Source organism: Perissodus microlepis, chromosome 7 (genome assembly GCF_051167445.1).
Source record: "Perissodus microlepis isolate ML-2025 ecotype Zambia chromosome 7, ASM5116744v1, whole genome shotgun sequence".
NCBI classification, from domain to species: domain Eukaryota; kingdom Metazoa; phylum Chordata; class Actinopteri; order Cichliformes; family Cichlidae; genus Perissodus; species Perissodus microlepis.
In genome coordinates this window covers 35438318-35582496 of record NC_140467.1, presented here as the reverse complement: position 1 = coordinate 35582496, position 144179 = coordinate 35438318, and the positions used below count along the sequence as shown (strand labels likewise).

At 38.3% G+C, this 144179-nt stretch overlaps 1 protein-coding gene across 2 annotated transcripts; it reads right to left on the bottom strand.

Annotated features, from left to right (window-relative positions):
- Positions 1-29156: 29156 nt before the first annotated feature.
- On the bottom strand, positions 29157-131344 carry LOC146383516 (leucine-rich repeat transmembrane neuronal protein 4). Of its 2 annotated transcripts, none has more exons than XM_084934805.1 (3): positions 130551-131344; positions 121920-123481; positions 29157-34754 (listed from the first exon to the last, which is right to left on the bottom strand). In XM_084934805.1, the coding sequence occupies exons 1-3, from the start codon at positions 130552-130554 to the stop codon at positions 34431-34433; spliced, it is 1890 nt and encodes a 629-aa protein (XP_084790931.1). In that variant the 5' UTR covers positions 130555-131344; the 3' UTR covers positions 29157-34430. The 2 variants fall into 2 exon arrangements, 1 of the variants encoding a protein (XP_084790931.1); XR_014800766.1 differs by having other exon boundaries at positions 34670-34754; positions 121856-123481.
- Positions 131345-144179: the final 12835 nt, after the last annotated feature.

Below are 144179 nucleotides of genomic sequence, written 5' to 3'. Positions count from 1 at the left end.
AGTTGTGGATCCTGTGAAAGGGCTCTGAAGTGAGGGTGCCACTGACCACTGAGGCCTCATGGCCGTCTAGTGGCCTTATGCAGGAGGAATACTGTGGTTACTAGTCAATTTGGCTCTGGTCAGACTAATCTTCCTAATCATGGAGCTGTGACTCCAAACAATATACAGCCTACCTGGCCCAGATATGTAAATGGAGGAACCCTCAGGTAAGTTCAGATCCTACTGCAACTGGTCAGTGCACTGTACTGATTATCTGATTTATCTGTTTAGCTACATATTTTTATAGCCAGTATAATAAAATTCTAAATTTACTTTAAGGGGCTTTACAGGCTTTAAACTCTAAAACCCCAGCTTAGCCCTAACAGTAAATTTGTCTCAATTTGTCTGGGTTTTCTCTGCCAGACTGGATAAATGGGCAACAGGTGCACGTTGCATGTATGGATGTATAGATGTATAGATAGATAGATAGATAGATAGATAGATAGATAGATAGATAGATAGATAGATAGATAGATAGATAGATAGATAGATAGATGACACAAATGCCATTTATTTCTGTGTGAATAACACTTGAAATGAGATATGTGCTGTGATAAACAGCATAATGCACGGTGGCCTAGACAATGAAAATGAAATACAAAAACAAATGACCCAAAAAAAAGAAAAACGAGAAAAAAAAAACATGTCACCGGAGTGAGATGGGATTTCCAAGCCAATACTGCACCTGCATCCACCGCCAGGTACAAAGATTGCATTGGACAGGCATCTGAGAATGTGGAAAGGCAAATACTCAGTCAGACAGTCATGTCGACCCTCACATAGCGGTGCATACTCATACAAAAATGACACACACTGTAAGTGTGCACAGAATTTAAAAAGGAGAAAAAATGGAAACAGAAGCTTTTCAGTGGTTTCAAACTACTGGATATCTCACTTTTTTTCATTTTTGCTTTTTGTTTTTTCTGTACTCCATTGTAACCACACTAATTCTACATATTTGGGGAATAAAGCCTATTTCATCATTCATTTTGGCCCCCTCCCGTTTTTTTTCTCTCTCTGAATGTGGTCATGTGGGCGTTGGGGCTTTCGATGTGCTCTGCTGATTTCTCAGATTATTGCTATCCATCATTTGTTTATACTCTCATTTAGAAAATGAGGTCACTTCCATTATTGCGATATAATTTCCTGCAAGGGCTACTAAGGCCATAGCCAACTTTAGTTTCGTTTTTGCCTCTCTCTCTCACACCCTGCTTTGCAATTTCTTAGCTTACATGGCTTCAGCTAAAAAAAAAAAGTCCTACAAACAACAACACACTGCTCAATGTTAGCATTGGCATTAATGGCGTCTTCAGCAAATTGCTTGATATGCAGCTCATGTACAATAAAATCTAAGTTAAACACCTGAGATGTACCTTGCAGTAATTCAAAGCATTTAGCGCAGATTAGCTGCTGGTCTTTAAGACAGGGAAGTATTTTTCCAGCTCATGACCCTGAGGAGCACTGTTGCAGAATTACAATGCTCTGTGTAGTCCTGATACTGAGCAATAATATCATACACCTGTCATGGTGTATTCCAGAGGTGGCTGCGTATGTCTTGTCATGTTAACAACACAATAAATGTGACGCTAAGAGGCCAGTATCCTCTTAGATAAACATATCCTCAGGAATGCTGCCTTTACTGCAGTCATCTTGTGTTAAGTCACCATCACCAGCTCCAGGGGTTAACATTTTGGATAAACGACAACGTTGGCTGGCTGGAGGCAGTCCAGGGTCATGACATTGTCTGGAGGGGTCCCATGACCATGTCAGCACAGCCACTGCAGGCATTTCTCTTGTAGTCTGAATACAGTTGGCTTTCAGGTGCTTCCCTTTTCACTGTCCTCTCATTAAGCAGCCTCTGGGGACAAGCTTATGGGCAGCTCTTCTCTGGCCTGCAATAATAATGTTGATCCTCTAGGCTGTCAGCCAAAATCAGAGAACTTTCTATACTTAGAAAGACCATCATAAGCATATTTGTAATAACATTATCAGTGCAGCAGTGAAAAATAAGGCTGGGCAAAGAATTTAGGGGTTATTCAAGCTTAGTGAAGTAGTTAGCATCTGCTGTCTTATCAGTCTTAGGGCAATATCATATCAGAATAATGAGGACAGATATGCTCCAGCTTTGGAGAATACGCAATGCGATCTCGGATATATTTGCCTTACCATATAACCATTCAGTGGTTAGCTGATGACAGTTCCATATCTCTATATCAGAGAATGTCAGAGTACTCGTGTAAAGTGGGGACTGTTATATAATAGCCAACTACTTGAAGTAAATCTATGCAAATAATTTGTGAGTATGGAGATCTTTTTCAAAGCCTGCCATTTGCTAAAAAGTGACAGAATTGTATAGTGAGAAGATAGAGCTAGAAATAAAGGGCAAAATGTAGGAAAGTGTGCAAAGAATGAGAACAAAATTCAGCCTTTGTATTAAGATATCAATCAAAAATCAGAGTGATACAAAATACTAGGATAAATTACTTTCTTCCTTTTCTAACAAATCAGCCAAAAATATTTTATTATAACTTAATGTAATTAAAGAGTTGAAACTAGAAATGTTGAAAAGCTATCTCACTTGTTATTAATTCCTTATTAGACAACTTTGCTGAAATTGAGCTGGATACAACACAAGGTGCTCACAAGGTAACCCCAAGGTTCAGTCACACTAGAGTCAAAATGGAATGACAACCTCTTTGTGACTAGGAAAAATTGGTGGTCATCCAGTCATGGCAGTGAATTTTCTTTTGAAATCTGGTGACCAATTGCAAGTAGTGGTGGCAACCTGCTAGTCTCACAGAGGTTAAACATGAAACCTTTACATGCCCACTTTTAATCACCTGGCAACTGCACAGGCTGCCTGGTGGGAGGCAGCCTGTCTCTAAACAACTGCGGTCATTCTCACTCATTGTCAGACAGAATGGCAAAGATTTGCAAATAATTGCCCTGTAATTTATAAACAGAAAGCTTGCAGCCAGCCCCTTAGATTGTTTATCTGAGCCAGTCTACATCAGTAAGCATACCTCATCTGCAACAAGAGACTCAACACCATTGCCCCACCATTTAAATGATGTACTCCCTTAATGCCACCTATTAAAAAAAAAAAAAAAAAAAAAAAAATATATATATATATATATATATATATATGGAGAGAGAGAGAGAGAGATAGATATATAGATATATATAGATATAAATGTGTGTGTGTGTGTGTGTGTGTGTGTGTATACTGAAATTACATCTGTGTTTTAGTTTAGAGCAACTCAATTCAGTTTGATTTACTATTAAATCAATCATCGCTAAAAATCATTGATTTATTATCAGACTGAAGGTCTTCTGGGTGCAGTTTTACAGACCCCCTAAGAAAGATTCAATGAATAAATAATAAAACAGAACAACAGAACATGTGATTTTGCACTTAATGATTGTAGAAAACAGAAACAGACTGCAGATTGCTGCAGACTGTAGAGATGTCAAGTTATCATAGCAAATTCAGCCTATGTAAGATAAAGGCAGAGGCATGGTGGCTTAGTGGTTGCACTGTTCCCTTATAGCAAGGGTATCTTGTTAGGATTAGGATCCTCTTGCTTGAGAGGGTTTTCAGGTGTTTATGTTGGTTTTCTCCATGCGCTCCCGGTTCTACTGCCATCGAAAAACAAGCTTTATTAACGAGTTTTTTTAAAAAAAGGTGTGATGGGTTATGCAAAGACAAAGCTGGGTATAAACATATTGGAAAAGAAACTGATTTCAATGTGATACCAGCTTATATGTTAGAATTATTCTACTGAGTAACTGCCGTGACAGATGCCTTTACACAACACAAAGCACTGGTGAGACTGTGTGAAACAAGTAACAACACAGCAGGAAACAACTCAAGCTTCACAGGGATCAGTAAAGTCTGCATCTATTATTGTTTGTTATCAATCAGAGCACAAATGGCATGAAATACTAATAACTAAGAATGTGACAACAGATTTCTCTAAACAACAATTAACAGAGAAGTTGTGTCACTCTAAAGGATAGAACGATCAAGTGAGATGCACAAACAGCAGTTAAGCTTCTCACATAATTTAACAGGTACCTAAGGTCCAGATTAGGCAGGGATAATTAGCATGATACCACATTTGCAAAAATGTGCAAATTGTAACATTTTGGGGCGACCTACTAACAATACCTTAATTTATAAGCACAAACATAACCAGTTAGTTTCAATAATGACCAGCATTCTACCAAGACCTGCTCAAATTAGTGGGTCAAAAACAAACTATGCAATTTTTATGCATGTTTTTCTTTCTGGAAAACGGCATGCAGTGTCACATAATGCAAGACAGACATGTCACTAACAAGCTAAAGTAATCCATCTTTCATTGTGAATAACTTGGATGCCTGTAAAGATCCCAGTAAAATGCACTTTTTCCCTCCTCCCTCCAACACCACATGCTAAGTTCAGTTAGGTTCTGCTCTGTTTGATCAAAAATAACAGTACTGTTAGTGAAAACTACGTGGGGCTCAGTTCTAAATAATGTGGATAAAGACTAAGTTAAAAGCTACAGGAGAGAGCCAAAGACTGGCACTGCATTCACAGCTTTCAACCATCCACTCGTAACATTGCACACTTGTTCTGATAACATCTTCTCCTTGCAATCAATAAAGTAACACTCCCAGAGGTAACTATCACTGCCTCATCAGCCTCAAAATAAGTCATGTTGTTTTTTGGATATAGCATCATATGCAGTAAATTGCCTGCTGCAAACCTTAGTAAATCATGTGAGTATCATTCATTTTAACACTTTTCCCATTTTTTTCTCTGAAAGGACTGAAAGAAAAACTCCTCAATACATGATGCAACAATAACTTCTTCCATACCTGTCAGTCAGAAAACTGACACTACACCTCTTTAGTAAATACCAAGAAAATGTTTTTAATATCGCAACAGGGTTTTGCACTGTTGCAAAAAATCTCATGCTGAAAGAACTGCCACCCCATGACTGGACTGGATGTTCTGATCAGACAACTGGTTGCATTCTATTACATGTCTATATAACTATACAGTCTTTTAAGTCATTAGTTTGGCAGACATAAAATTGAATTTTTGCACCAACAAGGCCATTTTCAAAGAGCTATGAGCCAAAATTATCATATTTTGCCATGATGTGGAGTATCTTTAAAATTGAGGAAGTGAGTGATGATTGAAGGACAAAAGAAGTGGCAGGCCTGAAAAACTAACTGTATCTAACAATCATGTTTTTAAGAAATAGGAAAAAAAAATCCATACTATAAACGTATAAACTTAGAATCATACCACTAATATTATCGGACTTGAGTTGTCAAGAGTAAGATTTGTTTTGTGTTATAGTCATTACTTAGTTGTATACTATGTTCTTTTATCCACAAAAACCCCTTCAGATGTAACTGGTCAGTGCTACTACTATTCTCATGTAGATATCAATTTATTGAGATTCCATTGTTCCCAAAAGTAGAGCATTTATTAGGGGAGGACAGCTATAAGTGAAGGTGTATAACTGTAAATGTTAAGCAAGACATTGTTGAAAGCAAGCCTGCCTGCTCAGCAAACCTTCCCTGAATAAATAAAGCTTAAAATAGAGAGTGGAATACATGTGATGAAGGTCATGAGATATATTCCATGATCTTGCAAGTTCACATTACACTCCTGTGCCTGCTGGGACACTAAGGCAGCCCATTAAATAGAATTTAATATAAAGAAAGAAACAGTATTTCAGGGGCATAAGCCAAGGATTTGGCAGCAAGGGGCTGCATTTTACAGAGTGCTGTGCAACTTTGTCAGGTAAACGTGACTGTTAGGGACAAGCGAAGATTGATGGAATCTTTTTTCCCCTTGGCTCAGCAGTCTTTGATTTTCACAGCACAAGGGAGGAAGAAGGGGTGAAGGAATGGAGGAGGAATGATAGATAGGAATTCATGTCATTTATATCCTTAGGTCAGTCTATCACACAACTGACTGTGAGAGAAAGCGAGCAGGAGCTAAAGAAAGATGGTAAGATACAGTTACCATTTAAAAATATATAAATCTATGTTCATAGCAGCTTCCCATGAGAAATTTGCAGTAACTAGGGGTTCAAATGTTTTCATGAGCATGAGTGCAGTGATTCATGTTGGCTCAATTAGCATCTGTGTACTTTTGTCTGATTGAATGAAATAACTCTGTTCCAGTCCTTGAAGCATAACTGTGTAGTGATTTTCAGTTTCCACCTATTGGTGCCTCCATCTAACATTTACTGGGAGGCAATGTATGAAGATGATTTGGGTTTACAACAGAAGTGCTTTCCTTATAATTGCTTCTGCAGAGACATTGATTGATAAAAGCCTTCAGGGTCTCCAGGCCAGATTAAATGATAGGCCTTCCAAAAAAACAAGGAGACAGTAGCCATGGGAAAATGTCAGTTCCTGTTACATTATATGATATCTTGTTGCTGCTTTTCACAAATAACCTGGTGGTAGTTTAACTTCTCTTTAATGTATTCATTTTTTTTTTGATTGTTTGCACTTACCTGAAAATTAGGACTAACTTGCTTATACGAGATCTAAAAGCATGTTATATTCTCACATTATGGATAAAAGATACTGATCATACAATGAACATTTAAAAATTTAATTTTTCCAATATATGGACAATGTAAAAAAAAAAAAACATTCTTAAAATTGTGCTTGGATTTCATTAATATTATACATGCTGTTTTGGGAATATTTTTGTACTGCTTTGTCATTTATTGTAATATGTCTGTATTTCAAAATCTATTTTATTTTTAAAAATGACATAATTTTTTCATGCTTGCTAGTTTCTTTAAATTGGTATGTAAAACCAACTAGTAACATTATTTGAATGGTTGATGTAAAAATGTTTAAATTGTTTGTAAATTCATTACACTCCATCTGTGTAAACAACTTTTAAAGCTTAAATCTATATTATGCTGATAATAATTTTCAAGCCGACAGTAGGCCACAGTTCTTTGTGTGTTTTGTTGTTAATTTTCAACTATAGAGAGAGAGAGAGAGAGAGACAGAGAGAGAGAGAGGGAGATAGATGTGTGTGTGTGTGTGTGTGTGTGTGTGTGTGTGTGTGTGTGTGTGTGTGTGTGTGTGTGTGTGTGTGTGTATTGTAATGCTAATCACATTTTCTCCAACAAATACCCTGTTCAAGCAGACATGTCTCCCAGTGGGATATCTCCAGGAAAAACTGGGAAGATTATGTCTCTGGGCTGGCTTGGGAACCAAACCAGTGTATCTAGTTTTCCCTCAAACAATCATTTTTTAAACACTAAATTTGTCTTCTTTTTTTTTTTTTAATTTTTTATTATTCTATCTCCAGAAGTGTCCTTACTTCAAAGTTACTCCCCCCTAACCTCTGTATTTATAAACCTGGCTGACTTTTTCAGTTGGGTTACATGGCTTTCAATTGCTGATGGATTTTCTTTTTCTGTTTTTTTTTTTTTCTTCTCTCCTCCCACACAAGCAAATTTTGTGTCATAAAAGCTGCAATTGCACAGCTTACCACAGCCAGAAATCCCTTCCACACTGTTACCCATCCATCCCCTCCACAGTGAAAACACAAGATGTGTGTGTCACCCATGCAATTAATTGTCCATTTCCCATTTCCTCTCTGGGTTGTTCACACAGATCTACATTCAACAAAATGGGGACACTCGGGTTTCTATTTACAAAGGCAAACAATTATGACATTGCTCCATAACATTCTAGCAGCATGTTAAATGACCTGTAATTTGAATCTGTACATCCAAATCCTATAGTTCCAAACCAAGGCTAATTCTGTGTAAGCCTGTCAATTGGACACTACTGAGAAGAAAAATCCATGAACAATTTCTGCACATGCTCATCTGCAAGACACATTACTCATCTGAGTGTTCATCCATAAATTGCAGACATCAAGCAGTCCCCATAAGTGAAGAGTTTGTTCATATGCAAATGTGCTTCTCCTAATCCTCTATTATTCTGTATTTGCATGCTGTTCTGAAAAATGCCTCAACCCCCCCACCTGGCTTTCATCATACAAAACAAAGGTGTTTACACGACTCAGTGCAGCAACTGCTGCAAGATATTCGAGGCACTGCAGAGATGCAAATTAGACACCAGTAGAATTCTGTAGTTGCTAATCCATTTTCTATGCATATTCACACTGTGCCATCACTTTTATATATCAGAATAAAATGTCAACTCTTGATAAAGCCTTAGCATGCTCGTAGGATTGCCTTAAGTAGGACAAATGTCCATGAAAAAAACATCAAGCCGTTACATTAGCAAGGATGATAATTACATTTAAGATGTGACATGACAATATAAAGTCATATTACTTTATACATGCATGTTTTTCATGAATCATACAGCAACGGGAATGGTTTTCATTTCAGTTTGCATAAATTAAGTACATACATTTTATTGTTCTTCCACAGAACACATAACCTTTAAGGTTCCACAATGTCAACTGCATTTTAATTTTTCTTCACCATCTCTAAAGATTTTTGCCTGGAAAGGTAACCTTGCATATTTTATATTGGATAAAACAAGATTCCGAATTGAAATATGCAAAGTAAGTAGTGTGAACAACACTGCCAGCAGCTGTAAACATAAATATCAATTTGCATAACTGTTGACTATACAAAGTCCTACTAAATAAATATCTTAGTACAGTTTGGTCTGTTAGTATTTGAACAATTCCCTTTTTTGCGTTCTACAGCACAGTTTAATCCAAGCAGTAAAAGTTTTTACCTTTAATTAAAAAGTTTAAAAAAAATGCTTAAGAATTGCAATCATTATTATAAAGCTAAGAATAACTGGACAAACTAACATAATTTTAAATATAAGGACTGAAGAACTTCCAGTTGTGGCTTGTTTGTAGCCCTCAGTATTATCTTGAGTAACTGAAAAACTGCTTTATTTGGTTAAGATCAGCTGACTAATGTGGCCATTGAAGAATTCAAACTTTGTTGTTGTTTCAATCATTTTCCCAGCATTTGGCTGAATCTGATCAGAGATTTTAACCCTGTACAGTTCAGAATTCATACTTCCATCGGCAGTCACATCATCAATAAACACTAGTGATCTTGTTCCACTGGCAGCCACACATAACCATAACATTGCGCTCAGTGGTAATACAATTAGTTATGTCAAGATCCAAACAAACAGTAATAAAGAAAATTCATAGCTGTCTCTTGGCAAGGGGACCTCTTGCTGTGAGGCAACAGTGCTAACCATTGAGCCACTGTAATATTGTGGGGGCTGATTAGCCGAAATCACCTCTTATTTCTATATACCGGTGAAATATTCGCTTATGTTTGAAATAATAACTGATTATAAGAAGTAAGTTCATTTTATTTTGACTGTTGCTATGTTTATATTTTATCAGTGTCCTCAGCAGCAGGTGTTTGGAGCTACAGCTTCCTGTCAGAGAGCTGAAAGGAGAGCATTTGACAGAAAGAATATATTCACTCTGCTGATTTGTCATCCTTCTTGTTCCACACATCTGACTGGGAAGGAGAAAGGAAGGCGTAACAAGGGGGATATCTTTGGAATATCTGTTTAACACCCTAATTGGAAATGACAAGCACAGTGGCGCGTTCAGCCCTGCAGGGGAGATCAAATAGTTGGAGCTCCGTGAGCAGTATGGATCGGACCCAAACAGATTCCCTCTTGCGTCGACTAATTAACACCTGGCTCCCACTAATTAGCTAAATCCACTGCATTCCAGAAACAGATACCCTTAAAAATAAAATGTAATAAAACAATAGTAAAACAATAAAAATAGAGGGAAAAATAGCTCTGTATAAAGTTTATCACCTGTTGTTTGACCTCTGTTACATTTGCTACTTCCTGTCTGTGGGTGAAAATATAACAACAGGTGTTCTCCTACTGCTCTGCTGCACAGAGTGGTAAATTAAATTGAAGTCGAGTGTTTAGTATTCTCAGTCAAGTGTTTTGTATTGCTAATCCTGTTTCTAAAGTGGTTGCTCAGTACATAATATCTATGGCAACTCTAATCTTTGATAATTGCTCAAGTCTTAGCATCTTGTCACACAAATGATAACATTTTTAAAATTTACTGATGAATTTAATAATCATGAAATGTAAGGTTTACATTTTAACAAAAAACGATTAAGCCTCCAAAACAGACCTGTATTCATTGTACCTTTAATTAAAAGCTCGGTAATAAAGGGGTAATAGTAGGGTAACAAGGCAGAAACAAGAATATCATAATGTAATAATTTTGTAAGTTATTACCACTCAATTACCTGTGGTAGTTTTTGCATAATAAGCATGAAATAGAGCTGAAAAATGCAAAACTGCCTGTTTCTATTTAATAAAGCATTAATAACCTATTAAAGCAAGTGTCACTATTGCCTTGAAATATCTCTGCTAGTTTCTATGTAATAAGCAGGAATTTAATAACGTGGTCATGATAACTTATGCACTGGGAATTCAGGGTTGTGGGAGGTGCAACACCACCATCCTGCACCAACTTCATCGATAGTTGACCCATAACCATCCGAAGATCCAGCCTCTCCTGCAAAAGGAAGCACCAAGCTACCCACTTGCATACTGAAAAATTTGAAGTTTTGAAAGAAAAACAATGGTAAAGCAATTGTGATGTAATTATCATTTCTTTGAGTAAGAATTTCACCAAAATTGTCTTATTGAAAAAATGCACCATTTTAATTTGTGTATGAAGTAAAATAATGAATTATTAATTTTCCTTTTCTGCCCAAAATAACATATTGGTATATTTAATGTCTATCATTAGAAATAAACCACTACAAAATTTACTCGGGGTCGATATTTTGAGTATACCACACCTCCAATGCCCTCACCTGAACTGTTGAAAACTGGAGTGCTTAATTTTTGGGTGAATATGTCATATTTGAAAGTATAACTAACCCCTCTATCCATATTTACAATAATAATGGTAAGCTTATTTCACAACAACCTTACTTTAAATTTTTTAACCTAGTGTTAGCTACACTTTTAGCAAGTTGATAGTATGTGGTATACGTTAATAACTACAAGAGACATGGACATAAATATAACTTAAGGAATTAAAAAAAAGGTTTTACTTATCTTGCAGTCCTACAGCAGTAGCTAGAATATGGGTTTGATTCCAAATGTATTGTTACAATCCTTTGGTTTATTCAAGCATGGATCTACGAATCAAGTCAAAAAAGAGGCGGTGGCTAAAGTTAGTAGTTGGTGTCCCACTTCTTCTTTGTCTTTATCCAAAATATAAAATACAGACTCCCAGCAGGCAGCAGTCTGCCACCTACCTGCAGCAAGCTCTTTGCAGGCTGTTTCCATTTATGCTTATAACACAGAAACTACGACAGGTGTTTCCAGGTAATAGTCACACACTTTTTAAGTTTTGCTTTAACAGGTAATGTTATGTTAGTAAAATAGAAACAGGCAGTTTTGCATTTTTCAGCGCTGCGTCCTGCTTATTACACAGAAACTACCACAGTTAATAGAATGATAATAACTTAGAAATGATCACATTATTACACTCTTGTGTCTGCCTTGTTACCCTACCTTTTTTGTTATCGAGCTGTAATAGAAAGTGCTACCAAAATTGCTTTTAACAGGCTGCATTAACCCTTTAAAGCCGGTTGGAGTGGGCACGCTCTGTTTTGCTTAACTATTTTTAAATCTGGTAGAACTGGAACCACGTAAGCTAGCGCAATAATTTTTTTTGCATATGAAACCTGAGGAGTTGTACTTACATCTTATGCCATCAGCTTGTACTAGGTCACAGTTTCCTTCCATATATAGCTTTGCAAAAATTGCATAAAAAGCGCGTGCAGCAACAAAAACATAATATACCAGAAACATGCTTTGCCGATCCAATCAGCTGTTCGTAACACTTCCTAAGTTGGAATAGACATCAGCACGAACTATCGCATGTCCGCCATTACCTGCCCGAAACCGGAAGTGACGTCATTTTCATGGAATTGTAGTTTTTTTCAACTTCAGGGCCTCATAAGCCTATACTGGTGTTTTTAAAAGTTATCTTTGACTTTATGACTTTCTGTATCATTTCTGGGATGCTTAGAACTCAAATTGCACTGCTGGAAATAGTTTATTTTGATGCATATGCTGTTTTTTGCAAATTTGCATTATAATATTTATTTTCGTTTTTCCTGCAGTATATAAAAATTGGTGTATTTCAAAAATAAAACTATGAAGACACTCAAAATAAAGATCCTGTGGTGGGAAACTATTTTGTGCAACTTTTTTGTATTTACAGTTTTGAGGGATAAGCCTCTTAAATTTCTCTAACTAGAAATATATGTTAAAAAAACAAAAACGATTTTCAATTTTTTTGTAGTTTATTGCACTTTTTTGCAATTTATGTAGTTACTATGCACTTAATGCATACATATTATTAAAATTTGGGTTATGATGGTTGTATTGATGTATAGCAACTTGAAATGCCCCCAAAAATGGCACTACAGCATGTAAAAATATAATATATGGTCTGGCGGACTTGGTTCTATGGTAGGTCTTAAAGGGTTAAAAAGCTATTGAGTTTGCAATCATGATCCAGTACAGCCTAATAGACTTTACAGGGATGGGATACAAAAATAAAAAAGGATCACTGCAATGTAAATGCATGTAAATGCAGCAACAACACTAAACCCCTTTTACCCAACTGGAACTCAGACACAAAAAAAAAGAAAAAAAAAAAATCAACAATAGCTTATTAAATCCAGTAACAATAAATTCATTTTGTCAGTTTCAACTCTGCCAGCCACGTTCCTTTACTATTTTTCTTGTTTAATGTTTGAGCCAATGTAACGGAAACTGACTTGGCTTTCTTTTGGCACATTAATAAAGGAAGATGCTTTGAAAAGTCTATTGTAAAACTGACATTTCAGGTAATGAACGAAAGGACAGTCATTCTGTTGTCTGATTACATACTGTAATTAAGACACTGATTGTGTAATTAGGCAGCAGCAGGTATCCTATGCTCAGAATACGTCATTATTATTTTATTTTTTTAGCCTCGATTACTCATTGTTCATCATACCTATATTGCAATTTAGCTTTTACCACAGGTTAACAGGCTAAACAACAAACAAACAAACAAACAACAACAAAAAACCCCAACTCACTTTCTTGTCATGACAAGATTATGCATTTTGGCTGAGTCACTCTTTCAGTCTGTAGCTTTCATCTGTCTCTCTATCCCTGGCCAATCTGTTGAGCTGTTTGTTTGTCTGTCTCTGTCTTGTCAGCCTCATCCTCCCACTAATCCTACTTTTTCTTCCTTCATCTTTTCTTCCTCCTAACTTTCTCTTTTCTCTGCAGTGTCCAAGACAACCAGGCCTGGCTTCATGTGCTACTTTCAGAGGCTCTACTTAAACTGCAGCTCTGTTTAACCATCAGCTAATTATTCTAAGACAGAATAATTTCCCTGACCCCTACTGCAGAGACAAAATCCCATCTCTAGGCTTAGATATAACATATATAATGATGGTGACACACAACATATCACTCACAATCATAGTTTAAATAATTGTAATGGTCAAACCAGCATGCCTTTGCATATGTATTATTATTAAAGTGCATAGCTTTATTATTATATTAATATTATTATATTTTATACCTGCACAGTTGATGTGGAGCACCCACAATTTCGTTGTACATGTGCAATGACAATAAAGGCTATTCTATTCTATCCTATTTAACTTTTATTTATTCTTTTATATTGCAATGGTACTCATCAAATGCAATTTCAGAAATCTACATATTTACAAAAAACTCTACAGAGTGTCTCAAATTTTCATGAGTTCACACCTTGCAGGTAAAGTAATTTCTAAATGTAATTCACAACCCCAACACAGACTCATTAATCAAGTGAGTCTCTTGATGAAATGTGTTATATTAAGATATTATTTTCCTTGACTTCTGAAAATGTGCGTATTAAACCTGCATGTATTTAAAATACATCACAGATCCAGAACTCTTTGTAAGTCAGGCTGTCCAAAAAAAAAATTTCTGTTTGATAATGGTGTTCAGTTTGAGCTTTGCAACTGCTTAAATGGTGAAGTGATGAATTCTACTTGTTACTCTCCAGAGGCAAGATTCAGTTCTTTAGAAGTTAGCAGCCTTGATGCAAACAAGAGCTTTACCAAAAATAACATACGGCAAACTTTCAAAGGCAAAGTTTTTCTGTATGTTTTCTCAATTGAAGTTAAGGTCTATTTCCTGCACCAAGCTCAAATATTTTTAGAGAACTGAGTTTTGATGGCTAGAAAGAAGAGAAAGAGCACTCTGGAGCTTTGTTGGCATAGACAGATTTGGGACGATAGGGGATTTGAATTCTTTTGTGCCCTTAAAGATGACCACAAATGAGTAAGAGACTGCTGACTGGAGCCTGAAAGAAGAGATGAGACGCAGTGTATTGCTTTAGCTTTGACATTTTTTTTAAATTAAATTTGTAACTACATGTCCATGAAAACGGATGCTGAGTATGACAGCCTTAATTGCAGATGGGAAAACTGGGTCCAACTATTTCAAAAGGCCCTGTGACATACTTTAGATCATCTATCAGCAGGAATGATGCAACACGTAAGGGCACATCCATCACTTTTGTCTCATCCTCGTACATGTATATATAGAGCACAGATTGCAGGAAACGGAGGGGCCGCATTCCATGCAAGTGTATGACGACCCTGTCCAAGTTCAGACTCAGGGACTATGCAGCTTCCTTATGGTCTTCAACATCTTTTTTTTCCTATCTGGCCATTAGAACCATGGCAGCGCAGTCCCTGCCCTGCAAAGACCAGTGTGCCTTGATACATTTTGTCCATTATGCAGATAAATTACTGGTCTGTTACCACTTTGCACTCTGCCATTTGGCCCGTGACTGTCTGTCAGTACCCTTCCCAAATGCCACTTTTTAAGCCTATCTTCTCTTAACAGAGAGGAGAAACTGGAAGAGCAAAAAACATCAAGTAGATTAGTCTGACTCCAAGCAGCAGTTCAAGACTTAAGAGTTGACTACATATGAAAAGGAAAATCTGACAAAAAAAGACTCATATATAAACTACATAGTTATATTCAGGCTCACTTACAGTGCCGGAGCCCAGAGTTTCAACTTGATTAATATTCAACCAGTGCTGTTTGTGCAGTTCATTCATTCGTTCTTATACTTGGCTTTTACCCAATACATCTATCTTTATGACACCTTTGAGAAAGCTATGATTGTTTGATAGGGTCTTCAAAGTCTGCCAGAAATAAGACATAAAGTAAACAGAATAAATACAGACTTCCCGATTTTAGTAGCATGTTTTGGTAGATGTCAGTATTAAGTATTTATCATATTACGCTTCTGAATTGATCACAAGGGACAACCCACATTACACATTATTCCAGTAAGTGCCTATCAACAAATACACATGCTATGCTTCTGTAGAAGCAAAACTGCATCCACGTTGCCACTTTCTGTCAGTCACTTTATTACAGTTTTGCACTTTGCAAATTAATCTGCTTATATGTGTGTGTGGGGGCGAAGAATGGCATAGAGCACATTGTACAGATCACTGAATGGTTTATACACATTCTGGTATAGAACCACAAATATATAAAAGTAAAGCAAATTTTGTGGCTATCTCTAACCCTTGGCCAAAGTCATGTTTCATTCTAATGGCAGTAAAATTACAAGCACTACACATACATTTTAGCAGTGGAGTGCAGTGACTTTCACAGAAAAGCAGAGGCTTTCCCCACCCCCACATCACCACCACCGCACACACACACACACACACACACACACACACACACACACACACACACACACACACACACAAATATAAAAATGCATTTTTTTCACTGTTTAATAAGAGAAGTTGGATAAGATTAAAACATAGTGTTTGGATCAGATTAAAGCGTGTGTTTTATTATCTTTTAAATATGTTGACAGCGACCTACACCTTGCTGCACTTTATATGGACGTCTTCACCTTTCTGCATTACACAATTTTAAAATACTATTACTTGTATAGTTAAATAAATATTACCAAAAGAGACTTACTTTTAACTGAGAAATGAGAGTGGCAGAGGAATTAAGAGAGCAATTCAAATCTAAGCACTTCACCACACTGATGTTTTAAGTTATAAGTATTTCATACTTTGTTTATTCTATGGTGATGCATCGTATTATATTAAATCATATTTGTAGTGGCTGTACTGTGACGAACACTTATCTTTAGAAAAAAAAATAAAAACCAAGCTGTTAATTCACCTGTGATTTTTTTTTCAAGTATTATAAAACGTATCTATAAAAAAAATCACAGGTGAATTAAAAGGTTTGAGAGCTATGTGAAATGATAAACTATCAATATGTACAGGGGGATCCAAAATATTAATGAAAGATTAAGGTGGTGTGGCACCTGGCAGAACCGCTGGATGAACTTCTCGCATTTGGGCACCTGAGGGATTTCTGAGAAATGCAAGTGTGAAAGTTTTGGCCAAGCTTTTGATGTTCCACTTACCTGTTATATTGAATTGATGTCTCTTCTCTATTATAAATGCTTTTCTTGTTAACATGCTAAAACATGTTAAATATATTAAAATAACATAAAAATATTTTAAACACATTAAAAAGTTTTCACTCTGCACTCCATCTTCTCTGCATTGTACATATTGGCCACGGTGATCAGTCAAAGAAAACTTATCTCTTGCTATGTTTAAAAACCTTGAGTTGTCCTCGGGATTCCCATATACTTGTTTGCCATTCATCTAGGGACCATTTTTGACCCGAGGACAACACAATCGTAACTCTATTTCCACACACTTTTTACAATCAACGAAATCAACAAAATCAGAAAAAGCTGCTGGCATCACAGCTTAACAAGTTAAAGCTTTTGATAGCTGGAGATGGGCAAACCCATGAAAATAAGATGGACTGCAGTTTCCAATAGAATCCAAGCCAAGCGTGCTTCCAGAAACAATAGCTAATTGCAGATGCACTTTGTCTACTGATCAGAAGGTCAGTGGATTGGTCCCTGAGTCACCCAGTCTCCATGGGCAAGATACTGTACCCCATGTTGCTCTGAGTTCTATTAAGAACACTCCAAAAGGGTCCAACAGGACACAGACAATAAAGAGGTCCAGTTTAATGACTCGAAGAAACTAAGTAGACTCCAATTGGTTATGAGGGGGAAAAACTATTTGCAGAGATCAAAACTAATTTCTGTACCATGCTGTAAACAATCCAGTACTCAGCAAAACATGTAATTACGTCATTACGCTTTTCCTCTCCAAAATTTGAAATGGGCAGGCATGCAGAAGTTATATTACCAGCAAGCGGAGAGAATTTATTTAGAGGCACAAAGTCGCTAGTGAGCAAAAAAACATATGAAGTACATTTAATCTAAGCACTTTAATCACCGGAAACAATTAAGCTAGGTGTCTAATATGTATATACATGTATAAGTGTTAATAATGTATGTTTGAACGCTTTCCCTTGATTATTTTCATGTTGACTTGAAAGTTGCAGTAAGCTGTTACTGCAGCTTACTGCAACTTCTGCATGTGTGTACATTTCACGTCTTGGAGAGGCAAAGCATGAAATGGACACGGTGGACCATTTCACGCTTTGCTGGGATATTCGGTTGCTGTAAATGGGCTTTTTAATCCTTTCAATGGACTATGTTAGTTTTTGGAGACTGACTCGCTTTCATCCCGTCTGTAAGTGGCAACTTCCACATGAGCTTCATTTTTGAGCTTTGGAGTGTCTCTTGGTTTACTAATAAAATACAGTGTTGGGGAGTAACGGAATACATGTATTTACGTTGTAGTTACGTATTTAAAATACAAAACATGAGTAACTTTTTACAGCTACCGTTTAAATAGGTGGTAATCGGAATCCAGTTACTTTGTTGAAAGAATAGAATGCACGGCGGTCATTTCCTGTTTCATATGTTAGGCTATCCCCTCTCTATGCCTTCTCCAATTCTGGTGATTAAACACAGTCGGGCGCAGGTTTACCTTGTATGGATGAACATGCAGTCATATATCGCATGGGTGAGAGCGGTGTGACCGACTGCGCTTCTTTAATTTTTTTTTTTACTCAGTTTCCATCTGGGATTAATAAGGTTTCTCTGATTCTGATTGCTGGAAACCCAAACAAAACACGTAATAAGAGGCTCTAATGTAAGCGTCCTGTTCATGTTGGTGGCGTCAGTTATACAATGGAGCCAGAGGCAGTACAACAGAGCCAGCATTGCATGGGCAGGAATGCATTTCCGATACCACTTCATGAGAAGAATGGGATGGGCGAAACTTCAATATGTTCGATGTACTATTGCTGTGTGATTTTTATTACTATTAATGAAGGCCACTCGCCGACGAGTTAACTGTCACGGGTTGCACTGAGGATCCACTCGCAGGACTCCGGAGTTGTGTTTTAAGAGAGACGGTTTATTTACAAGATCTTCACCAAGTGTATTTACAGACAGTGCGAGGATAGTGCTATATACAAGATGTGAGAGGCAGGGTTCCAGGGCTCCAGGGAAAACAGGGGAATCACACACGCGCTCACTCCAACCTCTCTCTCTCTCCGCTAGTCACCAGTCACTCCTTCCACACTCCACACGGGAAAACACGGGGACGGCCCCGGGGAATCTAGAACACAGAGACACACGTTAACTTTCTGAGACGGAGGCACGGGAAACTTGGGCTCGACGTGTACTGACTAGAGTCTTCACAACAATCCAGCGTTGAACAGCTGACCTCCTCCCTCTAAAATACCAGCTGGTCTGATGAGGCCCAGGTGTTCCCAATCCAGGAAGGCGTGGGCCGAGGGCGTGAACCCACCATGAGTTCCGCCCCAGCAAAACAGGAGAGAGGGAGAGAGGGGGAGAGATAGATAGAAAAGGAGAGCCAGGAATGGAGAGATTATGATCAGCGCCTTGCCGATCCCACAGGTCGTGACAGTAACATTGTTAGCTGGCATTAGTTTAGGTTAGTTCATAGACTACAGACTGTTTGGCCATTTCTCAGTACGCGAGTCCATACTCACATTTTCGCTAGTCCGGACTTCGTAAGTTCACACGGGAGTCCAGACTTCCCGACAAAGCAACACGATCATTCTACAATTGGAATGGCAGTGTACTTGATGACATCACAGCTCTGGAGTTTTTACTGACATCCTCTTTTAATTTAAATTTGATTAATATTTGCAATGGAAATAACACATGACATAAAAAATTGCACATGATGTAGTAGGTTTTTTTAAGAAAAAAAAATATAATTTAAAAAAGTATCTTAAGCACTTTGGCAAAATTCAATTTTAGTATAATCTATTTCATAATGTCTAATAAGTTTCATACAGTTAACCACAATCACTACATGACAGAAACACAAGCTTAATCTCTCTTAATAAACGTAGCACACATGTATACCTGAATAAAAACAAACAAGTGAGATGTTAGAACACTCTTATTTATTTCAGTAAATGTCATGGTCCCTGTGCCTCCCCGGCCAGCCCAGTGTGGCCACAAGTGTTTGTTGTTTCTCTCTCTCTCTCTCTCTCTCTCCTACTTGTCTGCCTGGGCGGAGCTCTGATTGGGCTCCCGCCCTTGGCCCACGCACCTGCAGCTGATCTCGAGTGATTTGCAGTTGATCTCTGGCTCTTCATAAGGCTGGGGCTCTGAGCTATTCGTCGCTGGAATATTGAGTAACCCTCGTCAGTATTGCCTGGCTTCATTGTGAATCAGTTGTTCCCGTGCTTGCCGCCGACTTACCCTCGTCTATGTTTATAGGTTTATCTGTACGCGCCCGTTTTGACTCCTGGACCCCGTGAGTGTGAGTGGGTTGCTCGTGTGAGGAGTGTTTGGACAAGGAGCGGAGCAAGTGTGAAGAAGTGTGTTTCCCCGGCCTATTGATCCCCGGGACCCTGGTGTCCCCCCCCCCCTCACGTGTACATAGCGCACCGGAGTGATTAATAAAGTATTGTTAAACCGTGCTACCTCAGTCTGCGCTTGAGTCCGTCCACCACCGTGACAGTAAATACTCAAAACTTAAAATAGACAGCTGGGGTTTGGAAGAGAATTGAACAAATATTTAAAATATAATTTGATCATTTTTTTCAGGATCTCCACGTGTTAACATGTTGTTTTTAGACTTGATGGATAGCATTAACAACCTGCTAGCTACAAATAATAATGTGCAGTTCCACATGATTATTAACAGACAAAAAGAAAAAATATTAATGATACAGAAATCGTTTTCTATATGAGATCACTACAAAAAGTGCAGCCATACCTAAAATCCACCCTACTGTTACTCATTTAAAATTAAGATTTAAAAATCTAGTTGATATTGGTATGGCGAGGAGCCTTCAGTAATAGTAATAAATCACACAGCAATAGTACATTCATAGTTGTAAAAGGCACGACAATATATTAAGTATTCCAAAGTATTCAGAATACTCTCATTCAGTAACTTAACGGAATATGTTACAAAACACATTTTGGACCATGTATTCTGTAATCTGTAGTGGAATACATTTCAAAAGTAACCTTCCTAACACTGATAATATATAACAACACATAAAATTACTTGCACACCGAACCTGTATGCCTTTAAAAGACTGATTCAGATACAGAATATTAATAGAGAAGTCCCAAGTGAAGGCACATTGTGTTGCACATGAGGGAAGTAATGGATAAAAGAGACATTTAACTCCAAGATCAACATGTGTCACTCATTAGTTTCTCCTGATGATGACCCACAAAAACTCTAAAGTCTAGTTTTAAATATGCATTCCTTATTCCTCTTGGAGCTTAAGAGAATTTCATCTTACACCAAGGTCATACATTTATCAAAAACCCACATCTATCAAGTTGGGATTATGTCTGCTCCTTCCCTCTCCTCTTATATCCCGAAACTGTTATCATTTTATTATCAGTAATGCAAGTCAAGTACCCCAAAGATAGTGTGTTAGTTCTTTATAAAACCATGAGATAAACAGAAACAACACACTCAATGCCAATAGATTCACACACTGGGCACTCAACCAATTCAAATGATTCAGAACATTCTTGCTATTAGTTTCCCCAGGTCTTTCTGCTGTTTCTTCTTTCTTCTTTTTTTTAATATTGACTCTGCTCTCACTTTGACCTCTGAGAGCAAAGTCTATCTAAACACAATGCAGTCTTTAAGACTTGACATAGCTTATGTGACGCTGACAATGTGAGAAATCGAACCTTATTTCACCAAGAATTCAGTTATATGCTAGTACTTTTATGCTCCTCAGTTGGATAGGTCTAAATCTTGAAAACTGATATTTGAAATGTGCTTAACAGTATGGCTCAAAATGAGACAAAGATATAATTTGTCCTCACACTTGTGTGTTTAAGCACGAGTTGGACTCAAACACCAGATTCAGAAAATCAACAGAAGTTTTACAGAGTACTACTACTGGAACAGGTATGAAGATTCTGCTAAAGAGTACATAAAATGTCAGAAACAGCCAAGTTGAGTTTGATAAGACTGCATAATATTTGCAATCAGACTCTGAGACTTTACTTTTTCAGTATCTTTAGAAGGAGAAACAGAGGGGTTACTGGAAGATGATCCCAGGGAGTGGAGAGAGATTTGGCAGAGAGTGGGCAGCTGTGTTTCAGGTAAGTTATTTTCTTTGTTGGTGCAACAACCAGCTAGAGGGCTCAGGCAAGAAAACTGGGAAGTCTCTGTTAAACTCCTCAAGATAACGGAAATCTGGGAACACAGAGGAATCACAAGGATTTCAGGTATCCACCTGGAATTCAAATGGGAAAGGAGCATTATAGGATGAAAAACAGAAAAACAGGTAGAAGATATGGACCTAATTATCATCAGAAATATCGCCATCATCTGGTGGAGAGTAGCTGGTCCTTAAAGACCATAAGCTGATCAGACAGTGTAGAACAGATGCGGAGGAGAAAACCTGGACAAGAGAGCCTCTGTCCACAGTTTGACCAGCAAAGAAATGCCAGTCTACAACTCTACCTGAGAGTGAGAGAGGGAAAAAAAACAGAGACTTTCTTTATATTCATATTATAAAAAAAAGCATATTGGCGGTTATCCACGTTTTATTTTGAGGAAGCATCTAACTCATCTAACTAAGGAAGGCATGTTCATTTTATTCTGCACACTCGTCTTTTTTTTAAATCTCTTACCTGCAGTAGCACTCACCCCACAACACTTGGTCAGAGGCTAGCAGGTAAACGTGCCAATCACATAGTTTATAAATAAAGTATCTTTGTTATCATATTACATTTGTATACTTGTGACTCAAGGTCACCAAAAAACAATGTTTCCGAAGTTGTCTTTTTTTATTATGCTAGGACAGTGGCGAGGAAATAGGGAAACTGGAAAGAGAGAAGAAAGGAAGACATGCAGAATGACCTCAGGGTTGATTTGAAATGGAACTTCTGCATTAGCCTTATGGCATACCTGTTCAACATAGTGAACGAAAATGTTGTCTTAGGGTTGTTCTTAATATGTTTTGGTTTTGTTTTGCTCAGATTCAGAGAGAATCTCTGAATCAAAAATAATCAAGAAGTAGTAATAATAATTATTAGATCAAGTTACAGAGGGTTCATAGATAACCATGAACGAATCATAACACAACCACGAGCTGGCTTCCACGTGGGAGTGGAAGTTGTCCTGATTTGGAATCATTGTATGACCTTTAACATCAGCTCATGACATTTGTTTCTCACTCATATTTTTAATTAAACAAATATTTGTGTGTAGAGATTTTACTACTGAGCGACTACGCAATTGAGTTTAGTATAATACTGTACAGAAATTAAACAGGTCTATTGAGGATAGCAATTAAAAAAAAATACGAGTAACATATATTTAGTTAAAATGTGGGTTATAAGAAATATCCCTAGATTATAGCAGTTAAAACCAAATAAAGTTATTGTCATCTGTCTGTCTAGCATATTTACCCCATGTCACAATACTAACTATTGGGTTTTTGGTTGGAAGGCATGCTGTATGTGAAGTTTGTGTTTTCAATAAATACTCGAAATCCATGCTGCTTTATGGGTTCAGTGGAATCATTCATCACAGTGCTCTTGATCTAAATATTCATCTAGCATATGAGCCTCCATGTTCTTTGATCTTCTTCACTTTGCTTTGTGATGCTGTAATGAAGTCATAGTAATGAAGTCATCCCTTTCAAGACTAAATGTCCTACTCTGTGTTGTATTTTAGAATAGATCTGCCTAATGTGTTGTGTGTGTGTGTGTTCTGTGCTGAGAAGCTGATAAAAGAAGCCCAGTTCTGTAGAACTACAGAACAATTAAAGTCCACAAGAGAGGCTGAAATTAGAAGTTAAGAACAGTATAAGGTAAAAACAGCAACGCAGATTAAAAACAGACCTACTATGATTGTGCTTTTTTTTTCTTTTACAGAAAAGTTGGCAGTTAAATGTAATACCACATTTACCAGTATGAAGATGGTTAAAAAAAAAGTATGTGTGAATTACCAAAGCTTTCCTCTAACACTGAGTCAACACCCCAACTGTTTAGAGCCATGCCCCAGATATTTCTGTGTGCTTAGTGATACTGATAGTTTGATGAAACAGAGCATTACTCAATCAAATTAAACCTAATTCATGGATTGATAATATCATCACAAATCAATTGTCATAATTTTTTAACTCCTCTCTAGTAAGAAGTCTGTTAAATAACATAATGAGTGTGTCAAAATACCAAATACAGCTATTAATTGCGCTCTGACAGATCTGAAGTGTGTTAGATGAATACTTGAATCTTACAATATATAAACATGATGTCAGGGGCTTTGTGTGTGGATGAGAGGAAAAGAGGATCAAACGCAGGACTCGTGGCTTGATTGAAGATGAGAATGGCGTTTATTATACAGAATGGATGAACAGAACGTGAACAAACGCTGACTGGCTGAACTGAAAGCACACACGGGAAAGACAACATTAACGACAAGACACTGAACTGATGAAACTGAGGAACTTAAATACGCAGGCTGAATGATGATGACGATTGGAAACAGGTGAGAGCACGGCTGAACATAATCCGACTAATGACGCAGAAAGTAGAGCTAGAACATAATGAAACCAGAAAAGGGAACATGTGGAAAATAAACAGTGAACATGAACTGAAAACACTGGGTCAAAGACCCAGGAACCCTGACACATGACTTCAATGAATACCTGGAGACTGTAGAAAACAATGATATACACATGTATGCATGTGGCATAGTAAAAGTAATTCCATTACCCTGCAGAAGAATCCCAATCTGATGGAAAATAAAGTACACATATCCAACTGGGCAGCTGTTACACATGGATTTCAGGTTTATATGATGAAATTGTTTGAAAAAGGCATTGCTCAGGTGTCTCAACCAACAAAACCACATAGTCCAAAGCAATTTCTAACAGAGGTGTTCACCCTTATAGAATAACATATTGATTCTCTTTCAGCTGCCTCCCATAGATCTTGGTTACAATTGTGAAGTCAAAATAGTACACTGGAAAAACAGTTATATTTTGGTTATATTACGTACTGTCATCACATCTAGTACTTTTTAACTTTTTACCTTCTGAGTAGTGCTGATGGTCATTATTGAAATGAAGAATGTGTCTTTCTTTATAAATTAGATTAGTACATCACCCTTAAAATCTTCCATTCCCTGCAGCACATTTCTCTGATTGCGGCCTCATGCTTATTTGTACTGCTTAGCAAATCTGCCCTTTAGAGCCAGAATAGCCACATTAATGGAAGGAATTCAACTTTTGGGTTTTAAAGGCATTCACAAATTATTAATATTCATTCTGTTGTAAATAATATAGGTAAGAAACAAACTAAACTATGTGTTTGATTACATGTATTCCTGTGGTAGTATGCCTAATGGGCTTTCCCTCACAAAGTACTGCACACCAGTAAATCATGCCTGCTTGACAGTATCTTGAAGGCAAGCTTTTAAGTTCACTGTTGGCCTTGAGAGCATGAATTCTAGCTTGCACACATTTATTCATGTGCTAACTGTGTATATAACCAACAAAATTTCTTTCTGCAGTTTCTGCATCCTCAAGTGATTTACTCTTAATATGTGCTACTGGAGCGGAGGGAGAAAGCTGGTGAATAAGCTCATCACTCTGCCTTTAAGTGGCTGCCAGGCATCCTGGCTTTACCTCTATTACACTCTCTGTCCAGGTTTCTGGTAGAATTAAACATTTATTTGGTTAAAGCTTCACAATTTTGTTCAGGTAACCTTGATGACCTTGAATGTGCATCTTCAAATCTGTCGGTGTCTGAGGCTCAGAAGCAAGGCTTTGCTCTGTCACAGGGGGATGAACTTTGCCTCAACTGAATCCTTTAACCGTAGGTTGTTGTGGGAAAAAAAAGAACTCTTGAAGTCTCCCTGCTGGTATCTTACGGCAAGCTGTTGCCCTCTTCTTGGTGTTTTGCTGAAAGGGAAATCTTTATAGTATAACAAAGTGTACACAACATGGAAATACAGTGAAATCTGGATGATTTGTTATCTGAACAGTAACTTTATTAACATATTCTGTTCAATTCAAATGCAGCTTAGAATTAAATAAGATTGACATTTTAAAAAGAAAAAAAAAGAATTTTTGCGTGTTTAAAGTATTTGAGAATTTTACTGAGAACTAGTCTAGCTCATAAAATCTAGTATTCTTTTTGTTTTACTCATTGTTTTTCAGATTTTCTTTTTAACCTGTTATGTATTCTACATAAGATTATGTTATGTTGTTTTCAAAATACCAGATTTCTTACAGCATTTAAAATAAAGTGCAGTAATATTGGGCTCATTTGATGGCAGACTGAATAAAAGAACAAATCAAGACTGAGAAAGGAGAGCACAATCATTAAATGTTGATTGCTCATTTCAGGTCAAGGGGAAGGCACGGTAGAGTGTTTAAAAAGAAAAATGCCAAAGGGGAAGAGGAGAAGGGCTCTATTTACCCATCCACAGAGGGGAACAATTGTGACTGAATTTTGCTCAAGCTAAATCCAGACTGTGGCAGGACATAGAAAAGCCTCTGTAGGTTGTATGAGGACAAGACCTTTTACATCCCCGGGGAGCTCCATTACTTACAGTGGATGTAGGGCCAACAGCACCATAGAAATCTTTGAGAAAGAGCAAGAGTAAGTGTAAAGCGAGTGAGCGAGAGACAGAGAGACATAGAAAAAAAGGGAGAGAGTAAGCAAAAACAGTCCAAAGAAAGATCCTTTGAGTATCTCAAACCAATGAATTCTCCACTCTCCTCCAGTAGAGAGTTTTCAGGCCCACAGTACCATCACACTGCTTTAAAGGTCACTGAGAATCAGACACTGCATACTTACCAAGCCTCCTGACCTGGCCAATCAACCACCAGCCAAGGGCTTCTTTTTTTTTTTTTTTTTTATACAGACTGAGATGAGATGGGCTGTGTGCAATCAACTGAGAGAGCCTGACCCCTCAGCCATGTCAGACCTTTTTTTTTAACCTTTCGGTTAAGGCGGACCTTTGTTGTGGAGAAGCGGCTACCCTCAATGCAAAGGAAATTGGTCTTTTTTTTATATGATGCAGTACAAACATTGTGCAAAGTGTGCAAAGAAATACACATATTAATGTATACCATATCCTGAAAGAAAATATAACTTGTAAGGGCATTGGCATGGGACATTTGTTGGTGTCCTGAGGTCCTAGAAGTTGGCAGGAGTTATTTCATGTCATGTGAATGACAAAGTGAGATCTCTACAGAGCAGGCTTGTTTCATTCCTATTCTGAACTTGCTCAACTGGGTTTGGGTTTGGGCAATGTGAACAAGTTGCCATGAGTAGCTGCACTTGGCCTACAACAATGTTGAGATGGGTTCTGTATACCAAAGCAACATTTCCTATTACACTCTCTGTCCAGGCTTCTGGTGGAATTAAACATCTATTTGGTTAAAGCTTCACAATTTTGTTCAGGTAACCTTGATGACCTTGAATGTGCATCTTCAAATCTGTCGGTGTCTGAGGCTCAGAAGCAACAATTACCTAATTACCTTTGTGTGTGTGTCTGTTATGTAGGCTTGGTCTGAAAGAAACTCTACAAATACATTTTTGCTAAAAGGTTGCAGCACAAATCCACTGGACTTTTCAGACACACAATCTATTAATCTGTGAATTGTGAATTCCCAGGAGAGACCCCCACACCTACTAATTAGCTGGGTTTTCATCATGACCCTCAGAAGAGCCTTGTAATTGATGAAAGTGCAGCTCCCATACATAGTATCTGGTTAGATGCTCTCATTAGACAATGTATTACAGGCCGAGGAATATTTTGACATACCAAGCCTTCATTCTGGGATCTTTGGTTTTTGTCAAGATTATAACTGACGTGTTATTTTCCTGACTCAACCTAGTCATGGCCATTTTATGACATAGTACTTCAAACCAATCATGATTGTGTCATGAACAAACAGAACTAGCAAGCTTTAGCTGTGTGTGCCCTCAAATCCAAGTGTGAACAGTAGCAACCCTGGGACATTACCTCAGTTGATTCCTGTGTTGAGGGACAGGATGAGCAGAAATCCTGACACTATGTTGGGCTAGCTTGACAGCTGACAAACCTGCTTGCCTCCTGAAGCCTAGAAGCTAACGAAGAGAGTGGAAAGGTGCAGTGACTTTTTTTTTCTTTTACCAAAAAATGTAGCAGATCTGTTATCTACATCTATCAGCAATTAGCGAAGATTACGGTCATCTGAATGCAGGTTTAAATTTTGTGAATAAATGCAGCGTAATTTCCTCTTATTTGTGTTGATGTTATACCAAAGGGTGTGCAATCATTGGAGAAGAAAAAGTAAAAGATAGCAAGACCCCATGTCCTGAAAACCACAGTGAGCTGGACTGTGAGTGGGCCTGTCATGTTCCTCCAAGGCAGTGATAGCATGATGTGTGCATCTGAACTGACAGCAGGCTGGAGCAAACAGATCTCCCATCTCTGTGACACTGGCAGTGCTCCTTTGCCACGGGTATTTGGTTCACTTTGAACATGTCAGCTGCATTCATCAAGTTGACTTTATGATCACTTGTACACCAACACAGTCTCTGAAAAGTTTGTAAAATAAACAGCAACTTTAAAATGTAGGTTGCTGACTTTGCATTGCTTTAAGGTATGCATACTTTTATACATCATGCTTTAAGTCAAACTTGATGCACAATTTATTTCGAACTACGTTATTCCATTTCTTACACCTATACGTCTTGGTAAGTACACCACTGATGAGCCTGCCACAAGCATTGTCTCTGCATCTTGAGAGGTTTCAAAAAACACCAGTATGTTGTACACAAGGGATGACACACTTTGTGACAATCTCACACATCACGAGGGTATTGTCACCATGTGATCGCAGATCACAATGTGTCTCATATTGTTATTATAGTCTGTTTTTATGGTAGTCTCTGTGAAGTGTGTTGCTATTTTGAGGAAACCCCAGGCTGCCAAAGCCTGCTGAGAGTGATTCTGTCCCCCCTCTTAGGACTCTGTGATTGCAATCCTGCATGTGGTGAAAAGTCCAGATTAGATTGATGTTTAGAAGTTTGAGTATGAATTTAAATTTCTTGCCAACTGAGATGAAAGATGGAGAAAGCCATGACACTATTTTCTGGGGAAATCTTTACATTACAGGGAAATGTGAGCAAAGTAAGGATGCTTACACGCTTGAAAGAAATAGCAGTTGTTTAAAAATGGGCCCCTTCCTAAAGACTTAGGATGAGTCACTGTAAAAAAATTAGAAACATACCTGAATCGATGAGAAATTTTTATTTTGCCATCAGTGTTTCCAGTGGATATTATCAACAATTTACATCAAAAACTGCAATAGTAAAGGTTCCAAGTACAGACGCCAGCCACGCAAGGCTCTCAGTTTTGCTCCTCTTGAAGGCCCGAAATTTAAAACTTCTTTCAAAAGAAAATGTTATACCATTGTTCTGTCTCTGCAGGCTGACTAGCACTGGCCATAACTGGTGAACTCTTGCTAATAGGTAAGACGGGTAAAGTAATCTATTAACTACAAGCTACAATTGAATTATAAAAAGGACAACACAGTTTCCATCTTTAGATGTTTATTCATCATCAAAATTTTTACAAAACATTATCTGACAATAATATACTCAAATAAGAGCCATATTTTTGCGCTTGGACCAGGTCTCCACAAAAATGCTTTAGGTCTGATTACAGTAAAAAAGGAAATTAAAAAGAAAAAAAAAAGAAAAAGGAAAAAAAAAATCAACAACAAACCAACTACCAAAGAAAACAATGCAGAGCATATTTACAACCTACAGAAGTTGAAGCTGTCTGCAGGATATGAATGAGGGGGAGACAGTGGGAATGAAAAGATTTATATGGAAAGTATTTTAAGAGGCAACAAAAAAACATGGGAAAGGACTTGGGCCTGCAAGGAACACAAAGACTAATTATGATATTGCTTTCTTTCGAGCTCCTCCTTCTTGCTTTCTCATTGCACTGTTAACTGAAAGCGAAGAATGCAGCACATTTAAATAAAAAACACGCTCTCTGCAGTGCCAACATTAAATCCAATTAGGGGTGTAAACAGGCTTTGTCAGACAAACGAAAAAGTGTGTTTCCCCAACAGAGGTTAATGATCATGTCTTCCTTTTCTGTGTCCCCGCTGACATGAGCAATGGTAGAAAAACAGAGTTAGGACAATGTAGGTCATAGGTTAAAGACTTCTTGCTAATGTAAAAGAGAATGGAACAATAACAATCAATGGGGACCGGGCTGGCCTGAACATCAGTAATGGTAATGCTGGTTCAGAGGAGGTAGAGGAGTAGGTGCTGCTATAGATACACAAACCCACACACACGCGTGCACACACAGAGGCCCTCTGGGTACATGCGGGGAAGCTAAATCGCTAGCAACACTTCCAGTCTCTCTTTTGCATCACAGAAGTTATTGATTCTGTATAAACACTAATGACAGAGTAACAATAACAGGAACGCAAATCTAGAAATTGCAAATGAGGAATATTACCATTTGTCTTTTTTTTTCTTTCTTTATTTAAATTTTTTTGTTTTTATCCTATTTTTGTTTTTGGAGTGAGTGTGTGCTATATGGGAACGTCCCAGTGCTGCTTACTAGAAAGACACAAATATATGGCAGAGGAAGGAAAGCTACAAAGCCATCTCTGGCTTGGAATTAAATTTTCAAATCCATTTATCAGATAATGGATTAGAGTCCACTGTACCGTTTGATGAACTGGAATGGGGGTGTCAAACCCTGCTGTACCTATATTATCCTTTTATTAAGCACATGTGTCTTTTTATGTGTTTGTACATCTCCGTCTGTGATTGTTTCTCCAGCAAAGACTAAGAAGTGGATTACTGGTAATAGTGTAAATGACAATTCCTTTTCAGATAAAGTGCATCTTTGTATGAGCGCATGCATAATACATACAGTTCAGAGGATGCAAATATGTCGTAGCTTAATCTGTGTGCCATATGTGCCTCTACAGAGTACAGACTGGATGTGTGTTGCAAGTGTGAGAGCATGGCTGAAGCTGTTTGTGTCATTTCTTGCAGTGGAAACAAAGCTGCCCTGGAGCATTCAAAATATATCACAATGCTTTCCTTGTAACAGAATAAAATGTCCTCGCACTTACCCATTTGTCCCTCTATGTTCTCCCTATTAAACAGTTTCTCTGTCTACCCTTCTCTTCTCCCCTGCTTTTCCTGTCCCCTTGGAGATGTGCGTTTAGCTTTTCCTCTAAGCATAAACACTGAAATGTAAAAGTTTTTTACTGCAGTTCTTCAGACCTTTATTCACCCCACCCAAAGCAAGAAGAAAAAAAGGCGAAATTTGAAAAAAAGAAAAACAAAACTTTTCCCAATGGGGAGTTGAGCCCGAACACAAAGAGTGACAGGGACTGGGGAACTCAGGTAGTATAAACCCATAAACAAACGAAGCAGAAGAGAAAACAAAGCCTACTGGCATAGGGGGGCTAGCACAGACGGTCCTGGAGTTCAGCTCAAACATGCATCATTAGCATGCACTGCTTGTGCTTCCAGCTCTCTGATGGCAAAATAAATGGACAAAAGACTGAATAATTACTGGCAGCAGAATTCAAACATTCCGCTGAACATATCTGATTTTATCTGGGAGGTAGTCATGATCAATTGATCATTTATTAGTAGCTGATTTAATTGTGGATATACAAAGATGGTATTTGCATTTTCTAATTACACATGAGGGCAAAGAAGCTTTGATCTTTATGTTCAGACTGAAATCAACTATAATCACTGTTCTGAAACCTGCATTAATTAGTATGCGTAGGGTACTAGGCTTAACAGGAAACTATTAAAGGGAATGCCTGTCCCAGGTGTGAGTGCTCGACACAAACCTATTTCTCTATTTAACAGCCTACAGTGCCAGGGAATTCTACTTTAATCGAGACAAGGGCATGAATGGGTCAGCAAACAAGATGCTTTAAAAACAGTGAAGTTGTCCATGACATGTGCTGCCGGTTCTAGGGCACTCCGGACAGGAATTATCTCCCGTACTGTTTGTGTCTGGTTCAGTGCTCCTCCCTAAATGGGCACAGTTTCCTAAAATATCAGCATGCAGACAGAAATAGAACATTGTTAAACAGGTTCACCCGAGTCACCAAGCAGCAGACATGAAATTCAGGCCAAGGAGTTATCAGGGGTGATATACAGCAAGGCAGGACAATACATGGATAGAATTGAGAGAGCTCCCATTATAAAGACATTGGCACAGCTGCTATTACAAAGTAAACTCCACCATCACTATTAAGCAACCGTACTGAGCGAATCAACTGCTTTTTTTTTTAATGCAATGTCCTGTACATGAAGGGACCGAACCCTTCTTAGTTGTGATATCATGAAGCATTTCGGGTCAGTTGTTTTTTTTTTTTGTTTTGTTTTTTGATAAAACATTTAACAAAATAATGGCACATTATAAAGAACATCCTTCACAAGTTAAACTCTTGGTATAAAGAAAAGCACACTTCTCCCCGAGTAGACCTTGAAATGGCTGATAGTGTTAAAATTCTTGAACAAGAGGAATGGATGTAACTAACAACACGTTATTTGATTACCACCTGTGAGATGGCTTCTCCAACATGCCTGATGGCAGAACAGGAAATATGAATCTCTGTCAAGTTTGGCGCTTGAAGTACATCACAATAACAGGGCTCAGAATCTTCCCCTCTTCGCGTTATTGAGTAAAATGACTGGATTTGAGAAATAATGTCAGTAACATATTTTGTTTTTAATGGTAGAGTGGTAGAATAGTGACGGGAGCAGATAGAAAAATACTTATCATTGAAACAACGAGAGCATTACAGTAGGAACCTCCTCACCAAGTCATCTTAGTAATATATTCCCACTGGAAAGTGAATAAGGCTCCTCTTCTGTTCACAAGCAGTTTGTGTTTCAGAAGAAATGAAGTTCATACCTTTTTTTTAATCTTTAAAGACTCATTATTTACATCATAAATAAGTTCTATTTGATTTTGTCCTTTTATTCGTCTTATAGAATTTCTTGACATCATCTTTGAACACCTCAAAAATTTTCAAGCAAAAAAATATAATACCAAAACAAAATAAAACAAAAACAATGCATATTTGTTTGAATATGCATCATCTTTCTTGGGAAATGTTGGCCCCTTGCAGTTTCATGTGTGGATCAATCAGTCTCTCTGTAGGAAGAGCAAGCGTAAGTTCCACAGCTCCCTAGAGTATGACCACTGACATGTAGGAAACTGGTGCACTGCTTGAGTTAAACTGAGGACATTGTTTGACAGGCCATGCAAGCCGTATCTGAAATCCTCAACAGCTCCATAAGTCAACGAGCAGCAGTGCTCAACACGGTGGCCAAAGGTTTACTGATTAGGAAAAAGAAAAAAAAGAAAAAAAAGAAAACATTCCTTAATTTCGGCTCACTTTCTGGAAAAAATTGAGATGTCAGGCAATACCTCCTGTATAGTCTGTGGGATCATATGCAGGTCAAAGAGAAGTCAACGTGCTGGTTCAGCATGCCACCACTAGGCACCATTATTCTCTGTGGTGGAAGAGCACATGGAATAAGCCTGGCCAACCCAGCAAGATGGTGCTCTTCAAGTAGTCCAGTTAATGAAAGTCAAACATTGACTCAACAATGTTTCAAATGACTGTTTGGGGCAGTGAGAGTGGTTTGACCTTCAGTGAAGTAGACCTTTTCAATAATATGTACAATACATTTCATTCAAATGTTCTTATTTTAGTTTTTCCATGATTGCCTTTTTTTTTTAAAGCATAGTGGATTATTCAGCTGGGATATAGTCATATACGGTACAATGACTTGTTGTTCATCTGTGTAAAGGGTCTTTATATATTTAATACATTTATGGAACATACAGTTTATGCTGCTTTGAATTATGTTTTTCATAGCAACACTAAGATCACAAGAACTGACTTGAGCTGACGTTGGGAGTGCCAGGTGTGATACCTCATTATGATAAATACGTTCATAACCTTTCAACATGATGACCCCCTTGATTATTATATTTCTTTAAGACAATTCTAGTCCATTCGAAATCATCAGGGGATCTAGTGGTAATTATAAATGTGAACTGGCAGAGGCTAGTTCAGTGGAACATCTGACATTTAAAAATCTCCTTAGTTAAAGTACCTTATGTGCAAAAAGAAAGAAAAAATATTAGTAAACTCTTTGGTTTAACATGCACATTAATGTAATTCAGTACAAAATATGACACTCAAAGAAACAAAATATTTATGTAATTAATGAAATTATATATGTTAACTTTCTTAATAGCTAGTGAGTAGAAATTGTAATGTTAATCACAGTAAGAAGCCTTCTGCTCTTCATATGCTCTATCTCTTCGATCTTTGATGTTACTGCCCTCACTTGTCGTGAATGAAAACTTGTGTTTATTGCACTTTCCCTTTCACTCCTGACTCAGAGTAAGCTGGCTGCTGCTGCTGTGAACAGATGCCCCATGATGCTGATATGGGATATGACAAAGATCAGATTTGGAAATAAGGTAATTCTTTGTGGCATATGCTGAATTAACCTCCCTTGAGTCAGGGACCCTTTTTTTTCTATGAGTTGTTTTGGAAAAGAAAAACAAAATGATCAGCAAGAATGTCTCACCCTACTGTATATGGTTGAGACTGTGTGTTTCAGATGATAAATGCCTCCAGGCATAATTTGAAAATTTTGTCCTCTAGTTCACATACCGATGTTCTAAGAACAAGGCCCCACTGAATAACCAGCTCGCCTGCCCCTTCATTTCAAAGTCATGGTGAATGAGAGGCCCTTGCCCCACTTCTAACCATGCTCACTAGCGTCCAAATTTGAGTGTGCCAGTGCGCTCAGAAGTAGGAAAAGGACTGCTGCCGGGACCCTCAGTTGGTGGTCTGAGGGTCGATGGAGGAGAGCGAGGTCCTGGAACAGGGGCACCCATGCTGGCAGCAGAGGGCACTGCTGGCAGTGCCACTGTCTGTATAGTGCCTCTATCACATGGCCCAAGGTCCTCCAGGCCCTCCAAGCCCTGTGGGGGTCCCTCATAACCCATGTTTAGCCGCAAGGGTTGATGGGCCTGGCAGTAGTCTACAATAGGCTGTTCATAACGGTAGAAGGTCAGTGCACCCATTTGATGAGGGACCTGTTTGGTAAGAACAGAAGGGGTGATAGAGGTAGAAGACATATGGAATGATTACAGGAGAGTGGAAGAAACAAAGGAAAGAGAATGGAAGAAAAGAGAAAAAAGAGAGAAAAATAATTAGCCATATAGCTTCAAAACAAATTCTTATTTATCTGTATCACAAAACAGAAAATGAAATTATATCTGTCAACTGAAATATTTCTCCTTTTATTAATCCTGGATATGACCTGCTAATGTTATTGGACCTTCAGCCAATTTAAGAATAAATCTTTTCTGGCACTTCAAACATTTAAAAAAGGGTAGCTTTTATGAACACAAGTCACAACAGCCACAGCTGTTTAATTTTTGAATTAATATTACATACTTTTAAATGTTAAATTTTCTGAAGCATGTAATTTGTTACACTACATTTCATTGTGCCTGTGTGACTCAAAGCCTATAACTCAGTTAGTTTGAAAGCTCACTGCTACCTCTTTGTAATCATTCTCACATGGTGACCACCTGAGCCTTCACTTGACCAAAACCTACTGGCTACAAAGACTCTTTGAAACGTGTTCTACAACAACTGATGTTTATGGATTTGAGAAGCATCTTAAGTTAAGTCATAGTACGTTCCAAACCCGCAAGTTGTAATGAATTGCTTATTGACTGTCACAAGAATAAGAAGCTCTGGATTTGTAGTGATAGACACATATCTATATAAGACAAAAAGCTGGGTGGTTTTGTGCTCAGCCTTTGGGAAAACATAGCTGGAAAACATGGGGTCTGTGATCTCTCTAGTGCCATGTCAGAGCCAGAAGCACTCATCACATTTGGCCATGTGTCTGGTCTTGTGTTCCCCCCACAAACCTTAACACAGTGCCAGACAAACAGATGAGACTCTTGCGACACTGTCTCCCTAACTTTAGCTCACACACTTATTCACCAATTAAGAGTTTTCCAACAAGCCATGAAAACAGCAGCTTAGGATGGCAGCTGACCTGGATTAAACACCCCAGCCTGACAGAGCGAAAGATCATCAGATCTGTACACAGAGGCAATAAGAAACACACAACTTCAGCTACATGATACCTCAACAACACGGAAGACATGAATAATACAACCCCTCTCTCTGAGGTGCTGGAAGCAGAGCAAGTGTCATAACTGTACTTTCATTCAGATTCTTGATGTTTTATTTTTAACTTGTTCCAGTGATGGGAACCAGATCTTAAGAACATGATATAAACCTGTGCTTGACAAAAATGTCATTTACAGGAGGGAGACACTTCTTAAAAAATTCATCTTGGCACCGTCACTTTAGAGTAAAAATACTATGACAATCTCCATGCGACTAAGAAAAAAATGCGGTTGCCTGGGGATTGCTATTACTTTTTTTTTGGTGTTGGCAAGTACAACTAGCGACAATTAACAGATCCCCTGGTGGGATGTAACCTGTCTCCAAACAATTTTGATCCAGCTCAGTGTGACTGCAATCACTCTTAGACAAATTGGCAAAGGTTTGTAAATAATACTACTTGACAGTTGTGCCCTCGACTCGACTCAACTGGTTGTCATCAGACTGTATTCTAGGTTTTATTTTTGTAAACGCAAAGTTACCAAGTACCTGTGTCATTTCACAGCTAAATTGAAAATCTGCAAAAATAACATCACTACTTCTCAATTTCTCTTTCAGATCTATGTGATTCTCACTGAACTCTCAATGTCAGTAGTTAATAGAAATTTCTATTCAATGTGAATTTCTGTGTATGCAAATGGAAACAGATTTGCAATTTTTGACAACTTAGCACAGTTAATTACCACATTATAACAAACATGCGCATGTGATTTCCAAATTGAACCCATTCAATTGTAAACTGCTAGCAGACAGAGAACAGGCAGAGTCTGTCATGTTACTGTTCTACCACTGTTTTGATACTCTACAGTCACTCAACTGTTTGCGAGTGGTCAAAGACCAGGTCTCCATCTTTGAAGCAACTGAAATAAAAACATTGCACACACTCACAGAAAATTGGTTGTTCCACAGTATGCAACTACTGTTTTGTAGGACTGTAATACAGTACAAGTCATACTGGGCAGGATAGATATTACAATTCAGGCAGACCAACCTGGTTTTTAATAATAAAGTAATTATAATAATAAAATGATATTATTATGATTATGATTATGATTATTATTATTAATAAGATGAAGAAGAAGAAGAAGAAAAGTCCTAAAAAATGACTGACTGTGAAAAAACTAACGGTATGACACCTCAAATGATAATGCATTATGTAAACTGTATTGCTACCAATGCAGATTAAAATTATAATAATAATTTAAAAAAGACGGTTTTGAATGACCAGGTCAATAACTATGTCTCCAATATGCATGTAAAAAATAGGCATCATTCTTGATGTAATGTCAGAGAAGAATTTGTTTTAGAAATGCAGATAAGTGCAGGCTGAGAAGAAAAAAAAAAAAAAAACAGCGTGTTTGAGTGTGTGTGTGTGTGTGTGTGTGTGTGTGTTGTATGTGAGCAAAGGATTAGGGCATTCTGAGCCCCTCTGAAAACATTTACACCAGCTTTGTTTCAGATAAATAAATACATACATACATATTTGGGCTTTACTATAATGCATTTGATGCAGTGGATCATTACAGTTAGCAACTGCAGAAAGTTGTAGTCACATTGAAATGTGAGTCCCTGTTTATCTGGTCTGGTAATGCTGTAGTTACCAATGTTTGTACATTCACAAAGTTTCATTTCCATAACACACTTTCCTTCCAATATGCCAGTAGACCAGTAGAACCACCTCCCCACTTACTTTCTATAGAGTGTTCCTCCTCAAATGGACTTCACTAAGTGGGGCTGATTCATTACATTACAGGCACTCAGTGGATTACTAGCCTCATTCCCCTTTCACTTTAAACCCTTTCCCAACCTTGCTCGTTTAGAACACTTTTTAATGTGTGTGTGTTTCATATCTATCTCTATCTATCTATCTATCTATCTATCTATCTATCTATATATATATATATATATATATATATATATATATATATATATATATATATATATATAGTACCCTCACAAGGTCTGCTAGATGATGTTAATGCAGCACTACGGACGATACCTACAGCAACACAATACAATGCGGCAGCAGTGATCAGTGAGATGCTTGGCTACAAGTTAAACAGCCACAAGGGGCAGTACCCTCCATGGAGAAGGAGGCTAGAGGCTAAGATCAAGGTAGCACGGAGGGAGGTTAGCCAATTGGAGTTGCAGAAAGATGCGATAAAGAAGGTGCCTAAGAAGTACAGGAAGCTGTCCATACCTGAGGCCTTGGAAACTGTCAAGCAACGACTCACAGCCTTGGCCAGCCGCTTGAAGAGGTACACCAGAGAGATCAAAGGAAGGAGAATAAACCAGCTGTTCTCCACAGAACCAGCCATGGTGTACTCTCAGTGGCAGGGGAACAATATGAGAACAGCACCACCAAGGCTGGAGACGGAACAGTACTGGAAGAGCATATGGGAGAAGGACGCAACCCATGCTCAGTGGCTAGTGGATCTGAGGGCAGACCACAGCAACCTCCCTGAACAGGGTCCAGTAACCATCACAGTGGCAGACATCCAAGAAAGGGTCTCCAATATGAAGAGTTGGACAGCACCGGGCCCCGACATGGTTCACACCTACTGGCTAAAGAAGCTGACTGCACTCCACAAGCATCTGGCAGCACAAATAAACCACCTGCTAGTTGATGAGAGACACCCAGAATGGATAACCGAAGGCTGGACAGTCCTAATCCTCAAGGACCCCCAGAAGGGACTGGTCCCCTCTAGCTACCAACCAATAACCTGCCTCAGCACCACGTGGAAGCTCCTGTCAGGCATCATAGCAGCTAGGAATATGAGCCACATGGGTCAATACATGAGTGGGGCACAGGAAGGGATGGGCAAGAATACCAGAGGTGCAAAACACCAGCTACTGGTAGACCGAACAATCAGCCGAGACTGCAAGACCAGACTGACCAACCTGTGCACTGCCTGGATTGATTACAAGAAGGCCTATGACTCAATGCCTCACACCTGGATCCTGGAATGCCTAGAACTATACAAGATCAACAGGACCCTGAGAGTCTTCATTAGGGACTCAATGGAGATGTGGCGTACAACACTAGAGGCCAACTTCAAGCCCATAGCACAAGTCACCATCAAGTGTGGGATCTACCAAGGAGATGCTCTGTCCCCACTGCTGTTCTGCATAGGCCTGAACCTCCTCAGTGAGATCATTGACAAGACTGGCTACGGATACTGACTACAGAATGGAACAGTTGTCAGCCACCTCCTGTACATCGATGACATCAAGCTGTATGCCAAGAGTGAACAAGACATCGATTCACTGATCATTACCACCAGGATATACAGCAATGATATCGGAATGTCATTCGGACTGGAGAAGTGTAGTCGGATGGTAACAAAGAGAGGGAAGGTAGTCAGAACTGAGGGGATCGAGCTACCAGAAGGAAACATTGCAGACATAGAGCACAGTTACAAGTACCTGGGGACCCCACAGGCAAATGGGAATCATGAAGAGGTCGCTAGAAAAGCTGCAACCACCAAGTACCTGCAGAGGGTCAGGCAAGTCCTGAGGAGTCAGCTGAATGGTAAGAACAAGATCCGGGCTATCAACACCTATGCCCTGCCCGTGCTTATTATCCCAGCCGGGCTGGGATAAGCTGGCCAAAGGAGGAGATAGAAGCCATTGACATAAAGACAAGAAAGCTCCTGACCATGCATGGAGTCCACCACCCTGAGGCTGTACGCTAAGCGGAAGGAAGGAGGCCGGGGACTGGTGAGTGTCAGCACCACGGTCCAGGATGAGACAACAAACATTCACAAATACATCACGAAGATGGCCCCAACTGACAGCACACTCAGTGAATACCTCAGGCAGCAGGAACCCAAGAAAGAGGAGGAGGGCGACAAACCATCATGGAAGGACGGCCCATGTACCACCGGCAGATAACGGAGGTGGGACTTCCAGATACAGATGGACAAAATGGTGATGGCTAACCAACATAGTGGTGGTAAACAAACAGAAGAAGACGGCCGTAGTGATAGATGTAGCAGTTCCCAATGACAGCAACATCAGAAAGAAGGAACACGAGAAGCTCGAGAAATACCAACGGCTCAGAGAAGAGCTCGAGAAAATGTGGAGGGTGAAGGTAACAGTGGTCCCAGTGGTAATCGGAGCACTAGGTGCGGTGACTCTCAAACTAGTGGGAGTGGCTCCAGCAGATCCCAGGAACAACATCGGAGATCTCTGTCCAAAAGAGCGCAGTCCTAGGAACAGCTAAGATACTGTGCAGGACCCTCAAGCTCCCAGGCCTCTGGTAGAGGACCCGAGCTTGAAGGATAGACCGCCCGCAGGGGCGAGCGGGGGGATTTTGATAGATATAAGTATTCCATTTACCATTGAGACATTTATTATTTCATCTTTTTTGATAATCAAAAGGAGTTTGATAAAGGATTTTATTTTATGTACTAAAAGTCCTTTGCAGTCAATTACTGGCTTAAGTGAACAACCCATGGAGATCACTAAATGCTGTTTCCTCCTGTCAGATGCCCTAACACAACTTTGCTGTAGCCACCAGTTGTTTCCTGTTTGTGGGTCTCTTTATGTTCATTTTTGTGTTAGTAACTGAAAGACATTCTCTGTTGGATTTACATTAGGTGACTTGCTTGGTGATTCAAGAACCATTTCTTTTTCTTTGCATCAAGAAACTCTTGGATTTCATACATTAAATATGAGAAAAGAGTAGAAACCCGTACACTTCAGAAAATATTCTTCCCCTTCTCTGAGCAGTCAGTAAGTGTTCACTAGTTTTTACTGATGATCTATTTTATATGTCAAAAGTTTTTTTTTCCAGATCTGGGCAGGTTCTTTTAGATTTAGATAATATATTTCCTGGCAAAGTTCAGAGGAAGGTCAGTTCATCTTGTAACCAGGTTTGCAACTTGGAGTAAACCGTCTGTATTAACATTCATGATGGCTTTCTTGAAAATGGTCGTCACTTGTGATGGTATGTTTTTTCTCCAAAAGGAAATAATTCTGCAACTCTTTCCTCATCTTCTGTGAAGAAAAACAAATTAAAGGCTTCAGCTGGCCATAACTAGGGATGGGTACCGGTACCGGTTCTGACATAAACGGTAGTAACCAGACCGAAAAGCAGCGCACATTTCGGTGCTTTATTTTGGTGCTTTTTTTCCTGAGATGTCATACACTTTGGATTCTAGCCAATCATTTTACCTTTGTGAGCGTAGTAGGCGGGCCCAGGTACGTATGTTCTTTTAGAGAAGAGCTACAGATTAAAAATGCCCAAGGCAAAGCGGTAAAAGTCTGGCTGTACTTCACAGCAAAAGATGCAAACTCAGCAGCCTGCAACAAGTGCTTTAAGCTGATACTGTGCAAAAGAGGTAACTCCTCGAATCTGATGAAACACCTGGTGACGTATAGCATTTTGTTAAAAGCCGAGAAATGCGCCGTATTTGATAGCTTGCTGCGAGACCTCACACCGGCACATCTACTGCGGGTGGGTTGCCTGTTATCGGACCCGGAGTTAGCAACATCCCGCAAAAACCCGAAGAGGAGAGTCCTGGCCTCTAGCCCTGCCAGTGTAGCAGAAATGATGACGGATGATGATGGCAGCAGCAGCCGTTCTTCTCTGCGTGAGTAGCTTGATTGATTGATTGATTGGTAATTTATTTCAACATGTGAACAATATACAAGTACATTTAGAAAAGAAAATAAGAGAGAAAAAAAAATACTATACAAATTACATACAAAAAAAACCGTTCTGATTAATTTACATGTTGAAAGGGAGTGGGAAGAAGTATACACTTATTTAATCCCACCCCTTTGCCATAAATTATCATGTTGTTCATGTGTAATTTACGTTGAGTAGGCTAACCACGTTATTAAATTAATGTATGTAAGGTGAACTAGCAAACACCGTTGTAGTTACATGCGGCTGTCTTCTTGTTTGATGGCAGATACTCCCTTCACCCTGGCCAAAAAGGCTAAAATGACCAAAGAAAAAGTGGAAAACAGCTAAACATGAGAGGGTTTTGGACAAAGTGGGTGTTCTCCATTCTTTAAGCACCGGTTCGAGCACCGTTTAAGCACCGGCACCGTTTCAAAAGTACCGGTTTGGTACTGGTATCGGATAAAACCTAAACGATACCCATCCCTAGCCATAACAATGCTTCTTGGTCAATTATCCATACTCTTTTGTTTCTGTGAAAATGAGGCACTACATATAAAACTTGTAATTCCTGTAATTCCTAAACATTTCATGCAATACTTTTGTTAAGCCTCTTGAATTAAAACTGAAAGTCTAATCTTTAATCACATCTTGATTGTTTGACTTAAAATCTACCATGCTGGTGTCCAAAATCAAAATGTGTCATTATCAATGTCTATGGAACATCCTTCCAAGTTATTACTTGCGGCACATGTAACACATGTAGCAAATTGGCCCAAAGTGCTCCCTGTTTCAGTTTTTGTGATAAAAAGAGCTATTTATATTCATGAATAATTCACTTATAAGAAAGGTATAGCTTACACAATAGAAATATTATCTTTTTTCTTTGTGCCTCCCAAATCAGTAATTCCTTAGACTCAATAGTCTGTTGACAGAAAAAAATCATCAGTGTGTTAAAATCTTTTTTTAAATGGTAATTTTGTTATTGGATAACAATTTAAAGGGAAATACTATGCTACATATAAACTATGTGGATGCAAAAAAAGGTTTTCTAGTTAGAAAATAGCGGTGTAGTAGTAAAATTTGGTGTTTTGTATTATTTCATGCTAATTTACAAATCAACTCAATAGTGAGATGATTTATATTGCTCTATTTCAGCGTGATTATAGTATACAACTGTGACTACCCACTTTTTAACATTTCAGTAAGTAGCATTCGGCTAGTTTGTTTGCATTTTATTCCATTTGCCTTTGTATTTAGCTGCTATGTTCGATCTGTGACAACAGGCTATCTCACTTAAAACCTGAGGACATTCCAGTTTTGTGCCTGTGAAACACAGTAAATACAAAAAAACCAATATTTAATGCTTAATACATTGATGGTTTAGTTGTAGATCTTACATTTCAGCATGTTTCTGTTTAGAGTTATTTTCTGTGTTTTTAGTGCACCAGTACATTTAAAAAGAAAATCAACTAGTCAAGGACTTTTGAATGATCAATTTCAGCTTTTTCCTTATTCTTTTTTCCTTGTGTAGTCAGGTTTCTGTACAGTTGCTGTTTGACTGAAAGGTCAAAGCTTCCCAAACAATGTTGAGTCTAAAACAGCTTTGAAACTGGAACACATAAAGTACCTTTGCCACAAGGTTAGATGTGTCGGCTGAAAAACAATGATGGAGATTATGTTGCTGATTACATGTGAGAGATTTTGTTTATGTAGGTCCACCTTTTATTGTATATGGTATACCGCGGCTTGTGCCTGTCAGAAGGTATTAGCATAAAGAAAAATCTTCCCCACCATTACCTGCATGTGTTTCATCTGACAATGACTGGCATCCTGCCTCTTAGTGGATCTTTATCTCCAGATGCTGGAACACAGCATAGAGTGACCTTAGATGGAAAAGCTTTAGCAGTTTCCTCACAGAGATTAAGCCACACAGTCCAGTGTCATCTTTGAAAATCTTTTCTTTAATTGCCTTTGTGTTTGTGTTACATTTTTTTTGCCAGTTTTAGCAACTGTGTGATATTCTGTTGATACTGTAATTTTCAAAGCTGTCCTTCAAATGAAGCTATTGTTATACTTTGTTGGGACATTTGTCAAATTAGCAATGCATCTCATGCCATAACCACAGAATGTACAAAGATGACTGTAAAACAGTAAAAACTTTCCTTCTGTAAACAATTAACTCTTATTTAAATTATCACAACAGGTTTAATTTGTTACATGAAACAAAACCCATACATTTATTTTTCCAACATTTCAGTGCCTCTTAGAAGTTTTGTTTCTTTTTGCATTCATGCTTTTATGAGCAGCTAAGGAGGCAGTAACAGTGCCACAGGCAGTCAATGTTAATGGCTCTGTGGACTTAAGAAGCATTATGGTTCAAAAGTCTGCCGCTATCTCCGCCATACTCTTTGATCTTCTCAAGTCACTATATTCTGGCACATGGAAGCACAACAAAGTGAAGAGGAGGTGCTAAAGGCTCACACTAAAATTTATATATACCTTTATATACAAAATTATATATATATATATATATATATATATATATATATATATATATATATATATATATATATATATAATTTTGACTGTAAAACATGATCAATAAAACAAATCAAACAATAATTGTTTATTTCTTAAAAATAACTACAAATTTATTATCGTCCCATATGGAAAAGAAATAGTAAAAACTTAAAAAAAAACTTGCATAAGATGTGGCCTACTTCATATAGTGAATCATATAAGGCTTATATGATTTACTCATTAAAGTGGCCACTTTCTCATTACTTTCATATATTGTTTTAGTAAGTATCCAAAACATACACGTTTCATTTATATAATTTTTCAAGGGATCTTATATCAGTTTTCACTCTTGTATACTTTTCATACAAGTTTCACACAAGACAGATACAAACTTTATAAGATTTATATATATCTTTTCCATATGGGATATTAGAGAAATCCTGCAGGTTACTTAAGAATGTATGTATGAAGACCAGAATGGTGGTTACCCTGTTTAACTGTTTTTATCACATACCAGGTCTAATCTAATTTACCCTGCACTTACTTTTGTAGGTATGATAAAGGTCACAGTAGAAGAAGTAATATTTGTGGCGGTAACTGTAGTGGTAAAATGAAAAAAAAAAAAAAGTGAGATAAAACATTGTTTAATAGTGGTAAGCACACATTACCCAGTGAATATATGATGAATGTAAGGTGTGTAAATAAGTGTATAAAAATAATGCACATTAAGATGTATGTTTTTCATGTTTTGAAGAATGTGATTGTCTGAAATGAAAAAGAGGCAAACTCTAAAAACAGTTAACATTTCAAAACAAATAATCCACAGAATCTTCAAATTATGCTTTGTGAGTGAACACAACAAAATAGTTCCACACATGTTCTTTCGCATGTATGTCACAGGACATCAGCATGTGGGTAAATACTGTCTTTCAAATGTAGCTGCTCTGGTAAGTGTTGAAAGTCAGCACAGATGTTGCTAGGCGGGCATCAACAACGCAGAGCCCACCAGTCAGGTTTCAGCAGAGCGGTGTGCATGGACGTGTCTGAGGAGGTGTGAAGCTAAACACCATCAGTTTGTTTTTAGACAGCATATCCCGAGCGGAAGACTTCCCAGTTGCTCGTCTCTTTATGTGTAGTAGTGTAGATCAGTAATGTTAACATTTATGGTAATTCGTGTAATTGTCATGTGTTGTGGTTCTTGGTCTGCAATATTCATACTGCATGCTGTGTCCCATACAAGTCAACATAAGTGCTGACCCTTGAGGATGCAAAGTTTTATAGTGGACTGCTGCATTGTAACAAAATTATATCTTTATCAGTTCACCTGTCAGTCAATGCTGTAACTTATCAGAGTATATATGTGTGAAAGAATTTCCCAAATCTGAGATATATAGACCATCTTATTGCATATTTAAGTGGAAGTGAAGATAATCTATTTTAAATATCAGCATGCAAAAGAAACTGCCTGTATGTGTTAGCTAATAAATGCCAACATCAAACTAAAATCTGTGAGCAGTTTAATCAAATGTTTACTGCAATTTAATATTGCCTTCGTAGTCAAAATGTGTACCTCATAGAAGGTAAATGCTCCCATTGTCTTTTTACTAACTATAAGATCATCCACATCTTGGGATTCACAAAGTCTCACAGGACCACTGTAGTTTTAGAGGCATAAGGGGTCAGTTAACTTTAGAGGCAGAATGTATAACCTTGACTTTCCCTCATAGAGCTGTGTGAGAAAATGAGCCCACATGTCCACATTTTAAGCTAATTGATTCTCTAAACAAGCCGTTAGCCTCCCACTAATTCCTTAATGACTGGAGGTCCCTTTATGTGCAGTGACTCTTGATTACAGGTCTCTGACACCACACACACACACACACACACACACACACACACACACACACACACACACACACTTACAAATACATGCACAACTCTGCTCAGAAAACAGGAAGAACAGTACGGGAGAAATCTAGCGATAGACAGAGAAGGAGAGCGGGATGGAGGGCCCCTTCACGCACCAGTGAGTGCCCACTGTGGGCTCATCACAACATCCTCCCATTCTATGGTACATGCAGTAAAGGAGCTTCTGCAGACCACAGCAAATGGGCCATGAAATGTTACTCAATGCTCAACACGTTCCTCTGTCTGGTTTGTTTTCACACAAACATTTAGCACAATACACAATTACAACAACTAATTGAGTGTGTGTGTGTCTGTGTGTGTGTGTGTTGGGGGGGGCTGAGTATCTCTCAAACAATGAAAATTACAGAGCTTGCATTGTCAGTTTTATATGCTAACTGTTAATTTTGGACTCTTGGGTTGCTTTATTTTTGTTGTTACAGATCAGGAATGCAGCGAACGATTATTGATTACTTTATGAGTATCATTATTATTACTCTATCAAATGGTAAAACTTGTTAATGACAAGGTTAAGTTCAGAATTCAAGAGCTGTCACCAACAATTTTTAACTGTCATAGCATAGATGGGCATTATAATTAGCAGACATTAAAAACTGCAGTGGATCATGATTATCATTTTTTTATTTATTTGTTGTTAGCACCAAAGAAAGTCACCTAACATACAGCTCACTGGTAAAAAGTAAATATGTGAACCATGATATAACACAAGACCAACAGCAGAAACCTTGTCAAGCTAAAGCCACATAGATCATTTTATTTTATGTCATCCATATACATGCAAATGCTCAAAGCTGTGACATGCTGATGCTATTTCATGGCCTAAGAAACAACCCTCAACTGCCTCCAGCACCATGTATACAGTAAATCTTCTGCACCCATTGAAGAGTGCCCGAACGCATATTAAGAAGGCAGAATGACAGGTTGTGTCAAAGGGGAACAATTTGTAGTTCCATTTCTACTGTCCCATAATGAATTCAAAGTTCCCAAATCTCTTGGCTGGTGATGTCTTGCATTATGTGCTGCTTCCAGTCATGGTGGCACTGGCAGTGTGTCTGAGTAATGAGCATGACCCAACATAAATGCTGTGTGGCCAACTTGGCTCTTCACTGGGAGCGTCAGTCGCACTTTAATCAGTGATATTGGGGAGGAGTGTGCCTGGGAAGGTAGGCTGAAGCTTTTAAAGACCTGACTAATAAGACATGTCAAAGCAAGCTGGCCACCAGCCAGAACTGATATGCAGACCTTCCCTAACTGCTCCCGATCCTGCCTCGCCGCAAACAGCCTCAACTGCACTCGGACACAGATGGCCTTTTAACAAAGCTGGATACTCACTGATGCAAGCAAACAATGCAGTGCATCTCAAAGCAGCATGTGGCACCAGGATTAATCATTTTCTCTCTTTGTCTCTTAGCTTTGTGCAGAATTTTTATAGTTGTCTCGCTATTAAGGTTAAAATCTTGTCAAAATCTTAAGCCGTTTCTCTTGTATTGGAGTTGTGGGTAGCAGTTACATTTTTTTTAATAAGCTACAACCTGATGTTGTTTACAGTGATAGAAATATTTGCTCAGCAATAAGAAAATAATGACCTTCCATGGCCTGCTTACACCTTGAGGACATTTTTTTCCTTCTCATCCCTGTAATGCGTTCATGTTTTGATGGAAAGTTGTGGTCATGGTTCTTAAGTATTTAGCTAGTTACTGAAGAGGAACGACCATAAATGGAAAAACATTTTTTAAATGGTAGGTTCAACTGCAGCTCTTTAAGGAGCTCAACACATATATAAGCACAATAACTTATTCTATGTAGTTTGTCCCAAAATGTGAAGGAAAATGAGAAATTATCTTCAAAGATAAGGAAAGCTCATTAAGTGAGGTTTAATACTGGAATTTTAAATCTTATATATGGAAATATCGGGCAGGTTAGTGCAGGTTAGTGCAGGCTAAACTGGTTAATGATAAAGTGTAGAGTCATGGACTACGCTTGCTAGGTTACATTTGGGGTAATTATGATAGGCTCATGAAATGTACCTATCATAAGAACATTTCATAAAAAAAAGCTAACAAAAAATTATGTGTGTTATTTCTAAGTAATTATTTTACCCATCTTGGACTGCTAAATCTGATATTAAGGTTCCCTAATGTATGCAACTCCATACAGGGCCAACACAATGCAATTACATGTCACAGCAAGTAACTTAAATCAGAGCAAAAACAATAACTTCTTTGCCAGTAATCATGATAGATATGGAAATGCTGAATTAGTGAAGAGGCGTATGTTTTCAATTGAATAGGTAATTAGCCGTAGGGCTTAAGTAATAGCAAGTCATTACAGGAAGTCCCCGAGGGGACAGTTTTGCATGCACTCGCAGCAGAGCAAATCCCTCAAGAGAAAGAGAGAACCTTTCTACTGAGAAACTCTGACCTGACAGTTCCTTTGAGAATACAAACGCTCTAGTCTCACATTTAATAAGAAACAGTACAAATGAAACTGAAACGTCATCTGGAATTGAAAGAATTTGTCACAAATAACCTCTTTGATCACGTCACCATTGTTTAACAGAAACAATGGTTTGGTGCTTGTTTCATCCCGCTCCATTTAATTTGACACACAAGAAAAATGGATCTGTATCTAACTATGTTTGTGTCTATATGCTTTAACATTATTAGAATAAATGGCAAGACTTTAATTGAGTTCCATAAATCACTTGTCCACATTCCTTACATCTTCACGTCCCACTTCATTCAGATTCTCCTTGAACCTTTCAAGCAGCAGCCAGGCTCACATGGTGTTATGTCAACACTATAGTTTTCTGTAGTGTATTACTACTTCCCTCTAGTTTATTGGTTCTATATTGTAATTCTTTTGTATTTTTGCCCATATATGAGGCTCAACATATTTGTCCTTTATGTGGAAAATGTGTTTTTCCTTTTGTTTGTTTTTTCCTTTTGAATCAATCTGAATCAAACATCAAATTATAACTGTTGTGAGATGATTTGAAAAAAACAAACAAACAAACAAACAAACAAACCCTACTTTACATGATTTAGACATGCTCTACCATGAAGCATCATAGGCAACTAAGAAGAGTTTTAGTTAATGATAGACTTCAACTTACATACATTATTTATATTTCAGCAGGTGGGCTCTGGCTGGTTGCTATTGCAATGTAACATAATGTGTGTGCGTGAAAACAAGGCATTATGTGAAGCCCACATCAAAAAAAAAAAAGTATTACAGTTATATTCTCACTTTCAAAGCATAAAATGACTGTTGTACCACCTGAGGAATTTTTATGCAGGGCTGCTGCAGGATTTCATAGCACCACTGTTAACAGATGCGATGTTACACAACCAGAATAGGCTGGTCTAGGGGGAATCCAAACCTGACAGATTTTTTTAACAACAAAATATCCCTGTCTGGTATACTTTGACCAGCAATCTGTCCAAGCCTAAAGCAATATGTTTCCATGCACTGTCAGGTTAGATGATACTGTATCTTGCTACAACCCTATGTCTCTGTGTTGTCATCATTTTATTTATTTATTTATTTTTCCTCTCATTTGTAAATTCCCCTTTTACTGTGCTGTTTTCTTGGTCTGTTCAAGTACATGATGCACACTGAAATCAATTTAACAATTCTTTTGCTTATATTTTTATTCAAACGGAGACACATTAAAAATGGTCCAAATTACTAAGTATTAAATTTCAAGTGTGCCTAAGTGTGACTAATTCGGTTATAGGAATCAAATGGTTCCATATCTAATTTCCATGTGACAAAGATACATGTATCCAACTATCTATTATTTTCCCTGCCTAATATTTATTGGATTGCTAAAATAAATAAATAAATAAAATAAAATAAAACAAAAGCACTGCTTTATGGACTATTTCAAGTTTTAATATTCTCAATCCAAAAATAGACTCATTCAAGTTGTTTTACAGGGCAAACATCAAAGAATGAAAACTTAGGACAAACACCTGCAAGAAGTGATGAGGTATATCCACAATACACCTACCTTGGCTTAACCTCTTATAAGATATTGATCTTGGTTTTGTATGAATTCTTTATGACTATACTATACATAGTACATAGTTTCATGCTTCTGAGTGCACCAAAGGTCCAAGATGAGACTATTGCAGATATTTAACTAGGAGATAAGTAGTTCTCATGATTTAGTTTTCTGAACGCAAAGAAATTTAGGACAGATTGCAGACATAACAATAGCTCTGGTAAGTAGCATAAATATCAGTAGATGTAGTTGTAACACTTGGAAGCAATAAATAGTTTGGATGCAGTGTCTAGATGGTTTTTGGTGGTACTGTGAACACAGTTTTCCCAGCCAGCTGTGTCAGTCCAAACTAGATTGTCTGTAAGTCATGTTTTGTGGAAAGAGCTTTATAAATAAATATTGCTGGCTTGTGAGCTTGCCATTTGTTTTTAGTTCATTTTGCTAATAGTAGCAGCAACTCTGCCAATGCACAAACAATCAGACAATAATTCATCCAAATTGAAAATTCTCAAAATATTGTAGATTAATATACTATATAGGCATATATTGTAATGTGTCTGTTATAGAGGATTTCAGACTTACATTTTCTCTTCTAAACAACAAAATTTGGTTCTGCTGACATTTAAAAGATTGGCAGATTGCCCAAGACAAACACAAAACTAGACTAAGCAGGCAGGTTTAATTTGTATCCTGGCATGTACCTCAACAGATTTTAAAACTAGCAGATGTAAAATAACTGTCCAGCTCTGCCCTGACTACCGAATCAAACATTATCCACATCAGTTTTACTGTGCAAATCTGCATGAACAGGACTCATAAATAAACAGAGAGAGAAAGAGAGAGAGAGCTATGTGCTATACACCTTATGCACTGATTCTGTCCTTTGTATAATCAGTTATCTGCCCACAGTTATATTCCAGACAAATGCGTTGGCTTGTATTGTTTACACATATCAGGGGAAAGTAAAGAAATGAACCTTTTTGGTTTAAAATAAATGCATATTTATTATAGAGCTCCAGTTTCAGTTTAAGGAAGTACTGATAATTATTATCTTATATCTTTTCCCTAATATCACAACCAATTTGCATGCTGACTTATAAACCGGTATCAATAAAATACATATTTAGTTGAAAAAAATACAGTCAGAAGTTATGAAGGTCCGTTCTGGAATTTGAAAGCTCCAAAGTCTAATCTGCTACAAAAAATATACATAATGGACTGGACAGAATGTGTCAGATTCATGTCAGCTAGACATATCACTTTGTTTGAATCAGCCCCTTATCGAATGCCAGATACTGGCTCTATTTGATGTGCAGCCTGCTGGTGTACATGACATGCTGTCTACTGATGATGTTAAAAGAGTCTTATCACATCTAAAACCCCCACAATGTAGCACATTGTGATATATGGATAAACAAAAGACTGGGGACACTTCTTCCAGCCTCACTAATGCATGTCAGTGTAGACATGAAAGCAGCCTGATAGCTTTTGCCTTTTTACTGCGTCTTTCTCAGGGTAATTGCAGTTTCATCTTTACTTTTAAAGCCCTGCCAGTCTGCCTGAACTAAATGACAGGCTAGTCTTAACTGAATTACAGAGAAGGGAGCCAAGAATCACCTTCCACTAACTTGCTTGCTAAGTGGTCTGATTGCATGGTCAAGTCCTGGGCATTAAACTGACTGTTTCCATGGCAATTCCTCCAGACACACGTTGATGTAAAATCCACTCTATTAATGCAAATTTTTTTTCAATGGAGCGCAGTATTTATATGCATTCAAATCACCAAAGTGTTACACACATTGTGGAATCTGGATGATTAACCCTATTTTAAAATCACCAAAATGGGACTGAAAATGGAGAACACATTCTTGAAAAATAAATGTTAAAACAGTAGTGTTCATTTTGAATGCCTGGAAAGAAAATATGCAAAATTGTTAGGGATGTTTGTTATTGCCTTTTTTTTATTGCAGTGTCATTTGTAGAATGGTGTTTGAAGTACAAAAATTTGCCATCCTGGATTAGCTGTCATTATTACACTGTTTATGCATCGTAAGTCAGTGTAAATGTTAAAATATCACTTCGGTATGCTTTAACAGCAAGAGACTTCTGAAATGACTATAAGATATCAGGTCTTCATATTAAAAGAATCACTGTGTTAGGGGGGTTACGTTGAAAGTTTAATGAGCCCATTTTTCCTTAGAGATTGACAATGGAATAAAATATTTCTTGCATTATTCTTTTTCACATGATCAGCTGTTTAGTAAATACAGTTAGTTTAGGACTGTGGATTTAAAGTCATACTCTGAGCTTTAATCATGGGGTTTAAGTGGAGTCTTCAACTATCTGTTCAAGAATTACTGCCACTTTATACATATTAACTCATTTTCACCAGCTTGGAAGTAATTGGGCAATTGACTGACAACCAGTCCCATGGCCAGGTGAGGTCTTTCTCCTCATTATTCCATGCCAAATTAGCCAGATAAAGTATCTTGACTTGACTCTAAGTATTGAACTTCCATTCAATAGCTTTTCACTGGAACTCTTAGTATGATAACCAAAGTGAATTCCTTAGACTTCATGGCTTGATTTGTGCCCTGACATGCACTGTCAACTATAGGACAGTATATAGACAGGTGTGTACTTTTCAAAATAATGTCAAATAAGCTGTATTTACCACAGGTGGAAAGTTCTGACAGATGATGTATATGTATATACATATATGTATATACGTATTCACAGCCATATATATGCTGCTGTTTTTTGTTTGTTTGTTTGTTTTTTAAGCTGAAGAATGACTTTACTTTTAGTTTTACTTTTTAATTGAACTTTGGAATAAGGCTGCAACATGAGAACATGTGGAACAAGTGAAGCGCTATGAATGCTTTCTGGATACACTGTACAACAAGTTGTAAATCAGTGGTTACACTGAACAGGAAGCCCAGATAATCTGAAAAAAAGAAAATCAATCTTTTGACAGATGAAACTAAGAGCAGACTGATGGGAAGACAAAAAATATGGAGAAGGGCAGGAACAGCTCAACATCTGAAGCATGCATCTCATCTGTCAAACATGGTGGAAGCAATATTGAGGGATAGGTATGGATGACTGCCAGTGGAACTGGGTCACTAGTGTTTACTGATGATCTTTCAGCTGATAGAAGTAGCAGGATGAAATCTGAAGTGTACATGGCTATAGTCTCTGCTCAGATTCAGCCTAGATTTAGCAAATACTGAAGAAAAGACCAGATTGGCCTTTACAGTGCAAGTGGATATAGGACCTAAAGCACAGTACAAAAGCAACCCGAATGTCTCAAGGCAAGGAAATTGGATATTCTCCAGTGGCCAAGTCAGTCACCTGATCTCAACCTAGTAGAGCAAACTATTTATTTACTGAAGGCAAAAATGAAGGCAGCAATTCTTATATTTAAAATTATGTGAGTTTATCCAATTAATTTTGAGTAATAGGGGACTATGTATAAAATGGCGGTGGTTTCTAAACCAGTTATGCCTAAACTCCTGCGTCTAAGGAGCTCGGAAAGAAAAAAGCGTCTGGACTTCTTAACGCCCACTCACATCCTGGGCCTTCTGACCTCAAGAAATCACATGACAGGGTGGGGCTAGGTTTCATAATGAGTTCACCCGAAACCTTGGCTCATTGTGACCTACACCCGTTTACACACCTTGGCTCGTGTGATTAGGTAGAGGATTATTGGAGGGTCCATTGCCCCTGTTGGGGGGACACTCCCATAGGGCTTAAATCTGGGACTCTCCACCATTTGACCTTAGAACTAAAGAAGATTCTCAGATGAGAGGTGAAACATCTTCAAGCAACTTAAAGAAGTCCAGACGCTTTTTTCTTTCCAAGCTCCTTAGACTACAATGACCTGGATGTCTGAGAACCTTCACAGACTTAAACTCCTGGATTTACAACTAAATGTCTGCAGGTCACATCTGAAGTGTTTTATTTAAAATCCAGTCAGTGTAACTACCTCCAAGCAATTGACAAGTAAGTACTGTAAGACATCATGGAGATTTGGTATGTCACACTGCTTTGTCACCTATTTGTGTATATACTATAATATGTTGCCGCCCTGTCATTAAAGTGCATTTATACATAAGAAAGACTTTGAGTTGATATTTTTGGTTTCTTGCCATGAAGCAGTGTTTTTTTTTTTTTTTGGGGGGGGGGTTGTCTTGTTTTTTGTTTGTTTTTATTATATCTGCATTTTATTATGCAGCACATAATTCACAAGGCTAGAGAAAATGAAGCTAAATTAGATCAGGAAACCAAGAAAACTGCAGATTAGACAAGCATGCCAAAGGCAGCACAATTTAAATTTAAAATGAATCATTGTTGTAAAGGCCTTTGGGTATTCTTAGTAATTTTCTCATTTTTAGTTGTGTTTTTTTAGTCAGATGATAGCTAAAGAACCTCATAGCAGCATTTAACCATAGGTCACATCGTGTGGTCATTGGGTGCATCATTCCAAGTCCAAAAACTGTTTTGAAATACAGTAAACCACACGTTTTTATGCTTCATTCAGCACATAAAGGCAATTGGAAATATATAAATAACCACAAACAAAATTTGAATTGGAAGATGAGATTGATATGCAGAGTAACACAAATAAAGCAGAGTGACGATAGAACAAAAACACGAGGTAAGATAACAGAATAAGTACAAATTGGGAATGCTATAAAGAACAAGAGAAATGCAGGGAGAAGGAGAAGGGAGGGAGAACAAGAGGACACATGAGAATACAATCGTGTGGCTACTGAGCCGCACCGCTCATGGCTGGGCTGTGGAACTCATTATTGATGTAGTAGAAAATTTGCGCTGACAGGAAACGAAGCTGCCAGCTGTCTCACCCCCACCACGCACACCCGTACACCCCTATTATGACATTATCTCAGAAGGATGGCCAACAGTGGCATTGTATCCTATCACCCGAGTTGCCCCCTGGCATGTCAAGAGGAGATCTGGTCCCACTGTGGACATGGACACGTACACATGTATACATAAACAGAAGCTGTGACATGGAAAGTAATTTGAACATCATTTTGCAGAGAGATATGTAGAGTCCAGGATTGCTCTCTCTCTCACACACACAGAGATATATGTACACACACAACAATACTTGATAAATCTGAATTAGAACAACTTGCTCTGAAATGCAGGATGTGACGTGAAGCTATAACTGTAATGCTATTATTAATGTAGTGAGCTGAAGGAAGCAGAACTGGACATGAGGCATATAGAGAATTTGCTGTGTCTAATATGCTTAGTCCATAATGTTCCTCCGGTGCTCAATAAATATTGACTGTGAATTCCATGGTTGCAAAATTTTGCACACATAGAAAAAAAAGGCAAGGTGAAAGAAAATAGTAAGCGACATGCGTTTGGTTTAAGGCTGTTATTCTTTTTATATATATAAGAGTATGCTTGAGAAACAAGTTTTGAGAAGGCTCTTATCTGTCTCAGAGTAGGAACATCCTGTTACACAAATTGAGTGTGGAAAAGCTTGAAGGTATATTGTGTAGCAACAGATGGGCACTGTTATAAACCCAACTTTCCCAGACTTGGTCCCTCTTCCTCAAGAAACAGTGAGAGATAGAGAAAGCAGAGGTGGTTGAGAAAGCAAGAGAATTAGGCTACGTCCACATGTACCCTGGTATTTTTGAAAATGGAGATTTTTCTATGCGTTTGCACCTTTCGTCCACATGTAAACGGCGTTTTCGGTCACTGAAAACTGAGATTTCTAAAAACGCCTGCCAGCGTGGATATTTTCGAAAACTCAGTTTTTGCATTTACGTGTGGACGAGGAAAACGGAGAAAACGCAGCGTCAAAGGTGTGCGCCTTTTTTGACGTCACACTGTGCGCCACGTTATTGTTTTGGTGAAATGAATTTCTACAATACTGTTACTGTTAATTGTACTCTCTGCAGTGTTTAAATGCTTACATATACACACACAGTTACTGTCCCTCCACACATAGGACTCGGTTCTGCTTCTATGCCCCATCTTTGTTTACTATTTCCCACCGAGGCTTCTAGACTTCTGATTGGCCAACATTTCTACACGGTTAGGAATATATCGCCACCTGTTGCTTTGGCATGTTCCTAGCAGCGTTTTCCTTCATTTCTGCGTTTACATGTGGACGGGATTATTTTTTAAAACGGAAAATCTCCGTTTTCAAAAATACCCGTGTACGTGTGGACATAGCCTTAATGCTGAGGAAGCTGCACTGGTGAGAATAAATCACTGACTCAAAGACATACATTATATCTCTCAATGTTAAGATCAGTTACATTCTAAAGCACAAATAAATATGCCCATACCTCTGCACAAGCCATGAGGAAAGGTGCTAGATTACCATATTCTGTGTGAATTCAGGTGAAGTGCACACTTCACCCTGTTCATTTCGGGCTCTGTGCTCTGTGTGCACTCGTGATATAGATAGCAGAGGAGGGAAAGACAGCGATCCAGACTGGTTTGCGGGTATCTGGAGTCCCATCCAAATACCCCGCACACTGTTATTGTTTACAGCCTAATGATCAGAACATAGCAAATAAATATGTGATTTTGCTGAAAAATCAACACCACTCACTTCTACTGTGTCATATATACTTATGTAAAGCAAAGAGTTCCAGTAAAGTCAAAAGAGAACATAATCCAGAACTACAGAACGAACTGAAAAAATGCGTGACACATGTAATACTACTGAGAATTCACCAGGAGGATCTAACAAAGGACAAAGCAAGAGGCAGTTCTATATATAAGCAAGGGACTGATGATACAGACAGACACAGCTGGGAAGGGGGCGAAGGTGAGACAATAAACAGGTGAAAACAATGTGGGCAGGTCAAAAAATTATAAAGCTGGGAAAATAAAAGAAAGCATAACTTCAGCTAGACACAAGAGAAAACTAACTTTCAAAGTAAGTCGGGAATTAACCAAAAGACAAATGCCACTGAGACACGAAGACAGAAAGATGACAGAAACAGGGGAACATGAGAAAATGAAGAACACTGGAGATACTGGAGTAACATTTAATTAAAAACAGGATCCACAATGCATCTAACAAAAACAACAAAAAAAGCAAGAGACAAGTTGCAATGATTTTGAAGCTCAAAAACATCACGATAACCTGGGACCATAACATGTTCAGTCAGAAAAAAAAACAAAACAAAAAAATACAGTGGACTAAAAAAATAACCACAATGAATGTGTATATGACTCAGTGTCATACTGGGTTTTACAGTTTTCATTAAACATTTCCAGGTGGTTTTGTATAACGGTTTTGTCCAGTCTAGCTTCTCATGAAAATGAATACAGCGGGTCAGCCTCATGTAATTACTATAATAAACTATACTCAAAAGCACTGGTTGTCTACTTTAAGGAGCAGTAGGAAGCCTGAAAGTACCAATATAGATCATACAGGTCACATTGATAAACGCCAAGACACAACCAAACTTGACATTTAAGTACATAAAGACGGAAAAAACGCCTTGACATGCAGTAGGCAGCAGATTTGCTAAATCTAATGTTCTTAGTCAATAATGTTCCTTTAGAGCAGTCGTTCTCAAACTGTGGTACACATACCACTGGTGGTACGTGGGCTCCCTCTGGTGGTATGCGGGAAGTCTCCAAAAAAAATGTTTACGATTAAATAATATACCATGTTCTGACTGAGGGATTTCTGAAAAATTTGAACGTACAGCTCTGCTATCACTTCCGATATAAATGAAGACAGAAAACTAAATAGCAGTGACATTTTCAGGGTTACTGACGTTGGGCTAGCTGGTATAAAATAATATGCTATGTGGTGGCTAGCGACACATCTATGGTTAGCATAATATAAACACATTGAAGCTGGAGGCTGAACGCTAACTTATTTACTTTCGATAAAAGTTAACCAAGGGTTCCCGATGGTTAGGGACAAATGCAATCGCATGGCAGGATGCTGTAAACGGACCAAACTTCAGTCAGGAGAACAACTGAGATAATCCATCCACAATACGAGGTTAGTCATTAATATACTGCTGCATGGGCTGAGCTGTAGTTACATTGTAAGGTCTTAAAAACTGAGCTTTAAAATGTGAGCGAGACCGACAGTGATCACTGACTTTTTTTACTGGCTTGTTCAGATTAAATAGAACAAAATACAAACACAACAGCCTTAATAAAAGCAGAGTAGTTTGGACTCGGAAGCAGGGTACATACGTCATCACTTAAAGATTGGATATACCACTTGCTGTGAATGTTTTAATCAGTGTTGGGTAAGTTACTTTAAATTAGTAACTTAGTTACATTACTAGTTACTTCTATCAAAAGTAACTCAGTTACTTCAAGTTACTCGTTACTTTCAGAGTAACTAGTTACTAGGGAAAGTAACTTTGGTTTTACTCAGAATTCTCTTGTTAATGTGTTGCTTCCGTAACTGGATACCCAGCAAGATTGCCAGTCTTCTAGCTTGCTTACTTACCACAAGTGCACTGTGCCACCTATAGAAAGGAAAAAATAGTGTGCACATTTCCACGAGAGAAATCCCACACCTGATTCTATCCTAGCCTGCTTTTTACATCCAACACAAAAACTGCAGTCGTGGTGCTTTCGATTGTACTAGGAACTCGGAAATTCTGCCTTCTGAATAGGAAGATGTAGGTAACACCAGACTGCAGATGAGCTGCATACACAGCTGGACTGGGACAAAAAAACCGTCCCGGGCATTTTGACTAGAGACCGGCCCACCATTATAGGAAAAATCATAAAGCCTTTGAATGAAAATAAACACTGTTGTGACAGTGATGTACACTGTTCTGATGGTATATATGTATCAATCTATCAATTGTTTGTTGTAAGACTCAGATAATTATTTTTTTTAAAAGTGAGACATTTTAAATGAGAATAAGAAAGTATTTCCTTGTGCCTCCCTTTCCCTTTTAATGCCCTACATGGACCCCTGGCAACACTTTGCTAGATCCGCCCCTGCACAGTTACCAGCTGTCAGCTACTTAGAAAAGGATCCTGGTGTTATTTGTCTCTCAGAAACAGTTCATAACTTCCCTTCAACTCATTCATGTCACCTAAAAGGTAAACCTGTTTCTCCATCACAGCTCTGATGATTCAGTAAGGACATCTCCTGGTTTCATCTTCATGTTTCCCTCTCACCACATATCCAAACCGACATCATGACCAGCAGGTTTACAGCTGTGGCTCCAGCAAACATCAGCTGATACTAGAAATTAATATTAAATACATTCTAACAACAGCTGATCAAGCTTAAAAGTGCTGCTGTTGTTTAGCGCGACATCCGCTGGTTTCCTCTTTCTGGCGCAAAGTGGGCGATAAATAAACGAGAGAGAAAAGCCAATCAGCTGATCATTGATCAGTTTCATGATTGAAGTAGAAACAGGAGAGGGAGGGTGAGAGAATGAGAGGAGAAGAGGCAGCTGACAGCGTAAAGACAGAATAACTCCAGCTTTGTGTCTTTTTCCATTCTAGCTGAAGTCCGGGACAAACTGTTCCTTTTCATCTCAATACAAAACGCGTAATATTTTTCTGAATACGAGACGATTCCATTTTTTACGGGACGGTTGGCAACTCTAATAATTAACCTTATGAACAAAATAAAGTTCAACATCAGTAACATCATAGCACCCACCCAGCTGTATAGAAACTCCATCATGCTAGCTAGCACACAATACGAAAAAGTCAGCATAACGAAAATAAACTCCAACTAAACTTGGTTTATATCTGACCCAGACAGACTGCAGGTCATAACTTCTTACCTGAAGTTCAGTTCACCTGACACTCTCGGACCAGCGGCCGCTTCGGGTCTCTCCTCTTGCCTCCCTTTTCCTTCATCCACCTGCTGGCTTCCACCACTTGCTAATGTTATTGAATCTGTGGAAGCTCCGCGATAGCCACCACACAAAGTAACGAATAACGAGCCTATCTAAATCCCAGTAACGAGTAACGCGTTCCCGGTTTTGGCATAATAACTAGTTACCGTGCTCGTTACCACAATAATAACGTAGTTACTGTAACGCGTTACTTAATAATGCGTTAGTCCCAACACTGGTTTTAATGCAGCACAGTTGTTATTATTATCACTTGTCACATCCTGTTTATAACAGTTAAAAGAAATAACACTCATATAAGAAATAAAATTGTCTCGTGTAAACTGTATATGGTGTTAAATAGGCCTAGACTACTGTACTTTAATGCGGTCATAAGGGTGTGTACTTCAAGAGCCATATATTTTATGAGGTGGTACTCAATGTGAAAAGTTTGAGAACCACTGCTTTAGAGTTTAATAGATAATGTCATTCTGTGGTAGAAGTACTGAGACAATATGAATTTGAAAAGATCAAAGCGACTGAATATGTGTGCCATGCCGACACAAAGTACAAGCAATGTTAAGATCTTGCAACAAATTGTGGCTCACTCTGTCTTGATGTTCAACAGATAAAGCAAAAATCTACAACCATTTCTACATCAATACAAGGTGAAACGAAGTGACAAAAAATAGGTTTATAAATTTTAATAATATATAAGGAATATATTGGCCGAGTAAGGAATTATATGCACATAATAACACCACCTTGGATGGAGGGACAGCACCTCCACCTTATGTTTTATGCACATACTAATGAGCTTCCTCATGCCGAGATAGTGAAGGTGATGTGTCTGTTTGTGGGCTGGCCTCATTAAAACAGAAAGAGAAAGGACTTTTCTGGTAGTGCCTTGGCAGCTTCTGTTACATTCCTGCAAACACTTGCAGGTATAGCTGACATCTTGTAGAGCTGGAGCTACCACAGAATGTGCCACATCTTGATTTCAGCTCTGCCCAGAACCAACATGCACTGCGGATTCAGTGGGCAAATTCGCTTCTGGGCCAGGAGACTTCACCCTACAGCTGAAGTTTGCATAGCCACATTTTTTTTCATAAAAATTATACGTTATTAAGACCCAGCATGTGAAAAATTACACATTAATTTAATACTGTTCCTTGTAAAGAAATTGCTAATAAAACCTTTTTTCTCCAAGTTTTTTTGTCGCTTTGACTACCACTGAGTCATCAACCAAGGAGACGAGGAAGCGTTTTCTCATTAAAATTTCTCACTACATCTACAATGTCATGTAGTGACTTTTCAAAATATCTTTACTGCACTGTCCAGTGAGACCTGAGAGTTATGCTCTTAAGTGCAAAATCTCGTCATCACTGAACGAGTGAAAGTAGTTGCTGACCTCTGTAGTGTGAATCCCTCTGGTACAATACAAGGCTGTCAGCCTGGCTTACACCAAAGGAAACACAGAGGCACACCATGAAACTCCACCATGTAAACGCAGACGCAAGCACACACACACACACACACACACACACACACACACACACACACAGGTCCAGCTCATAACCTCAAGTTTTATATTTTATTGATGGGACTTGCAGTATATTGGCTGATGTGCATTTTTTTCGCCCCCATTTTCAGATAGAAGCTATTTAAATGTGCTGAAAAGGTCTTAGCATAGTAATAAGTTCACTCAGATCTAAAGAAATAATTAAATGTATTTCTATATTTATTTTCTAATTGAAGTCTATTATGTGGTAGACTATAATCAAGTTCCTTTGTTGGCACTGATACTGTAGATCTCTTTTTCTGTATATTACATTGTGCAGTTTAAAATGTAATCACTTTTATTATATCTGAATTATCCTTTTCAGAGGTGAATGTTGCATCAAATTTTATCACTAAATTAATCTTTGAAACTTTAATTAATTAGATGGTAAGACAGTTCTATGGTCAGGGCTAAAATATCTGAAGATGTATGAACTGCCACAGAATGTTGCACTTTCATTGTCCACAAAGAATGAAACAAAGGATGAAAGTAAAGTTTTGCCCCCATCTTTTTCTTTAGCAACATCAAGAAATAAACATTTTACGTGATTACAATCTTGTTAGTTGAACATGTTCGTCTAATTGAAACCAAAATTAAGATTTTAGTGCCACTGTTGACATTCAATATGATTAGAATTAGTATGACTGAAAGAAATAGATTTATCCTGTAATGCCGTAAAATAACATGTGTGAGCCTCTTAATTGTTTTCAATTTTACAAAAGAATTATTAGAATACCCTTACTAGCATGTTTGTATTATGTAAAACATTTTTTTCTTATGCCCTGTATCCTGTGTTTACTACATTAAAAAAAAAAACCCAGCCTCTTAAACAAAGGATAAAAAAACTAAAAGTTCTGCCTTCAAGTTCCACTAGCTATCCAAGGTCAGTAGGACTTTTTATTCACCTTGACAGGTCCCTTAACCGCTTGATTTAGGGGCACCAACTACCTTACAGCCACCTCAACAATGGAATTACAGAACATGATCCAGTCGTGCCAGACACCCCGGTCCTCATACACATTCGGGCACACCAGGATCCTCCCCTAATGACTGATCTAACTCGCCATCATGTTGTGATGGGTTGACAGCACAGCTCCTCCAAGACATATGGTTGCAGATCTGATCAATGATCAGCCTATGACCGAGTGGGTTGTGGTGCCAGCTGCAATCTTTATCCTTGAACATAGTTTGCTATGGATAAATTATGTTTAGACATGATTCCAACAGTGCAACGCCACTTGGATCAGGTAGACCAGTGGTCCCCAACCTTTTTTGCGCCACGGACCGGTTTATGCCCGACAATATTTTCATGGACCGGCCTTTAAGGTGTCGCGGATAAATACAACAAAATAAAACTTGTACCAGTACCGAAAAAAAGAAAATTTATTCATAACACACGTGAAAAGACCAAGGAAAACCGAGTAAACGATAAAAACGATAACAAAATAACGCTGAAAACCGATAAAAACCCTGAAAACTATACATTTCACACCTGAGCCTCAACTCTCGCGGCCCGGTACCAAACGACTCACGGACCGGTACCGGTCCGAGGCCCGGGGGTTGGGGACCGCTGAGGTAGACCATTCTTCCAAATCATATCCCTCCAGATCTCACTTTTATTGTCCATTTGAGCACTGAAGTACGAGTAGAGCAATTAAGTCCCCAGATGGAGCATCTTTTTGCACACCACCCAGAAACGCCAAGAAGGCCAGGTTTCCTGATCTGTCATTAGGGAAACGCATTGTTCTTAGTAACAAATGAAGTCCAATAAGGTAGACTGTCATCTGCAAAACACATGATTTGTTCCCACTTCATTTGCTGAATCTGTGAAAAATGCAAAAGACAACATAGTCTGACAGCAATAAAATAGTATTTTTGAGAGATTTGGATATCTTGGTATGGAGTGCAGTGTATCTTTACAAAAAAAAAAAAAAAGAGGAAACCGGACAAGTGAAGAAAAGACGTGGCAGGTCTACAAAACTTTCTATAGCAGTTGAACAGTATGCAATGGTTATGTCCTTAAAAAAGGGAACAAAAATCTAGCGAAAAATCTGCTCATTCTGTTGAAATGTTTACTGTTCACCAATGCCTTGTCAGAAATGCTCTCATTGGAAGGATGGCTATCAAGAAGCCATTCTTAAGGATGGTAAACAGGCAGAAAAGGCTGAACCAATTTACTCAATAATTAGACTGAAAATCAGTGGCAACAGGTCCCTGATAAATACAATTTTAAAATTTCAATTTTTTCCAAGTCTTTGTCAATCAGTGTGAAATTTCTTTTAATATGAATGGAGGAAGTCAGGAGAGAGGCACGACTGTGAGCGTCTACAGCCATCTATATACCATGGTGGAGGCTCTGTCATGATTTGGGCTGCATTTCAGCCAGCGGCATTGAGCCAGTTTAACTGAATTTTGAAAGCAGAAAGATAGAGTCAGATCTACCATCTAATACTATCTAGAAAGTTTCTGTTTGACAATAACTTTATTTTTCAGCATGACAACTATCCCCAAAGCACTGCCACATCATCAAAAGCATACCTAGGTAGAAAAAAAACACAGTAAAACAGTATTAGTCATCGACTGGCCACCCCAGAGCCCTGACCTCATCATTCTTAAAGTATTGTGTGATCATCTTGAGAAAAAAATTAAACAAAAGGACCAACATCGAAAGAAGCGCTTTGGAAGGTCGTCCAAGAAGCCTGGAGAACTATTGATGAAAACTACTTGAAGAAATTACAAAAAAAAGCTTCAGAGTTGCCTTATATTATCTAATAGTTTAAACTTGTTTGTGCTTTTGTTTTTAATCACTAGCTTTATTAAATTGCTGTGCATTTTCCTAGCAAGGCATAAATAAATAATGGCTTGATCGACACCTTTGCATAGCACTATAAATAAACATTCTTTCTAAATAGAATTACATTGGATGTTAATCATTCTGTTAGTCGTCCCTATAGTTACAACGAGCAGTAACTGCTCAGATGTCACATTCCACACCAAAGTTAGAGTGTGGAGTATGAGTTAATAATTCAAGTGCAATAATTGTTTCAACAAAGGAAAACCAGCACAAATGTACTTTTCAATATTGGCCAGAGGGTCAATTAGAGTGTCACACTAAGAAAAAAACTTATAATGCCAATATATACCTTTCAGTCACACTGTTTCTCTTTTGTACATACCAAAAACTGGCTAAGAGCATTGTTAAATCTGTCCCTTATCCTATATGTGTGTGTGTGTGTGTGTGTGTGTGTGTGTGTGTGTGTGTGTGTGTGTGTGTGTGTGTGTGTGCGTGTGTGTGTAAGTTTTATGTTCCCGTTTACCTGAACACATCAATAATTGCTTCAAATACTTTGAAAAACAGAGAAACAAAAATAGAAAGAGTGAGCGGGAACTGTCTGGTTTCAGTTCTCATGTATAAAGAAATCCTTCTCACTTTTTACCCCCCTGCTATTGGGCAAGATTCACATGGACCGTTTTTGACTCTCTTTCAGTCCCACGATGCACAAGAGTGCATTCTGGAGGTCCAATGAATAAAAATGCCATGTCAACTAGGAAAGAAGAAAGAAAATCTCCACCCAGAGCTGTCAGTGATTTTCTCTTCTTGCCTTTACTATGGAAAGCTAGTAAAAAGTTCACCTTCCTCCCATAAATTTGCTGGGAGATTTATTTCTTCCCTGACATTCTCTCTGGAGATGCCACCAGGAACCTGGGCATCTGCTCTTTGGAGAGAGATGACAAGGCTATTGTTAGGTGTAGTCGAAAGCTATTCTCTTGTCTCATCCCCTCTGCCCCTTCTCCATTTCTTTTCCTTCTCATTCTCCTTTCTTATAAAACCTGTCAAAAAGCAACAGCAGCCACTTACAAGGTAAAGGCCAACGCTCCCATCTGTCTCTTTCACCTTATTAATTTCAATATCATTCTGCTTTATCAAATTCAAAAACCTTTTAGACAATCCAGTCAAGTCACTGGTGTCCATTATGACAGATGGAAAATGTGACACTCCCTGAGGTTCAAACTGCTCTGAAGAGCGATTATCTCGCTCTACCTACCACCAGCCTTCTACTTTCTCATCCTTAATAAAAATTACATTTAGATCATATATAAGAGGGAAAATCAAGAATATGCAATAATCCCTTTATTTTGAAGGAATGCAGAGGCATAAGAGCCAGGCATTCACAGACTGAGCCACTATTGTATTCAGGAATCTGGCTAACCAGGTCAAACTGAGATTGTTACTCCTCCAGGGCAGCTGAAACCTCTGGGAAGATGGTGTGGGTGTCGAGGCAACTGGGAGACACATACGCATGTTGGCATGGCCAGATTAGGAGAGTATGACAGGGCAGACCCCTAATCCATCATCTGGGAGATTACAGTAACATGACACAGTGCACCACCAAATCCCTTTAATCATCCAAATGTTCCATTCTCAGCCAATGGCAGTATTGGAAGAACAATAAGGGCTCAGGGGAGAGAAGCTGTCGCAGAATATTTTCTCCGGGGCCTTGCTGGCTTGCCTTGTGACACTCACAAGCAGCTTAGTTTTCAGTAATATGGAAGAGCTTCTCTGGATGGGCCAAGTCAATTAAGACAGACCAGTGTTTTTATAAGTAGGAATGTTAAACAGACAGTGGATGTAAGGTTGAGCAGACGATGCTTGTCTTTGATGTCCCGTGGGCACTTGCAAATCCCTCTGTTGTAAGAAAGGGCAATTAGTCTGATGAAGTGGATGTGTCATCTGAGCCAATCTTATTACACCCTAAGAAAACAGACTGTCTCAATCATTTTTCTTCAAGAAAAGATATGGTTTGTGTGTTACTTCAAAGCAAGGGATTGTGTTTACTTTGTGTAAAAGGAAACAAGAACAACAGAAAGAAAAGGAAAAAAGATTTAGGACAAGTTTCAAACATGGTTGAGGAAATGTTGTAGGTGGTTTTAGTAAACAAATACTAAGTTAACGTTTTGATACCTGAAAAATATGCCAGTGGTGTACTATGGTTTCCTAATACATATATAGTTTCAAACATAGGTGGTGACAGGTTGTGGGCATTTTAGTAATTAAATGTTCATACTAATAAATACTAAGATAAAGTTTTGAAAATATGTGTTCATGAGATTTCCAGATCACTGCATTCTTTTTTTTTCTTTTTTCTTGAAATTGGGGTTATTTATTCAAACTAAATCTCTTCTGACCTTCACCACTAGGACTGCTCTGTCTGTGGGACCTTACTTTGAAAAATATGCAAAACGTACATTATCATGGGCTCTTTACTCTTATTCTTTCTCTAATATACAGTGTATATTCCTATAGATGACTTCTGAATAGAAGGTAACAAATACTCAGAAAATATATATTTTCTCCTCCCAGTTTTAGTGCTATTTCTGCATCTGTATAAAAATTAGGAATGAACTCTAGCCTCAATTGTTCATAAGTTGAAGGTTATCTCTAATTTAACACCCACGATCCACTCAGCTCTGTTACAAATCATATGAATCATCCTTTTTTAAAGCTGTAATGTACTGAACATGTCATAAGGTTAGCCAAATTAATGGCAAATGTTTGAATATTATTACTTGTACAAGTGATATATTTTTCACATACTCTGCCTTTGTTTGCAAGTTAATTAATGCTTTATTTTTATCAAATAAATGCATTTGAAGATATTTTATGCCATGACAATGATCATCTGTTGTAAAATTTAACAAAAAGATTGTATTCTGTGTATTTATTCTGCATCCTTATGATTGCACATTATTTTTGTATCCATCCAACTTGTATCCATTTACATATCCAATTGTGTTAAAATAAAACTTTTATACTGTGTATGAATAGGTAATACAATTTTATTCAGTAGCTTGTCAGTTTCACACATGCACAGACGCATGGTTCAGGCAAGTTTGATCAGACTCAAAGAGGACCCCTATTAATGAATCACCCAGCACTTTGAAGCTATGTTGCAGAAAAATAGCAGACAGGCTTGTTTCTCAAAATTTTGGTGTACCCTGGCGGCATTAATTTGAAATGAGCATATACTATTTTTCAGAATGAAAGAACATTTCTCAAGTTCAACATTTGTTATGGTTTCCTACTGTTTTTAGAAAGTAAATAGTTTTAACTGACTTGAAAATCAGTGGATTCCATTTTAATCGGCAGTTTTCACAGTACCCCTACTTTTTCGGGTGGAAAATAAAAGCAGGAAACTCTAAATAGTGCATGGTGAGTGTGACTGTTTAGATCAAATCTGATTCTTTTATTATTTCAAACCCATGTGCTTTTGTCTGACACAATATGTTTTGGTCATATTTAAAAGTTCATTGGCCTAATAGGACATGTGTGGCACCATTGTAAATGTAAGCTGTCAGAAGTCTGTACTGGAGAGAAATGCATTCTCTCACTCTGGCTTTTGCAGCTATGTATATATATTTTTAAATGTACATAAAATCACATAAAATATCAGAGACGGATGATACCATCAGCTGCCTAATTACCCAAATGGCATTATGTGTTATGCTGTATTACTGTGTTTAAAATATATCTAATAGTGATTCAATATGATAACAGATTAGTTTGCGGAATTATTATGTATTTATTTATTTATTTAAAGCTAAAATTCAGTTCAAGCTTATTCCTTTTTACTACAGATATCAAATATGTCTGGTTAGGACAATCTGTATCCACACAATTAACTGGTGCAATCTGAGGAAGAAAGTGTGAAAGGATCAGTGCTCAGTTTGTGATGGACTGGAAATACACTTTAAATTCTCCTTGAAATAATTTAGAGTTTGTTCTACAGGAGTATAAACTAGAACTGTGATACTGTATACTGGTATCTGACTGCTTTTTTTTCTTTAATTTGGAGCTAACCACAAAATAAACCCTAAAAGAAAATCTACAAGGTTGGGTTTCAGATTAAGCAGGAATGAAAATAGATCTTGAACAACAAATGTTGGTAAAGTTATTAAGGAAGAACAAAGTCATCAGCAGTGAGGCATCCCGACCTGCTGAGAGAACCGAGCATGAACATCTGAGATAACGGCATCTGGGGTCGCCTTGGATGGATTTCAAGCCAAAACATATTCAGATTACAACACATCACCATTTACCTCGCCTCTTCTCCATGTGTTTGTGCAAGAGAATGTGGTTATGTGGGCACATGTGAGAGCGTGGGTGTATGAGGGACAGAGAGGAGAAAGACAGATAGAGACAGAAGAAGAAAAAAGTGAAAAGAGAGAGAAAGTTAAAGAAAACAACAAATACATGTATGCCTTCTCCTGATGGTATGAAGCCATGGTTCCACATCTTTCCATAGGAATAACATGTAATGGCTAAGCAAACACAGACACACACACAGACACACACACAGATAGATAGATAGATAGATAGATAGATAGATAGATAGATAGATAGATAGATAGATAGATAGATAGATAGATAGATAGATAGATAGATAGATAGTGTGTATATAAATGACCTGATGGTAGTTTAAGTAATGGAGAATAGCTTGTGTGGGCCCTGCAGTGCCATGTGACAAGGGAGAATCTGCACACCTGTGCTCTCATCTGCTCCTCCGTGGGAGGACTGATATTAAGTCATTACTGCAGGCGCTGCCAGCATACTCCGATTGCGCACATGGCTGCCAGGGTGAGTGTGCTGCCATTGGATCATATAGGCTGTCTTTTTCATTTGTCCAGCCCCCTGAGCAAACAGTAACAAAAACAAAACTGCTGAGCACAAAATGTGCTGGGCCTTTAGTAAAGGAGGGGCCAAAGAACAGGATATGTATGTTATGTTGTTACCGATTTAGTCTTTTTTTTTCTGCATTGATAGAGGGCCAGGTAAGGTAGGTTGATTTTCAAAAATACATAAACATTGCCCCTAAAATGTGCACGGTGGAGCTTATTACAACAATGAACTGGATGCAATTAAAAAACGATGTAATCACTACTGCAAGGGAATCACACGTCACCTATCATACATATGACAAAAACCACCCAGTTAGTGTGAATGAAGAAAAAAAAAGATCCTGCTTTCAACAAATGTGTTGTATGTTAACTACCCAAAACACTGCACTGGAAGGCACATACACAACTGAGAAAAAAACAAAAACTGAAACACAGCAAGTACTAGCTGCCCTTAGGCTAATGATTTCAAGGATCATGATGACACCATGATGCCATACCTCTTCTCTCACAGATAGATTACACAATCATCCATTGAAAAGAAATCACTTTAGGGATTTCACTTCAAAAATGTTTCACTGCAGGAAAAGACTTTGGGATACGGAAATGTTTTCAAGGGAGTTTTGTGAGTAACAACATACATTTAAAAAGGAGATTTAAAAGTGGGCATACACAAAGCGCTTCTGCTCTAACTTCCAGCCCCCCCCCCCTTTAGAGATGTGTTCCTTATATTTACAGTAATTGTGTTCCCATTTCCAGGATTCAACCTCTGGCCATACACGGGTTTATTCCAACACGTTCTCACTTCCAAAGCGTAACATTTTACGCTAGGTGACAAATCGTCAACATATTACGTTTTCGGCTACCCACCACGTTCCTAAATGACGACCTCGAAAAAATGAGGAATCGCTTGGAAACACGCTATTTTACGTCATTAAAGTCCTGGTTAAGGTCAGGAATAAGGTTATGGTTAGGGCTAGGGATAAGGTTAGGTTTAGGGCTGGAATACAGGGCTGGAACGTCTATTACCGCGGGGCCATCATTACACTGGATTTCATCCATAACCCGGCGCGTACCATAACAACGCGGAAGGTCTCCTTACGCCTTGGGAGTGCGAACAGGCTATTTATTCATGAGATGGACAGCAGTTTGGAAGAGATGAAAGAGAGAACATGATACATAAAGTAGGGGAAGAATTCCTAATAGAGATAAAAAGTAAACACAATCTCTTGCAATTTGACTATCAATCAGAGCACATGTCTCTGGGAGATGGGACCTAATTACAGCCCAAATGAACATTGACTGTTTTCTAATGGAATTATTCAGACAGCCGATGTTTGTATATGCCAGTCCTTCATTTGCTATTCTCATTCATTAAGACTGCACATTACACTTTGGTGGTCTTCGGCAAGCAATATTTTTTTGCATGATACAGAAGACCAATCATCCTCAAAGAGGACCACCCTGTTAACGTCCTCTTTTTTCTCTCTTTTCTCCGGATGGCTTTGACAGGATTGACCACCATTATTAACGGTCTGATGAGTTAGGCAGAGGATTATGTCTCTGTCTCCCACTCATCGAGGAAACAGTCCTCAATGAGTGAGTTTTTGTCATAATGCGGCTGGGGTAACGGAGGGTATGCTTGTCCCGTGGAGAAGGATTTAGGTGTGGAAAATGGGGTTGAAACTAGGTGCTGTGCAAGAGTAAGGGACATCTTAGTAGAGGATAGGGAAGCCAGAAGAGGAACTACGCAGTGTGAACATTAATGAGCTGAGGGATGCAAGTAGGAGTTAGAATCTGTAGACTTCTGTCACCATCACTGTAAATTGTTCTAGGAACCAAACCTGGTGAGAGATGGCAAGTTGTGGATATGCACACAAATGACAGAAAAAGGGGAGAGGAAGCAACTGAAATACAATATCCCAGGCCTCATTTATGCTTTTGGACTCCCCGGGCCATTGCTGCCAACTGAGTACATCTATTGTGCATACAGTATCTTCACTCTGCAAAATGAACTACATTTGAGTTATTTCAGGAGCAGTGGTATGGTTCAAGGTGGCTTCAGGCCATGCTTCACTAAGTCTTTTGGGAACCATGTTCTTCCAGTTTCATCTCAGAGTCTTTAGTGGTGTATTTGGGCGTCAGGTTTTGCACACTGAGGAACACAACATCCATGTTTGGTGTCGAAGGGGCTTTGTGAAGCTTGATGAAAGTCATCATTAAAGTTGTATAATGCTTCTTGACTGCCAACGACAATAACTTATGACATCTGTCTCAGTGTTTCATGTTGGCTGTCACAAGCAGTTAAGTGCCAGTTCTTGCAGTAATCACTGCAAAGATGGATTACTAGGGATTTTGGAAGCCACTCCTACATTGTTTGCTGTCATATGGCAGGAAGATTTAAATATTATGAATAGAAAGGTAACACTGTCAGCTTAGTAAGACATGGCAGAGTGTGGAGATACATTTCTGAATAGGCTATTTTCACACATTGTCAAATGATGCATAGACATGATATTTGAACATTCATGATTTGTTATAATATTGCTTTCTAAGGAGAAAACTAGAGAAAAATATTTACAACTGAGTAGTTAACATATACAAAACAAGCAGAAGGCTTCACTGGTTAATATGCATTTTTTTTAAGTTACAAAAAATTGATGGTACCTCTGAGATCTTACAGATGGACTATTATTTATGTCACTCCTTCAATAAATGCTTCTCTCAAGTTCACCATGATTCTAAAGAAAGCTAGGCAGTCACAGATGAAAGGCTTGGGTAGGGAGTGAAAAACATACCCAGAAACAGGAGTAACATACCCAGACTTTACTATGGGGAAAGGTAAATCTATTTACAGTGACAATGTCTTGGGAAATAGAAGGGGAAGTGAGCTGGGGGAAGAAAGACTTTAGGAAAGATTTCACCAATGTACAAGGCAAACCAACAAAACAAAGAACAAGGAATTGAGAGAACTTCAAAGTCTTCTGGTTGATTTTCAAAAAGAATTTCATTACCAGATTGTGGACTGAAGGACATAAAAAAAATCACACGATGAAGCCAATTACAGCAAGAGCATTGGTAGTAATAAAATTAGCTTATACTCTATTGATAATATTAATCAAGCAGAGGCTAGAGGCTCATATAGCAGTAATATGGCAGTGTATCAGTGAGAATATTCTGAGCTTTAAAAAAAACCCCACAGAATTCAAATGCAGATGAAGCACATGAGAGCCATTTAGTAAAATTATTGGCACTATATAAAGAAAATGCCTAATGCTCACTGACTGAAATACAAATCATTTACCCTCCCCTAAAAATAATTAAAGACTGTCACATCCATGAAGACAAATGGTACAAAGAGATGCTGCCAGGGTTATGGTCTGAAACAGCAGCATGGCTGTGTTTTTCTCTCCGAGTCTGCAGCGTCTCAACCCTCTCGCACTCCATACTGACTTCACAGGCCAATATGTCTCATTTTAGCACCTTTCTGATGTGTTTCTGCAAGTGGTGTGGATATAGTAGAGCTGTCTTCTTCCGTTGGTTACACATCTTAACCCTTGCGTCTTGGTAAATTAGGGGGTTGAGAATGGCTGTATGCAATTTCATTATGTTGCACAGATAAGAACCGGGACAATCACAACTTCTACCATTTCCAATCTTGAAATGAAATGGTACCAGCTCTTCTGTGAAGCACCTATGCGAGAAGTGACTCTCTAGCATTTTGGCAGATGTCTTATTCAGAATCTATCAGCAAGTAATATCCCAGAGCAACTACAGTATATCTGATAACTGACGGTGCACAACCCCTCACTTCCTCCTCCATTTCCTGAGAGGAAACCTTCAAAGGGAGTACTGCAGAGCTGATAAAACTCAGACAACCTTTTATTTCCCTGGTAAAAGATTACCAGACCAAATAAACATTGTATAAATGGATGACTTTCTGTGGCACTGCAGCAGATGTGAAATTTCTTTGCTCACCTGGAAAGGAGAATTTGCATTGTTTTTTCAGGCAGTGCACGCTACAGTGAAAATAATGAGATGTGATGCATCCCACTGCCACATTTTCATGGCCAGCAACACACTTTTTACACTCCTGATAGTACCATAGCCAAGTGTAAAATTCAAACACAAGTAGCTACAAACAGAGACATCTATTGCACACCATCCTTTCAAGTACATGATACAGTGTGAACATTAACAGATTTAATATGTATCCACTTGAGTCGTCATTGCTGGCTGCTGCTGTTAACTATTCTTTGAGGGAGAGAGAAAGGTCTCTTGCAGAACAGATGACAGCGGTCTGTGTGCACAGTGCACAGGAAGCAATTTTAGATGAAAACCCACACAGGGCAAGGCGTTTTCTTTTTCTGTGTGCTACATTTCCCTTTGACATCTTAAAAGCCATTAGTTCAGCAATGCACACCAATGCTTTACACAATAGGACTTGGAATGCTGCCTTTTAGACATTATATGGGGGCAAACAATGGGGTACATGCATAGGGGAATGCACAGAAAAGACTGAAATAAATATAAAAGAGTCCAGAGTGAAATGACTAAGAAAAAAAAATCTTTAGAAACACAAAAAGCCTTGAGATTTGTCGTATCCAGCCAAATCCATTATCATTTACAAAAAAAAGAACATTGTGGGACAATACACCTCATGCAATCTGTAAACTATGATCACTGTGCTTATTTATTTATTTTACCCAACTACCTTTTAGAGAACTTTTACATGTAGACATCCTTACGATACCTTTGTGTGCTTATAATAATATAATAATAAAATAATTAAATGAATGAATGAATGATAAATAATAACCGCTAGGAATTAAAAATGGGCAAAGTCAGAGATCAGACGTGCAGACATATTGTTGTTGGCAACAATAAGTATTCAGCACTAATTAAAAGATACTTAAATCTTGAACCACTCTCATACTTTGAAATGAATAACTTTTGTTTATCTTATTGTTTTCTGAATGTGTCTTTCTTCCTGCCTCTTTGTTGTGTGGGTATAAAAGGATGCCCCAGATAGGGATTACTAACATTACTAACATTTGTTTTTCCATTTACTGATACTAAGTGAGTCAACACAACAAGCGAAAACCAGGAAAGAACTTTGTTTTCTAAGTTTAAAGTGTGTAAACAGTTATGCAATATCAATTTCTGATTTCAAAACGGACCAATACACATTTTTTAGTTTCATCCTGCAGAAGAACTCCAACAAACAATATTTACATCACATTTGGAGAAATCCTTAATACCTTTAATAATCTTGCGGTATCATTTTTGGTGATAGGAAGAAGACCTTCTTGTTGCCATGGGCGTGTGTTTGGTGTGCAGAAATGTTAAAGTGGTTGGTACATTCAAGTAATGTCCATGTAAATGCCACAAACCAAGATTTTTCAGCAAGTGTGGAAGGCCCAGTATTGTATTGTCTAGTATAAGGCTGTTCTAAAAGCGTCCTGAAAAGTCTTCAGTGGATCCAGAACATCACAGTGAGAGTACTAATGGAGACTAGAAGGAGAAATCACATTTCTCGCATATAAGCTTCTCTTTACTGGCTTCTTGTTACTGTCCAGAATTGAAATTAAAATCCTTCTACTCACATACAAGAATAATCAGGTTCCATCATATCTTAAAGACCTCATAGTACCATATTATTCCAACAGACCAAAGTCTTCAGCTATCAGGCGCCTCCCTTGTGGACCTAGTTCCCATCTTGGATTCAGGAAACAGACACTCTCTACTTTTAAGAGTAAACTTTAAATTTTCATTTTAGATAATGATTACATTTAGGGCTACATCAGGCGACACTGAACCATTCCTTAGTTAGACTGCTATAGGCTCAAGCTTCTAGAGGACTTTCCACAGTAAACTGCATTTCTTTTACCCTCCTCTTTTTTACTCCTCATGTGATTGTATCTCACTATTGCGTGTCATTAACTTTTGTGTTCTCTCTCGCATAGTGTGCCCTTGTCTCTGTGATCTCTCTTTTGTTAATCTTCTCTTTCCTCTCATCCTGCAACTGGTTGCAGCAGATGGCTACCATTCCCTAAGTATGGACAAGCTGGAGGTCTCTTAATGTTAAAAGGGTGGTTTTCTTTCCCACCATTGCCAAGTGCTTGCTCACAGGTGATCTGTGAGCTAGCACTTGTGAGCTGTGATTGCTAGGCTCTGCCTTCACTATATAATCGCCTTGAGGTTGTTGTGAACTGGTGCTGCATAAATAAAATTAATTTGAATACTGTTTCTAAACATATACATAAGAAATATCCTAAAAGCATCCTAAAAAAATAAACTAAATTTAATTAAAGGATATCCAAAGGATAGAGTAAACTTATAGCCATGTAAAAACATTACCACACATACCCATAGAGCAGGAGAAAGAACGATTTTTGGATTTGTTATTTATTTAATTTAGGATATGCTCAACTGAGCATTCAGCAGTGTTTTGACCAGGCAGCCTCATTTGATCAACACTTAATGGCACTTAACACAATCGCTTCAAGACTGCCCTGCTTATTAAAAGTGGAACAGATGTTTTACAAAAAGTGATCTTGCAGTTTTAATTAGTCACTGACACTAAAATGCATTAGCACTAACAAACGGGGCCATCTGAAATATAGCCATGTAGAAAATGTAAGGAGAATCCATGGAATTACTAAGCCATAGGGAATAAAAGAAAACCACCACTGGAGGTTGTTAAAAGACTAAAATTGTGGGTGCTGTCACAAACAGTGATTTGACCATATACTCAGTCTGTCATCCGTGCGTTGAGCTGCAGTTAAGAAGATTCATAGCCAAATCTACACCACTGAAACATCTGGTGGTTTATCTATGGAATGGGGCCCATGCTGTGGGTGCGAAGAGCATCTCTAGGAAGGAAACAATCACCATCTCTCTCCCCATATGACCCTGTTTAACAGCACCATATTGCATTGGCAGTAATTCATTCAAACAGGTGTGCTCATGAGCCCAGTTTGAAACTCAAGAGTACAGATGGCTGCAGCTGAAAGAATAAAAAACAAGTATCATTAACTGCAGGATTGGAAACCTATAGCTCAATGAAAACAATTCCAGAAGCCCATGACACCACGAGGTGCCATACACTCAACACTATCAATTTACAGTTGAGAAACATTGACCGGTCTTATGCTTGACACTGAGACTTTATTCTAACCACAACGAATTCTGAGGGGATTTTCCAATAGATGTCTGCTGAGGCTATAATGCCAGTCCATCTACAGCAGCACACTCCAGCTCCCCTGAAAGCAATTCTCAATGCCATACACAGCTCCATTCTCTGACTGATCCCCATTTTCACTGGTGCAGGAGTGTCTGCATCATACACACACATGCGCACACGCAAACAATGGGAGCACACAACTGATTGCCTTTTGTCCACCCCTGAAAGGCTGGCCACCTGGACCCTGCTCACCTTCAATAGGATTCATTATGGTGGCTGTGCACCCATACAGCTGCTGCTTAACACTAAAGACATGGATCTGTCTTTCTGCTTCCACTGCTGGCTCTCCTGTGCTCATACAGCTCCAAACCCTTCACCTTGTGTTGGCCTGTCATGCCACAAAAGGCCCCAGTATTCTTTCCGAGCACTAACTGCCTCGCCTCTTGTCTCTACTTCTGCCCCCAAGGTTACATCTTCAAGTAACATCACAACAATAGCCATCCCTCCTCGTCTAAAGATCCTTAGCTTGGTGTCTGTAAAGTATATATGGCTGATATTAGCTGTCCCCCTTTAACAGTGACGGAAATGAATCCCCTGATAGAGATTACTGTGGCATGTAACAGCTCTCAAGCAGTGTGGTTTAGAGGGTTTAACAAGGTCAAATGAGTGTGCTGGGATGGTTAGGGAATGAGGTGAACAGGGTTGCCATGGGAAGCAAGAGCGAAGGGTATGAGTTTGAGTTTTGTTGTCTGAATTTGTAAAAGCATGATGATGCATCATGAGCCTTTATAAACTCATAAACACCCCACCACAGGCAGTAAAGTCAGAGCGACAGGGGAACAACAGTAAATGCAGCATAACAGACTCTGGGGTTGTTGGCTGTCCTCATGTAAAAGCAAACATAATAGAAAGCTTTTAATAGGAAATGTCCCCACTTAAACATTAATCTACCAAAGCATAGCATTAACCAGATCTGGTAATGACTCGAAAATGGTCATGCTGAAGTCACATCATGAACAGGACAAAAGCTGCAAAGCCCCTCCCATGAGTTCACTCGGGTCACTCACTCAGTTGATGTTTTGGTCATTGTCACTGAGTATGCCCCCCCCCCCCCCCCCCCCCGCTTACAGGGATTAGAATACTTAAACTTGAGTGACAGAAGAGTAATGCAGATTTGAATTTGCATTTTCTAATGTGGTGTAAATAGAAACGTACCTCGGCTCTCCTCCACAGTTTCTCTCTTTCCTTGTTACTCTGTCTCTCCTTTTTTGTGCACACGTTACCCAAAGAGATAGAAAGAAGCTCTGTCTTTTTTTTTTTTTACAGTTTCTTTAAACAAATCACTAGGACACCCTAAAATATTAAGAGTGTTTTCACAGGCCTTTCTAAGAAAACCATGCTTTTCACAGGCTTACTCAGACTAGCCTAAAGGAGGGATAAGGATGAAATAAATTAGTTTCCCCTTGTCGTCACACTGTCACTTCCTTTAAAATAAAGCTTATATTATTATTCATGAGTACACATTCACTTTTTGTATGTTATTTAAATGAATGAAATGTGTCGAAATAAAAAAATAATAATAGTAAGTAAAACTACTGTATATATTTCTTCAAATATAGACATAAAAGCACAATATTCTAAAGACAGACAGATAATTCCCCAACATGGGGCAGATGCCAAGTAGGGCTGCCACAAACGATTATTTTGATAGTCGACTAGTCACCGATTATTTTTGCGATTAGTCGACTAATCAGATCATGCATCCATTGGACGTAAAAGTACAGCTTATTGCACCAGCAGCATCTGCTCTTATATAACTATCATTAGCTTACAGCTTTAAGTGTTTAAGGTATGTGCTAACTAAAAATAAAGACAAGATGATAGTTTCTTAAATTTTAATGAAATTTGCAGATTGTTTCGGTGAAGTTTAATAAACTCCTTGCTATCTAAAATATAACAGGACACCGGAGTATATTCTCCAGCATCTCACACTTCTGATAATCAGTTGTCTGCTTGATGTTTATTCAGCTGTGTAAAAACTATAACTTTAATCTCAGCCAAACCGATTTACTCAGGAACAAATAAAATACTAAAAAAAAAAGCCAAACAATAACATTTTGAAGTTATCTAAGTGACTTATATATATTTAACCTGAGTAGCGAAAGACTGCAGTTGGTTTGAAAACGATTTGCAGGGAGTCCGGTGTTCTCACGGGCTCTAGTGAGCCTTGCCCCGGGCTAGCTATCGAGCTAGTAGGTAACAGACGTCTCCGAAAACGTCGGAGCGCTTTTGAAAATATGTGGTGTTGATAAACTGAGCAGATATTTGAGGTTTATACAGTTACATTCTCGTCTGAAAATATGTTAAACGTTTATTTTGTGACCCAGAAAGAATAATAAGAGTAATATTAAAACTAACTAGCTGCCGCCATTGTTGGAAACTGAGCTGGGCTGCGCTATGAATTCTGGGACACAGCTTCTTCTTCTTCGGGGTTTAACGGCAGCTGGCATCCTTGTACATGCAGTGCTGCCATCTTCTGTTTCAGTCCGTTATTGCACTCTTAAATCCTACTAATTCCTGCGTCTTTTGTGAGCTTACAAAGCTTCAAACGACGCGTCGACTATTAAATCAGTCGTCGACGATTTTGATAGTCGATGTAATCGTGACTAGTCGACTAATCGTGGCAGCCCTAATGCCAAGTTAAGATCAACTGTAAAGCAGCATAATAATAATAATAATAATAATAATACCCCCCCCCCCCCAAAAAAAACAAAAACAAACAAAAAACCCAAACAAAACAAAACAAAAAAAAACATTGCTGGAGTCTGAGTGTTTGCCACTGTGTGTGTATTTTTCTCCAGAGTGAAGTCAAATTGATACTGTGTGTGTGTGTGTGTGTTTGATGGGGACTGTGATTGTATTTTCCTTTCTCCTGTCCCCTCAGGAGGTGACATGGTTGGTATTGTAATTCCACTCTCATTTCCTACGCTGCAGCGGCGACTGCAGACTTGTCACTCAGGAGGTGCAGAGAATGGGCCTGTCAGTCAGTCAAGGACCCATTACCAGAGCAATGTCTGAAAAGGCTGCATTTGCCCTTCTCCTTGTTAACATAACTAAGTCTTAACACTTTGTCCATCCGTGCACACCACGATTAGCGAAACGCACAACTTCAAGGAACAGAGAGCCTGATGGGGGTAAATAAGTACAAAAAAAGGGTTCTTATTAGATTACATTGTCTTTCTCAAAAGACAATAATGTAGAGAGAAAAATGTGAAAGTGCGGATAAAATTTAGAAAGTAAAAATAAAGCCCTGTGAGCAAACTGACGACAGTTGTATTAAGATTTTGCCTAGTGATAAAATGAAAACAACATGTATATGAAAAGAATTAAATTAATGGCTTGTTGCATGGAACCATCTGAAAAATTCAGGGGAAATGTGTGACAAAAACAGTCACTTAAAAAAAAAAACTTCACAGCTAATTGGATGGACCACCTGTCTATTGTTGTCTATCTCAGGTTAATAAACCTTATGATGCAGTATGATAGTACCAACAAGAGAATCCAGAATTGGATTTTCCTGTGAAATCCAGAATTGAATTCAAAATCCTGCTCCTCACATACAAGGTCTTAAATAATCAGGCCCCATCTCATCGTAATGACCTGGTAGTACCATATCACCCTATTAGAGCACTTCGCTCTCACGCTGCAGGCTTACTTGTTGTTCCTAGAGTATTTAAAAGTAGAATGGGAGGGAGAGCCTTCAGTTTTCAGGCCCCTCTTCTGTGGACCCAGCTTCCAGTTTGGATTCGGGAGACAGACACTATTTCTACTTTTAAGATTAGGCTTAAAACTTTCCTCTTTGCTTATAGTTTCCTCTAAAGTTTGTAGTTGGGGCTGGATCAGGTGACCCTGAATTCTCCCTTAGTTAACACAGTAGGTGTATGTTGCTGGGGGATTCCCATGATACACTGAATATTTCTTCTTCAATCACCTTTCCGCTATGTGTTAATAGACCTCTCTGCACTGAATCATACTTGTTATTCTCTGTCTCTCTTCCACAGCATGTCTTTATCCTGTCTTCCTTCTCTCACCCCAACCGGTCGCAGCAGATGGCCGCCCCTCCCTCAGCCTTTTTCTGCCGGAGGTTTCTTCCTGTTAAAAGGGAGTTTTTTTCTTCGAACTGTCGCCAAAGTGCTTGCTCATAGGGGGTCATTTGATTGTTGTGTTTTTCTCTGTATGTATTATTGTACGATCTACTGTACAATATAAAGCGCCTTGAGGCGACTGTTGTTGTGAATTGGCGCTATAAATTAAATAAATAAATAAAATAAATAAATTAAATAAAATCGAATGGAATTGATTTGAAAAACACAACAAGAAGCTGAAGCTGAGCAAATTTTTAAAGTTCAGTGGTTCTCGCTGTTTGGACCAGCTAGGCCCTATGATTCTTATCTAACAAATCGCAAGAAAATCCAGTTGTCTCACAAGATACAAGGACTGGTACTTATATAACATTTTTCTACTTTGTTTGACCACTTTCTTACTTCACTCCACACTCACCCATTCACACAAATGCTTTCTATGTCCAAGCATTGTTTAACCCAACATTCACACAGTAACACTCCAAAGGGTGCTTCCGGGGCTCCTCAGGCCTCTGTATCTCGTTCAAATATGGAGAGCAAACCATCAACCTCCCAAGTTCACTAACATAGCCTGAGCCATAGCTGCTCAAGGTAAGAATCACTGTGCAGTGTAAGACAATAATGGACTGTCCCCAGCAGACATATAAACAGCATAAAAATAATCCAAGATGAAAGTGTAAACCCAGAAAATTATTTAACACTAGAGAATATTACTTTCAAGCAGAAAAACCAGTAAGAAAAAAAATAAATAGTACTGAGTGGCATGAGCAAGGTACAATGTGTGACAAGTAAAGTGGGAGATTATAAGGTATCTGCTCGCTCTAAACGAAACAGAAATCAAAGTTGGATACCATCCATCAAACAGTTATTAACAAGTGTGACATGAGAGGCAAAACCATCCCATGTACAACATAGCACAAAGCTAAATTCAAAAAGTAACTGTGAAAAACATGATCTTAGATATAACAGAAACCTTAATCTGTTAGAGCCCTTTTCTGTTTCTTCATGGGTTCTGTTTGCATTTGTGTTGCTTAAAAAACTGCTATCATTCTGCATGGAAACCCATTAAGTAACACGATGCCCTAAATTAGTCATATGCAACAGTATGTCATTAAACAACTAAAATCAGTTAAATGGTGGGTGTTTACAATTCATGACATAAACTCGTGTGAGCCGTGGGCAAAGTGATTGTTTAGCATTGAAAGATGGTGAACAGTTTAAACAATTATTTTAATGGCATTGTTATGCAAAATAAGACAAAACAACACTTTTTTTCAGCACTAACTGCCAAACTGCTTGTTGAACAAAGCACACCAGTGTTAATTGCTCAAAAGGCCCAACAATTATGATTTCAGTACTGTAATGAAGGCAAGATGAATGCTGTTTCTGTCTGTCCTGGACTGAATGAGGCCACATGCTATGAAGTCCCAGTTTGTATGCTATACTGTAAAGTACAAACAAGCCAGTGTTGGGATGGAAAGAAGAAGAAAAAAATCAGGTATCAAGTGTGTATCTCCCAGGATCTTAGGAGACAAGATACAAACTAGCCTTTTTGAGGAGAAGCCTCAGGAGCCATTAGGTTGAAGAGCTGCAAAACACTTAACCCTTTCATCTGCTGGATCTCATTCATCGCCTCCATCCATTTTTGTATTCAGCTCCCATCTGTGGTTCCCTCCCTTCACATCATCTCTCCCTGGAGGGTTAGTCCCTCCTCTATTTCTCCTTTGTATGCTCTTTTCTTCTCTATTTCATTTTTCTCTCTTGTTCAATTTGTCACTGTAGCTCTGTCTTTCTATCTCCCCTTCTCTGCTGTTTCTAGCTCTCAGAGCAGCAGGCTCCATTGGGGACCAGTTATCGATTGAACTGAGTCAGCTATGTCCACTTTAATTCATTAAACTCCCGCTGTCAATGCTCATTGGACAATTCCAATAATGTAAAGGAACGAGGCAGAACCTATGCGTAGGGGTTATGCATAGGGATCAAATGAAAGCAATATAGAGCAAAAAGCACACTGGTGGAAGAATTAAAATAGATATGTTGAGGCATGGAAAGCAAATCTAATAACATTTATTTCTGACTTAAGGGGATAACAATAACTCAACTGAATAAAAAATGCACATGATAATTTTACATGCATCTTTCTGCTTGCACGCATGCATTACAATTCACAACTACGCCATACAGATTAAAACAATGCATTCTTTTGTGCTGAAATTTAGTTAAAAATGTATTGAATGTATTATTATGCAAATATGTCAGTGTTTTATGACAGACTTTTAGTTGGATAGGCAAATCAAAAAGTAAGAAGAAGAAACAGAAGTATAAAAAAGCCAACATAAAGAGCACAGCAAAGCTAATCTGAGTGGATTTATCTTCAATCAGGATGATGCTCTGTTTTATCTCTTTCTTGCTTAAAAGGGCGAGTGGTATCACAACCACTCTGATCCCTCTCACAAGCTGCTCTTCCTGCTGTGTGAAAAAGAATCTCAAGAAAATAGAAACAGAGCTGCCTCCATGCAATCACATTACACACTTGTCAGCTTAAAAGGTCAACATATTAGTTTAGAGCAACTTGAAAGCTGCATTTTTAAGTCATCATGCTGACGCGCCACTCTTGTTTTCAATCTTGTGAAAACAAACCCAAAAAATGGACATGTTTTGCATTTTCAAGGAGTATCTGATGGTATTTACTATATTTCATTGTTTTTTGTCAAGGCAGTGTCAGCAGGAAAAAAACAACAACAAAAAGAAAAAACGCTGAACCATTCTGAGCTTCGCCTAGCTTCCACACAGACATGTTTAACAGGCATTTTGACACAGGATGTGTCAGTGAGTAGAGTGTGACAGCAGCAATCCAAAGAGGGCATCACAGCAAGCCCTCATCCCTACTACTTCCAACACTCAAAATCGATAGCAGAAGCAGCCACAGTACGTGTGAACATTATGTATGACTCTACTTCCATCTGCATTGGTCAATACGAGGCAGCATTCATCTTTCTCCATTACTTTCCACAGATGAGTCTCCTTTGCCTTAAGTGCCACCTCTGGAGGCGACACATCTTGCTACACTCGATGCCTGACACTCGGTGCTGTGCACACTGCATCTGCAATCTCACTGTTCTTTCCCAATCCACATTATCAGTGGGTTCTGTGCTTGACATGTGAGAATGTGAAAGCTCTCTTGTATTCACACTGCCCACCCTTGCAGCTCTTGTGTGGACAGTAATGGCATTACAATGCAGGGAAGGATTTCACTGCTGGCTATGTCTGCCAGCTACTTAATTTACCATTTATAGATTTACTTTTGAAGTAATTTAATATCTAGAACACGTCCAGTAGTGTAGCTTTACATCTTTATAAAATGTAGACATGGGTTTTTATAAACCCAACATCGTTCTGTGTACACTAACATTAATACACACCTACGAATGATTTGTGCCTCCACCTCCCTCCGTATACTTTGTACGCATGTGGCTGAGGATCTGTGAATGTGTGTGTTCAGCTACCCTGGAGGATGAAGCAGTGGTATTCAGCAACCCTTATTAAAATGCCAGTCTGGCCTAACAGAGTCAGGGAAGGCACAGGCGGCTGTCCTTGATTTTTCCCATCACCCTTCAACCCCATACACACATTCACATGCACTAAACTTTCACACCTATGCACTCACACACAACTCCCCCAGCATTCACTCTACAGAAGGCCAAGACCTGATGAACTATGTTGTCTTTTCTGTGTGCCCACTTCTGTCTCTCTATTGCTCTCTTTGTCATTGTCTCCCCCTCAGTACAAAACAAGGTGAAAAGCTTGCCAAAGGGAATTAATGAGCTTGTTAGATGCATTATATACAGTCTGCTGTGATTCCAACATACTTAATTTATATGATAAATGATTAATTCAATATACATTCATCACTGGTACCCCTTATCTGTCAAATCAGTGGCTTAGTTTACATCTACGCTAGTTTATCAAAAATTTAAACAAGAAACGGCATGCTCATATATAGACAACTGAAATTTTCATTAACAGATTTTGTTTATAGATGGGTGTTAAGAACTCCTTTAAGGGGAGCTACTTTTATTAAATGAAACAAAAAATTAATTCATTTGAGACATTTTCTATAAAGCTTTCGTGATGACTTTAGTGATGAGCGTGGTGGCTATCCCTTTTCTCAACCATTTATATTATAGTTATCTTTATAACACATATAAATGCAAACAAGTGAAGTGTAACTAGGTGGCTTCCTCCATGCCATCAATTTCCATTTCAACAAATGACCTCTAATCCCAATTAATTAAAATAAGAATGAAAAATATAATGGGTGACTTCTCTTGGGATTATACTCTGTTGGCCTATATGCATATTTACAAAAGTTAAGCCAGAGAGGAGTACACTCTCTGGATTCATGTTTTCTAGAAAAAAAATGTTTTCCCAGTCTGGTGTTTAGTTTTTTCCTCAGTGACTGTTTGCTTTCGGACACTCTCTGTAAAGAAGTCAGAGATACTAACAGATACTAAAATTGTCTTTGCTGTACCTTAATTCCCAACAGCAGCTAAGATAACTGCCTTTTATCACACATACACAATTAAAATGTGTCCAAAAATGAAGTGCAATTTGTCATCTATAAACAGATACATACACACATGAAAATACAGAATAAAAACACATAGTTTACATATACAAAAGTGTAATGTAGTGCATTAAGTAAACAAAAAATTAAGTTAAAAATGTCTGAGCAAATACAAAGCATATACTAGCCCTTCGACAGCCGTTCTGCATTACATTCTGGCAGCCTATCTCTATTTGTCAAGATTGCACAGAGGAAGACAAGACCCTTTAAAGCACCACATCCTTTCACATAGAGTTCACCTTCATAGCCTAATGAACATGTTGAAATTTAATCAATTTTAATTTGCCTTCATATTAGGACAAGGGGTAAAAATGAGAGAATTTACTACAAAGAAAATTGAAAAGAAAGGGCCCCCTGTTGGCTTCATGAATGTTCTCCATAAAATGAACAGGAAAGAAAGAAAGGGAGAAAGAAAGAAAAACAATTAGCTTTGGAGCTATAATCTCTATCTTAATGGATGGAGAGGTACTTAAATGGGAGTCTTAGCTTATCTTTCTTATTCAGTTCCTAAAGACAAAGAGGGAGAAAGTCTAAGTGACGGGAAGAGAGAGAGAGAGAGAGACAAAGAGAGAGAATCTAAAAGTAGACAGCAGGATTTTGATGGTGGTGACATTTTTATTTTACTCTATTCATATATATATTTATTTGTTTTTCCCCACAGGGTTACATTTTTTAAAGGATGCTCTCTCAGGAAAAACAAGGATTCTACAACAGACAGAATTTGACAGGAAACTGCCTAAAACACTTAAACCACCCGATACAAAACGTGACTTTAATTTGTGTGTGTGTATTTTTTTTTCTTTTCTCCCGTGGTTGTCATTCTTTCGCTACATGTTTTCTGCATCTCTTTACAAGACATCATTCATATGTGATGTTAATATTAACTCTCATCTTTGACAGAACTAATGGTAATGCTTTATAACAACCATGATTGATAATAGTTATTACTAAGTAAATTCATCAACTTATTTTATTAAAGTGGAATTGCAAGCACTGTTCTGAGTTGGTGCGATCAGCTCCAGTGCCCGCAAGCCACACTAATGTGTGTGTAGTTAAATGCACTTTACTTCATGCACAACTTATCGATGATGCTGAGGCTGCTGCCTGCCTACTTATAAATACCTTAAAAGTGTTTTTAAACATCATTTGCAACATTACAATAACCATAATACTTAAAAATCTAAACTTAAATTGTTTAAAAATAAGCTAACAAACCCACATTAATTAATTAAGTACACATTAATTAGTTTTTCATTTAATCAAAATAAAAATAAATGAACCATCAACTTATCATTTATTGATTTATTGGTCATCAAAATGCTCTGTAAACATGAGGATAAAATAAACTAAAACAACCACAATGTCCCTCATCTGTACATATACAGGTTTCAGATATAGTAGCATTGTTCTAATTAACAACTGGCCTAGTAATTCTACATTCTACAGTTCTGTCAATCAAGCTCCCTATTCCTCCAACACAAGCCATGGGCTTACCCTGGAAGGATATAAGACATTTTTGAGCACCCCACTTTACTTCTACATGGTAGCACCTCTGAATAGTATCCCTGCAAGGAATGCAAGTGGTACAAGTAATTGTTAAACCAGAGAGGATATCAGGCTTAATCCGCAGAGAGGCTGGGCTGCAGGTAGTAGTCTGTCACCTGCTATAAGGCAGGCTTTGTCACTGCGGAGTGTCAGCATGAATCCTCACTTGTGAGTCACATCCATCATGTGTAACTATCAGCCAGAGTCAGTGTCTCACCTCCTCCTGTTGCCAACTTCCTCTCCTGCCTTACTGCTTTTTGGAAGTTGGGAAGCGAAACCATGTGCATGTAAGATGCATACAGTCTTGCAGGAGATTTCTCATAAAAAAATGGGGTTCTGCTGAAGCATATGTGTAGTAGCTTATTGCCATGATCTAGTCATTCAGCATATTTCTCTGCTCCATACATCTATCATGTTCCTCTTTGCAAAAACTGAGTAAAAGGGCAAAGTAACTCCGTGGAACACAGTGTAAATGGATATAGTAATAACTTGATTTCAAGAAAGTTTGGAAATGACAAAACATGTATGAATTTTCTTTTTTTAAAGTGCATTTGAAGTAGAACGCATAAGATTTCATTACATAGTATTGCATGTTACATGTTACACTGAAGACATTAATTGCAAATAACTGGTAGCTACTTACTGTGTATTAGGCGACAGAAAGATTAAATACAATACTAAAAACAATTAATACTCTCTTGTGCTTGTAAAACCAATTACTTCCTGAAGCTGTCATTTTTTCCCCTCTTCAGTAGAAATGTAGCTCTGTTTCTGTGGCAACTCAATTTTAAAGCAGCAGTGCCCAGTGCAGACATTGCAGAATAAATGAAGGTTATGTAAGTCTGATGTCCAGAAATTATTGCAAATTGATGACTGCTGGGCAGAAAACATACTAAACAAAACAAAACAGAAAAAAAGAAGAACCATAAAAACATCCTGATGACACACAATAAAAACAAAGTGGAAACAACTATACATGTGTCATAAAGTACAATCACACTGTTTTACTCACTATGGACCCATATTTGATTTATCTTGGTGAGGGCTATACCCTGATGACACCAAACTCCTCCTATACCCTGTCCTTCTTCTCCTCCCTCGCCATCCCTTCTTTTTGTAGGAGTGAAGCAGTCCTCCCACACATCACACAACCCTCCCTCTCTTGCCCTGTTTGCTCCTCACCCACTGGTAAACATTTCATCATTCCTCAAGGAGAGCCATAAAACACAGTGGATATCAGTGGATGATGTGGTCGGAATCCACCTGCGCATAATTTTCTATTTAAAGGTGGAGCCTGAATAAATTGGTGCGCATTTAGCTACCAAAAAGAAGGAAAAAAAACATTTTTTGCAAGCCTTTAATTTTAAAAGTAATACTGAATGTTCCCTGAAGCGAAAGAGAACAAGAGTTAGTGAAAGAGATGGAAGGAGAGAAAGGGAAATGCTATGTGGTTCTCTTGTTGCCTAGATACAGGAAAAATGATGGTCATCTCATCTTACTGGTATCTAATGCTTAAATTGAAATGCAATTCCCTGCAGAAACTGCTCACACAAGCGTACTTATCTGCTTTAGTTGTGGGATTACCTTCACATTTGTATCAGGTCTACAAACCCTATTAAAGATGGTATGCCATCTATAATTAACTAATAAACTGTTGTGCTACATACAGTATGCCTACAGTATCTTCATGTACTTTTATAAGGTGGTTATTGCTCATCAAAATAGAGTGCAAGATGCTTGTACAGATTAACACAACTTCCACAAACAAACAATCTAACCCCCCCACAAGTCTCTCAATGGTACATATTTAGAGTGGGAGTCTTCTTGCATGCTGCTCTCACTCGTGTGAGAAGTGCTGATTTCTTGCTGCTGAGCCCAGAGGAGAAAGGAGCTCATTACAAACTCTGAAAGATTTACGAGCTATTACAGAATGACTCTAACTGTTCATTTACTTAGATGCTTTTATTTGTTTACTTCTGTATTAAAGCATGGGTTAACGGATTAAAAGAAAACATAATGAAGGTTGCCGTTTCTCTCTGTGGGGGAAAGAGGACTGCTGTGTACCTCTGTACCTTGGGTTGTAAGGGAGTGGGATGTGGAGCCAGCATGACAGCTTTATGGTAGAAGTAAAGCTTTACTGAGAAAGGGAAATCATGTGCTAAGCAGTTAAATTAGCATCTAAAGTGGCCAGTCTTAATTTTTCAGTGTCAGATGAAAATGTCGAGAGTGATGAAGTATGTGGAATCTCTGTGGAATTGACTTCTTACCTGACTTACTTTGAATTACATCTTGTTTGTTGGAAAGCTGGTCAGACATCTGTTTTGTAAGCGGAAACAAAATTGTACTGTAATTTCCTAAAAAAATTTGAATACTGATAAACTGCTTTGTGAGTGTCCACAGGGAAGTTGAGTTTTATGTGCTATAATTGTTTCTCACTGATACAGAAACCTGCTTCAAACAGGTCTTGTGGGATACCCAATCGAGGACTTGGGTTGATTAGGTAGGTACAGTCTGAAGTCTGTGAGGACAGATTTAGTTGTGAAGAAAATTGGAAATAGGAAAAAAAAACTGTATGGTACTAAATATGCTTCTTTTTTTAATATATTAACAATAACAGGAAAGAGAAGAAGAAGTTTGAGAGAAATCATTGTCCAATGACTAGTCCACTGTCTACTACCAGTTACTCAGTTTTATTAGAAGTAAATGCTTTGACCTGTATTCCACTGTGAGTCAGATCATACCGCCGCAAGATTACCAGATGCTATTTAAAAAATTCTACCCCCATCCAAAACCTATAAATATTAAAGATCCAAAAAATTAATCAACTTTTTATTTGAGTTATTTTTAAGAACACACCCATTTTTTTCTTTGTGAAGAACAAGTATAATATTTTGTCAACCTATATCTGGAAGCACTACAGAATGACTTCTCTAGTGGGCAAGCCTAGAAAATAAGACTTTGTTGTGATACCCAAATACTGCACACTGCTTTTATGATTTTTTTTTCTTTAACTCACCCGTATCAGCAGATTTGAAACTATTCAGTCAAAATTGCATTACAGTGATTAAATGTTAATAGTCACCCTAATAGTTATATGTTTCATGTCACCCAGTAGCTTGATAAGCAGCTTACAATGAAAGTTTAAAAAAAAAATCACAATCGTATGATGAGGGGAAAACAAAATCAGACTTGAAAAAGTAAGCTGAAAATGGTAGAAAATGAATAGAGAAAAGGAAAAGCTGTAAGAAAGGAGAACGAGAGGGTAGAGAGAAATGTTATAACTCAGACCTGCTCTCTGGGGTAAGGTCTGTAAATTACAGTGAGCTGTGGACAGCTTGTCAATGTTGAGTCCTGGGCCAGAGCCTCCTGAGCTACACCACACACACACTACACTCTTTTTTATAAGCCTGCCTGCATACCTTCCTGTCTGTATGTATGTCTGTCTGTCTAATATCAGTATGTCGCAACAAAAGCATATCCTTATATATTCATGCAGGTAACACCCACATATATCTACTGATGTAGAAAATTGGTCTATCCAAATTCCAAGTGTTGCAAAGGTTTTCCTGGCTCACCTGATTATGGTTCATCAAGCTGTTACCTTAATAGTCACAGCCATAGTTAAATCAAATGTGTTAATATGCTTTAAAGTTTCCATATTTTGACTGTATAGACACATTCAAATGAGTGCTTCTTCTTGCAAAAATCAATTTTAAATCCAACCTTAGTGTAAGGGTTCAATGAGTGCCATTTTTTTCCATTCAGGCAGCTTACATTAAATCAATGGGATGACCTCAGCACAGACATTGTGTATCTACTGCAAACTGAAATGGATATTGGGCTTGGATCAGATATTGTTTATCAGCATTACTCATGTCGATATTTAAATAGATATTGAAATTGTGTTTCAATAGATAGTGAATTATCCTCTGATTCAGTGAGTTTTCAAAACATCTATTTAAGAATAAAAACATGGCAGTCCCAAGGCTACAACTGATGAGAACATTTATTACTTTTTCTGAAATGTTTTATTTCAATGTAACTTTTATTTATTTATCTATTTTTCTCACCTACAAAAAGAAACAAGCAGGGTCTGTGTATAAGAAGAGAATGAAGCAAACCTATAGAAGTGCAATCTGTTCCTCTTGGTTTCTGCTAATTAAAGTTAGAATGTGTTTAGTGGATGTAAAATAAATCATACTTTGCAATGTTATTTATACCAGTGAACACCTAAAATAGACTTTTTACTAAAGGCCCTTTGTGTGTGTGTGTGTGTGTGTGTGTGTGTGTGTGTGTGTGTGTGTGTGTGTGTGTGTGTGGGTGGGGTGGGGGGTGGGGGGGTATTAACACTTCTTCCTTCACTTCTGTCTTCAGTGCAGTGCAGAGTTGATAATTTACTAATCACCATTATGAAAAAAACTCCAAGTCCAATGATGCAGACAGAAAAAAAAAATTGGAACATGTAATTTAATACATGGCTGAGTCTCCTACTGTGTTCAAAAAAAGACCATCAGGCCTTGCTGTTTTGCTGCAGGTATACATCTCTATTTGTTCAATAATTCATCAACTGAAATGCTTTATTTAGTAGAACCCTTCAGCTCCATCTAATTCTTACTTCTGCCTTTGGAGCTTGGAGACAGTATTTATAACTGCAACAAAAACTCCCTACACCCAAGGTGGTGGTGATGGCGACTCACAGCATCCACATGTTTATGGAAAAAAACAAAGTGAGAATTGACTATCCGAGTTCACACATTCTCTGCCAAAACATTCCAGCAGTATTCATTATTTCCAGGCTCAGTAGAGAAAAACAGTGGTGGGCTGCTGCCCTGTCGTTTCTTCCAAAGCCAGCCATCAACCAGATGGAAGACAGTCAATTAGCCTGGCACCCCCCTCTCTCAGCAGGCTCCTAGTTCCCTTAGTGTCAATCAATGTAGATAGCTGTCAGTCTCAGAAAGAGTCAATGATGACAAAGAAAAAAAAATCCTGAAGAATCCCATAATACCCCTGCTGTGGCTCATGGCAGCGTGAATGATGGGAGATGCTGAATCAGAGCGTCTAAGGCCTGTTGGCGCCTTGCCTCAGCCAGCCTCCACCATTCTATGCCTGCGAGTCTGCTCTTATGCTCTTTTACAGTCAGCTTGTGTTGTTTTTTATGTGGTTCATTTTTTTCCCAGCCCTGACACAGGCTTCCACACTGGCAGCCAGCTCCCTCAAAGAGGAGTTAGAGATGGATACCTGCTGGGTCAAGCTAAGCTCCTCCATCACCAGCCTGCTGTACCATAAAAGACCACAAAGGACACCCAGACCCCATAGCTGCCTCTCAGGGATCAGACTCTGTTGTTTTGACTAGCAAGAACAGGCAGGACACACAATTTCGAAGTCTGAAAAGTTGGAAAGAATCTTACTCTGAGGTGAGTTCAAGCTCAAGTTCTGGTTAGAGAAATCACAGCAGGTGGGTCTCTACATCAATGTGGAGCAGAACAATGAGCTCTAGCTCAAGACAAGGTATGCTTTTACTAGCCCAAGGGTATTCTTTTACTACACTGGCACTGTGTTTGCAATCATTGCTATGCTGAAAAATGAAGCTGTTGCCAATCAGACATTTTCCTCTTGATATTACATATTGGATCAAAATATGACAGTACTTTTCTGCATTCATTATTTTATACATTTTGAAAAGATCTCCACCACTAGCTAAATGCAGTCCCAAATCTTGACTGAACCTCCACTGGCTATAGCCACTTTTGTTACACGTCTCTCCCCTGACCTTCTTTTTACATTCTGATGAACAAAAAATTTTATTTTAATTTATCACTCCATAAGACCCGTTGGCACTAATTTTCAGTCCACAGCTTAAGTAATTGTAGCTTACTTCAGCACTTTCTTCCCATTTTCCTCCCCTTCCTTCCTTCCTTCCTTCCCTACCACTGGAACCATTTCTGAAGAGGCTTTGGTGAACAGTAGATTGATCAACTGAAGGGCCATGAGATGCATCTCTCAAGTCCTGTGTCAGAACTCTGATGGATTATTTTCCTATTTCTTACGGATGCAATTTTCATATATTAAACGTATGACTTCTTCTGTCCTCTACTTGTTCAGTGTCCTCAGTGTTTTAAGGGAACATTGTAAACAATGCTGAGATATGCCAAATTATATAGGTAAACGTTCTTTGGTGCAAATCTTGGCATTTTTCATATATTAAAATAAAGAAACAGGAAGAAATGATTTGCTTGTTCAACAGGCTGGTAGTGACAAAGTAGCAACCTAAAATTTTTGCACAGTACTGTAAATAATTGTTTTATGTGGTCACAATTCAGTTATGTTTAGTGCCCCTGTTGATGAAAGTACCGTATTTTTCGGACCATAAGGCACACCGGATTATAAGGCGCATTAAGCGAAACAAAACAGTAAGTCAAATTTTACTCAACTCATTCTTCTTGCTTCCTCCAATTCTATACCACTGATTCATTAATGTTGAATTCTCTTTCAGCTGCTCTATTCCCCTGTTATTGCAGTATATTAATGAATAACTTCGTATTGTGGATGGATTATTTCAGTTGTTCTCCTGACTGAAGTTTGGTCCATTTACACCATCCTGCCATGCGATTGCATTTGCCCCTAACCATCGGGAACCCTCACGTTAACTTTTATCGAGTGGAAAAAAATTTGCGTTCATCCTTCAGCTTCACTGTGTTTATGTTTATGCTAACATAGCTGTGTTGCTAGCGATCACATAGCACAGTCTTTATCAAACTGTGGTATGTGTACCACTAGTGGTACTTGGGCTCTCTCTGGCGGTACGTGGGAAATCTCCAATTTATTTTAAGATTAAATAATATACTATTGTGGAGGTATGCAAAGACAACATGAGAGTTTCCGAGGCTCCTCTGGGAGCTGGAGTCAACCAGAAAACGTATCCCCAAGCGTGAGTCCTCAATGAAGAGTGGCCTTTCCTTCCAGTTGTCGCGGCCGCTACAGAGCACTGGCTGGCTTGTTTCCCTGGGCCTTAAAACTGCAAAGGTGGCACGGCGATGGCAAAAACACAGCCCTTTTCCGCGATGCCACCATCCTGCGATCCCAGCCACCATTGATGAGTCGGAGACCACCGGGTGAATCGGTGGGGGCGCGGGAGATGCCGTCGGTGAGACAGGAACTCGCCTGGATGCCGAAAAACTGGTAGCCAGGAGAATGTGATCCGTTTCTTCTGCGAGTGAGTGGTAATCCTTTGCGGCAAGCAGCGGGGAGTTGGCGATGCCAGCTCGCACAGGCAACTGTCGGAGGAAGACGTAAGTGAAGAGGAATCCGCCGTCATCCATTCCTAGCAAGGACAGCATGCTCTCCATGAGCTCAAGAGTGGTACCATCACCCAGTCCTGAGAGAGCGAGGAGTTTCTCAGCCTTCTCTGCATCAGAGAGGGAGTAGCACTGCAGCAGCAGCGCCTTGAGAGCGGTGTACTTCCCTTGGGTTGGGGTATCCCAGAGAAGGGTCATCACACGGCAGTTAGACAACGGATCCAGCGAGGACACCACATGATGGTATTTTGTGTCGTCGGCTGAAATGCCATGCCACGAACCATGAAGAAGGATCGTGAAGCGGAAAATCCGGCAGCTTAACCGCCACAGGAAAAATTTAAACGTACAGCTCTGCTATCACTTCCGACATAAATGAAGACCGAAAACTAAACAGCAGCGGCGTTTGTAGGGTTACTAGCTAGTCCAACTTCAGTAACCCTATAAACGCCACTGCTGTTTAGTTTTCTGTCTTCATTTATGATAGCAGAGCTGTACATTTAAATTTTTTCCAAAATCTCTCAGTCAGAACATGGTATATCATGTTTAGGTGGAAACTAGCGAACTAACTTCTAACTCTTAACTTAAATTTAATAAATTCTGTTTTCATGGATGCCTGGATGTTAAACTTAATTATCACACCAGGTAAAGCAGCAACCCTGATCATTTTATTAAAGATGAAAAAATTTAGACAAAGGAACTCTCAGTCATGCCGCAGTGTTCGTTTGACTTTGGGACCTGAAGAACAGAGTTTTGGACCCAGATTAATCTGAGCCCATGAGGCTCCTGACTACGGTAGCCATAATGCTCCGACAATCAATCAAGCGGTGTGGCTTCGTCGCTTACAAAAGTCGTACTAAAATATTTTGACAGATTTTTGAGCGTCGTGTACCATATAGAATCGGTTCGAGGTCAGTAAGCACAACCACAATTCATACATAAGGTGCACTGTCAACTTTTGAGAAAATTAAAAGATTTTAAGTGCACCTTGTAGTGAGGAAAATACCATAAAATATTTATTTTATTGTCATTATTGTCCTTTATTTGTGTGCGTGTGTGTGTGTGTGTGTGTGTGTGTGCGTGTGTGTGCGTGTGTGTGTGTTAAAAGAACCGAAATCTTTTGGTCCATTGTTCACCTTAGGTGACTAAGGTGAACAATGGACAGTGGCAGAAGGAAGAAATAAGAAAACCATAGAAACAACATCAGCTAAATGGCATATCAGCACAATCTTTGCATAAGAAACATTTTTTTGTAAAAACAGTAGGGAGAGTAAGGTGAATGTGAATTGGGAGTAAGGGCTATTAAAAATGTCTGAAAGAGAGAGCGAGAGAGAGAAAGACAGATGCCACCACATTGCAAGTTGCCATGCACCAATATGTCTTCCCATCAATTTATAGATTGAAAACTGCAAATGTTGTTGTGTTTAGAAGAGGAAAAGTCAGCTGAACAACCTAATATGTTAGTAGCAGCATCACAAAATGTTAACTCACAAATTAACCTCAGATTTGTGAGTAAGTTTTTTTGTTGTTGTTGGTTGTTTTGTTTTTTTGCAATTCTAAAAAGATTTTAGAATTGCAGGTGAAAAGGGGGTGGGAGGGGATCCTTTTCATACAAGCGCTTATTAGATACATCAACTTTTTTCCTGTCATATCTGAGCAGTGTACCTTTCTATAGCACTAGGGACACAGGGCCTACACTGTTTACCTCACACCTTGCTAATGGCCATCTGTGGTCATTATAGCCCAACAGTGAGTCATAACAACGCTCCTGAATGGAGCCTCTGCTCCTCCAGGGCCAGTGGGTCTCTCCACAACACTACAGCTGCCACTGTTGCCACTGTTGTTGCTGTGTACTGTAGTTGTTATTGATGTTGATTCTCTCATTCTACCCCCTCAAACACATCATACTGACCCACCAGTATGCCTGCAGTCATGCAAGGCGTTGTTTATCTACCAGCAAGATGGTTGAGATATACACATACACAAGCCAAATATGGGCTCTCTAATGGAAGATCCTCTCACGCTGTTTCTCCTCAGAGAGTATATCCTTTTCATTCCAGTTCAATTCCTCGCTCTTACTCCACATCTCTTATGTTCAGCTCCTTCAATCTCTCTGCCCTCTCGCTAGTATATCAGTAGATGTCTGTGCCCAGCTGGATTAGATCACCGTGGGTAAGCCCATAGTGGTGTTCCATCAGGCCCAAGAATGGTGGGACATTTCATGAAAAAACTAATGCACTGTAGGCAAAGGCCCAGCTGTGCCAGGACCAGGATATGTGGATTCAACTACTGCTGCCCCCGATAACACCCAAGCCATCCAAAAAAAAGAAAAAAAGAAAAAAACACAAGCCATAAAGGTATGTAGGGGGAAATTTATCGGGCTGCAGCCTGGACCAATGGTGACTTTATCTATTTGTGTGCAGAGGTGGACAGCTACATTTCCACAGTGTGTGTCTACATGCCCCACTGTGTGAGGATGCATTTATATGACTGTTTTTCACTATACATTGTGTGCCTGGATAATAGCGTCCAGACATGTCTCAACATCAGTGCCTATACATGCATTTTTTCCTTGAAAGTTTGTTTATTTTATCAGCTCTTTTGCTCGGGTTGATGAGGTTACCAAATGGCAGCATGCATTTCTTTTCCTTCCCACCAGTGGGCAGCTCCCAGCAGCCTTTCTACAAAGTCTAAAACCCAGCTGCCTCCCTGTGGCTTCCATAATTACACCACCCATCAGGACAAAGAGAGATGAGGAATACCAATGAGTAAAGAGAGTTAGAGTCCATGCTGCAACAACAGCGTGGACTCTAATTTATATGTGTGTGGACAAAGCTTCGTCATGAGCGAGGAGCCAGCTCCAAAGATGAAACCACTCATGGGCAATGGAATACAACAGCTATTCCATACAAATACAATTACACACTATTCGGCAGTAGGAGGTAGACAAGGCAAAAGACCCCATGCAGAGAAAACTGGATGTCAAATAAAATTTTATAAACAGGACTATGTTTTTAAATCTCTTTTATACTGCACAGATTTCTCATTCCAGCTCCCAAATTGATAATTGTGGCATGTTGCCAGTTTTTGGCAGCTGAAAATACAAACAGATTTTGTAATGCAAGATGACTGTAAGGATATATCTAATCAGTCATTTCAGTTCAGAGAGGAACTATATTCCAAGCAGAGGAAACCATAAGAGAGTGATGAGGCAGCAATCATACAGAACGTCCATCTGAAGCTGCCAACTTTAAGCGCCAAGGCCTGTTGGGAGAATGAAAGACTCATCTGAAGTCTTAGACCATTATCTGGACGAGATTCTGTAACCTTAGGGCAAGATGTTCAGTAATAGGTCCATCACAAAGGAAAATAGTAAGACAGATAGGAACGGAGATGTATAAAACTCATCAAAAAGAGAAATCTGAATCCCTTTTTGACAGAGGCGATACAGAGAATGAGTCCTGTGTTTTCATTGATAAATGGTTGCGGAGAGTGAGTGGGCATTGTGCCTCACTCTATCATCCAAACAACAGTATCTCTCTCAGGGAGTCCTTCCGTTTCCAAACCACCCCTACTGGCTGTGGCTTTGGACAGATTTGCCAAGCCTTCTCGCGTGTAGCCGCCAAACACAGAATTATCCATTGCCTGTCTGCTCTTTCCCTCGTTTCCCTCTCTTCTTCCCCTTCCTATTTCTCTCCTTTAGTGGAATGAAGCCACTGACAGGCAGATGGGCAGATGGGGATCGACAGTGTTCTCTGGGCCGAAAGCTAATTGGGAGAGACTGGGAACGGATTTGGAACTGCTGAATGGTCCTGACATGATGAGAAAATCGATGCACACTTCCAGTGTATTTGCATCATGCTGAACTGAGAGACCACGGTCTAATGCTGTCTCTGCTGGTAGTCATTAAGAGTTTTGTTTCAACTCTGACCCCTCAATGTGACAACTCAGCTCAAGACTGATTGAAACGAGCGCATCAGTCCATGTGGGAGATGGGGCAATATACCCAGTGTTTCTGTCCATTTCTTATGACAGCCAAGTGCCTGGTATACTTGACTTACTAAACTTACTGTAAAATGACCTTCTGGGCATCTATCCATAACAACCATTAAAAAAAAAGAACATGTCATAAAATCATGACTTGGCAGTCCAGTGTGTAGTATTCTCCCTATGCCTGTGTCAGTTTTCTCTCACAGTCCAAACACATGTTTCTTAGCATTTCTTCTAAAAGCTGATCAGAACAGCAATCTCAGACACAGGTTCTTCCTGTACGGCTGGCTTAACAATAATAGTTAGTAAGAAAAAAAATAGCATAGGACGTTTGTAATTTAAAAAAAAAAAAAATGGAATTCCTTTAATTGTGATAAATAGATAGAATCAGAAACTGATCAAGATCAAGTTTCAACAGCAAGGAGAAATAAAAGGCTAAAATAATTTTTTTTTTCAAATGGGTAATGCTTTGGCCTTACTTCAGCTTACCCTTGGTTGCCTTAGAAAACTTTCTTGGCAGAGAATACATTAATTACAAGTACATTTATTACCTTCTCTTTGAGTTTTCACAAATATCAGAGTATTGAAGTCTTGAAACAAATAAATCTGGTTAATTGGAAACATTTTCAGAAACAATTTGTATAATTATAAAATCATCCTTTATAAGAATATTGATGAATTTCTGCTGTCAAGATGTGAATCACATGTGATTAATAATAATAATAATAATAAATGGCTCATGTGTAAATGAGTGTGTCGCATATCACTGCTTGGTCTCAGTTATCTACAAGTTGCAAACATCTGAACAATGACTGCACCGAGAACCAAAAATTCTGATGAGTTACAGTTATAGGATGTGATTCATCATTGAGTTCATATGTCGTTGTAAATCTGAATGCCCCACTGAGGTTTAGAAATGTTATGTAATATTTTAAATTGTGCACACGTGTGATATTCAAGAAAAATCTTCATCTTTAACAAAACACAATATATCTATGTAGCACATAATTTGCTTCACCGAAGGTGATACGGACCTCCGATATTACAGATGAAAACAACTGGCGGTGCTGCAGGTCATACTTTGAGAAAGAGTGTTGGGGGGAGAATGGAGAGTTTGAATCTGTGCTCAAGAAAAAAGCCCACCTGCAGTTTCTAAAATGAGAGATGGTGGAACATAGCATAAATGCAGTGCCTCAAAATCTGTAAGCCTACAGGGGACTGTCTTTCCCTGCATGGAGCAGATTGCCCTCATAATTTTCCAACTGTGAGACAATAGAAAAGTGGCCACTGATTTTCCTAGAACTCCTTTCTTCTTTTGTATCAGGTCTGATTGTATACTACCTAACAACATCTCAACAATACCTGCCACACAATAACCTGTGTTCTGTTTATTGGAGATCCAAAATGAATCTTTGCAATCACTGCCAGACAGTTTGTGATAGAAACTTGTCATAAATCTCATAAATTCTGAAACACACACACACACACACACGCACACACACATATAGTAGTTCCTAACACATGTTGTTAAAATACTTGTCCATGAAATGACCTGAAATGTATTGTCTCATAATTACAACTTAACAGTGTCAATTTTAGGCTACACAAAAACACAAATCTCTATCCTAATGAGAACATGTATGCAATCTCTATTTAAGTGTTTACATATGAACACAAAGCTGACACGACAAAAGCAGCCCAAAGAGATTTTTCAGTGATCGTCACAGTTTCAGGGTGTGGCTGCTGGGCTGGGGTCAGCATCACCATCAGCTTTATCAACATGCTGAGTTTTTGGCTAGCTGTGTGTATCATGCTGTGCAGATACTTCCAAAGAGCCAAAGTTGTGTGGGCAGCATAATCCAGTTGTTTCTGTCATGGACGCAGTTTGCACTTCACCATCACACTCATCTTTTTGTGCTGTGAAAATTAAATGTTTCTCTGCAGATCTGTCTCTTTTTACATACAAATTAAAATCAACTGACTGTATCGCAAGATTTTTGTAACTTAATTAATGTCATTATTGTAACTGTAATTACTGAATTTCTTAGAGGAAAACATTACATTATTACATTATTGAAAAATGTAATGTGAATAAACTTTGTAAATTATTTTGTAACACACCCAAAACTGCTCTTCATAATTTAAAAACCTAGATGTACAGTTACATTATAGGCTACTTTCTAAGGAAGGCGAGAGCCCTCTGGGGCGTGAAACTGAACTGCGTTACATATTCCTCCTTATAGTATTTAGATGGTGAGATAAAGGTCAGAGTTGAACATCACAAACGCTCACCAACATAGACTGCATCGATAGACACAGAAACATTTTGTGGCTTGGGTGAGCTGTTATATGTGCCCCAAGTAACGATAACTTTGAGCAGATGGGTTTAGGATGTGATTTCTTTTTTGCAACATTTATTAAATCACACAGATGAACTCAGTTACGGCTGTGGGAGCATGCAGTCTCACCTTATCCAGAATCACACCTATGATACATTTGATCCTTGGGACTTTGTGGATAGTGCAGTAAATGTCATAAACATGATGGCTTGTTCTTATGTTTGTAGACAACATTGAGTTCTTAACCTGTGCAAAATTTGTTCTGTTGGACAAAATAAGATTTCCAGTGCCCCCTTTTTTTAGCACTTAGCAAAAAGACCTGGCAAAATTGGAAGTGTCTAGGAATGTAAGACTGAAAACTTTGGCCAAGATGTTAAATAAAGATGTTAGCTATTAGAAGTATAACAGACTATAAGTTTACCCTCACTCCCATTGTTTTATGCAGAACAAGCATAGCGAAAAAATAAAAGGTGCAGAATCTCACAGCGACTGAGAGTTAGAGATGAAAGATACAATGCTGCTATTGCTGCAAGGACAGAACGAGTATCCCTTTCATTTACGGCATGGACAGAACAAGTGTCCCTCTCACTTATTGCTGTGTAGGGGGAGCAAGTGCTTGCATAAAGGTTTTATCCAAGGCAACAACTCAACATTAATCAGAACAAGGGGTAAAAATCTCCCAGTTGTCATGGAAACATCCACTGCCCTGGTAACATTGCCCTCATTGTGACAGGCACTTCTCTTACAACGACAGGTGAAATGAAAAACAGCCAAGTCTCATTCTCTGCCAGTCAGCCATTATATATGAACCCAGCTCTCCCCCTCTCTCTCTTATCCATTTCACATCTTTTATTTGTTGCTCCCATCTTAGGAAGACAAACCTCCACGTCGACCTTCTTTTTGCTCAAAGAAAGCCGACACAAACTCAGAAGTTGTTTATAGTGCACAAACAGCTTGCTCCTGGGTTTGTGGTGTCCCAGAAAGCCTTGCAAATGAAGTGGGAGATTAGCTTTCTTAGATCCCCCCAACCCTTTTTTTTTAATTCCATTCCAAAGACAGAAGAAATGCATGCAAATGTGTGAATGTTGATGATCACTGTTTCTATGGATTTTTTTCCTTCTGTGTAATAAACCATTTAAAGAGAAATACTGTAGTGTCTCGAAAGAAAATAAGGAATAGCATTTAGGTCAACAGGGGATGTATATAACTGATAGTGCTTACCCAGACGCTTGTTCAATATAGCCAGGGTATCTTTCTGCTACCTGCCTTAACTTAACATAACATCGTCAATGTATAGGCAGTGACACCAAAGTGGCTATCAAGTCAGTCAGTTAACATAGCATTTATCAATCTAGCCATCACATGAAAGGAATGGTGTTGGCAGGATCAAAAAAAATCATAAATATGGATTATATTGGTGACAGAATGTTTGATATTTCAATAAATAAATAAATAAAAATAAACCATTTAAGGAAAATATGAAGTGGAAAAACACAGCACACATTGTGTAACAACACAGCTGCTGTAGACAGATCGGAGGTATGAGTCTTTAGAAAAAGAAGGAAAAAGCACTGTTCACTGGTATAATATTCAAACCAGGGTGTAAATGTGAGTGTGCTTTAAGCACTTAAGGTCAACAGTGCTACTATATACAGTATGAATAAAGTTTCTCCTAATGTTTTGCAGGGAAGGAAAGTTAGTGAAAAGGCTTACTGTGTAAGTTAACAAACTTACAAAAATCAAGACTTACAGAAATCAACATTTGATGGATTATTATTGTTACAACTAGGCAAAGACAAATTAATTCTTAATAGAGCACACAAGGATGAAATTCAAGCAATAAATTAAGGAAGCACAAGATTCTCAATACTCTCACCACACATTGAGGACTAATAAGGGGAATGGGACATGGAAGAGTAACAAGGTACATGTGAGTATAATCACGGGAAATGACTGACATGAAGTAAAACTAAATTAAGACACAAGGAAATAAAGACTAAAAATACAACAGGAAACAATAAATGAATAAATAAATGACCGAAATTGACAACTGATAACTCAGTTAAACTAAATAGTAACTAAACTAGCCTAATACCTAATACCAGTAGCGGTTTTAGATACGGGCAACACGGGCGGTTGCCCGGGGCGGCATCGTGGTGGGGGCATCGGCAAAAGAAAAAAAAAAAAAATTGCTCATACTCATGCTTCCCCGACTTCAGCCAGCGCATATTGGGAATGGTACAGGCACCGATCAGTTTTCTATCTACATACAGTACAGAATATAGAGACACGAGACGACGAGGCTCCAGTTACAGCAGTGCAAGTAAACAAACAATAAATATAAGAAGAGTAAGAAAATAAATATACACTTTAGGACTGGGGGTAAAGGGATCGATAACAATTTAAAATTTACAGTTTGATGATTTAAAGTCTCACACACAACCCATCGAAAGGGGAGGGGGGGCCTGCTGCTTCCAAATAGAGCACATTTCATTTATAATGTTGTAAATCCAAGCCCATTATGTATTCATGATTTGAATCCTGGGTTGTGTGAAATCTCAGAAAAGCACCCTAGACAAAGTGAATCTGTGAACTAAGGTGTAGGTGTGTTAGGTTATGTTGTGGTGATTCTCGGGTTGAGGGATGGGTGTTCATACTGGAGTGCAAAATTAAAACCAATGGAAGATGGACAAGAAAAGTTCAAAGCCATCAGGTCTTCAGTTTAGAAAAAACAGAAAAGAAGAGGAGGAGAAACAAGCAAAAGATACAGGTAAGCAGATGTGTCATTGGATAATGGCAGGTCATCCTGAAACAATCAGAATCAGAATACTTTATTAATCCCTAAGGAAATGATGTGGGTTACAGCTGCTCCAAGAAGAAATGGTAAAAATAGCAACAGTAACAGACTAAACTCCAAACAATACATTATGTTACAGATTTTAATATTAATTAGTCATTGTCAACTGTTGATTTGTCCTGTTCTCATTGTATGACAAATTATGATGGCTGTTTGGTAGCTGTTTGCATACTATGCATACTCTCTCTCTCTTCATATGTGTGTGTGTGTGTGTACAACAGCTTTATGTTAATGTACAATCCTTAATGTTTTGTCTGTGTGAGTGTGTGTGTGTGTGTGTGTGTGGGGGGGGGGGGGGGGGGGGGCGCCAGAGTGAGTGTTCGCCCAGGGCGCCAAACAGGCTAGGACCGCCACTGCCTAATACTACACTAACCTAATAAAAACTGGCACCACTGAATACTAGATGGAACAAGAAAATTGTATGATGGACAAAAGGAAATCTCTAAATGAACCACAAAATACAGAGTAAAAATCAGGAAACAGAATTCCTAAAAGAATAAACTTTAAAAATTAAAACCTACACAAAGCCATAACAAAACCTGCAGCTTATGATTTGGGTAAAAATAAGTTTTAGTTTTTATTCTTTTACCTGTCCTTTAATGAAGAGTCGCATGAGAAGTTGCGTCTAAATATCTATATTTATGCCTGATGTTCATCAAGGAAAGGCAAGCTATTAAAAAACTGTACTTCATTTTTAATGGTTACATTTAAATACTTTACCCCCCTGCTCTCTGTACTCAGGAGTGGTGTCACTATTTTCTGGAGAAAACAGCATTGGTTCATCAAACTGGTCAATGGGTGGTTATTTCATAGCTGCTGATCTCTAATTTGAGCATTATCCGCTTAGGAGAAAGTTAAGTCTGCAATATAAGTTGTCATGGCTATGTATCCAGGTAAGAGGTGAACGCCTTCATAACAGGATTAACCCTGAAGTTAGCTGGATAAGCTCAAATCCAGTTAACAGTACAGGCCACTAGTGAACAATATTTACAGTATACTGAGAATAGTATTTAGCTTATAATCAGTTTAAAAGCCTGAACAAGAAAAATAAAAGCACCATTCAAAGAAACACTAAATAAAAAACAGCCTCAAGTGAAATTAAATTTCAAGCCACTGAAGAGGGATATATACCGCTTAAAAAATAAAATAACATCTTTTTAATGAAAGTTGGGTTACTCCTGATGCAATGCCTTATATGGTGAAAATATGAAAGGAGTTCCTGGAGGATGAAGGAATTGATACCACTGACAGGCCTCCATGGTCTTATGACCTAAAAACTAAAAGAACACGTCTGGGATATTATGTTTTGGTCCATCTGATGTGATTGTTACATGAAGAAAAAATACACTGACCGACTGTATTCTTCAGTTTCTCATATCACACTGTATCAGACCACATTAAGTCACATCCCATCTACATTGTTATTTTAAATCTTCAACTATTTCAGTTTGTCAAAATCAAAAATGAAAAGAAAAAATGTGTCTGTAACTCTAACCATAATCTTGACCTGTGTATGTGTAAGGTATAACATAAACTAAACTAAAAAATAAGTAACTTTACAGAACAATGAAAGGAAACAGATTTGATATATTTTGAAGAACTAAAATTCAAAATAACTTCTTAAAAAGAACATCAAGAAATAAACTCAGTTTATATTGGCATAGCTGGAAATCAAAATAGATGTACTTGTGTCACATATTAAACTTACATGGTTCATTTAGTATGTTTCTAAAGCACTGGCTGGATCTATAAAACCAAAGATTTGCTAAAGTAACTTATATTTTCTCTTGTTATACTCACTGTCTAGTGACAGTAGTGGATTACTAAAGATCTGTAGCACTACTAGCGATACAGAAGTGTCCTAATTACATCAGCGTATTCCTTTAAAAGAAACAAGCTAGTGTAATTACTACATTTGGGTCTCTCTCTTTTAGACTTTGTTAATTCTTTTAACCCAGCAGAGGTGTACACTTCCTTGGTCAAGTTTCTGAAGGCAGGTGTGGTCCTGCATAACATGTATTACACAGATCAGGCCTTAAGTAGATCAGTTCATTCTGGAAAGTCCACTGTTAACTGCAGCAAGGGAACTGTTTAGTGTTCAAGTGTCTACTTGTGGGTATTAACCAAACCTCATATGGAAAGTAGGCCATGCAAATGATGCCGAGCAGGCCTCTGGAAAGAGAAGGCTATAGAAAGACACGGATAGAACCAAAAACCCACACAGAAAAAATGGGCCACACTAAACCACTTAAAAATAAAATGAAATAACATAAGAAAAAACACACCAAAAATATTCCTCAAAGAGAAGATACAAAGCCAATGTGAACAAGAAATGTGGGAGAAAAAAAATGTAAACTGGAGCAGACTCAGAATAAACAGATTTATGCTCACTGCTCAAGGAGTGTAATGGTTAAGCCTGCAGACTGCAGTGTAGTGGTGACTCACTACATACACCAGTTAGAGCACAGAGCCTTGAAAGCTCCAAGATCTCAGGCCCACACAGCCTTGGAGTAACCTGGGATTAGAGACGAGGGTAAGGAGCGAGAGGCTCACCAAACTGTTACACAAACCACCAAAAGCTAATAACAACTGTGTTTTCCACATTTTTCCTAAAGAGGGATCACCCTATCCACTGGTTTCCCAAAGACGAAACTACACCCAGTATACAGCATAATATTTCTAAATTAGACATGTTAAACTACATTGTTGAAAATATTCATATCAGTAATAAACCTTTTTGTTTCCACTTTAAATTTAAAGAAAGATTGTGCCATCCAAAATAAGCTGCAGGATTTTAAATCTAATCTGAAAAGGAAGTTCATAGCAAAATGCCAGCCAAAGCCTCATCTAATATGGTGACTAAGGTTTGACATTTTAAGCGTTATTATGAGGAGGGCATGAAAGTAAAGGGGATTTTTAGCATCTAGAATTCAAAGAACATCTTTACATCAACCATTTCATAGTCTGCATACAAACTATCTCCTCCTAACTGTTAAATATATATATAACTGTCCTAACTGTTTAAAAGAAAAAAATATATATGTATATATTGAATTGATGCCAGATTGATTGATGGAAATGAAAATTATCAACCTACAGAGGACAAAATTCAAAGACACCCTGAAAATGAAATTGAATTTTGCTGAAAATTCATTTAAGCAGCTCAAAATGGTACTCAGTAGTTTATATGGCCGTCATATGCTTGTATGCATTAAAACACTGGGGCATGCTCCTAATGACACCATGTAATGGTGTCCTAGGGAATCCTCTCCCAGATTAGGATCATGGCATCACTGAGCTCAAACTGAGGAAAAACCTGGTGGCGTCAGAAATAATGTCTTTTTGGGCATTGTTTTTGTTTTGTTTTGTCATTTTCAGTCCAGTCCTTATACCTGACCATCAATCATAACTTTAGGTAATTATTCTCTGCCTGTTGCAAAAACACATAATTTCTTCCCGCTGGTTTAGTTAATCTACAAAAACAGATAAAGATAATTTGGCAATAGATTTATGCCTGTCAAAACTTTTTTTAATAAATTTGGTTCTTTGTTAGTTTAAGGTGTTCACGAGAGAGATGTTTACAGGTCTACAGCCATTTATAAAACACAGTGAAGGATTGGTGTGGGGGTATATTTCAATTTTGAATGTAGAAAAGAACCATCAGATTTTGCCCTGCCATGCAATACCATGGCCATCACTCATCAATTGGCCTCCCTAGAGCCTGCACCTCAATATTTTTTAACAAGTGTGAGCTCACTTTGACAAAGAACAGAACAAAAGACAGCCAACATCCAAAGAAAAGCTTTGGAATGTCCTTTTAGAAGTCTGGGGAAAATTCTACTGCATGTTGCAATAAATTAGTGCAATTTGACGTTTCCCTATTCTGTCTTCCTCTCAGTTGATGTATATATGTATATATACATATATATATATATATATATATATATATATATATATATATATATATATATATATAGATAGATAGATAGATAGATAGATAGATAGATAGATAGATAGATATGCACATTTGTGCGTATACACCTTTGAGAATGACGAGAAAGAGGGATGGTTTGGGGGAATAACGATTAAAGACATGGAGAGAGTGAGAAAGTAAAAACTGGCAAGTGGTGGAAGTGCCGCAGGGATGCAAGATGACCTTGATACACAAATAGTCCATCTTTACTTGTGAAAAAAGGGAATTTGATGAAAATCCCTTAAGATATGTATCATCTTATGGTCCACTGTTAGTGAGGTAGTTCTGTTTCAGGTAATTTTCACCTTTAAATCAATCGTTTTTTTCATGTGTTTTCTTTTGAACCTGATGGAAATGTGGGAACGGAACTGACTATGACACATGTGCACTATTAACAAAAACCTCATTAACTTGAACTTGAATTGCTTTTAGTTGTACAGTGTATAGTAAGTTGTGAAGCAAAACTGAGAGACAGTTGAAGAGACTGATGTCTCTTTATAGCTACTGCATACCAGTGTTGGTCAAGTTACTTGAAAAAAGTAATCAGTAACTAATTACTGATTACTTCCCCAAAAAAGTAATCCCGTTACTTTACTGATTACTTATTTTCAAAAGTAATTAATTACTTAGTTACTTAGTTACTTTTAAAAACACGATTTACAACCTGAATAGGTGATAAAGCGATAGATCTTTCAGCCCAGTTCTACTTTTTCTACATAATCCATCACACAAAATGTAATCAAATGGAAAAGTCTCCTTTTTTAAAACTTGTTTTATCAGTTTTAATCTTTTAACTTTATGCATCAAGCAAAAATTAAATTATATGCACCATTCTCTGACTTGAAGAAATTGGTTTAACATTTAAACCTATTTTCTGCACATTCCAGCACATAAAATAAAATATTTTTTTGTGTTTACACTCAGTCTTTCAAATAGATGCAAGTAAAACACAGCAGAAAATAAATAAAATCAAAGACTCAGCGGTCCTGTTGCTCTATTTTCACCTGTAAAGCAGGAGTAGGGTAGACTGAGGTGTGCTCTGGTGCAGGTGTGCCGCAGCGGTCAGTGGAAGGATACGGCAGCTTCTCTGTGAATTTCCCATTATGTCGTTGCGCACTCGGTGCTTGTTTAGGGGTTTTTTTCGCTGTAAAAAGAAGTTTTCTTCCCACGCACAATGGACGTTAATGTTTTTGTCACTTTTTATGGAATCAAACTCAAAATAAGGTCAGTACTTCCACGCTTTAAACGCTGCACGCTCATACTCTCTCCCGCACTCGATATATTATCCATTGTTAATCTGCACACAGCTGTTGTCACGAATGTCACACTCGCTACGTCACTGTCATGAGACATTCTCACAAAAAAATCACGGTTTTAGTAACGCAGTAACGCAGCGTTCCTACAGGAAAGTAGCGGTAATCTAATTACCATTTTTGCAATAGTAATCCCTTACTTTACTCGTTACTTGAAAAAAGTAATCAGATTACAGTAACGCGTTACAAGTAACGCGTTACTGCCCATTTCTGCTGCATACCATATCTGGTTCTAATCATTTCAGCAAACAGATTTTTTTCCCACTTATCCAGCAGAAAGAGCTCAATAGTAGCATAGATATGGATATCGTAATTTGTTAAACCTGTTTTAAATTGAATATTGAGCACAGTTTTAAGATTGAATCTAGTTTCCACAAACTCCTGTGTAAAATATTTGCCTCTTGCCAGTTGTATATTCTTCAATAACTATAGTCTCCAGTGTTTAATTCTTACATGTGGACAGGTGGTGTACAATTGGAAGGCAAAAATTTGAAAAAGTAAATGATAAGAGAAATTGTACTAAGAATAACAACAACAACAACAACAACAACAACAACAATAATAATAATAAAGCCAAGAAGAAGAAGACAAAAAAACTCTAGTCAACTGTTTAAAAACAGGAACATTTTCAGTTTTATCAAATCAAAAAAATCCAGTTAATCGATTACTGGTGCTTTGTTAATGAAGAATATGGTAAATCAAAATGACCAAAATAAATAGTTTAAAGTTGTTTTAGGTTAATTAGATACATCAATGTATGAATTTTGCTTTGTTGGTAAAAACAAAAACAAAAACGGGTAAAATAATTATACAGCTCATTATAAAACCAGCATAGTGCATGAGAATGTCAACAGTTAGTCTTGATCAGTATTCACAGCACAGTCATTTTGAATGGTCATTGCCACTAGTGGAATAACTGCCTCATTATTCTGGGCACAGAGCGAGTGGGCTGGTTTTCGTTGCCCAGCGTCATTAAAGTCAGCCTCTTTGGTTACAGTTACTGCCATATTCAATTTTCCAACCAAGCTGGAGGGATGCATCCAGTGCTTCTCTGTGCCAGTGTTTGCAGATTAGGGTTGTGATCTGCAAGCAGGAGGTGCATCGTTTGGGCCATTGTCCCAGTCATCCAGTGACCACCTGCATTGTGAGGCACTACATACAGTACATCAGTACATAAAGGTGTGCAGGCAATCTCTGCCGCATACAGCTGTCAATTTGTATGGTCCTCTAGTGGCGACACAGGCAACAGCAGAGACAACCATAGCTTTGCCTAAGCTGCACTCTGCAGCACCATGTGTTTGCTTATCACCTCGGAACATACTGCCATTTGATGAAGCCTAAAAATATGGTAAAAGAGACAGACCAAGAGACAGCAGCAGAAAGTGACAGAGAAATGTAGATGCTGCAAAAAGAATAGACAGCTTATGAGGAAAAAAAAGAAAAGCAAAGGAGGAAAGGAAGCCTCAGAAGATTGGTAAGTGCGTCATGGATGGGAGAGGGACTAATTAAGGAAGGCTGGATTAATTAGGCTTCCAGTCTGCCTCCCTCTCATACTCCCACCGAGTTTCATGCCAGCTCAGGCCCCAAACCAACTCCCAAAAGCAAGGCCTTGTATTGTTCCACAGATTTCCCATTCATTCAAGGGAATGTGTGTTTTCACTGTCAGTAAAGACCACCATGGGGCTTAAAAATACCCTGGATATGTGGTACATTACACTAAGCACCTAAAAAAAAGGACAGAAATAATCTCTCATTAATTTTACTTGCATATCTACATAAAATGTGTTGGAAGCCACATTTGGTTACCTTAAATTTCAGACAAGACAACATATCTTAATTAAGTCCCCAGACACACACACCTAGGGACTAAAGGTTGCTAAGAAAAAAAAGTGTCCTCCCTGACTGATTGGCAAGTGGCTGCTGGAGGTTGAAAGTTGCTAGGTGAAATTGGAAAGAGGGTACTGCACCAAAAACCTCCTCCTTGTGATTGCTTTGGCCACTAGGGGATTGCCACATTCAACTATAGTTTACATGGAAGAAATTGAAAATATATAGCATTTGCCTTCAAAATAAAAGTCGTGCCTCACAACTGCAGCAAATAGTGGTTTTTATTGCTCTTTTCACACTTTCACTACCGTTCAGGGAGCATTTGGTGTGTGTTTGCATAAACATCACCATCCTCTATGCAAACTGTAGGCAACACTGGCAATCTGTTAGTGACCAAAGTAACTGCAAGGAAGTGTTTTGTGTATGACTGTATAAGAGCTTGTGATCAATTTCACCTTGTAACTGCAAGCAATCTCTAGCAACCATTTGGTGAATGCACATTTTTCCCAAGTGATTTGTGGTTGCGAGGAGTTCACTGACCACTGGCTTGTGGAAGTGGGCCCAAAAAGACGTGTCCTGTAATTTGCAACTATACCACGTTTTTAATATTTGTATTAATATTAATGTTGTATGAATAACATATCTAATAATACTATTTGTATATTTTATATGTATTTATATTTTTACACTCTTTAGAGATTTAATATCTTTGGAGATTCTCTTTAATCACCCTTTAATCATCATCTAATAACATATCTGCAGTAGGTGGCACTCATAGGGATCATTCTTTCTGTGGAAGAAGAGTCATATGATCCTGACCAGTAACTGACCAGTCATATGACCAGTCATATGACCAATTATTTTTTAAATAATTGGATGCAGCTCAGAGAATAAAAAACTAAAACAGTTTCTTAAAGATTAATTCAATTAAATTCTTGATTAAAATCCATAAGATTCTCCCGTGTGTTAAGATAGAGTTGTGATATGATAATTATGTTAATTTCTGTTAAGGTATTACTGGTCAGTTGTTGCTAACATCGAACTTTTTCATGTGACCAAGCTTGCACAAATATAGTTAACCCAGGATTTCACACAGATGCATGTTCTTGCACACAGATTATAGTGAGCCTTTGTAGCCTAGTGCCACCCAATACCAATGACATTCCCTTCCTTTGAACCGGCCTTAAACTTCACAAGGCCAGTTCCAAAAGGAGATATGGAGCTCCTGCTTCATGTGTCCTCTTTTTTTTAATTAACACATGTTCTTGTTGCATGCAGAACATACAAAGGTTGATTAATTTATCCCAAGATAAACACACATACAAACACATTTCCTTCTGTTCTTAAGAGATTTAGCTATACTGCATAATACAGTATACTATAGATTATGTGTTGTTTTATCACCCCTTTGGAGATATGCGTTGACTTCACATGCTCTATTTGCAGTGGACAAAAAGCAGACTCACAAATAGATAGAAGTCTTTACATGGCTACTGGTCCTAAGAGAACTTTCGCATGTTGTGCTCATCCTTTTTCTTCTCCCATTCACCTATTTGGCACATTGAATTAATTTAACACCTGCTACTCATGATATTGAACTAATGTACAAAGTGCTAAAAGTAAGCACAAAGTTCACTATCCAAAGTCAATGTGAAAATCATAGGTGTGACGGGTGTGTGTGTGTGTGTGTGTGTGTCTCAGTGTATGTGTGTTCGCAGCAATACATCTCTTGATGTTACCCCTAAATTCCAAACTCCTTGATGTTGATGACAGAGAAACCCTCTCCAAGCCAGAATGTAATTAAAATCTGCCTTTAGCTTTCCTTCACATCACATCCTTGGCTCCTTCTAGGATGGAATATGATGGGATGAATATTTATTGTGGGTCTTGTCTCTGAAGGGCTGCATGGAGAGGCTTGAGTAAAACAAAGTAGGGAAAAAAGCTGGTTTTGCCATTTCTGGCCTGATTGACGCTCCAGCTTGCAGCAAGTAATTCATTCTTAGAGGGAGGCACAAGTACCCCGCTCCTTCTCCCAGCACAAGTTTATGATAATCCTAATAAATTATGATACGCTGCACAGACATTAAAAACTGTGATTGGCACTAAATCAAACACGCTGTGCCTCTCAGGTCAGAGAGAGCTGAGTTAGTGTGTGTGTGTGTGCCCTGCTCCCCCTTCCAACTATCAATTTTTCTATGTCCTTAAATCCTACATCACTCCTAGTCCACCTACCGATTTCTCTCTCTTCTCTCTTTTTGTCTAGTCCTGTCTTTGGCTCGACTTGTAATTTTCCATTGCTTTTCTGTGCCCTTTCAGTAGCACACCTTTCTTTGCAGCTGACTTGATAAATCTAGGTGACAGTGTAAAATGTTCCACTGGAAAAGAAAAAAAAAGTCTGAGAAATAGAGTACGGCCCTCAGTACCCTGGGAGTGTGTGTTATTGTACCTTCTTCGTATTTGTCATGATTCCCTGCACTGCTCTGTATGTACCTTTATCCTTTCTGCAGCTGATTTAATTCATGGTTGAATGGATAACCAGATTGACACTCACTACTTTAATCTTAGTCAAACACTCATGTGCACTCTGCAGATTATTCTACCTTCATCAGCTATAGCGGTCATAGGTCCAAAACATCAATTTGTTGACGCAAATCTGGTTAGCCTGATGTTGATTACTGCCCTGTGCTGGCCCTTATTATGAGGAAATTGAAAAAAAAATCTTCCACCTGCCTTGATTAAAAAGAGTGAGCAAAAAAAAATAATAAAATTGCTTAACTGTCTAATTTGCAGGTATTTCTTCACTAGAAAAAATGTGGGAATGTAAAATTTCATTAGTATGGGTCAAGTACACAACTATTTCTGTAATGGTTCTCTCCTCCGAAAATAGCACTGCTAAAAGTTGATTATGTCACAAGCGAGAAGCTGATCAGACAGATAGTTGGATTTAGATTTATATATATCGTATGCATAAGTTCAATAAGGAAGAGAATCACTCATCTGCTTGCTTTCCTGGGTGTTCAGCTGCTTTTCTGTTGTTTACATGTCTACCGCTTTCCCACGCTGTCAATTATAATACTGACATCATTACAAGCCTCAGTCTTCATCATCACCAGCCTAAATATGTTAATTTCTCTACCTCGATAAATCATGTTCAATTTTTCCAAGTGATCTCACGGATGCCATTATCTACTACAGACACATAGCTTAGGTGGATTTTTCTAATCATCATCATCAACATCACCATCATCATTACCTGTGATCATTATAACATTTGAATTGACATTTGAATACAGGCTGGGGCGGTGGTTCCTAAGTAGCGTTAGCAGCTTCATGGCACAATCAATCTTTAACATATTCATTGTTGGTTTTGTCAGTAAGGTGCTTTTATTACCGTGCTAATGTGATCGATAAGAGGGACCATTATATTTTACAGTCCTGCTGTTTACTGCTGAACATGACCTCAAACTACATGACATTTCATATGTTGACCATGCTGTACTGTAACAAAGCTTTTGGATGGACTTTGTGTAATGGGAGCAATGTTCTCTCATTGTCATTTGTTTTTCATAAATGCCTTGATTTGGATTGGGACCTATTAAATCTCCCTATTAAAGACAAGAGGCAAAGCAGTGCAAAGAATTACATATCAGTAGGTGGGAGTCAGTAGCCTACACTGGGAAAGAGAAATCAATACATATTAGCATGTGCACTATTGAAACATTTGGATAAAAACTCCTGATTTCATCTGGGGCTCCTAAATTGCTAAAACTGGTACTGGATGACGCTCTTTTTGTGTTTACATGATTTTCTTTACTGCTTAGAAATTTGGGGTCAGAATACAAAAGTGAAGCTGTTCAAGAACAGAAGTGCTCACTCATGAGAGGTGGACATTTTCATGCAGTAGAAGACAACTTGATTCAGGATTAAGCAGTAAGACCACAGTGTGGGATGCTGGAGGATGACAGAGACAGGTAATTAACTAAAAATAATATGTGCTTGACACAGCAGAGAAAAGGTCTTTAAAAGGAAATAGGAGACACAACAGAATGAAACTTCAGAGAATAGCATAGATGAAGGTTACTTTTGTATGTCGACATGAGTGGATGCAACACATGCAGGCAGCCTTCTCAACCACCTACATACTGGAGAAGGATCAGACTTGAAAGGGAGAAGAAATTTCATTAGATTTCCACATCACTATATTTCAGCCACCCACACCCCTTCATGTACATTTTTTATGTAATGTACAGCATAAAAAAAGCAGCAGTACATCACAGAAGCATCAGGAATTTGATGTCTGATTGCTTTTGCTACCTTGTTACATTTTTGATGGTCTGGTGCAACAGGTAGAAATGGAATTGCACTTACATGTGCACATGCCCTTTGATTTAAATTATGCATGTAACATGATTTGAGTGAACTGAATTTGAAAATGACAAAAAGTTAAATGTTCAAGTGTTCAATTTTTTTATGTATTTATTTATTTGTTTGTTTATTTTGATTTATTTATTTATTTATTTTTTTGGGGGGGGGGTGATCATCATTAAGCAATCATTTGAATCCTATATAAACAATGTTTAATTAGTCTTTTAGTGAGAATATTGTCCTAATAATTGTAGTCACTTTAGCATAATTTACACCATCTCTCTACGTCTCTCTAATTGCACCCACTTTTTCCAAACTGCTTATCTAATTTAGGGTTGTGAGTGGGGGTGCTGGAGTCTGTCCCAGCTGCCTCAGGGCAAAAGGCAGGGTACATCCTGGACAGGTTTCAAGTCAATCTGAGCCAACACAGAGAGAGACAATCATTCACGCTTACATTCACACTTGGTCATCCATCCATCCATGTATGGTCACTTTAGAATAGCCAGTTAACCTGCCATGTATGTCTCTACACTATGGGAGAAGGCCTGCATAGTCAGAAAGAACATAAAATCATTTCAATCTCAACTTTGCAATGCAAATTCTGTTCCAAAGTGCCCTTTAATATAATGAGAACATGGCCACTTTCCTAAGTGCATTGAAAGTTTGACATGGCCACATGGGGTTAGGTTGGGTCTTGTACTGGACTTACTTTATTATCTTCAAAAAAAGAAAGAAAAGTTTAGAGCCATCACTGATCAGAGGATGGACAGCTGTCGGTGGACAAAGGCCTGTGTGTCTTTGTGGACACGCGCCTGCCAATCTAGCTGTCAGGTCTGGATGACTGCCTGATTTCTCTGGCTTTCTAACTGCTTCTCCTGTCTGCCTGTCGATTGCTCCATCATGCTGAATGTTCTTCTCTGCCAGATTCACTTGCCCACCTGTCTTACTCCACTTCAACTCAGAGAGCCTGCCTGTTCTTTTTGCCTGTTGAACTTGCTGGACTTTAATACTGTCATCACCAGAGAAAGCAGTGGAGAGACAAGATGTTTGGTTACAATAGCTTTACCCCATCCTTGGTTGCTGGTTGAAACTATTGGGATGAATATTCTTACCACATCCATTCAAACTGAATAATGAGCTTATGTTTCATTGCATTGCTCATAGGTAGGTATAAAAGCACTACACAACAATACAAATATTTACTAAGAAGTACAACAAAAATACCCAGAAAGACACTGACATTTAATGGATGCACAGACCTGTGTGATTTTTTTTATACTCTTACTGCAATATGCTCTCAACCCACACCACACTAAAAAGATAAAGTTTCTACCCTCTCTTTTTATTATAGCAGTTAGTTAATTGGGATGAACTGTAATATCATATAACAACTCTTTCAAGAAGTATGGAATTGAGACTTTTGTTCCTTGAAAGATGCAGTTTTAATTCCAAGTAATATTCTTGACACCAGGTCCCAAGAAACCTATTAACACAAACTATATAACTGACTTTGGAAAGCTAAAATATTTTCATCTGACAGCAACGTTATGCTACAATGACGGCCTAATTATATTTGACTTATTGTCAATTCATTAAATAGGACATCTTTTTCCACCAAGAGCGAACTAGCCTGCATAACTTCTGCAGAAGTGCTTGTTTGAATGTACAGTGTTTTGAAGAAGAAAAGAAAAGGAAAGAAAAGAAAGAGTAATTAAATATGCCCATCACAGAGTTGGCTTGGATGCTTTTTATTTCTTCATTTTAAAGCATTTTGAGCCTGATGGATGAGTCATCTTCATTTTCATATTACCTGACCCTAACTGATTTACAAAAAAAAAAAAAAAGCAGAAAAAAAAAGAATATTTGAATTGAATTGCTAACAGGCAAAGTGGTTTGGGGTTTTGGGGCAGTTCAACCTAACTGAAAATGATACTATTGATTAGAATTTTAGATTGATTTTTTTTTTGCTTGTTTTTTGTTTTTTACAAGTTGTTTGTATAGTGAAATCCCAAAATAAGTGTAACTACAATATCTCACTTCTTTCAGTCCTATACTGTATCTGAGTGCTGAATGAAGATTCACGTACTCTGATAATAGTGAAACAGCTTGCCCTATGTTTACGAAACACACAGAAGAATCTAAAAATACTCATTAGGCCTGATGGATCAAATCAGCTACTAATATCATTATGTTTAATATGCTATGCAAAGCCACAGAAATCACCAGTATCTGATTGAGAAGAAATATACCCTATAGCAAAGTGATCAAATTGGCTGTAAGGTTATGTCATACTAAAATACATACCAGTGTGACAGTTAGTAGATAGGAGTTTAACTGTATAGAGTCAAGCTAATGATTGATTGATCTTGTTAATGTAGAGGTCTTAGAAACTACAGCATGAAATGGTTCAAACGGGTAAATATGGAAAAAGGGACAAAAAGTGTTTTCAAAGTGTTTTATATATAAATTTATAATATATAAATATATTATAAATACAAATTAGATTTATGTTAATTGCTGCATTTCTGTAGCAAATGAACTGTTTCTTTAATATGAATAGTTATCGACATTGCATGTTTTGGGCTCAGAAACAGTATGTGCATGTATTGGATAATAGTTACAAACTTTAGAAACATTTTTTTAAATTGATGTAACTGAAAATAAACATTGGTAATTTTGGGATGTGATATTACTTGTTCTCTTCTAAGTAAATTGGCTGGACTTTATAAAGCAGGCCATTTTTCAACCACAGAGGAGTGAGGTGATGGTGTGGGGGATGGTGGCGTCAATAGCAGAGGATAGTAGCTGGTAAAACATGCTAGAGACTTCTGTAAAACAAATGAGCTCTGCTATGATAAATGGCTTTGAAAGTGAACAGACCAGTAGGAGGAAAATAATAATAATTGCTGTGCAAGAGGGCACAAAGCAAGTACATCAGATCCAAATTGTAAAAGATTTTTTGATGAGTTTCACAAAAAGAAGAAAAGATAACAAAGGCAATGTATCAGGAAGCTTAGCATTAATGATGCACTTGGGTTGCTTTGTAAAAATTGTGAGGAAAAGAAAAGTGGCTTGCCTCTTTTCCAGGTAATGTAATTGCTATATTGGTGATCTAACACACTCATTAAGCGTGGATCAAACAGCAGCGGAGAAAGCAGCAGCATGGAACCAGAGTGTGAAACAGACAGGATTAGTGGATGAGAGAGATGTTCTCTCACGCACAGTGCATGTTTGAAGTCTCCCACATGGCTAATTGTAGACTGAAGACACTAGCATTGAGAAGTTCAGCCTCCCCACTGAATCACAGATAGCTCACTTGCCCTTGGCTAGCCTCCCAGTGTTTGTGTTGATTTTTTTCTGAGCAATTAACAATCTGACACCATGACCTCGGACTGACAAGAGAGGGAAAGAAAACAGGGAAGGTACTTCTTCCATTTCAGTGCAGGATCTATTAGGACTTTAACCTCTGAAATGTTGACATATTCTAAAGAAAAAAAAAACATTTAATTTTGCAGCTTTTTAGTATGCTCTTTAAGACTCAAATATTCCACAGAACACCAGCTATAAAAATATTATAACCATATTACAGTGATTATTATAAAGTTCGAGAATCCAGTGCATATAATTAACATGTGTCTAGTATTGATTTAACTCTCGGTTAATCCTATATAATTGGCTACAGATGTTAGATAGTTGCCCTGTAAGAGGCTGACGACTTGTCCAGGGTGTACTCCAAGTTTAGGCCAATGACCGCTGGTATAGGCTCCAGCCCCCTGCAACCCTAAATTGAAAAGCAGCTAAGAAAATGGTTGAATGATGGATATGGTTGTGCTTCACTATTCCTCATGTCTGGACTATATTTTTTTGTTTGGTTATATTTTTTTGTACTTTATCACAGTTGTTGTATGAATTATCAATTATGTGTTCTTAATGACTAAATGGATGTCAGATTATTAATTTTCTTTTACTTAACCAATTGTTTAAAACAACTGATAATAATTATTAATAAATAGATTTAAAATATTTTCAAAAGAAGTAAATATCATAGTAGATAAAGTAAAGAAGTAGATATCATATAATTTTTTTAATTTGTATTTTTTTTTAATTGTCAAATATGTCTGGGCAAAACAGAATAGTAATGCAGTGACAATCAGCCAGGGTGACATTATAGTAAGTGGGTGACTGTAGTTTGGAAAAGGTCACTAGAAGTATCAGAAGAAGGGATGAGGAGGGTGAGTCAAAAGGGCATGTAGCACTCCTGCTAGCAGGAATTAGTTTCAGAAATTGCTAAGAAAGGGAATGCATGAGGTGTGCTGGTGGTATAATCAAAATCTGTATCTAAGAACAACTTTGTGTACCGTGCAAAAAATGTACATATATGTTGTTTATTTGTGATTTTCGATGGGTCAGCAATGCAGAAAAAACTGGCCAGATCTTGATCGAAGTTAAAAGGCAATCATGTTAGACACTAAAAGCAGAGTGAGCCACTGCCAAGATTAGTGCTGCCATGGACGTAATCCACCACGTATGGTCTGTAAACCTATTGGTTTGGAGATGCCATACTCATGATGACTACTAAATATGATAAGCTACCAGTGAATCTGATGGAGAACCCTGGAATACTATGCATGATACTATATAATACTATACTCAAACAGTAGTGACTTCTCAATCACACCCTAAACCATACTGTGCTATTCTGTTTTACAAAATAAACACACTGCGTTAATGAATACCATACTCCTCTGGGAATTTTTACTTAAATGATCAATCAAGTGAGAAGTACATAGAATGATAGCATGGAACTCTAATAGAGTAATATGATATCGAACCTCTTATTAGCACTTTAAGGCACTTTCATATTGATTTTTTTTATGTTAATACATTATCCATTTTTATATACATTCTCAGAGTGCATCCAGAATGGAGGTGCTCAAAGTATGTTGGAAAATTGCTATTGCACCATCTTCAGGCAATTCACTAAAAAAGCTCCTAAGCTCCAATTCGTGTCAAGTGGACCTGGAAAATGATAAAGGACAATCATGTGAAGAGGTCCTTGGTTACTATATAGTGATGGAATAGAATCAACTATATAACAGAAATGTTAAGAATAAAACAGGAGGAATAAGGAATGCCCCCACACAGGAAGGATGAACAGACATGAATTGCTATATCCTCAAGCCAGAAAAGAGGAATTGAGGCTGCAAGGTGGGCAGAGTGCAGCTGTGCTGCTGTGTTCTGGCAAGTGATTTATGTCTATGCAAAGGCAACGAAATGTAGAAACAAGATTGGAGCACATTCTGAGATGAACTTAGGACTTTGTGGATGGCTGACTGATAGTTCCTGTCTCCACTCAACAATGTTCTAAGATAGCCCAAATAGATAAGGCTGAAGGGAAGGCATTTTAGGTATAGCTTAAAATTGTTTAAACAAACAGTTCAAAATATTTTAAGGAATATAGCTGCAGCTAAAAAAGCTGAAAAAGCCTGAGGCCAAAATGGTATAATTTGACAGTAACTATTCCCTATAGGTGTGGCAAGTTAATTAGGAGAATCCAGAATGCCGCAGCAATAGGCACTGAATAAGGTTTGAATGGAATATAATTAAATAAATGCACCAGTAAACACTGGAAATGATCACAACAAGGAGTCTATACTGTTACATATGCTACCTCTTCACATACCCAGCTTGAATGAGATATTTATCTGCATGTTCTAAATCAATTTTTATTGAACAATTTTGACATATAGTTAATATTTTTTAAGTAACTAGTACTTAAATTACACAAAGCAGCAACAATAAAACCAAACTACATGAGATCCAAAACAACTCTATAATAAATGTTAACTCTTTAAACTGAGTATTTCAGTTTGGGTTGAAACCGCAAAATAACGCAATTCAAATAAATAAATGTAATAAGATATAATAAATTAAAAAATAATCAGGTCAAAGTCAATATAAATCAGTATTATAGAATGAAATGTGTCAAGGGGAGGTCAGGGACAGCAACAACATGGCAGCTGCTCTTCTTGTAATCAAACCACCGAGAACTACCTGCAAGAATTACATGTTACCAAGTGACCTGCATCCAGGGAAGCCAGATAATCAGTAAAATAAATGAAAAAGAATGTGGATGATCAAGCCCATTTACTTAAAGTTGAAAACTCTGTATAGAGTTATTCAATCAGACACAACCTGCAACCCACTGAGTAAAAATATTATTCAATGGAAGTGCCAAGAAAAAGAAAAAAAGGGCTAATAATGTCACAGCGTAAAGAATTAAGCTATCTCCTGCACAAGATCACCCTGACACCCATCCTTAACCATATGTTAAAAATGCCCTGGTTAAACAGTCTTTAAAAATACTGCATATTTTAAAGAAAGCTTTGCTTCTGAAGAGAAATAAAAAAAGTTTAACCAAGAATGATACCATGTGTTAGGTACTCAAGAGTGTTGAAGCTACAAGCAAAAGGAGACGACCAGCATTCCCATACTATTATAGTCTGTAAATACTGTTTTGAAGAAATTCACTTGCCTGTGTAAAAGAAAATTCAAAGGATTCTCACTCCTGTTGGAGCTATCAAAGGCTGTTTTGTTTATGTGTGTGTGTGTGTGTGTGTGTTTGTGTGTGTTTGTGTGTGTGTGTTTGCATGTGACATTTTTTTTTCATTGCCTGTGTTAACTGAAGTGTGAAGTATGCATATGGTTTATGCATGACTAATCAATTAAGCAAGGGAGTAAACAAGTGAGTAACTTCAACAACTCAATAAGAAAGGAAGGTGGAAAACAGAAGTTCTCTTTGGGGACAATAAGATTAAGTATTTTCCACCAACTTCTCAAGTCATACAAAAATGTGAAGTCACCAACTCAAGGAAAGCTCTCTTCAGTGACAAGACTCTCTATTAGCATTCACATCCGGTGTCCATAAGTGAATCTTCCCACCATTCAGCTATTCTCTATTCTCATCAAAAACCGAATAATGGTAGAGCAAACACACAAAGCAGAAAGTCTGTGATATGCAAGAAAACAACTATCTAAACACGTACAAATGTCTAACCACAAACACCGTAGCTTAATCTCAAGATTACGAGGAACAGGGTATGTAATCAGTCTCATTTATCTGTATTTCTGTACCATTCTGTGGCAAAACAAACATTTGCACCTCAGCAGAGATTATGGCTTAAGCAAATACACAAACAACCATGTGAAAGCAAGAGATATCTTCTTATACACACAGTAATGCTGAAGCCATGTCTTTTCATTCAGTAATAATCCATGGGAATACAGTATTTACCAAACCTACTGGGTTAGGTTAAGTAATCAAGTACAAGACTAATTTTTATTAAAGCAATGCAAATAATTACCTCTGGTCGCATCATTGTGGACCGAGTTTTATTTTAGGAGTAGTGGCGGTGGTGTGGGTCATACCTCGCATTCTCGAGAGCCTGAAATGGTATAGGTGCAGGGTCCGGTCCCATTGACAAGCACATCCATGGCCTCAGAATTGGTGGGCTTGTAGTCCACATAGTACTCCTGCAGGGGAGAGTTCAGTGTGCGCTCCGTCTCTCTAGTTTTCTTGCGACGTTTGCGAGCTGCTGCCGAATGCTCCTGCAGTTGCTTGACACTGCTAGGATAGCGCTTCCATGATACATATATTACTAACAGGATCATCGCAACAGAAAGAAAAAGGGCAACACTTCCAGCCACAATCTTGTGGAAAGACACAGGCTCCAAGTCTTGCTCTGGGGGTAGTGCTACAGGTGGAGTAACTGCTGAAGATGTAGGACCCCTAAGAGATCCCTCACCTCTCTTTCCAGAATCAGTGGGTGAAGCAAGGATAGCTGGGCGATGCTCAGTTTGGGCAGGGACACTAGATGGGTTTGGAGGAATACTCACTGTGAGTGGTGTTGCTTGGTTTGATTTACAAACACCAAAAGCTTCAACTGCATCCATCACTTTTTCACCCTGGGCTTTCTTCGGGGAGGCGCAAATCATGGTGGTTTCCTTTGCCCCTCTAAAGTTTCTCAACCAGGCCACCAATGGGCAGATGGCAGGGCCACAATCCCATACATTCCCAGCTAAGCTAATCATAGTCAAAGAGATCCAGGCATCAACTACCTCCTGGGAAACATTGGTCAGCTTGTTGGAATCCAAGTTGAGTGTTTGCAGGTTGGGTAAGCATTGGTAAACTGCAGCATCTACTTCTGTCAGCTCATTCCCCGACAGATCCAGTTTCTGGATGGAGACCCAGGTCCAGGTCAGGCCCTGGTTCATAGAGCGAATCCGATTCCACTGCAGATAAAGAGCCCGCAGATTGTAGAGGCGAGGAAAGTGAGAAAAATTGATCTTTGAGAACTGGTTATGCTCCAGATGCAGCTCAGTGAGTTTGACCAGGCCAGAAAATGCATTTCGAGTGATACTGCGCAGACGGTTGTAGCCCAAATCTAGGAACTCGAGATTTCTGCAATCTTGGAACAGACGCATTGGAATAATTTTAAGAGAGTTTGAGCGTATGTGAAGGCTGAGAAGCTTCCGTAGGCCCTGGAATTGTCCAGGTTGCAAGGCTTGCAGTTTATTATACGAAAGGTCCAAATTACGCAAATTAGGGACAGGGTGGAATGTGGTGTTGTGGAGAGATGTGATCTTATTGGAACTCAGGATCAGTTCTTTAAGTCTGCGGACCCCCTGGAAGGCCATTGCATCCACAGATGCAATGTAATTATGGTCCAAATAGAGCCAGATGAGGTGGTTGAGTCCTACAAACTGGCCTGCACGAAGACTGGCGAGGCTGTTGTATCGTAAAGAAAGGCCCTCACAGCCTCCTGAGAGGTTCTTGGGGACATCACGAAAGGCGCTTGACTCACAGTAAACAATTTTTCCATCACAGCGACAACTCTTGGGGCACTGGCGCTCACTTAGAGATGGATTTGCTGCCAGCCACACCTGCATCAGGAGTTGGACCACTAGCCAGCGACGCCGCAGAGCAGAGCCTATAGTAAGGGAAGGGAGAGGGACAAAACAAAATGGAAAAGAAAAAACAAAAAAAGAAGGGGGGGGGGGGGGGGTTATAAAGAAAAGACTTAATACAAATTCAAAAACATTTAAGCCATAATTTTTCATTAATTTTATAAACAAATACATTTTTTCTTTTTTGTATGAGTGAACAGAAAATGTATTTATTCACACCCAGACATGGCTTTTTACCCACGAACAGGGGCCACAATCTTAGCAGTTTTAGCAGCAACTTCTGATGAAGTGTCCTCAGGTAAACATCAAGTGCTGTACCTGCACTTATACATTTGGATGACTATTTTTAATTATGAAGTCAGTATACTAATACAAAAATGGAACTTTTTGACCTCCATAATAAACACAGGAATTGTTGTGGATGCATCTGAAGGAAAAGTTCCTCACAGTACAGCAAACATATTTAAAAACCTTAAAACCAACTTCACCAAACAAGAAAGTCAGGACAAAGCATAAGTGCTGTTAAGGATGAAGGATCCATTTTCTTAGCCACTCATCTGATTTACAATTATGCAAAAACAACCTCAGATGAACAATTACACTAAATGTTATTTCTTTAAAAGCCTAAATGCTGTGCAGACTACATGCAGTGGGGAAAAGTACGCTCTTACTGCTTCCATAGATTTCAAGAGGGTAAATTGCTGCCACGTGCTACTAATCGGCAACACTTGATTAATTGATATGCATTGTAATTTTCCTACCAAATATGTGCATAGCTGATAAAAAATGTGCAAGTTTGGGGTTTCCGAATTTTGCCTACGGACATTACAATATGCAGACTGGAGGAACCCGACCACTGACTTTTGGATTAGTGGATATTCGACTCAACCCTTTAACCTTCTCCAATGATGTAGGAAATATTTTCGTAGCACATTTTGGGCCCATTACTACCAGTTATTTATCACGTAAATGCCACAGCTTGCCTGTGTATTGTTGCTGACCGTGTGCATTCCTTTATGGCTGCAATTTTCTATCATCTACTGACTACTTGCAGCTTAATAGTGTGGTCCATGTCATGACCAAAAGTCATTTCACTTCAATGGCTGACAGTGAGTTAAATGGATTTCAATGGCCTTTCCAATCAGCAAATTATAATCCAGTAGAATACACCTTTGGGGTGTGGTACAATAGGAGATTCAGGGCTGAATGTGGATGTGCAAATCTGGATTTTATGATACAACAATATCACCGTGGTACACAATCTCAAATCAACAATTATTTTAATGGACCCCCACCTTGCATCATCGTGTTCCTAGATAACTGAATAGTGAATGCATATCTTTGCTATATGCTAGTTTTAGAACAGCAGCACCTTCCTAACAAAGCACCATAATTTCTGAGCTATAAAGGAATAGCAATCTATTTTCAGGATTATTATTTTAGCTTTTACTTTGAGATTAAAATTTGAAAAACACATAGAGAAGAGAAAAGGAAAAAATTTAACCTTTCAACCAAAGAATAATTTAAGAATGCACTGCCTTAAAATCTACTTTTGTTAGAGATTCCATCATCAATAAGTGATATAAAGAAATGTTATTTACTTATATAGCAAAGTTGACATCAGTTAGTTTTGATGTCACTGCCTCTGCAAGTTTATAGTGAATACCCACTGAAAATGTTGAGAGAAGAAACTTTACACAATCATATCTTTATCTGCATTTATATTCCATTGTCCTATAAGCAGTCATTGTACTAAATGCAGGAACAGATAAGTCATGAAAGGGAGCCCGCAAAGAACAAATTAACATTCAAGAGCTTATGGTTGTGTATGCAATCCTGGAGGCATTTCAATTTAAACTCCAGACATTTCATTTTTAACCAAACAGAGCAGTACAGATTTTGTGTGAATCATCACTTCTGCTTTCCACAGGTCCAAATATAAAAATCTGAATAAACCCCATGGGAACACACAGCTCACCTCGGGTGTAGAAAACAACCACCTGGAATCCAAATGTATGTGTGGAGAATGTCATGGCCCGCATGTGAATGATGCATAGAATTGTTAGTTTTTAAAGAGTCGGGTGTTGTGAATGCACAGAATTCTTGGTTTTGGGGTTACATTTTTTGTTTTAAAAACTAGTTCAAAAGTGAAAAAAAGGATTAAGTCCCTGTGATATCACTCCTTGTTCTGTGATGTGACCGAGTTCTTTCCAGTACAAACATTCCCCTTTACAGAGCCAATAATGATCTGTTGTTAAGATACATTGATTTTCTCTTTGGGGAGGTAGTATGAGGTGAATTCACTTCTTTGTGTTACTCAAGGCAAGATCATCAAGTGTGGACTTGATGACAATCATCACAATGAAAGAGGTTATTATGTCAAAACGGAAGTTGTCCATGGTTTTAAAATGTAGAATATGTCTATATGGCAGAGATATGTTAAAACATGGAAGACTTTGGGGATAGCTTTGGTGTGTTGGTGATTTAAATTTTGTAGGGTTTTTTGTAATCATAACTGGATTTGTCATAAATGAGTGCCTGACATAAAGTGGCTGAGAGGCATCATGTAGCATATGGTATCTAACATAGCCATTTTGCTCTTTGCCAAGCATCTGCCGATCCCATATGGGTATGGTATGTGTATTTGTCTGTGTCTAAGAATGTGATGGATAGAGACACACTTATTGTTTGTTTTCAAAAGAATCTTTCATCATTTCTTACAGATGGAGGGAACCATAGAACACTGCAGATAATTTGTGCTGGCTATTGATTATACTAGCACATACATCAATCATGTTTCTTCATCTTGGATCTTACTATTGTGATATTTAAACATAAATAGAGAGAAAGACGATGATCACAACATGCAGTATTTCTAAATGCAGACAATTTGGTTTTTGCTTTAACATTTGTGAACGCAACTTTCATTTGTCATTACTGTCATGCCTCAGAGGCAAACAGAAAAAAAAAGACTGGTAAAGTAAATAGACAAGTACTGATGTACAAGAATACTCATGTGTGATGTTTCATGTGCATTCAAAGGTATTTTAATAGACAACACTTTAGACTCGGAGCTTATTGAATCTATGTTTTCTAAATTTTGCATTTAAGCATAAAGAAGCAACCCCCACTGTTTTCCTCTCTCATGTGCATAATATATTTACTTTATTAGAAGAGTCCTCTCTTAAAGACTAAAGCTGCCTCACACAACACCCTTTTCCCCTTACTGACACTGTATGTGGTTTAATGAGAGCTCTATGCTCTAATGCCTCTGTAAGTCATCTCCTTCCCCACTACTCATCTAATCATATTCACAAAGGAGCACAAGTCACCCGTTCAGGTGTCACTCAAAGGATTGGTGTTTCTTTTACATCTAACCTGATGTTCCCCTCACGATTACTGTTCTTCTGCTGCATCAAGATGAACAATTTCTCCTTTATATTCCATTGTGTTTAAAATATGCTGGTTTCACATGCCCTTGAACCCTCAGCACCATAAGAATGTATTTATAATGTGCCGTCCATTTTATGTATGTGGTCAAAATCATCCTCTCAGCCCTTCTCACTTCCCTGCTTGATTTCCATTTTCACTTCCTAGCCATGTTTTCTTTTCTTTTTTTTTCTTGCTTGTGTTGAGAGTCACCATTTATGATGAACATTGTTCTTGGACAGAGTTTATTGTTCTTTATAATGTATAGATCTGCGCTTATCATTTTTCTCCATCACTCTGGGCAGTTTTATCTCAAAATCTAATGGAGATGGATATGTTGCAGTTAAAGTTTGTCCAAAGGCATGTGTGTAATGCTTAGTTATGTAGCAGACAGCCCTGCTGTCCTCAGCACGAGAAGATAGCTATTTCTGCCTCTCAACCCTAACACATAGAGAGAGTAAGTGCACTTTACTGCTGACCTAAAATAAAACCAAATGTAGCTTAATAACTTGGCAAATGGACTCACTAACTGGTGCACTTTGAGTGCACACAAGTGGTTCATTGCTATTTGCTGCCTGTCATTGACAAAACTGCAACCAGACTAAGTTTTGACTGTGCACAGAGACTGGGGAGTAGCCTAAAACATAAGGAAGGACGTCCCCAAATCAGCCTAAGCCTTCCTATTAGTCTCCAATTATCTTTGAGATGATAGCAAGGCCTGCCAAGTTGGACTCATTTTAACAGTTGTTGGAAAACATTGTGTCCTTGTAAGCCTGCCTTGTGTTTGTTAGAAACCAAGTAGAAAAGCACTGGGGGGAGTATCGTCAAGAATACCGTGTGCAAACAAGCACACATAGATATGCGTATATACTGAGACAAATAGACCGAAAAAGAGAGAGAGAGAAGGAGAAAGAGAGAGAGAGAAACAATGTTTTGTTTTTGCCCCTTGTCTGATTCCTGATTTCCCTTGGTGGCAATAGTTCCATGAAGGTAGTCAGAGAATAAGTAATCAGTGCACTCTACTCACTGCAGTGCAGTGGAATAAGTCTCTGGCCATATCAAATTCCTCTCTGAACTCCCTAAAGTGCTTTTCATTATGGTTACTGTAACAACACAACAGATTGCTGCAAGTAACGGCATGTAACCAAAATTCTTGTGGTTGCAGTGATATTTTGAGGGCAGCAAAAAACTAGTAATACAATTTCTGTTTTAAGTTCAATACAAATTTGCCTGTAGCCTCATATAAGACTGTGCTTTCTATCATCTTTTATGTCATCTTAACATAGCTTGTATAGCTTAATTGACAACCAAAGAAGGAAAAAAAAAACCCAAAAAAACCAAGCTCCACACATCATATTTTCAACCCATTACTCCAGTAAGGTTCCTTAACATGCTTGTTATTTGTTACTATTAACCTAATCCAGCAGTAGAAAATATACCTTTTTGCACTAATTTAGCTTCCTTAATATCATCTATAATAGTTCTTTGTTTGATGTACCTAGGAGAACTTAGCTCTGTAGACTGGCATTCTCACATCAAAACATTTTTTTCTCTCTTTTCCAGTTGAAACTTTGTGCAGCAGCTGTTTTAAGTGCCATCTTCATAAACAATCAGACTGAACCACATGGGGTCTGTAACTTTCTTTTCATTTCTGTTTCAAATTTGGCTTGTGAAACAAAACAATCATGGCTGACTTTGTGTGACAATTGTCTACAGTTCTAAGCACAAGAACTATCTAAAGCTGTAGTCAACCAATGCCTACCATAAACAGGTATTGATATTGATACTAGATGTCAGATCAAAAGTCCATTCTGGCATTGATTTTTTTCCTTTTTCCTTTTTAAAGAACTGCTGCCCTCAAGGGCCTGTTTAGCCTCTCTGTTTACCTGGTTCACCTGAAGTGCATAGGTCCAACAAATGTCATCTGTTGCTACACTAGATTACTACTTGGAACTTAAAATCAAAGACTAAAATATTACACAAACTAACAGCTAACAATTGTATTTCTTGTTTATAAGGACAGCTGTCTTTTTTTCTTTTTTTTGTTTTTGTTAATGGAGCTCTAGATAACCATATGCAAAAGGTTATCTAGAGCTCCTTAACCTATCTTAAACCCATGCAATTCCATCTCAAGCGGTGGCTTTTAGCTGTCCCTACCCCACTGTTCCCTTTCCAAAAGTAGATCTCTAATGATATGGTCCATGAAACATAAGTACATTGCATGCTGTTAATGAAGAGCATCCCAGTCAGCTAGACTGGTGGATGAGTGAGACTACAGCGCCATGCAATCATCAAATAATAGTGGGCAAAAGCATGCTATGTGGTTGACACTTTGTACAAGAATTTCTGAATTTCTGAAATTCATTATTAAATTAACAAAAAAGGAAATAAAACAGATTTATTCAATTAGTACATCAGTACATCTAATGCACAATGCCTCTGAGCTCCTGCAGCCTTTGTGTGCTCTTGTAAAATATATCGATGTGGTGCAGTACCCTACTGTGGGTTGATATATCATGTGGTCTCACAATTAATGGAACAGCCTCACCAGTAATCTTTTTCATCTGTATGTTAGTTAAGAATATGGACTTTGCCTGCTTCCGATAATAACATCAGACGGAGGAAATGCACTAATGGCATTTGAGGAATTGTAGTGGGGTGGAAAAGAATGCAAAAATCTAACTGTTAAATTCCAAGAAATGGACAAATGGAATAGGAAAGAGTGGGTGGTGGGTATGGTTTATGAGCTTGTAACTGTGCACAGGCGTAAGGGGAAAAAGAACAGGGAAAATGGTAAATTCTAATCAGAAGTGAGAACAAGATGCGGAAACATATATGACTGTGCGTTAGTGAAGAGGGGGAGACAACACTCTCTCTCTCACACACACACACACACACACACACACACGCACACACACACACACACACTCAAATACATAGTAGGCTACTGATACATAGACATACAGCCATATGCCCAATTTGGAGATTCCCTCTTCATGGCAGGTTCACAATACCGGTTATCTGAATGGTTTGCAAGGAAAAGTCAGCAAGACCGGATGGACTCTGATTAGAAGAGTTTTGGGGAGCAGTGACTGCGACTGGACAATGGGCTCCATGCATACAGATCAGACAAAAATGATTATGCAGGACCACGCTTTATAAAGTTGACTGTCTTCCAACATTTAGCGTGATTAGCATTCCGGTCCATGTCAATGAGCCAGCCACTCTAACTAGTAAGGAAAACAATGGACAGTCATCACTTGGGAAAACATGTTTAATTACTTTGTTCTGATTACTGCACCGAATCTTTTATCGTACAGTGTTGAAAAATACGAATTAACTATTATTAGTCTGTAATATGCCACACCGTCAGGAAATGGAGGAAAAGCACACTGCAGCTCTGCGACTAACAGGCAACAGCACGGGTTTCAACCACATTCCACAAGCTTCACGAACCACTTAATGAACGGCACCATAACGCTTATTGGATGTTAACACGCTGCATTTGAAAAGGCATGCGTTTTTAAACATCAGATTCAGAGCAGGTTTATTCCGGAATAAAAGAAGAAGATAATTGTGGTCTGTATTAAGAGGAAGGAGAAAAATGAGTGTATTTCACATTAACTTACGCTATCGAAAAGATTGAGGCATAAACAAACTTACCCATATCCGCTTATCTGTTAGCTCCAGCCTACAGGTTTTAACGGCTTCTAGTGCGCGACATCCGAGTCCGCATGACGCGCTCTCCACAGTCAGGTATCGTTCTAATCCACTAGCCCTGTCTCTCCGCGCAGCCGCCGATTCCAAAGCGCACCTGCCCTTTACTCTCCCGGACCTGGGTGCACTATCCGGTTTAGTTCTGCATCTCTAACCGTGCAAATCAGCCGGGGCGAATGTTATTTACTTCCAACTCCGAAATAAAGGGATAAAAATCCGGGTTCAGAATTCCTTATCCATCTCTTCGCTGCAAAGGATCACTCTCTCTTTTTCAAGTAACAGCCAGAAAGAGTACTGCATTAGGTGCAGATAATAGCGAAGCCACATCCGAGTAAGTCATGTCAGTCTTACACATGCAGATTTTGCGAATATCCAGGTAAAAAAAAAACAAAACTTCACAATTATAGTGACGGTGTGCAAAAAAAATGCGGGGTGTAATGTTCCAGTAGACTCAGCCAGCCCCCAGATTCCTAATAAACCTCTGCGTCTCTGTTCTCAGAGATGCTCAGTACGATCCGCGCATAGCGCGCAGGAAAGTAAGGCGAGGATATCCCCAAGTCGTTGTAAACGCTGTCAGCGGGTATCACGAGATAGTCAAATCTTCAAATATCCACCTTTTTGTAAACCTTTGATTCTCGTTGTTGCTCGGTTTGAAATGCAGCATGACGCTGTTGTTAATCACGTCTACATGTCAAAGCAACTTTGTCAGGCAGAATCGGAATGCCCTCTTCTGGTGAGAGAACGATTCAGGAGCTCGTCCAATGTCGTCATGATCATGCTTTGGTGGTATGATTTTTTTTTACTATTATTACTTATGAAAGCCAGTTTACACTGATAGTTTTCACTGCTAGATAATAACTAAATGGAATGAACTTTAGTATTCGTGTTTCATGTATGTGAGTTTTGGACAATATTCAGAAATGGTTGTTGGTTAGCACTTTGCTTTAGTTGTTTGAATTATGCTTGAGATTTCTAGGGTGCTTATTAAGTTTGTGATACGAAGCTAAGAAACGCAAGTATCCTATACATATGTGCATAACTATGAGAGAATGGGCACGTTGCAAAGGCAGCTCTAATATATTCCCATACAGAGGATCTATGCAAACTGCTGAATGATGCTGTCCATGGTGCTGAATTTAAAAATTGTTATTTTGTTGCTGACTGACGCCTTTCCAGAACTTTCAGGACTAAACTCTTTTATCTCAGTTTACATGCAAAATTATTAATATTGTTATTGTTTTATTTTTGCTTAATATGTTACAGAAAACGTGTCACCCCAAAATACCAGAATTCCTAAATACCACTGCATTTTCAATAATTTGCACTGAAAATGCAGTGGTATTTAACTCACATCTTCTCCCTCTGCATGACCCCGGTGGCCTTTTAATGCTTTTGTGTGTTTAAGAAAGAAATGGCCAGCTGAATTTTTAATGTCCATTGCATCTGCTCTGGGTTACTAATATATGGTTGCCCTTTCTTCAGACATAGCTCCATTCTTATACTGACATCAACTGCTTTAGTAAGTATTCTGACCCTAATTTTCTTTTGCACACTGCATTATAGATTCATTTTTACTTGAATGAATAACATGTTTTCATATAAATTTCCACCTATTAACCCATGGCGCACTAACATATTTTTGGGGAGATTTTACATTTTTAAAAATACCATACATTTTTAATATCAAGATTTTGACAAACGTTCTTGGCCACCTACACATTGCACCTACAGGAATTGCTTGACCATAGAAAACATTTAGCATTTGTGACCAAGTTGCTAAATACTAAATACTAATACTTTCACTTTACAATAATACCACTTACCAGAAATAATACAACTAATACCAGTTAATGGTTGAACATCTAGGAGGAATTTTGCAAACTGACTGCAACACTGCAAGCTCTTTAGAATGTTTACAAATGTTAGACTGCATGGCTTTCTACTTTTGTCTTTAGAGTGTATGTTTTGAACTTTAATTCAGACCATCTTTATTTGTTCTAAAACACAACACTGCTTTTAGAAGTCAGTGGTGATGTGTTAAGACTGTCTGTGACAAACTGTAAATTCCAGTGGCACTTCTGTTCCTGTTTCTTTGCTGTAACCCTTTTCTGTGAATTTGAAATATGTCATGATCCTTACCCACAGTGTTTCATGTGTCAGTTACATATTTGAAAAGGATCCACTTTTCCAATTTGTAGTGCAAGACAAAATTAAGTTTAACTCTTTATTGACATTGCACAGTCATGTGTTGTACAAAGAAATTGTAGTACTGTCCCACATCAGTGCTAAAAAAGGTAAGCAAAACACAATAAACAAGTAACATATATACAGAATACAATATACAGAGATGAAGAAGTCATGCAGATTTAATTGTGTTTAGACAAAAGGGCACTGTCCTAAAGATTTGGAAAGAAATAGTCAAATCTTACTTTTACCAGTTTATTGGCTGGAATTAATCAGTGAAATTGAGATTTATTGCGCCAAATTCAGATTTATTGCCATGCTCTACACCTGTTTTCAGGATATCGCTTAACATTTCCAGACAACCTCCAATACCATCTTAAAATTAAGCATCTTGCACTGTGGTTCGGCCGCTGTATCTGTGCCCATGCAATTTGGCTGATGACTTTACTTCTGGATTCAGTTCAACAAGCAGAGGCCATTCTGCTGACGGTGCTGAAACAATTAATACCCTGTGAAGTTATGGAGATACAGGCTGTGCCAGCCCATAGGCTACAGCTGTGATTTCTCTTCTAAAGAACTATAACTGTTAAGTTTAAGTTTACCTTTTTACTCTGCCAATGAATCACTTGTTTATTTATGTGCCTATTGGATAGATAGTATTTGACAAGTAAAAAAGATGCAAACACAGAAGAAGAAACATGAATTAGCTGCTTGGACAGAAACTATATCTTATGCTTTGTTTTCATGTAAAATACTTTTTATTTGTTTTGACAATATACAGCCAAGTGTAACTGTTCACTGCCATGGGAAATTGTGTCAACCTAGAACAAAATGTAGCTTTAAAGATAAAATTTACCAAAACATTCAACCATGGCTGTAACTATGTTTGTTGCCCAGCAACATTCACACTGAACAATTTTTCAGGTTGTTAAGTGTCAAGGTGATTTCAATAGCACTGCTTTTTGAGCTCCCTCACTATTGTCCTTCACATTCTAAAGAAATGCGTTTATCACCCTCTTTTGAGATTAGCATTATCCACATAACATTATAAAAATACAGCAGGATCTCAGTGTTCTGGTGTGAAATATTCAGTTTAATGCGATTGTATACTGTACACATTCTAGTGATATTTGACACAGGAAATGACTTGTCTTATAAATGAGTGAATGCCAGATGCAGAGGTAATCTTTATTGCCTGAAAGCTGTCTGTAAGCCTATAAGTTAATCTGTTGGAAAACAAAATAATACAGAAATATGTGTACATGCTTATCTGTATATACTTAGTTTGACTGACATGGTACTTATATAATTCTACAATAATTCAATACTAAATATTTAAAAGAAAGCTATTTTGCAGGGATTTGAATATAAGATGGATTAAATGACTGTGGATGGTTTGGTGACCTACCTGTGCGGGTAAAATGTGTGGCCCTAACTTGTGCACTGTGTTCTTTGTAAGTGATTCTGACAACAGAAGATATTTTCAGGCTCTCTCCAGGGTGAGAGACAGCGCCGTCCTGTCCTTCCCATGTTCACATTAGACTGGGACTTGTTCTCTAGTGTTCTTTTCTTTTTCCATTTCCTCTGATCTTAAGCCTGGCAGAATCGTCTTAGCCTGCCTCAAGGCAATTTTCAACCTGACACTGAGTTTCTCAGGTTCACCTATGAATGTGAATCCTCAAACAAATATCCAGGGACAGCTTATATGGTGAACACTGAGCCTTTTGAAAATAAAAGTTTTTATTGTAGCCCCATATTTTAAAAAAATGTTTTTAGTACAAAGAATGTTACATTGCCAAGGTTGCCACAGCAGATGTTGAAAATCTCTGTTTTGCAGGTTGCTTCCATTAACCTTTACCCCAAGCTGGCTTCCAATCTGGAGTGCTGTGTTTCACACACTGCAGTTCAGGTTGGAGCTGACATGTTTGGGCTTGAACATACATGATACCAGACATATGTAAAGTGTTTGAAGCATGTAAACAAGCAGGATAAAAGGCTTCTATTTGTATTGCCTGCACAAGGATAGATAGCGTTTACATGTTGTGCTAATGTTCTTATCTTCTTATGGTTATTAGACTGCATCAATGGTGGAGCATGTTCCAGCCTACTGACTATATACAAAATCCTCTATATATCCTGGCCAACCATTTTCCAATTCATGGCTCTGTCTTTTTGAAATGCATGTACATTTTATCCACCACATATAGGCATTCATATGGTACTACTAATTGGGAGGCTGGTGATTTGATCCCATGTCCGCATGATAAAGAGTCCCCAGGCAAGATATTGAGCCTCAAATTGCCCTTAATGCAGCCATTGTGTGTGTGTGTGTGTGTAGGTGTGTGTGTGTGTGTGTGTGTATGTGATAGAAAAAAAGTGCTTAAAGTGCACAGAAAAAAGTGCTTTATGAAGGTGAGTGTGAATAGGTGAATGCGAATTGTAGTGTAAAAGTGTTTTGAGTGCTCAGTAAGAGTAGAAAAGTGCTATGTAAATACAAATCCATTTGCCTTTAATATCTGTACAAAATGAACATTCATTACCAGTGAACATGAAAATGAACATTACATTTTTTTTGTTCTATTACTATTAATATTTTTGGGCTGTGTAAGTAACTTGTTATGAAAAATGTGATTTAATTTTCAATTATGACTGTTGAAATCATAATGACTTTTTGGTTATTAGCTTCTGCATTTTTCTTTGTAAAATTAGGTCATTAATATCAGTTTTTAGTAAATGTTCACATTCACATTTTTCAAAAATGCAAATATAGCTTCGCAAGTAAAAAAAAAAAAAAAAAAAACTATGCCGGCTGCTGTTGTGTTCCATGTTCTTCTAAGACTTTTAAATTGCAAAGGATGAACTCTGACTAGTCCAAAAATGTAAAGCATACCTGATCATAACTGAAAAGGAAGAGTCTGCATAAGCATTCACGTTTATTGATTTTAAAAATTCAGATTATTTACACTTTTAAATCAATTTACCTTAACAGTACTTTCACACACAAAAAATAATTGCACGGTGCTGTACCAGACGTGACAACAATGACGGTATGAAATTTTGCTGATTAGACACACTACAGCTTTGCACTGTTTCAGTGTTTCTCTCCAGATTTTGTTCCCTCAAATGTTTGATTCCATGCCTACTTCATGTGTTTTGTCTTGGCAAAGATGTGAGAGATAAGAGGTGGGCATCTGTGTATGGCAGTGCCTTGCCATCTGTCAACTGCCCATGGGGTCTCTGTGGACATAAGCTCACATTGGTAGAACACGGGTAGGCAAAGAGAGTCTCCAGTAATAAAAGAAAATATGTGAAAAGAAAGAATTAGAAAGATAAGAAAAAGAAATACAAAATTCAATATAAATTCAATTGTGCAGAGAAGATAAATGTACACAAATTACCCAAGTTTACTTTTGCAAGTACACCATATGTTGTGAATTTTGTAGCCATGATTTCCTCTATACCGACAACCTTTTTACAACTATGTGGGGTCAAAAGCAAAGACACAAGGGTGTCTTTTAATGCTCTGAGAGGAGGAAAAATTTACATAATGTGAGATGATAAGGATCAATAAACCCAGCGGATCAATGAGGTCCAATTACAGGCCACTGGAGTTTCTTATCTGCTTCAGTTTAACTTTGTGCTGCCTGTGGTCCTCCACTTTCATTAAATCCCCAGTGTGATTAGGCTGGCTGATTGGCACAAGTTGAAGATTATCGCAGAATAGGATCACTGTTTGCCTGCTTACTTTTGTGTTCAAAGACACAAGAAAAGCATCCTCAAGGACACATTTTATGCTAGTGATAAATAGTGCTCCTGTTTCTGTAGAGGCCATATCATTAAGCCATTATTATATTGTATCTCATTATTTTCTGTAATTCCATCAATGTTAATGAATCTTTTTTTACTTTTGACCTTTTGAACTCTGTGGATAACTGTAACAGAAAAAGATTATTATGTTTTTTTGGTTTCTCCTCATCTTGCAGGTTTTGAGGACTGCACCTTTTTTAAAGTGCATTCACCTGTGACAGAGAACAAAGCCATTGAAGGTTACAGCCAGGAGACACATTGGGGAAAAACTGGCTTTTTTTTTTTTTTTTTTCAAAACATGTACACACACAAACACCTCTACGGATTTCCTGAATAGTCCAAAACACTTTTTTTTTCATGCCTCTCTTTCATCTACATTTGTTATTCTAGGACTTGTGCACTGTAGAGTCATTTTTATTGTCTGATGCTTCCCATTTGACTTTCATCTGAGCTGAATGAATAGTACTTGACAGTTGACGGAAAAAAAATCTTTTCATCTTTTCCACCAACTTTATTGTTGACTTGTGGATTACAGACTCAGTGCGAGCATCTCTTTGGTGAAGATGAAGTAGACAGTGTTTCCCGCACATGGTGTTTATCGTGTCATGGTGACACTGTAGTAGAACACAGATTAGTAAGCTTCACAAGAGCGCTTACATGTGACTCAGCATGTTTGGCCAATTACTCACCATGCTACCCGTTCCCTTGACACACCCACTTTGTGCCACATTCCAACAGCAGTGGTAGATCGTCTGACTCCGTCCCCTTATCCCGCTCTCTCCCCTCATTCTTCTATTTTTGGCATCAGACATTCTGGGCACGTAGGCCTCAGCACAATGTAAATTATTCAGCCTGGCTTGCCAGAGGCTGGGAGCAAATCATAAATCGCAGATGGTCTCAGGCTATTTCATACGGGTGACTGTGGTTAAACACCAATGCACAGAATCATTTTCAAACCCACACAAATATAAGGTTTCATTACTTGTAGCTCAGTGAGAGAGTATTTGATTTTGAACTCACACAGCGTGGCCTTTTTGTTGTATTCAAATTTGCACTGTGTGCTCGTAGCATGTTACACGTGGAAAACCTCTGATTTTTGGCTTGACTTCAAATAAGATTTCTGCAGAGGTTACTTAACCATCAGGGAATGCAGAACATGTAAGATTTTTCCGAATGGCTTTGCTGCTTTTTTACCTTTATAGGACATCAACAAAAAGCTTTACCACAATATTCACACATGCTGTTTCCTATGTCTATACAGTGAGGGAAATGGTTAACAATGACGATACAAACAGAAAAAAAAAAAATCAAATTCCCACTACTTAAACATTCACCATTTAATTGTCCCTGAAAGATTTTTTTCTTGTCTTCTCTTTTTTTTTCAGATGATAATAACTGTAGCTCTACTTGGAAAAGTAGAGCCAGACAAAGTAGTCTACCCAACAAGATCTGAAGACATAGTAGCACTCAAATTTGTGGGCTAAACAGATTCTTTCTTTCTTGAAAAATATAAAGCTATCTGAAACGAGTCGGTAGCTGAGTTTTATGGAATGCAAAAGAACTAAAAGAATTAAGAATACATCAAGTCCTTTCCAATTTCATTTTTTTCTTAAGAAATACATATACCTTGTCTTCAAAGTCTGCTCTTTGCTGGCATCTAATAACTGGCACCTCAGAGGTCTGGCAAGCACATTATAATGAGGTATTTTGAAATGTGTTACTATAGCTGGAAGCAACAAAAATGAAAAAGAAAGCTTTTCTCTGTGTTGTCCAGCATTCCTAACTTGTAACATGTCAGGCTGATGCAGCATGTAGTAGCACTTCTCCCCTGTTTTGTTTGTTGAGTTCTTTGACAGTCTGAGGAAGGCCATGAAAAATGGCCGAAGGAAGCCGGTCTGGTGTCAGGCACAGATGCCAGAGCGAGGAGGTGCTCAGTAGGGCAGCACCATGTTTAGTGAGGCAGTTTGCTGTTTAATTACACACTGTGGGAGTCACCTTGCTCAGACCTCTGAGATCACAGGCTTAGGCCAAGGGCACAGCATACTGGCTTTTATGACCTAGATTTGGATGACATGGGGATAAACACCATAGATACACAAAGACAAGGCGCATAAAACAGCTTAGCATACTTTAAACAAATCATTAACTTAAATTCATACCCTAGGTGATGTCAAAACCTCATCTTCACGTTAAACCTGCAAAATCCTTTAAAACAAGCTGTAAAGGCATCAGTAATATTGTGTTACGTTTAAAGGTAATGACCAACAAATGTCTGTTTGCACATTTAAAAGAGCATTTTCCCATTTTAGAATCAAAATGTTATGTATAGCAAATGTGTCCATAATACAGTCTGACTTCGACACTGCCTCATCAGTGTGTGTGTGTGGGTGTGTTATGTTCTAAGGCATGTCAAATACTAATTCCACTAAGATAATATTGGCATGTTTCTTGATTCACATTTCATTTACTGCAAGTGTGCCCATGGTTTAACAAGGAAACATAACCAGAATATTTTTTTTCACAAAATTAGCCCATATCTCAACAAGACTATTTATTCAGACATATATTTGTATGAATTATTCTTTCAGCGATACACTGTTGTTTTCCAGTGTATTGGCTCGCCACAAAGGCATGTCCCAGGAGGAGGAGGAGAGGAAATCATTAAAGGAAATCATTGAACCAATAGTAAGACTATAAGGTACAGCAGTTCCCCCCCTGGAGCCCATCACAGCATTGTACCCTCGCATTATGGCCTAACATCTCAGAATTATATGATTAATCTAGCCGTTAAATTCACACATTACAGTATATCCAAGGAATAATATCTTTCCTAAAAAAAAGAGTCATATATGCTTCCATATGAGCACTGTTTGATGGAAGATGTGTTTCCACACAACAAAACACAAATAAAACAAATTAAAAAGAAAATACAGCTGGTGGAGTGTTTGGTATTTTCTGCTTTAGTTCTCATTCCTCTTTCTCTCCAGTTCATATAATCACAGCATCACTGCAAGGACATGCAGCGACATAAAGTTCCTTTCCTGACAAACCTTAAATTGATGTTCTACAATCTGACAATGATCACTGTGGTAGCAGACTATGAAGGTGCCTTTAAAGAGAGTGGCTACAGTGAAAAAGCATTGTCACATGGAGCCCAGCTACCACTACAATCTTGCATTTTATATTTAGTTAATATTAGAAAGTATTAGAAAGTATATACAAGTATTGTAAAAATATTTTATTTCACAGGAAACTGTGCAGTGTTGTGAAAACAAAACAAAAAGCACATTTGTGGAGTTGTTGTGGCGCCATAGGACCTACTCAAAGTTCTTCTAAGAGTTTTATGGTGTTACAGGAGCTGAGCTCCTCAACATCCCACCATCTCCAAGAAGAAGCCCAGACACCCTTCAGACAAAGTTCATTTCTGATATCTTTCAGAATTCCATTTTATTTTCAGTCACTATCATATGCTTGTGACCATAAATGAGCTCTGGAACATAGATCAACCTATTAATCAGCACCTTCAGGGTCAGCTCTCTCTTCACTACAGCAAATTGGCAGTGTGTCCACATTGCTGGAAATGCCACACCAGTCTGGTCAGTGCCACTTCATTCTCCCCTCACTCATGAACAAGACACAGAGACAAAACGTCTGCAATTGGGGCAGCAACTCATCCTTGACCTGGAGTGGGCATACCACCCTTTTCTAGCTTATAACAATGGCCTCAGACAATAGTGGGACTAATTCTCATTCCACGTGATTCACACTTAGCTGTAAATTGCCCCACTATGTTCATGCTAATCTATGTTCCAGACCTCTATGGCCCCACAATCCCAAGACCACTGAACCTTCTACCATCCACACTCTGGCTGCACCTACAAATTCTGTTCATAAATTATGAGATTATGAGACTAACCATTGGACCAGTTCCTTCTGCCCAGTCTGGCTTACTGTTGGCAGTGTTAACCAAGCCCTCAGTATGACTGTACAGAAACCAGAAATTATTAAAAACAACTAAAGCTAATCAGACACAACAGGCAGTTATATCACCCAATTTGTCTCATGCTATGGTGGTTGTCAGGGCATGCTGGCATGTTACAGGACAAGCAAACAAGTGCTACCTTCCTATCTGTGATTCATGAGGAAAGATAACACCTCTGTGGAGTAGATCTTACAGCTGTGCACTGGAGAGTCAGCAGGTGGAATTTTCCTCACTTCCAGGAGGGTCATAGCTGCTCAGATTGGGGCTTGTAATGTAGCAGCATCAGCCCTCCTTTTCATGTGTGGCATGACCAGGGCATGCCCTAGTTCTTTCAGGTACAGTACAGTGACATCTCTAGTGTTCAGATAACTTCCAGTCTGGCAAGCTCGTATCCAGATGATGGAGGCACAGAGTGTGTTACTTTAATGCACGAATCATGGCAAATGTTAAGTGAACAAATAGTTCATAGGTATAGGTGGAATTGGGTCCTACTTTTAGCAAATATTTGAAAGAAAGTCAAGAAAGAAAGTCTATTCCACAATCAGAAACATGTGCACAGATCACAGACTATGAGATAATAACTTTTAGATTTTAACTATTGTTATGTATTTACTAATAATTACATGTTTACCTTGATACTCAATTAAACCCCTTTTCCTTTTGCACCCATAGTCACATATGGCTCATTTGTTTTGGAGAATTCACTTTGGGAGCACTTCTCAAATTTTTTTTTCTTAACACATCATCCACACTCACTCCATCCTTGTTCATGCTAATTTCCACTAATGATTAGTCAAGGATAAAGAAACGATGGGGCTTTTCACACGTTGCTAACAAGTCGAAGGCTCTTACCCCACAAAGATTAAGGGCAAGCTCTTTTGTGCACTCTGGAGTGAAGCCCAATAAATCCTCATTGATGTTCCAGCAGTGTAATTATCACAGGACCCAGAGGCAGAGATCAAATCACTGAGTGCTATTGACAGTGTGGCTTGATACAAACAGGTATGTTAGATAGGGCCACCAGAGAAACCACTGCGGGGTTTATCAGTTTGACATATCAGTCCTTGATACCTTTAAAATGTCACTCCTCTCTTTTATCTGTCTCTGTAGGGTTTTGGCATATCCATTGTGGCCAATTGAAATGAATGATCTATAAATGCGGAAGAGATATCATGTGTACAGCAATCCACAGAGACGTGGTTAGTTGAGAATACAAGAATGGTGGCTATCCAGGGAAACATATTGCTGGTAAAGTAGGTGCATACTAAAGTTCCACATTAACAGAAATATGGATTTCATCTGATGCAAGAAACTTGCAAGTATAAAACTGTCACCCATCAAGCAATTGAATGTATTTGTTTTCCTGAAAAGTAAATTTATTCTTTTTTTGATTGTTTTGTTTTATTTTACTCTACATTTGATGCTGTCATACAACATGTAACATAATATCAGCTGTTATTTTAATACTGTAGAATATTTATAAAAACAGAGCAAAAATGGATGACTGCTTACCACACAAATCCCAGCTTGATGGGGTTTGCCGCTGTGGAAGAAGAGGAAAACAAGATAATCTTTGAATGGCATGAAGCATTGAGGGGTTGGAGAGGCAGAGAAAGATAAACAGCCAGAGAAAAAGAAAAAAGGGAGACAGAGAGCAATAGAGAGAGTGAGATTCAATTCTTTCCTCGTCTCATTCTTGGGATGTGTGGGGTGTCTGCTCTGTATGCATTTCCGTGCCTCCAGAAGGACCAGTGTTTGTATGCACACACTGATGATTTTGACAGCTAGGCTGTATCAGCAAAACAAGGCCTTATAAATTGCACTGGTTTAGATGCTCCGTGCAAGTATTGACTGTTAATATCTTGGCTCGGCCTCTGTAGAATAGCACAAGAACAAAACAGACACATAGAAATATCGGCTATCTCAGAAAAACAATGTAATTCTACAGGAGACATGCCGTATATGTGAATATGCTTGAATGCAACAAGCACGTACACATACATACAAATAATATACCTTAACACCTTGTGGATACAACACTTTTCATAATGTACAGTATATGTTCATACATACTACATACCCAAGTACTTGTGTTTGTTTGAAAGGCTTTGTGTTGCTGAATGTAAAATATTAAATTGAATACAAGTTACCACATTTTCACCATATTTGCACATTCACCAAGGCTTCACACTTTGCAAAACAGGAAAACCTTAGGGAATGCTTAATAATATGCTTTTTTTGGGTGATTGGCTAATCCACTTATGCAGTGCTTGTAAATTCACAACACCAAAATCAATCATTATTAAAAGGGAAACACAACAACTATTCAGGCAAAAATGCATCTTAGAAACTAATGTATTTTTCGTCATTGTGATTGTGTGCTACGAAGATCTAAGCACTAAACCATGTTTACTACTTCCTCAGCCTTTGACAATGTAGAAGCTGATCAGATAAATAATTTCTATAGTAGTCATGAATATATGTGTGCATTGTAACTAGGTAAATATAAAGTCTTTGCCTGGCTTTCCTCTCACCTCAGTCACTCAAGGCAGATGACAGCCCTCCTTTAGCTAGGATCTGCTGCGGGTCTCTTTCTGTCAGAAAGGAGTTTTTAACCAGACTGTCATCATACACTAGGTTAGGTGCAGTCATTGGCTTTCTCTCTAAGCTACCACAGGGTTTTATCTTATTGTTGTTGTTGTGAACTGATGCAAACTGAATTGAATGTGACACAATTATTTTCCTACTTATAAATGTTATTGGCTATTTTTCTTTCAATAGCATAACATAAGCAACATTATTAATACCACCACCACCACCAACAACAACACCAAGAAGAAGAAGAAGAAGAAGAAGAAGTGGATCTTTCTGGGTAGCTGCATACACAAGACCTGTCAGCAGGGAAAGTAATGAAAATCTCAGTGACATTAAATAAACTGTATTCACCTTTAAATCCAGTAACAGATACTTTTAAGACCAAGTCAAGTTGAGAGGCTGCAGATCCAGTCCATGTTGTGGGGATCACAGCATTTCAAGACATCTATTAATTCTCATTAATGGGATTGTCACAGGCCTAGGACTAAGGATGATCCCTTCTAGAGGATGTTGCTCTCTATCTGCAGCCAGCTTGGCCAACCAATGAGTGGATGATGAAGCAAGAATATTGCCAAGGCAGTTCATCAGAGGCTTGGCCAACATTTGAAATTTGTTATTATCAGACAGAAATACTTCATGGAGTTCTTTTCATTAAGAAAATTTGTTGTGTTACTGCAGGTTGGCTTGATTTAATTTTGAATTCTATTGGCATGGTCTCCAAACACACTGATGCGATTCTGTAAACTCTTAACATCACTTCTTTCTGTTTCAATGTAGCTATCTAAATTGGCCCTGTGTTTAGTTTCGGAATATAGTGATTTTAAAGCAGAGGAAATACAGTTTGTGCCCTATTTTTGTGCATAGTGTCCCAAAGCTGGCCATTAATTTTCATTAAGTGCTGTCAGTAAGGACCATTAACCAGGCAAGAGAATAATCACCTCCCAGGAGTGGTGACCCGTTTATGGCACAGTTAAGGGTTAACTGAAACAACCCACCTTAGATGTACC

What these genes read in the sequence shown, in the direction of transcription:
- LOC146383516 (XM_084934805.1), bottom strand. An exon ending in CAGGCTCTCGAGAATGCGAG is followed by an intron (nt 34,755 to 121,919) that starts GTATGACCCACA and finishes CTTACCAAACAG; the next exon opens with GTCCCTCATCAAATGGGTGC.